Source organism: Ciconia boyciana, chromosome 4, assembly GCF_034638445.1.
Source record: "Ciconia boyciana chromosome 4, ASM3463844v1, whole genome shotgun sequence".
Classification (NCBI taxonomy): Eukaryota; Metazoa; Chordata; class Aves; order Ciconiiformes; family Ciconiidae; genus Ciconia; species Ciconia boyciana.
The window spans coordinates 9,782,657-9,926,835 of record NC_132937.1 but is presented as its reverse complement, the minus strand read 5'-3'; the positions used below and the strand labels follow the sequence as shown (position 1 = coordinate 9,926,835).

At 45.1% G+C, this 144,179-nt stretch overlaps 2 protein-coding genes and 2 long non-coding RNA genes across 24 annotated transcripts; 2 read left to right on the top strand and 2 right to left on the bottom strand.

Annotated features, from left to right (window-relative positions):
- Positions 1-31,393: 31,393 nt before the first annotated feature.
- LOC140650672 (zinc finger and BTB domain-containing protein 5-like) lies at positions 31,394-125,070 on the top strand. Of its 11 annotated transcripts, none has more exons than XR_012042124.1 (4): positions 99,002-99,124; positions 117,398-119,172; positions 123,125-123,200; positions 123,761-125,063. XR_012042124.1 is itself a non-coding variant. In XM_072859345.1 (4 exons), exons 1-4 carry the CDS (start codon positions 99,069-99,071, stop codon positions 123,994-123,996), a joined length of 1,242 nt encoding a protein of 413 aa, XP_072715446.1. In that variant the 5' UTR covers positions 99,002-99,068; the 3' UTR covers positions 123,997-125,060. The 11 variants fall into 11 exon arrangements, 9 of the variants coding, with proteins under 9 accessions (XP_072715441.1, XP_072715446.1, XP_072715448.1 ...); XM_072859345.1 differs by having other exon boundaries at positions 117,398-118,271; positions 123,761-125,060; XM_072859347.1 differs by having other exon boundaries at positions 117,398-118,271; positions 124,229-125,058.
- On the top strand, positions 38,912-71,437 carry LOC140650950 (mitochondrial nicotinamide adenine dinucleotide transporter SLC25A51-like). Of its 2 annotated transcripts, XM_072859867.1 has the most exons (3): positions 38,931-39,026; positions 48,233-48,313; positions 68,781-71,437. In XM_072859867.1, the coding sequence occupies exon 3, from the start codon at positions 68,820-68,822 to the stop codon at positions 69,690-69,692; it is 873 nt and encodes a 290-aa protein (XP_072715968.1). In that variant the 5' UTR covers positions 38,931-39,026; positions 48,233-48,313; positions 68,781-68,819; the 3' UTR covers positions 69,693-71,437. The 2 variants fall into 2 exon arrangements, with proteins under 2 accessions (XP_072715967.1, XP_072715968.1); XM_072859866.1 differs by lacking the exon at positions 48,233-48,313 and having other exon boundaries at positions 38,912-39,026.
- On the bottom strand, positions 76,294-98,789 carry LOC140650526 (uncharacterized). 10 transcript variants are annotated; one of them, XR_012042057.1, is made up of 7 exons: positions 98,649-98,789; positions 97,096-97,705; positions 93,181-93,997; positions 85,091-88,212; positions 84,702-84,855; positions 79,493-79,574; positions 76,294-78,084 (listed from the first exon to the last, which is right to left on the bottom strand). It is a non-coding gene; the product is annotated as an uncharacterized lncRNA (long non-coding RNA). The 10 variants fall into 10 exon arrangements; XR_012042052.1 differs by having other exon boundaries at positions 76,294-79,117; positions 84,706-84,855; XR_012042056.1 differs by having other exon boundaries at positions 84,706-84,855.
- On the bottom strand, positions 99,314-105,250 carry LOC140650673 (uncharacterized). Its single transcript, XR_012042125.1, has 3 exons — positions 105,181-105,250; positions 102,051-102,124; positions 99,314-99,581 (listed from the first exon to the last, which is right to left on the bottom strand). It is a non-coding gene; the product is annotated as an uncharacterized lncRNA (long non-coding RNA).
- Positions 125,071-144,179: the final 19,109 nt, after the last annotated feature.

Here is a 144,179-nt window from a genome sequence, read left to right as displayed (position 1 = left end):
ACTGTAGAAGGGGATAAAGTCCCTGTAGTGCACATAAAAAACATGCTGGGGAAGACAGTCTGGGTTACTCCTGCCTCGGTCAAAGGCAAGCCCATGCGTGGGATTGCTTTTGCTCAAGGACCTGGGTGCACTTGGTGGATAATGCAAAAAGGATGGGGAAGTCCACTGTGTACCTCAAGGGGATTTGATTTTGGGTGAGAATAGCCAATGAACTAAATGGTATGATGTTAATTGCTATATAATATTGTATGTCATCACTTTTATGGTTGCTACATGCCATATCAATGGTATTTCAGTGAGAATCACCCAGATTAATGAAGAATGAACTTTGATGAAACCAAGCAAAGTGCAGCAGTGATGGAACCAGAACTGGCTTCAGCATGCAACAATCTAACACCACACACCATCTCTTCTGCCCTGAAGGACTGTTATGACAGATGGAGCCCAAAGTCATGGACTAAATGAACTCAATGGACATTTTAGAGGGATGGCCCATAGAGCAAGGGAATTATATCTGTGTGTATATAACAAAGGACAGGGAAAGTGGTGGTGATTAATTGGAATGTATTAGAAAGGGTAGAACCTGGGCATGACGTAGATGGTATAGAATAAGGGGTGGATACTGTCCTGGTTTCGGCTGGGATAGAGTTAATTTTCGTCCTAGTAGCTGGTATAGTGCTGTGTTTTGGATTTAGTATGAGAATAATATTGATAACACACTGATGTTTTGGCTGTTGCTAAGTGGTGTTTACACTGGTCAAGGACTTTTCAGCATCCCATGCTCTGCCAGTCGCACAAGAAGCTGAGAGGGGCACAGCCAAACTGTCCAAAGGGCTATTCCATACCATATGATGTCATGCTCAATATATAAACTGGGGGGAAGTTGGCCAGGGGGTAGTGATTGCTGCTCGGGGACTGGCTGGGTGTCAGTCGGTGGGTAGTGAGTGGTTGTATCACTTGTTTTTTTCCTTGGGTTTTGTTCTTCTCTCTCTCTCTTGTTGTTTTTGTTTTCTTTACAATTTGTTATTGTTATAATAATTATAATTATAATTTTATAATTATATTTTTTCCATTATTAAACTGTTCTTATCTCAACCCATGAGTTTTCTTACTTGTGCTCTTCTGATTCTCTCCCCCATCCCCCTGGGAGGAGGGAGGGTGAGCGAGCGGCTGTGTGGTACTGAATTGCCGACTGTGGCTAAGCCACGCTAACAACCTTCACCCCTTATCCTTGGATCTTGTTGAACTGGTACTGGGAAGTAAATATAGTTTAATTTGGAACCTGTGAGGGGGAGCAAGAAGGAAGAAAAGTCCTCAGGGTGGCTTTTAACTTTCACTAGATGGGATATCGTCATTTTAGGCTATGCTACAGGAAAAGATCCTAAAATGTAGTTGTCTTCCAAGAAACCCAGTCAAAATCATCCTGAGGAACAAAAAAATCATTTAGTGACAGTTAAGTTTTCAGTTAGTCACACTCCCTACAACATAAGACTTTGTTCTTTTCCACCTTCACAGTGCACACGATGCTTTTTCAAACTCAAACCAGTACTCCATAAAGCTTTCACTTTCATCTCCAGCAGACACTCAAACAGAATACGTGTCCTGACTTAATCAAGCTTGCACTCAAAAAAAGCCATAACAGTGATCTCATCTCTTCTTACATTGGTGATACCAGCAGATCAGTGTATCTGACTGTTACACACTATGCACTAGGGAAGTGATTTTCCTTTAATGCTGTTGAGGTCACTGTTACTGCTTCTGAACCAAAAGAAAAAAAAGTCCTGCCTCATCCCCACACTCAGTAAGGGGCATAAGCCTTTAATACAGCACAGTAGGGAACATCTGGAAAGTGATTCCAGACAAGAAAGATATCAAACATGAAACACCATGATAGCCTATTTACAACTGAACACAGACTGTGTTTAGATGTCACTAGGCCCAGGACTCTGTCAGAGCTGAGAAGTACACAATGCAATGCAGAGGGGTGAGGAGAATCAGGAATGGACCATGACTAAGAGACCAGCAAGATCACCACCTCTGTATGGTGTTCCTCATTCAGCTATGTGAGGCTGGTCCACTGTGCTACGTTACTCCAAGAGCCACAGCAGAGACTGACTCTGAGGACTGATGTGATGGGTATTTTATCCTGAGTAAAGGCCCTTATCCTTAGATGTTCTCCTTATGCTGGCTCCATCCCTGGATGGCAAAGAAGAAACTATACTAAGTTTATGCTCTAAGAGGGAATTCCTTTGCCCAAGTTGATATAGTTGCAGCCAGACTCCATTAGTTCTGTGACTGCACTAAAGAGAAGATGCTCACAGATTTAGTCTTACCGCTATATAGTAAAAGATCTTTCTCCAACCACTTGCCTACAAGCAAAAACCAAATCCTGGCCCACCAGATGGTTTTCTGTCACCCAGTGACCAGGACATGTTCTATATTATTAAATATTAAATAGGGTCTCTTACAGTTGAAGGACACTTGGTTCTTATGCTGCAAATGTACTCATAAGGATCAACCATTTTGTGTCTAAGACAACTTAAAAAAACCTCCCAGAAGCTTCAGAACATACAAAAAATAATGTTCAGAAATCTTTATTTTAGACTGCAGTACAAATAGATAAGAATGAAGAATGCTACCATCTGCTGTCAGTAATAGTGAACTGATGCTGTTTTCCACTGAGAAAAAATACCAGTTTGAATTAAAAATCCTTTCTAATTATCGGATAGTGTAAATGAGCCTTGGTCTCTAAAAATTCTAGAAAAACATAGTTTGTGCCAATGGTAGAATAGAATAGAATAGTTCACTTGGAAGGGACCTACAATGATCATCCAGTCCAATTGCCTGACCACTTCAGGGCTGACCAAAAATTAAAGCATCTTATTAAGGGCATTGTCCAAATGCCTCTTAAACACTGACAGGCATGGGGCATTGATCACCTCTCTAGGTAGCCTGTTCCAGTGTTTGACCACCCTCTTGGTAAAGAAATGCTTCCTAATTTCAAGTCTGAACCTTCCCTGACACAGCTTTGAACCATTCCCACGCATCGTATCACTGGATACCAGGGAGAAGAGATCAGCACCTCCCTCTCCACTTCCCCTCAGGAAGCTGTAGAGAGCAATGAGGTCACCCCTCAGCCTCCTTCTCTCCAAACTAGACAAACCCAGAGTCCTTAGCCAGTCCTCATAGGACATGCCTTCCAGCCCTTTCACCAGCTTTGTCGCCCTCCTCTTGACGCATTCAAGTACCTTCACATCCTTCTTAAATTGTGGGGCCCAGAACTACACACAGTACTCAAGGTGAGGCTGCACCAATGCTAAATAAAGCAGGATAATCACCTCTTTTGACTGGCTGGTTATGCTGTGTTTGATGTACTCTAGGATTTGGTTTGCCCTCTTGGCTGCCAGGGCACACTGCTGACTCCTGTTGAGCCTGCTGTCAACCAGCACTCCCAGATCCCTTTCTGCAGGGCTGCTCTCCAGCCACTCCTCTCCCAATCTATACTTGTGTCCGGCATTACTCCGTCCCAGGTGCAGAATCCGGCATTTGTTCTTGTTAAATTTCATGTCACTGATGATTGCCCAATGTTCCAATCTATCTAGATCCTTCTGCAAGGCCTCTCGTCCCTTCAAGAGAGTCAACAGCACCTCCCAGTTTAGTATTGTCAGCAAACTTGCTAAGGGTGCATTCAACTCCTGCATCCAGATCATTGATAAAAATATTGAACAGAACAGGCCCTAGAACTGAGCCCTGTGAAACACTGCTGGGGACTGGCTGCCAGCCAGGTTTTTTTCCTGGAATTTCAATACATCCAGACCTCTTCTGGAATGATGAGCATGACTTACCCAAATGTACCAAAGAAAGTACAAAATGCTATGTGCAAAATCCACTTGTTATTTGACAAACTGGCTTCCACCAGTTTGCACGAACATTCCTCCCCTGGCTAGGAGTATCAGAATTAGAAAGGGCTATTGTAAATATATCTTCTGTAATAGAAGAGATTTCAGCCTTACAGTTAGTGGTAAAACAAGCATCTTGGGTAGCCCTACAAAACAGAATGGCATTTGATTATGCGCTCATCGCTCAAGGAAGATACATGTGTATTAGTTAACAACACTTGCTCTATATATGCAGACCAAGATCAGAGAATAGAAACAGACATACATAAAATGTGAGGTAAACTTCAGATACTGCATGCAATACCTGGAGAAAAAATCCTTTTTGACTGGTGGGGATGGCTCCCAGACATGGAAGGATGGTTAGGAAAACCCGCTTAAGACAGCACTGAATGAGGCATAACGCAATCAGAGGCCAGAACAATGATGCTGAATATATTAGAAGATAAGGAAGAAGAAACAGGAGAAGTTCTTGGACTCATGACTATTAATGATTATAAAATCTAGAGGCAAGAACGGATGATAGGACAGCACAGCCCACACGGTGATGGATCCTGGGCTCCCAGGAGCTGTGAGCAGGGCATCTGCAGCCCTTCTACCATACTCTAGATCTTTAAAAGGATGTTGCGAGACTAAAAGTCTCAGAAAATCTCATAAGCCTTTGCAGGCCTCACTAGTTAAAAAAAATAATCATTTGCAGCTAATGGTCTTGCCAGTCAGAACAATTTTAGTTAAAAAAAAGAGTGTATTACTTGTAAGAGGATGTGCTGTTGTGGTGGGTTGACCTTGTGTCGTGGTTTAACCCCAGCCAGCAACTAAGCACCACACAGCTGCTCACTCACTCCCCCCTGGTGGGATGGGGGAGAGAATCAGAAAAGTGAGAAAACTCATGGGTTGAGATAAAGACAGTTTAATAGGTAAAGCAAAAGCCACACACGCAAGCAAAGCAAAACAAGGAATTCATTCACTACTTCCCATCAGCAGGCAGGTGTTCAGCCATCTCCAGGAAAGCAGGGCTCCATCACGCGTAATGGTTACTTGGGAAGACAAAATGCCATCACTCCAAATGTCCCCCACTTCCTTCTTCTTCCCCAAGCTTTATATGCTGAGCATGACATCATATGGTATGGAATATCCCTTTGGTCAGTTGGGGTCAGCTGTCCCGGCTGTGTCCCCTCCCAACTTCTTGTGCATCCCCAGCCTACTCACTGGTGGGGTGGTGTGAGAAGCAGAAAAGGCCTTGACTCTGTGTAAGCACTGCTCAGCAATAGCTAAACCATCCCTGTATTATCAACACTGTTTTCAGCACAAATCCAACACATAGCCCCATACTAGCCTCTATGAAGAAAATGAACTCTATCCCAGCCAAACCCAGCACACCTTGGCTGGTTGCCAGGTGCCCACCAAGCTGCTCTATCACTCCTCCTCCATCAACAGGACAGGGAGAGAAAATATGACAAAAAGCTTGTGGGTCGAGATAAGGACAGGGAGATCACTTACCAGTTACCATTACAGGCAAACAGACTCAACTTGGCGAAATTAATTTTAATTTATTGCCAATTAACAATAGTAGGATAAGGAGAAAGAAGAACAAATCTAAAAACACCTTCCCCCCACCCCTCCCTTCTTCCCAGGCTCAACTTCACTCCCAACTTCTCTACCTCCTCCCTGTGAGCAGCACAGTGGGATGGGAAATGGGGGTTGTGGTCAGTTCATAATGCTTTTTCTCTGCCATTCCTTCCTCCTCACACTCTTCCCCTGCTCCAGCATGGGGTCCCTCCCACAGGATACAGTCCTCCACGACCTTCTCCAATGTGGGTTCTTCCCATGGGTTGCAGTTCTTCAAGAACTGCTCCAGCATGGGTCCTTTCCACGGGGTGCAGTCCTTCAGGAGCAGACTGCTCCAGCGTGGATCCCCCATGGGGTCACAGGTCCTGCCAGAAAACCTGCTCCTGCGTGGGCTCCTCTAAAGAGGACCACAGTTCTTGCCAGGAACCTGCTCCTGCGTGGGCTCTCCACAGGCTGCAGCTTCCTTCAGGGCATATCCACCTGCTCCAGTGTGGGGTCCTCCACGGGCTGCAGGGTGGATATCTGCTCCACCGTGGACCTCCATGGGCTGCAGGGGGACAACCTGCCTCACCATGGTCTTCACCATGGGCTGTGAGGGAATCTCTGCTCTGGTGCCTGGAGCACCTCCTCCTCCTCCTTCTTCCCTGACCTTGGTGTCTGCAGGGTTGTTTCTCTCACATTTTCTCACTCTTCTCTCCCCCAGCTGCTGTTGCACAGCATTTTTTACCCTTTCTTAAATATGGTATCACAGAGGCGCTGCCAATGTTGCTCATCGGCTCAGCTTTCGCCAGCTGCAGGTCCATCTTGGAGCTGTCTGGAACTGGCTCTATCCAACATGGAGGCAGCTTCTGGCATCTTCTCACAGAAGCCACCCCTGCATACCCCCTCCACTACCAATACCTTGCCATGTAAACGCAGTAAAACTGTCTTGAGCCTCCTTATCTCAGGGTGCCTGAAAATGGGCTGTTAACACATGAAGAAGGGAGCAAAGGGAATAACCCAAGAGGGGCAAAACAAGTGTTTTGGGAAATGGAAACAGATAAGAAGCATAAGGAGGAATTTGAAAGACTTGCAATGGTGAATGTGTGTGAGTACAAACTACTCGCAAAAGGAGGGAATGAAGGGGAAATTCAAATTGTAATTGTGCAGCAATGGAAATTTGTGACAGAAGAATGATCTGGCATGGAGGGCAAGAAGGCCTACCTGCAGAAGGGGTTAAACTGGCTGGAAGCAGGAATGCCAGAGACTGAAAGACTCCCCTTAAGGGAGTGAAGTTTGATGAAGAGATAACAAATGGTAATTCAAAATCAATTGGCTTTAGATTATGTGTTAGCTGCACAAGGAGGAATTTGTGCTTTAGTTAATGCTAGTTGTTTTTATGTTTACCAAGATCAAAGGACGGAAACAGATGGGAAAGAGATAAAGACTCATATGAAAATATTGCATGATATTGGAAAAGAAGCACTCCTCAACATGTCTGGGTGGGTAACCTCATAGTTTCCCAACCTCTCCATCTGGATCCAAAGCTTTTAACTGTACTGGTTGCAATTTTACTTGCTTTTGCTGTAATGTATGTCCTTCTGCATTACTGCATTTCTCTGTGTTCTAGATTGTCTTCAAAGATCACCTACTGAGTGACGTAATCAAATCTGACCCTGATGGTCAAAAGAAAAGGGGGGACTGTGAAGAAAACACAAATTTAGGACACAATAGGATGAACTTTACCCTTGTTTCGGTGAGCTTTCCATTAACTCAAGGAGGTAAAACACTAAAGCATGAAAGCTCAGCTAGTCACAATGACCTTGCCCGATAACAAACCCATGGAAATCAGTTCTGAGCATGTAGTACACAAAGGATGAAAAACAGCCCAGACAACTGTCTCTGATAACACAGCCACGCGAAGGAAACCCCACTGTGTACAGAAACATTAAGGACTGACTGGCTGACTGTAGATAAGCCTAGGACTGTAACTGGGTGATAGCCCACCTGTATATTCTATATAACCTGTGTGCTACTAATGATTAGGGTCCCTCAGAACTAGGCTGGGGCACTGCATGCGCATTGTGGTAAAGAATTTCCCTTTAGAATTCTATATTTCAGGTGTTGGCAATAAAGAATCCTGTAACCAGATGTAATCGAAGTGATTAGTTTGTTCTTTTATAAATAAGTAACATAGAGATAGGAGCAGAGTAGACAATACTTTAACGTTGTGTTTGTACACCTATGGCTGTGGATATGCTGCCATGCCCAAAGACAATTGGACAAGGAGTAGTACGGACATGCTGCTATGCTCCCAGTACAGCCCCAGCCCATCTTGACAATGAGTCGAGGGGTAGTTAGAATAATTGGTTTGTGTTAGAATAGGAATAAGGGTGCTAAATCATTGTTAGGGACCATGCACCATGAAGAAGGGAAGCAAGTTACATAAGCAAGGTGGGATTGCGCATGCCCAGAAGAAGGGGTCAACTAAAGGACACACCTGTACGACCACCCAGGACCACCAGAGACCCCCACGGAAGCCCCTCGGAGCTCAAGGATGCATGCGTAATGACCATGTAAATATGATAATTAGTTCTGGGAAATAGAATGAATCTGCATGATCATTCTGGGAAATTTGATGCATATGTATGTAATTGGACAATATAAGCTTTGGTTGATGTAACCTGCGGTATGCACGCTAGGTGGAACGATCCCCCGTGCATCCGGCGCTGTAATAAAGAATGCATGCTTCTTAATACTACATTGGTGTTAAGGAGTTTGATTCCCGATTGCGGTGACAGTTTTGGCGACCCAGGTGGGACCCTGTTTCTGAATTTCGACGGATCTGAGGGATCGCAGGACCTCCAGCCGGCACCGAGGGATTCTCGGGGAGAACCTCCAATCCCCTGGACCGAAGAATTCTGAGCAAGATCCCCTGAAACAAGGTAATAAGGCATTCTTTCTGAGTATACCAGTAACAAGGGTTGGTTGCCTGCCTGTAAGGCACAGCGAAAGCTACGCAGGGTTGGGCTAAAAAGGTACCTAAGGTAGCTAATCTCTGCTAGGTGAAAGCCTGTGGAGCTCTGGCTAAAGGGTCGAGGTTAGAGTCCCCAAAGGAGTTAGAGTCCCCATCTGGCTATTGGTCTTTGAATTTTGGTCTGGATATTGGAACTACGGATTTGTTGTGTGTTTGGATATAGTTTTTATGGTTTTGTGTTGCCATATTGGTTTTTGAATTTTGGTCTGGATATTGGAGCTATGAATTTGCTGTGTGTTCGGATATAGTCTCTATGGTTTTGTGTTGTTGTATGATTTTATAATGGGAAGTCAGCAATCACTGGAAGGGGGGATCTCAAGAACATCCCCTCTAGGCTGTATATTAAGGCATTGGAAAAATCTAGGAGGAGATCCACTATCTCGGAAACAATTGATTGAATATTGTAATCATTGGTGGCCATTGTATACTTTGGATAGTGGGGAAAAATGGCCAAAGAACAGTACATTGAGGTATAATACCATCTTGCAAATAATGCTGTTTTGTAGGTGGGAGGGTAAATGGGATGAAATACCTTATGAGGTATTTATTTTTCACTTTGAGAAATCATCCAGAGTGGCAAAGACAGTGTGGGATTATCCCGCAAGATTCTATGGTATTGACTTTGGAAAAAAAACAGGGAAGGAATAAGAGTTTAAGATGATGTTGCTCTGCCTGTAGCATTGGGAAAAGGTGTTTGAAATGTGGAGAGGAGGAGGAGGAGGGAAAGCAGGAATGGATAGGGGAAGGGGAAGAGGAGGACCACCAGGAGGAGCAGCACCTCCGTTTAGACCTCCCCGGCTGGCAGAAGATCAGTGTGCTGTCTGTAAGGAGAGGGGGCATTGGAAAAGGGAATGTCCCAAAGTGAGAGAATTGGATCCTTTGCTACAGGCAATTAGGTTGATGACTCTGCATGATGAGGACTGAAGGAGACCAGGGGAGTCAACCGCAGCTGAACACCTGGTTACATTAAAGCTGGGGAATGATGAAGTAGAATTTTAGTTGATACAGGGGCAACATATTCGGTATTAAATATATGCAAAGGGGGGTTTAGTCATAACACTGTAAGCGTTGTTGGGGCGACAGGGTGGAAGGAAAACCGTCCGTTTTTACAACCTTTGAAATTCAAATTGGGAAAGTAATGGGTGACTCATCAATTTCTGTATATGCCAGAATGTCCATCATCTTTGTTAGGAAGAGATATATTGAGTAAATTGAATGCACAAAATAATTTTTAAAGATGGGTAGACTCACCTGTTAATATCTGAATCAAAAGCTGTGGCAGCGAGAATTTTTATGTTACAGAACACACCAAGACCGAAGGAAGAAATGCCTGCAGAAGTGGAGGATGCAGTAACACCCTTGGTATGGGCACGTGGAATTCCAGGTCGGTCTAAATTGGCAGAATCAGTAAAGGTTGTTCTAAAATCTGGAACTAAACCGGTAAGACAAAAGCAGTATCCTATTAAGTGGGAAGCTAGAAAGGGGTTGGAAGAATTAATAATGAAATTTTTGAATTATGGATTATTGATAGAATGTGAATCAGAATATAACACCCCGATATTGCCAGTGAAAAAGCAGAATGGCAAGGAATATAGGTTAGTTCAAGATTTAAGAGCCGTGAATCAGATTGTTCAAGACATTCACCCGGTAGTAGCTAACCCATATGCCTTGCTGACATCCTTAAAAGAAAAACATAAGTGGTTTACTGTACTTGATCTCAAGGATGCTCTCTTCTGCATACCTCTAGACAAAGATAGCCAGGCAATATTTGCCTTTGAATGGGAAAGCCCCACCACTGGATGCAAGACACAACTGACCTGGACGGTGCTACCTCAAGGGTTCAAAAATAGTCCTACAATATTTGGCAATCAGTTGTCAAAGGAATTGGAAATGTGGAAAAAAGAAAATTTAGAAGGAATAATATTGCAGTATGTAGATGACACCCTGATAGCAGCAGAGACTCGAGAGGACTGTTTACAAGTGACCATCAGCTTGTTGAATTTTTTTGGGACAAGCAGGATACCGAGTATCAAAAAGCAAGGCCCAGATTGGGAAAGAGACTGTGATATATTTAGGCTTTGAATTTTTGCAAGGACAAAAGAGACTGGGAGCAGGCAGAAAGGAAGCAATTTGTCAAATTCCAGAACCCAGAACGATACAGGAATTGCGGACATTTTTGGGTATGGTCGGGTGGTGTTGATTGTGGATCCTCAATTATGGACTGTTAGTAAAACCTCTTTATGAAGCTTTGTGAGGATCCCAGGAGAATCACCTGGTTGTGGACACCTGAGTGTTGGACAGCTTTTAAAAATCTGAAGAAGGCTTTGATGTCCACACCTGCGTTAGGACTCCCAGATTTAGCAAAGCCTTTTGAATTGTTTGTACATGAGCGATAACATCTTGCTTTGGGTGTGTTGATGCAAAAATTAGGAACTTGGAAACGGGCCCTTGGGTATTTTTCTAAGCAATGGGATAATGTCAGCAAGGGACGGCCTGGATGTTTGCGAGCTGTGGCAGCAACTGTACTCTTAATCCAAGAAGCAAGGACATTAACCATGGGGCAGAAAATTATGGTTTATGTCTCACATATGGTCATTTCTGTCTTGGAGCAAAAAGGGGGGCATTGGCTGTCCTCGAGCCGCATGCTCAAATACCAGGTCACTCTCTTGGAACAGGATGATGTGGAGCTTAAAACTACAACAGCAGTGAACCCAGCAATGTTTTTGAGCTTGGAAATGGGTGAGTCTTTACACCAGGATTGTTTGCAAACTATTGAACAGGTATATTCTAGCAGACAGGACCTGAAGGACAAACCGTTGCCTAATCCTGATTTGGAGCTGTTCACGAATGGAAGCAGTTTTGTCCGAGATGGAAAAAATGGCAGGGTATGCAGTGGTCACCACCACCCAAGTGATGAAAGCTGAAGCTCTCCCTGTGAATACATCAGCACAGAAAGCAGATTCACGCACATGGAGCTATCTGGAAGGAAAGAGGACTGTTGTCAGCTCAAGGATCGCCCATTAAATATAAGGAAGAAATTCTTCAACTCCTCCAGGACATCCAGCAGCCCAAGGAAGCAGTGGTAATGCATTGTAAAGCACATCAATTTGGACAAACTGTGGTAAATGTGGGCAACCGATTGGCTGGTAAAACTGCTAGAGAGGCAGCGGAGCAAAGCATCATTGCCCTGGTACCAGTAAAACAGGTAAAACTTCCAACCCCAAAACCAAATTATGGTAAATTGGATAGATTATTGGCAGAACAGTTGAGAGCAGTAGAAAATGAGGACGGATGGTGGGTAACACCCACCCGACAAGTCATAGTTACCCCACAAATAATGATAAAAATAGCAGAGGAAAAAAGAGAGAAACACATGGGGGAATTGAAGCGATGATTGTGGATTTACAGAAATCAAGATTGCTGTGTGCACATCCCAAATGTTACAGCTGCTTTGAATGAACAAATAGATGATATGAAGAGGGTGGCACAGCAGACTCAAGGTTTAAGGAGTGAAATGCAAACAAATGGGTTAGGCCAAATTTTGGGACACTTTGGATTTTCTCTTAAAGGATGGATAACTGAGTTGTTACAGACACTAATCATTTTGATTATAGTTGTTTTGGTGATTTGTTTGGTTTATCAATGTTTAAAGAAAATGTTGACACAGACAATGTCTAGGAATTCTGTAGCAAATTTAAAATCAGTGATGAAGCATTGTACACCAATGCCGGGAGAGAAGCCACCTGCTTATGTTGAGATATGAAAGATTAAGAGTGGAAGTATTGAAAAGATGATTATTTCAAAACTTCCAAAGGGGGGAAATGTAACCAGATGTAACCAAAATGATTAGTTTGTTCTTTTGTAACTAAGCAACATAGAGATAGGAGCGGGGTAGGCAATGCTTTAATACTGTGTTTGTACACCTATGGCTATGGATATGCTACCGTGCCCAAAGACAATAGGATGGAGGAGTAGTACGGACATGCTGCTATGCTCCCAGTACAGCCCCAGCCCATCTTGACAATGAGTCGAGAGGTAGTTAGAATAATTGGTTTGTGTTAGAATAGGAATAAGGGTGCTAAATCATTGTTAGGGACCGTGCACCATGAAGAAGGGAAGCAAGTTACATAAGCAAGGTGGGATTGCGCATGCCCAGAAGAAGGGGTCAACTAAAGGACACACCTGTACGACCACCAAGGACCACCAGAGACCCCCACGGAAGCCCCTCGGAGCTCAAGGACGCATGTGTAATGACCATGCAAATATGATCATTAGTTCCAGGAAATAGAATGAATCTGCATGATCATTCTGGGAAATTTGATACATATGTATGTAATTCAAGAATATAAGTTTTGGTTGATGTAACCTGCAGTATGCATGCTAGGTGGAATGATCCCCCGTGCATCCGGCGCTGTAATAAAGAATGCCTGCTTCTTAATACTACATTGGTGTTAAGGAGTTTGATTCTCGATTTCGGTGACAATTCCATGACACCACACTCTCCTTAGCCTTCCTTTTGCTGCCAGCGTGCTTATATTAGCTCTTCTTTGTGTCCTTCACATCCCTCACTAGTTCCAACTCCAGCTGAACTTTGGCTTTCCTGACTCCATTCCTACACGTGCAGGCAATATCTTTGTATTCCTCTCAAGTAGCCTGTCCCTGCTTCCACCTTCTATGTACTTCCTTTCTGTGCTTGAGCTCTGTCAGGAGCTCCATGTTCATCTGTTCTGCCACACTTGCTCAGCTTTCTGCACATTGGAACAGACAATTCTTGTGCTCTGAGGAGGCTGTCCTTGAAGATCGCCCAGCTCTCCTCAGCCCTTCTGCCCTCCAGGGCAGTTTCTCCCATGATCCTGCCAAGCAGGTCCCCAAACAGGCTCAAATTTGCTCTTCTGAAGTCCAGGGTTGTAATTCTACTGTTTTTCTTGCTCACTCCTCTCAGGATTTTGAACACCACAGTCTCATGGTCATTGCAGCCAAAGCTGCCCTTGACCTTTGCATCATCCAACAGTTCTTCCCTGTTTGTAACTAGCAGGTCCAACACAGCATTTCCCCTAGTTGGTTCATTGATCATCTGAATCAATAATTTGTATTCAATACATTCCATAAATCTCCTGGATTGCTTGTGCCCAAGTTTATTGCCCTTCCAACAGATATTGGGGTAGTGGAAATCACCCATGAGTATCAGAGCCTGTGACTGTGAGGCTTTTTCCAGCTGCCTAAGGAAGGCTTCATCTGCCTCCTCTTCTTGAGCAGGAGGCCTGTAGCAGACACTTACTACAACAGCAGCTGTGCTAGTCTGGCTTCTAATCCTTATGCACAAGCTCTCAACTGCTTTGTCACTTGCCCCAAGGCAGAGATCAATGCACTGAAGCCATTCCTTTACGTAAAGTGCAGACCCTCCTCATCACCTTCTTACCCTATCCTTCCTAAAGAGCCTGTATCCCTCCATTGCAGTGCTGCAATCATGAGAGCTATCCCACCATGTCTGTAATCCCCATGAGTTTATAGCTCTGCAACTGTATAGCGACTTCTAACTCCTCCTGCTTGTTCCCCATGCCATGTACATTGGTGTACAGTGGGTTGATTCCAGACAACGGCCAAACACCCACACAGCTGCTCACTCACTTCCCTCTTCTGCGAGAGGGGAAGAAAATAGAAGGAATGCAAGAAAACACATGGATCGCGATAAAGACAGTTTAACAGGTAAAGCAAAAGCTGTGCACACAAGCAAAGCAAAATAAGGAATTCATTTACTACTTCCCTTTGTTGGGCAGACATGTAGCCACTTCCTGGGAAGCAGGGCCTCATCACACATAACAGTTGCTTGGGAAGACAAATGCCATAACCACAAATATCCCCCCTTCCTCTTCCTTTCCCTGAGCTTTTATAGCTGAGCATGATGTCATATGGTATAGAATATCCCTTTGGTCAGTTGGGGTCAGCTGTCCCAGCTGTGTCCCCTCCCAACCTCTTGCCCACCCCTAGCCTCCTCAGTTGGGCAGAGTGAGAAACAGAGAAGGCCTTGATGTTGTGCAAGCACTGTTCAGCAATAGCTAAAACATCAGTGTGTTACCAACACTTTTTTTGGTCATGCATCCAAAACACAGCACCATATGGGTTGCTATGAAGAAAATTAACCCCATCCCAGCCATACCCAGTACAACAGGCATTTGAGATGGGCCCTAAGTTGTGCTGCTTTTACAGGGAAAGTGTAAGAGCCTCTGTCTTGGAGCTGGCTGGCATTGGCTCTATCAGACATAGGGGAAGCTTCTAGCAGCTTCTCACAGAAGCCACCCTTGTAGCCCCACCCCCCGCAAACCTTGCCACGCAAACCCAATACACCTATTCTCAACTCACAGGTATGCAGGTGGAGCAGGAGCCATTCTCCAGTTGCCAGTCATCACAAGCTTCCAGCCTCCTCCATCCTGACAGACATCCTCCACTACGTGTTTGACCATGATCTCCATCTGTCCTTCCTTCCTTCCTTGCTTGTTTGCTTTGTGTGTTTCAGGCTCTTGTCTCTGCAGAGTTTCCATGAAGACACCTGTAATGGGTTTGTGTGGCAAGGTTTTGGTAGCACGGGGGCTACAGGGGTGGCTTCTGTGAAAAGCTGCTAGAAGCTTCCCCTATGTCCGATAGAGCCAACGCCAGCCAGCTCCAAGACAGACCTACCACTGGCCAAAGATGAGCCAATCAGTGATGGTGGTAGTACCTCTGTGATAACATATTTAAGAAGGGAAAAAAAGCTGCTGTGCAACAGCAGCCAGAAGAGAGGAGTGAGAATATGTAAGAGAAACAACTCTGCAGACATCAAGGTCAGTGAAGAAGGAGGAGGAGGTGGTGGTCCAGGAGCCAGACCAGAGATTGCCTTGCAGCCCATGGTGAAGACCATGGTGAGGCAGGTTGTCCCCCTGCAGCCCATGGAGGTTAGCAGTGGAGCAGATGTCCACCCTGCAGTCTGTGGAGGACCCCATGCCAGAGCAGGTGGATGCCCGACAGAGGCTGTGACCCCATGGAGAGCCCGCACTGGAGCAGGCTCCTGGAAGGACCTGTGACCCTGTGGAGAGAGGAGCCCACACTGAAGCAGGTTTGTTGGCAGGACTTGTGACCCCGTGGGGGACCCATGCTGGAGCAGTCTGCTCCTGAAGGACTCCATCCCGTGGAAAGGACCCATGTTGGAGCATTTCGTGAAGAACTGCAGCCCGTGGGAAGGACTCACACTGGAGAAGTTCATGAACAGCTGTCTCCCATGGGAGGGACCCCACGCTAGAGCAGGGGAAGAGTGTGAGGAGGAAGGAGTGGCAGAGACAACGTGATTCAATTCCTACGTGACCATTCTCAGGTGCTTCCGTGATTTCTAACGCATCCATAACCCTTCCGTCTTTGCTGCTGCATGGATCTCCATCCCCTACCTCCACTGAGATGGCAGACCAAAGGACCTCGCTAGCACACCGTCCCTCAAACACTGGCGTGCCATCCCATGGCTTATCACTAGCGAGCCTGGTTTTATCCCTTTCCCCTTCAAATCTAGTTTAAAGCTCTTTCAATGAGCCCTGCTAACTCCTGCACAAGGATCCTTTTCCCCCTTTGAGACAGGTGTACCCCATCTGTCGCCAGCAGGCCTGGGGTCATGTAGACCGACCCATGATCAAAAACCCCAAAATTCTGCTGGTGACACCAGTCTCGGAGCCAGGTATTGATCTGCTGGCTCTTCCTGTTTCTTCCCTCATCATTCCCTGCAACTGGAAGGATAGAGGAGAACACTACTTGCGCTCCTGATCCCTTAACTAGTTGTCCCAAGGCCCTGAAGTCTCTCTTGATTGCCCTTGGACTTCTTGTTGCAACTTCATCACTGCCTACCTGAAAAATCAATAATGGATAATAATCTGAGGGCTGTACCAGTGTAGGAAGTTTTCTTGTAACTTCTTTAACCCGGGCCCCAGGGAGGCAGCAGACTTCCCTAAGGAGTGGGTCCTGTCTGCAAATTGGGCCTTCTGTTCCCCTCAGGAGAGAGTCTCCTATGATAACGACCTGTCTTTTTTTCTTTATGGAAGCAGTTTTGATGCAGGGCATAGGCTGACTTAACCTCGGTGACACCACCAACCTAGGTGAACCATCATCCTCATCACTGTTCGGTTCCACTTGCAGAGCCTCGTAGCTATTATGCAAGGGCACCTGGGAAGGTGGGGTAGTCATGGAGGAGACGCGCCTGCTGTGCTGGGCAGGAACTTGTCAGCATTCCCCCCTATCTCTTAAGTCACTGTGTTCACCCAGGTAGAGCAAGGATAGAGAATTCTCTGTATCATGTATCCTGTTTGCCTGACAGGCCTGTCCCAGGGAAGGTAGGGTGTGATTCCAGTAATCTGTCTCTCTCTCAGACTCCCTGATACTCCTCAACCTACTCACCTCCTCCCGGAGCTCTGTCACTAAGCTGAGGAGTTCCTCTACCTGGGCACACCTCCCACAGGTGTACTCACTGCTGCCGTCTGGTACTGGCATAAGAGTAGGGCACACCCTACAGCCTGACGCCTGGGTGGCAGCATGTTCCCAGTGGAGCTCTGTCTGGGAAGCTGTGTCAGTCGTGGTGGGTGCAGAGCTTAGAGAGGCCATGGCTTTCTGCTGAGTGGATGCCATTGCTCCCCTGGTCGAGCTGGCAGAGCTTCAGTGCCCTTCCTGCGCAAACTGCTGCACCCTTGCTGATGCGCCACACCCTGTTTGCTCGCCCTGGTCACTAACACTTCCTAAGGGCTTCTTTTATATGTGTGGGGGTCTTGGCCACCGTTGCTTTCAGGTCTCATCATCTGCCGTCGCGCAAGCTGTGGGCTCCTGGCAGCTCTCTCGACTCCCCCTGAGGTTCCCCTGGTTCAGGAAACCCCGCTGTGCACCGCACTAGATAGCTCCACTGCGGATCGTGCTGGCAACAGAGCTGCTCACCTTGGTGACTGAGTAGTAGCTATGGCTGCACCACATCTCACACTTCATTGGTTCTGACTCAGACCCAGACCTACTGACTTGGCTTCTGCCTTGACCTCAAACCTGCCTCATCACTATGGACTTGCTGAGTGATGACTGGACTGAGGCTGACCCTGGCTCCTTGTTGGTGCCCCAATTGCCTTGCTGTCACCATCAGCTCCCAGGTCACCTTCCCCTGGGTAAGTAAGTGTGGTGGGTTGACCTTGGCCAGCTGCCAGATCACCACCCAACCACTCTCTCACTCCCCCTCCTGAACAGGGCAGGGGGAGAAAATATGATGCAAAAAGCTTGTGAGTTGAGATAAAGACAAAGAGACTACTTACCACTTACTGTCATGGGTAAAAATGATTCGACTTGGGGTAAATTAATTTATTGCCAATTAAATTAGATTTGGATAGTGAGAAACAAAGAAAAATTAAAACAACACCTTCCCCCACCTTTTTCCCCAAGGCTCAACTTCACTCCTTCATTTCCAACTCCCCCCCCACCCCTAGTGGCACAGGGGGAATGAGGAATGGGGAGTGGAGTGTTGTGGTTAGTACATAACAGTTCCTCTCTGTCACTCCTTCCTCCTCCTGTTATACCACAAGTGTGAGGTCATTTACCCGGTGTGCGAGACGCCAATATACACACAGGGCAGAGGTATTTTATTTCATGTCTGCACAGAGATGGGTGCTAGGTGGTAGCTCCACAAAGCTAGCACAAAGTTCGGTCATACAGGTACAGTATTTATACAGTCCAGTTATGCATATGCATAAGTAATTGCACAAAGCACTTTTCTATTGGTCTACATTTATCTTATTTCAACTTAAAGTTACAGTGCTACTTTAATGTTCTACGCATGCTCAAAGGTGAGGGGTCTCTGCTTGGGCCAGGGTCTCCAGCTCGAGGGGTGTGACTTTTAGTATTATAATGAGGATAGTTCGTGTGAGGGTGCTTCTTATCACACTTCTGCTAGCAGTTTCAGATAGTTCCCAAAACATCTTAATTAGCTTACATATTTCTCCAGGATGTGCTTTTCTCCCAGGGACAGTAATTCTTGTTTAGACATTCCGTGTTCCAGTCTGAATCCCCCTTATCAACTTTATGTAAATCCTGGCCTTTCACCAGCTCCTGTTAGACTACAATGCCCCGCTTTGAGACTATAAGACTTTTCTTCATAGTCCTCATATGCCTCTGTTCTGGTTTAGCCACAGTCGGCAATTCAGTACCACACAGCCGCTTGCTCACCCTCCCTCCTCCCAGGGGAATGGGGGAGAGACATGGAAGAGTAAAAGTAAGAAAACTCGTGGGCTGAGATAAGAACAGTTTAATAATTGGGAAAAACAAATTGTAATGAGAAGGAAAACAACAAGAGAAAGAGAGAGGAACAAAACCCAAGGAAAAAAACAAGTGATACAACCATTCACCACCCACCAACTGACGCCCAGCCAGTCCCCGAGCAGCGATCGCTACCCCCTGGCCAATTCCCCCCAGTTTATATATTGAGCATGATGTCATATGGTATGGAATAGCCCTTTGGACAGTTTGGACCAACTATCTTGGCTGTGCCCCCTCCCAGTTTTTTGTGCACCTGGCAGAGCATGGGAAGCTGAAAAGTCCTTGACCAGTGTAAACACCACTTAGCAACAAACTAAAACATCAGTGTGTTATCAATATTATTCTCATCCTAAATCCAAAACACAGCACTATACCAGCTACTAGGACGAAAATTAACTCTATCCCAGCCGAAACCAGGACAGTATCCACCCCTTATTCTATACCATCTACGTCATGCCCAGGTTCTACCCTTTCTAATACATTCCAATTAATCACCACCACTTTCCCTGTCCTTTGTTATATACACACAGATATCATCCCCTTGGTCTATGGGCCATCCCTCTAAAATGTCCATTGAGTTCATTTAGTCCATGACTTTGGGCTCCATCTGTCATAACAGTCTTTCAGGGCAGGAGAGATGGTGTGTGGTGTTAGATTGTTGCATGCTGAAGCCAGTTCTGGTTCCATCACTGCTGCACTTTGCTTGGTTTCATCAAAGTTCATTCTTCATTAATCTGGGTGATTCTCACTGAAATACCATTGATATGGCATGTAGCAACCATAAAAGTGATGACACACAGTATTATATAGCAATTAACATCATACCATTTAATTCATTGGCTATTCTCACCCAAAATCAAATCCCCTTGAGGTACACAGCGGACTTCCCCATCCTTTCGCATTACCCACCAAGTACACTCAGGTCCTTGAGCAAAAGCAATCCCACGAATGGGCTTGCCTTTGCCCAAGGCAGGAGTAACCCAGACTGTCTTCCCCAGCATGTTTTTTATGTGCACTACAGGGACTTTATCCCCTTCTACAGTGCGTAAAAGTTTTGATTGGGCAGGGCCAGCTCGATTGACAGATCCCCTAGAGTTGACTAACCAGGTGGCCTTTGCTAAATGTGTATCCCAATGTCTGAATGTCCCACCACCCATTGCTCTCAGTGTATAAAAGTCCATTGTATCGTTCGATTTTCCCACAGGCTGCTGCATGATAGGGGATGTGATATACCCACTCAATGCCATGCTCTTTGGCCCAGGTGTCTATGAGGTTGTTTTGGATATGTGTCCCGTTCTCTGACTCAATTCTTTCTGGGGTGCCGTGTCGCCATAGGACTTGCTTTTCAAGGCCCAGGATAGCGTTCCGGGCGGTGGCATGGGGTACAGGGTATGTTTCCAGCCATCCGGTGCTTGCTTCCACCATTGTAGGCACATAGGGCTTGCCTTGGCGGGTTTGTGGGAGTGTGATAGAATCGATCTGCCAGGCCTCCCCATATTGATATTTCAGCCATCACCCTCCATACCACAGACGCTTTAACCACTTGGCTTGGTTAATTGCAGCGCATGTTTCACATTCATGGATAACCTGTTCAATAGTGTCCATGGTCAAGTCCACTCCTCGATCACAAGCCCATCTATATGTTGCATCTCTTCCTTGATGGCCTGAGGGGTCATGGGCCCACCAAGCTATAAATAATTCACCCTTATATTGCCAGTCCAGATCCACCTGAGCCACTTCAGTCTGAGCAGCCTGATCCACCTGCTGGTTGTTTTGATGTTCTTCAGTGGCCCGACTCTTGGGTACATGAGCATCTACGTGACGTACTTTTACAACCAGGTTCCCTACCTGGGCAGCAATATTTTGCCACAATGCTGCAGCCCAGATGGGTTTGCCTCTGCGCTGCCAATTGTTCTGCTTCCATTGCTGTAACCACCCCCACAGGGCATTTGCCACCATCCATGAGTCAGTACAGAGATAGAGCACTGGCCACTTTTCTCATTCAGCAGTGTCCAATGTCATCCAACTGGATGGCTTTTACTTCTGCAAATTGGCTCGATTCACCATCTCCTTCAGCAGTTTCTACCACTTGTCGCATAGGACTCCATACAGCAGCCTTCCACCTCCGATGTTTTCCTACAATATGACGGGACCCATCAGTGAACAAGGCATATTGCTTCTCATTTTCTGGTAGTTGATTGTACAGTGGGGCCTCCTCAGCACGCGTCACCTACTCCTCTGGTGATATTCCGAAATCTTTGCCTTCTGGCCAGTCCATAATTACTTCCAAGATTCCTGGGCTATTCGGGTTTCCTATCTGAGCCTGTTGTGTGATCAGTGCAACCCACTTACTCCACGTAGCATCAGTTGCATGATGTGTAGAGGAGACCCTCCCTTTGAACATCCAGCCAAGTACTGGCAGCCGGGATGCCAGGAGGAGCTGTGCTTCAGTACCAACCACTTCTGAAGCAGCTCGAACCCCTTCATATGCTGCCAATATCTCTTTTTCAGTTGGAGTATAGCGGGCCTTGGATCCGACTCCAAAACCCTAGGGGTCGACCTCGAGTCTCCCCTGGTGCTTTCTGCCAGAGGCTCCAGGTAGGGCCATTCTCCCCGGCTGCAGTGTAGAGCACATTCTAAACATCTTGCCCTGCCTGGACTGGCCCAAGGGCTACTGCATGAACTATCTCTCGTTTAATTTGTTCAAAGGCTTGTTGTTGCTCAAGGCCCCATTTGAAATCGTTCTTCTTCCGGGTCACTTGGTAGACAGGGCTTACGATCAGACTGTAATATGGAATATGCATTCTCCAAAAACCCACAATGCCTAAGAAAGCTTGTGTTTCCTTTTTGCTAGTTGGTGGAGACATGGCTGTTTGTTAGTTTGTTAATCACATCCATTGGGATCTGACGACATCCATCTTGCCATTTTATTCCTAAAAACTGGATCTCCTGTGCAGGTCCCTTGACCTTACTTTGTTTTATGGCAAAACCAGCTTTCAGGAGCATCTGCACTATTTTCTGCCCTTTCTCAAAAATTTCTTCTGCTGTATTGCCCCACACGATAATGTCATCAATGTATTGCAGGTGTTCTGGAGCTTCACCCTGTTCCAGTGTAGTCTGGATCAGTCCATGGCAATAGGTGGGGCTGTGTTTCCACCCCTGGGGCAGTCGATTCCAAGTGTACTGAACGCCCCTCCAAGTGAAAGCAAACTGTGGCCTGCACTCTGCTGCCAAAGGGATTGAGAAAAACGCATTAGCAATATCAATTGTAGCATACCATTTGGCTGCTTTTGACTCCAGTTCGTATTGAAGTTCCAGCATGTCTGGCGCAGCAGCACTCAGCAGCAGAGTGACTTCATTCAGGCCACGATAGTCTACTGTTAGTCTCCACTCTCCATTAGACTTTCTCACTGGCCATATAGGACTGTTAAAAGGTGAACGAGTCTTACTGATCACTCCTTGACTCTCCAGTTGATTAATCAGCTTATGGATGGGAATCAGGGAGTCTCGGTTGGTACGATATTGCCTCCAATGCACTGTTGTGGTAGCAATGGGCACCTGTTGTCCTTCAACCCGCAGCAACCCCACAACAGAAGGGTCCTCCGAGAGAGCAGGCAAGGTAGACAGCTGTTTAATTTCCTCCATCTCCAAGGCAGCTATACCAAAAGCCCACCTGTACCCTTTTGGGTCCTTGAAATACCCTCTCCTGAGGTACTCTATGCCAAGGATGCACGGAGCCTCTGGGCCAGTCACAGTGGGGTGCTTCTGCCACTCATTCCCAGTTAGGCTCACTTCGGCCTCCAATACAGTTAGCTGTTGGGATCCCCCTGTCACTCCACAAATACAGATGGGTTCTGCCCCTGTATAGCTTGATGGCATTAGGGTACACTGTGCACCGGTGTCTACTAGAGCCTTATACTCCTGTGGGTCTGATGTGCCAGGCCATCGAATCCACACAGTCCAGTAAACCCGGTTGTCCCTTTCCTCCACCTGGCTGGAGGCAGGCCCCCTCCTAGTCCTGGTCATTATATTCATTACCCATTTCTTGTATATGCGAATCATTAGCTCCTTCATTAAAATCAGGAGTAAGATCAGCCCTTTTACTCTGTCTGGGGAACTGTCCACTGGAAACCAGAGCAGCAGTTTTCCTGGAAGAACCCCCTTTGGTGATTGTTTTTCCTTGCAACTCACGTACCCGTGCCTCTAGGGTCAAGGTAGGTTTTCCATCCCACTTCCTCATGTCCTCTCCGTGGTCACGCACGTAAAACCATAGGGTGCCCCATGGTGTGTGCCCTCTATATCCTCTCTCTTGAGCAGAGGAACACTGACTCCTAATAGCTGAGATGATAGATAGATACTGATCTGTACAGGTGGGGAGTAGGACATATCCTCTTTGAATTGTTGGAACACCCAGGACAGTTTCTCCACACTCGAGACAAGGGAAGAAGAGATACTTTCTTTGTATTCCCCGAGTCGGCTAGCCACTTCATCCACTGTTGGACCCTCTCCGTCTTCCCAAGTCAGTATTGCCAATGAGTTGGCACACGACGATGGTGCGCTCCGTACCAACTTCCGCCACGTGGGTCGTGTGCACCAGACTTCATCTGGATCTTTGGATAACTGCTCGTTGTCCAGGTCACCATAAATCACCTCCAGCATGGCTAATTCCCTCAGGTACTGGATACCTTTCTCCATGGTGGTCCATTTCCCAGGGCGATATATAACATCTTCCTTGAAGGTATACCTTTCCTTCATGCCTGACAGTAGTCGCCTCCAGAGGCTGAGGGCTTGTGCCCCTTTTCCAATCGCTTTGTCAATGTCCCCTTCCCTAGAAAGGGATCCCAGATGTTTGGCTTCCTTACCCTCTAATTCCAAGGTACTGGCCCCGTTATCCCAGCATCGGAGCAGCCAGGTGACGATGTACTCGCCTGCATGACGTCTGAAATCTTGTCGCATATCTCGCAGCTCACTCAGGGATAGGGATCGGGTGGTTTCCATCTCGTTTACGAGTTCTTCCTCTTCCTCCTCCTTTTCTCATGATACCCCTGCTTTTTCATTATCCCTTTCTAAATGAGCTGACTTTCACTTCCAAGATTTCTTCTTGTGTATAGGGGCGACTGATACCGGCATGGGTTGGTTCCCTGTTTCAGCCGCAGTGCCTGTCGCTGGGGTTGGAGTAGCCACAGTGCCTGTCGTTTTGTAGTCAGATCCAGAGACCTTCTCTTCCCCTTGAGGGTACTGAATAGTGTTGAACAGGGCTTGGTAGTCATGGGCCAGGCCCCAGCACATTGCAGTGATTTGTATCTCCTTAGAATTATCAGGGTGACAGCATACTTTTTCCAAATATTCTACTAATTTTTCAGGATTCTGCACTTGTTCAGGGGTGAAGTTCCAAAACACTGCAGGTGTCCAATAACTTAGGCATTTGCCCATGCTATCCCACATACCCTGCCACTCATAACTATCCAGCCTTGGGGCAGATCTCTGGATGATATTCTTAAATTGCTTACTAATCTTGGACAAAACCAAAACAATATTCCCAAGCAATACCAATAGATGTATCTTACCTACCCAAGGATGTTCAAGATACTGAAAAGTTATTGTAACGAAGGAGGAAACATTGTAGAAGAAGGTGGTGAATGTGCCATTTTGTATTTCCTCCATAAAAAACCTCTCAGAGGAAGAGGTATAATTGCTAATTGTATCCATGAGGTGGTACCTGATGTACAGTAATGGCTTCAGTACAAAGCTCAAATACCAGATTAAGCTCCAGGACAGTGTTTTAATAACAAATCTCCCAGGCAAAACATCACTAATCACTGCAGAGCACAGCAAACTGCAAAAACCAACACCGATCTTTAACATGTACAGCAAAAAAATGAGCATTGTGCAGATCAGGTAAACCAATATCAAGAACAGATGAATCAATATTGTGGCCCACAACTGTTAACAGTATTCCTTAATACGCTCTAGTTATTCTGTTATTATCTCAAACCCTTTGAGCCCCCCATTGGGCGCCAGAAAGGACTGTTGTGGTTTAGCCCCAGTTGGCAATTAAGTACCACACAGGTACTTGCTCACCCTCCCCCCCGGTGGGATGGGGGAGAGAATTGGAAGAGCAAAAGTAAGAAAACTTGTGGGTTGAGATAAGAACAGTTTAATATTTGGAACAAAATAATTGTAATAGTAATAGCAATAGTAATAGTAATAATAACAATAACAATAACAATAACAACAACAATAATAATATTGTAATGAAAAGGAAAACAACAAGAGAGAGAGAGGAACAAAACCCAGGAAAAAAACAAGTGATGCAACCGCTCACCACCCGCCGACCAATGCCTAGCCAATCCGCGAGCAGCGATCGCTCCCCCCCTGGCCAACTTTCCCTGGTTTATATACTGAGCATGATGTCATATGGTATGGAATAGCCCTTTGGCCAGTTTGGATCAACTATCTTGGCTGTGCTCCCTCCCAGCTTCCTCTGCGCCCAGCAGAGCATGGGAAGCTGAAAAGTCCTTGACTAGTGTAAATATTACTTAGCAACAACTAAAACATCAGTGTGTTAACAACATTATTCTCATCCTAAATCCAAAACACAGCACTGTATTAGCTACTGGGAAGAAAATTAACTCTATCCCAGCTGAAACCAGGACAGTTGTTAAAGAGCTTTTCCATGGAGCAGCTTTGTTTTATGTGTTACATTTATTCAAATACTTGTTCACACAGTAGCTTTGCCTATTTGCCTTCAGGTAATGCTGATACAGTAACTTGAGCTGCTTTTGAAAACTTACATTTTAACTAAAACTATGGCATAGCCTGGTTGGAGCTCTTATTTCTCTTTCTGGATATGAGAATATGCTCTCAAATATTAGTTTGTGAATGACTATCATTAGAAGAACATTGTGGGTTACATTCTTAAATAAGAAAAGTTACATCAGGGATTAATTGGACCCTGCTTTGTCTTCTTCGAATGCAAATTATGTCTTTTCTGTTGCTTTTTTGCATAATAAAACAACTTATATTCTCTCTTGGCAGCACTCCTTAGGTGGGCAGCCATTTTTTTGTTCTACACCCCTGCCAGACTAATGAATGCATGTACTGACCAGTTCACAAATAGCTGAGAAACACTAACATATGACGCATGTAAAATAAATCAGCTGGAAAATAGACATGGTCAAGACAACTTCCTTGGTCCAGATAGAATAAAATTCTGGATTGCCACTTAAAAGTTGAAAATTAAAATAAACTTTATGTAGATAAAGTGATGGAATAACCTCATTTGAAATTACTTTATGACTGTCAAGTGTATCTGCAATTCAGAAAAGGTTGGGACAATATGTTTATGGAGGTTTTTGGTGGGGTTTTTTTTTTCTAGACACACAAATTACATTACGTCATGGCTAAGTATTGTAGGCCCAGTTGTGTGTTGAAATCTACCCCGAGTTATCCAAAACTAGCACTTGAGCAGAATACAAATGCTGGATTAATCAAAAGGTAAGAGAGAATTAAATCACCTTTTTTCCTCTCTTCCCTCCTGGTCCTGCAAAATTGAAGAAGGTCAAATGGATAACTGGCAACACATTATCTTTTCCTTTGGAGCTCTCGGCTCAGTTCATTTAGGACTCTCCTTTTGACAATTTGCTTACAGGACTGCCTTATTGCCTTTTTTACTTTGCACTGAAAGTTTGCTGGGAGAGAGCTGATTGGCACACTGCCAACACCCTTCCTGACTGTCAGGAAATCCCTGATATACCGGGGTCTGCTTCAGCTATGTCAGAGCTGGTAGTCCCTCCTGCACATGGCTTGTGGTGTGATCTAGTATAACTCCACTGCAGTAATTTTAATTTTATCCCTTCTCCTTTTTCTGTTAAGTGTCTCCAGATCTCTGAGATGAAGGACAGATGATGGTTAGCTGTAGTAAAGCTACTGCAGACTTTCCTAGGACTGAAATCAAAAACAGACTAAAGAAATCCTTCCTGATTGGTAAGCAATACAATGTGTAAAGATGACTGTTCAAGGCTCTTTTGCTGGCAAGAGCTTGCCTGATTGCAGCTGAAGACCTAAGAGTTGGCTGCAGTTGTGACAATGACTCTCAAGTGCCACCAAGACATGAACTCCCTTGTGATAGCATTGACTACTTGAAGTCACTCATTTCCTACCTATGTTTCATTATGGTTGCGGCCTTAATAAGACTGTATCCTGTGGGAAGGACCCCGCACTGGAGCAGGGGAAAAGTATGAGGAGGAAGGAGGGGCACAGACAAAGTGTTACGAACTGACCACAACCCCCATTCCCCATCCCCCTGCACCAGTTGCAGGGGGGGGGGGAGGAGGTAGAAGAGTCGGTAACTGGTATGCGATCTCCCTGTCCTTATCAACCCACAAGCTTTTCCATCTTCTTTTCTCCCTCTATCCTGTTGAGGAGGAGGAATGAGAGAGCTGCTTGGTGATCACCTAGCAGCCATCCAAGGTTAACCCACCACAGGGCTGAGACTAATTTGTCTAGGGACCATCTTCTCTACCACACCGTCTGACACATGGAGCCTCCTGTGTCTTCCACACATGGATGCACATTGTGACTTCAGTGGTGGATTCTGGCAAAGCTTCTTTAAGCTGTGTGTAGAAAGTCCTTAAACATTTCATTAATACATTTAAAGTTCTTTAATTTTTCTTTCTCAGTATTAGCTGTATCTTCAGATATACCAACATTTTAATAATGTAGTCATTAGCTCAGTGACTTCACTAAAGCATTCCATTGCTCTCATTCCATTCTAAAATAATGTTGAGAATAGACAAATAACTGAAAAATACATGCATAAGAAAAAATTGGAGCAAACTAATCCTGTCGTATAGCTGGAATCATCCCCCCTTTGCTGGTGTGAGCCACTGAATGGGCCACATGAGCAAGGGCAGGTAGGGGAGACCTTATTGCTCTCTACAACTACCTGAAAGGAGGTTGTAGCAAGGTGGGTGTCAGTCTCTTCTCCCAAGTAACAAGTGATGGGACAAGAGGAAATGGCCTCAAGTTGCGCCAGGGGAGGTTTAGATTGGATATTAGGAAAAAATATCTTCACCGAAAGGGTTGTCAAGCATTGGAACAGGCTGCCCAGGGAAGTGGTTGAGTCACCATCCCTGGAGGTATTTAAAAGATGTGTAGATGTGGCACTTAGGGACATGGTTTAGTGGTGGACTTGGTAGTGTTAGGTTAACGGTTGGACTCAATGATCTTAAGGGTCTTTTCCAATCTAAATGATTCTATGATTCTATATGTTATTCTTCTTGCTGTACTCCCAAAGCCATTTTACCTGCAGTTAGCAGGGAGATGTAGATCACTCCAGCCAGGTTCACTGCAAGGTATTTCCTACCTCTTGGGTAGTTGTAGTACAATTAGCATGAAGTGATCAAGTGAACTATAGTCTGAAACAGGGGTGGGAGAGAAGTTTTCAAGCAATAGGAGAGTCTCTCTATCTCTTCTTTAGTATCTTCTCAGGAATATCTCCTAGGGAGAAATCCCTGGGCACATCACAGGAGTTTGAGCAACCCCACCTCCCCAGAAATTTTAGGGAGTGTCTCTGTTTCAGTTGATTGACCCTGCCTTCTTCATTCTTAAATGCCTAATATCAGTTGGTTGTGGCTGAGTAGTTAATTTAGAGCATATTCAGTCTGAACCGAAACATTTAAAGCAAAGTTCCTAATCTTTGGTGAATGAGCCTGGTATCTCTGGCTCCCCCGTGGAAGGAGGATCTGAATGTTATCTCAGCCCCTTCCCCCGCACTGAACCCCCTTCACTGTAGCCGCCTTTAGCCCTTACATTTAATGGGGGGGTTGTCCTGCAGGATGGCACAAAACTGTCACCTGACCCGTCCCTGTGCCCGAATTGTTGTTCTTAAAGGCAGGATCTTTTAAGGACCCCTAGAAGGGTTCCAGCTCCTTAGGGGAGGAAAAAATCATGTATCTCCTTGGATCAGGGACTTATCTGAGCATCCTTGTGTCACCTTAAACCATATATATATATATGTGTATATATTTTGGAATAAAATAGAAATAGTATAGGACTTATTAGTAGCTAAGAAGGGATCACAGTTAGGAGTAGAAACTAGCATACGAGAATATGAGAATTGTAGAATCTTCAAGGTAATAGATAATGCCCAGGCCAGATAAGAGGGTACGGGCACTGCATACTTTACTAATAAGCATATGTTTCTCCTCAAAGAATGCGAAGCTGTAACACTTCAAGGACCAATAACAGGAACATCCTCTTACAGGGAAAGTCATAAAGATAAAGGGATGCCACAACAACCATGAAAACAACAGGAATCACAGTAACTAGGGGAAAGGCAAAGACGGCAGGGGGAGATTGCGACCACCGACCCAATTGAGGAACAAAAGGACTACCCCCTCACACACACTCCTTGTGAGCATGCGCAGTGAATTAAAATCACACTGTAGCTTTAAATCGAAGCGGAGAAAATACGGACCAATGGAAGAAGAGGATGCTTAGTCAGTCTAATGATTATGTATTAGATAGGTGTGGTGTGTTAACTTTCATGTATAAATATTGAAGAGAATTACAATAGGTGTGCTCGATTTGTGGAAATATTCCACCTTGCACCCTGCGCAGAATAAAGCAATGTCTCCTCTCTAAACATACTCTGTGTGTTTCGGGAGTTATTTTATAAAACAGGCAACACTTGGACACAAGGACCTCTTATGCCACTAAAATTTGGACTGGCTGACCCTGGGTTGTCCTGTCCAGCCACCTCTTGTTTACAAGCAGGATGGTATGCATTTGTCTAACAAGGGATTTACGTTTCCACTAGGTATATTATTTGCAGAGTCACGTGATGTTTGTTCCCCTATAATTCATCGATTTCCTCTGCACTACTCAGGGCTGCTACTCGGCTCCATCAGGTTTAAATCTCTGTAAGATGAGGCTCTTCCTTTGCAACTGTGCATTTCCCTTTTCTACCCTTTTCTTCACAAATTTGGAAATTCAATTTGTAGAGAGCTCAGCCTTAGCCTGATTGTCTCAGGTTTCCTCCTGCTTTATAGCCAATATCATTATCGATTTGATAGGTGGAAGTGATCTGTTACTTACAGTCTTGTACATACTTTGGTAAGCCTCTCTTTTCATCCCCCAAACTACAAATCACTAGTCACTAGGCCTGCAGTTTGAGCCATTTACACCTCCTATTGTCCTTCTAATGTTCTGTAAAAATCTTTTCAATCCAATTGTTCCAATTAACCCAAGGATTTAGTAGCACAGGTCCCGTTTGTGTACCTGCATAAAGCTCTAGAAGGTTGGTTGCAAATTTAACATTGTAGGCACATTAGCAAAGGATCAGTCCCGCCCCGCCCCCCCCCCCCCAAGAGTTATGCATGTGTAATCTCGGGAGTACTCACAACTCGACCAGATCCTGCTGGCTACGAAACTGTTAAGGGTTGTTAGGAGCGCAGCTGCCTACTCCAGCAGCCATGGCCAGAACTCTCCTGCCCGGCTGCTGGATCCCAGCCCAGGGAATCCGGGGTCTCTGTCCAGGCTGAGGGACTCAGCTGTTGCTTTCCCGGTTGCAGGCTCAACCAGCAGTGAAGTTGAGCACGTATCTGAGAGACGCACACAGGACGTATACAGGACATTGATACAGCCAGTCACACAGACTGCCACAGACAAGGTGCTATTGTCAACAGCACCCATGTATTAGGATTCACATAAAACATAAACACAGAGAGCTAAGTCCCCTTCCTCCTCTTCGGCTGGTAGGGATATAAATTCACTAGTGAAAGCACGCACACACTGCTCTCTAGATTCACAAGCACATGCACATTTGCAGATCCCCCGAGTAACAGCATGGACACTTCCGTCCTCTCGCTACCCCTGCCCAAATCCTGGGCCCTCTTTTCTGCAACATTACAGGGGTAGGAGGAGCATTAATGGGGGTAGAAGGGGATTTCAGGGGAGAGGCTTGAACAAATTCCCAGTTCGGACAGGAACCTTGAGATTGGTTCCCTTTCAGAGGGGGAAGTTTCCATTGCCAGACATAATTATTCCAAACATACCAATAATGCATTTGCCCTGGGAACTGTTCATCCAATTTGAGCCGCAAAAAATGCAGCCTATCAAAATCAAAACTGCCCACCTCAGGCCACCGTTGGTTTGCAATTCCCAGCGGGATGGGGGAGAGAATTGGAAGGGTAAAAGTAAGAAAACTCATGGTTTGAGAGAAAGACAGCTTAATAGGTAAAGCAAAAGCTGCACACGTAAGCAAAGCAAAACAAGGAATTAATTCACTACTTCCCATCGGCAGGCAGGTGTTCAGCCATCTCCAGGAAAGCAGAGCTCCATCATGTGTGACGGTTACTTGGGAAGACAAATGCCATAACTCTGAAGGTCAGCCCCCCACCCCCAGCCTACTTGCTGGTGGGGCAGTGTGAGAAGCAGGGTGAGATGCCTTGATGCTGTGCAAGCATTGCTCATCAGTAACTAAAACATCAGTGTGTTATCAACACTGTTTTCATTACAAATCCAGAACATAGCATCATACAAGCTACTAAGAAGAAAATTAACTCTATCCTAGCCAAAACCAGTACACAGATGGGTCCAGTAGCCAGGCTGAGTCGGCGGCTCTGGGCTCGTCATGAACATTATCACTTCCTGAAATACAAAATCGCTTCTAGGACAGCCTGAAGGGGTGGTCTATGGATCGAACATCGAGATTTGGGCCCCGGTGTCCACAACAACGGTGACCGAGTGCCAGTCATTCATGACAACTTCTAATTGGAGCTAGGACATGTGGTAAGCAAAAAGGGTATGCCAGAAAACAGGGCTAGGAGGCAGATCTCCATCTGGCAGTGGACACCTGCCCACCAGTTGTCTGGCAGCACCTTGGGAGGGGGATGCTAAGGGGTTAACACTGGCGTGCCAGGAGGTGCTGCAAGACTCCGGGTGGAGGTGGGGGGCCACCTGCTGATGGCCATTCAAAAGCTGTAACAAAACATTATTCAGCAATTTATTAATTTGTTGGGAGGGGTAAACCCAGTTTCCAGAAGGAGCTGCCTGAGGCGGTCCCTCTCTGTCTGGCTGGTGGAGGTGCCCTGTCCTCTGATCAGGTGAGGATTCCTCTGTATCTGACTGCTGGACACAGAAGCCATTGCCACGGCACCCACCCCTGCAGCCAGGGTGTGCAGAGCTCCTGCGCCCATGGTCCCCTTCACTGAGGTAAGTTAGAGCTGCCCCAGTGTGCCAGAGACTCCCGAGCCACTCCACCCAGCCTTCCCCTGTAGGGTTGGGAAGGGGGTCAGGGTCTGGTCCGTGGCCAAAAATGTTCCTGTCCCAATTATCATCCTTATCGTCCTGGTAGATAGTGGCCCTAACTTGGGCCATTGTACTGGGACAATCTTTCCAGGCCTCAAGGGCCTGCTGAGCCAAGGAGGCTAACTTATGCTCATCCCTCTTGGCCCCTTCCTTAGCTTCTCCCGCCTGTTTGAGGGCACCATGCAGCCCGGTAACTTCAGTCCAGGCAATGTTGAGGGCACAACTCAGGAGGCCGATTAAGGCTCCCTTGCCCTTTCCTTGTTTGCAATGACTGGCCTTATGCTACAGTTCAAATTCATCCCTCAGTAGCCTGGGGATCTGTTCAATTATCTTGGACCCACTCCTCCTCCCGTTGGGGGGAGCTCCAAACTTGCTCCTTTCCTGAAGCCTCCAGTAGTTGTCGGAAAGACTCTTATCCTGTTTGTGATGCCAGTAATGTGGTCCAAACACTAATGGAGTCTGACAACATGTTCTAAAACAAAGCTTTATTGAGTCAGTAGGAAAGATGAGCAACAACGCGCCCATACGGTGACTCACCGATAGCAAACACAGGATCATAAGCGATGCCATGGCTCCAGTGGACTGCCAGGGACACTTGGTGTCCAGGTCATCTGGTAGCAACAGCCAACCGTGCAAATGCCTTTTGAATGCGGGTGAGAGTCGCACCGCCCCTTGGCTCCACCAATGGCAGAGTGATTTGAGAGAATCGTACCTTACATGGATAATGTGAGCGGCAACCTGCCTGTGCTGCTGCCGATGTCAGTCAGGGGGCAGGGTGTTGGCAGTCTGTCTACCCTGCTGATATTGGTAATGGGGCAGGGTGTTAATCCATTATGTGGATCTAGTTTGGATCTTAAAACCCGTGTTGAAAACTGATGTAGTCTCTGTGCAGGTGGCACAACTGACATTTGTTATAATAATCGAAATTTTTCTGGGAAAAGACACCCCCCCCCCCCCCCATATGGAGTTAAACTAAGTGTCTCTAGTTTCATCCAAGTGGTGTTTTAAAAGTGTAGGGAAAGGCATCTTCAGAATCAAAGAGGGCTGAGAGAGGAGTTGTTAAGATTCTTGAGCTTTCAGTAAATAATTAAGTTGAACTGTTACATTTAGAAATTAATGCTGTATTGAGGCAGGCATCATGCTGAGATGTCTATGGTTGCTCTTTCCCTTTGGATGCTTACATGCAGACCTTTAGCTTCACACATCATTTGTGATTTCATTCATGAACAGAGGATTGTTCTGAGACAGGAAAAGCTGGCGATTGAGTTTTCTTTTTTAAAGTTGGATCCCCTCCTGTGGGGAAGATGGCTAATAGCAAAGACTACCAGAATACTATGAACCCCAAAGGACAGTTTCCTGGGCTGATAATGTGGAAACTGTAAATTCAGATTAACGCTCATTGGTAGCAGCTTATGCTTTTATGCTCTTCTTTGGCTTTATTGCCAGTTCTGTGTGACAATCAATAGACAATACCCTGCTTTTTCTCCTTCTAAAATCAGTGTTACTACCCAACTGGATTTCTTCTTTTATATCCCTCTGTCCTATCAAACAAGATATCCTGCTCTTGTGAATAGCTAGTTTCTTGTATCCAGGTATGTTTTGCTGTCTTCCTAAATTCAAGAATGGAATCTAATGACTTCATTTCCAGTTTTCTATTGATGCCTAACAAACATTGTGCTTTCATATAACAGACTAGAAAAGCTTATGTCAGGTCTTTCTAGAGACTGACTCATATAAAGGTTATAGTACTGTCTTTGAAGCTCAAGCGATAAAGGCATTGGCAAAGAATTAGCAAGCACCAGTGTTCAGCATCACAGTCTGTGAGACTGTTTCACATTCTAGTTATAACAGGAAACACCTTAACTGGCAAGGCACATCAAAATGCAGGAGTTGAAAGCAAGACATATGGTAAGAGACTGAAATATTCAAGTGTGATACCATGACTGAGGTGCATGATAGGGTTGGAGATAAGTGATCTAGAAGACAAAGAACATAAGTAGATGGGCATGCGCCCTGCCATCACAGATGGCTTTGGTTGCTTCAGACAGCCAAGTGTGTCCTTTTTTTAAAAAAACCAGCTTTTTATGAATACCCTCTCAACATGCTTTCTGTGGCTAGCAGACTGTATTGTTGTTTTTTACTAGCAAGTTGGTCTCACAGCAGGTTGGAGTATCTATTTGCAGTACTTTTCAGATGGTGATAAAACATTGGACACTTTCTGAGCCACATGGAAAACTCTTGTCCTTCATTGGAGGGTTGCTGCAACCAGGAGCAGCTTCAGCAGTGCAGTTTATCTCCTCTGATTCTTAGGCAAGTGGTAACTCATCCTCTCCAACACAGGAGAAAACTTGTAAATGTTGAACTATGCATAAAACCACACTAAGCAAACACTGCAAGTGTACTGTGCAAACTTGAATGTCAGGCACTAAAGCCACTAACTGTTGCTTTGCTATGTTTCTCAGATGTGAAATAAAAGTCCTGTAATGCCTGTCACTTAGTATTGTAGGTGAAATGAAGGTGTCACATTCATGCACTGAGGTTTTGGTTGGATGGAGCAAATCAGTTAAAAGGTGGTTAAAATTATTTCTAGAAGTTCTGGTTCATGTTCAGCCCGAGTACACCCTTAGAGCTGTTGATATATCTAGCTCCTTATTTTGAAGTGATGTAACTTATTGAAAATGCCAAAAAAACCCCAACAAACCAAAACCACAAACCTTAAGGTTCACTCTCCTCTCCCACCTGCTTGCTTATTAAAAAAAAAAAAAAATCCCCCAAACAATTGGAAGGATATTTTTAAATAGTGATTTTTAAAATCACTGATTAAATATCACAAGATTTTTAAATATCACTGACTATTATCTGGATTTAACCATCCACTTCAGACTTGATGGGAACTTTTTTTGAGCTGTGTTATTTCTAGCACAATCATTAAGCGCAGTAGAAGAGTATTCTAATATTTTTGTAAAATGTAACTTAAGCTAATAGGCCAAAAGTTAATATTGACATGTATCCAAGTATTGGCTATTTGCCAGGGATGTCTGTGGTGGGTTGACCTTGGCTGGCTGCAAGATTGACCACCAAGCTGTTCTATCACTCTGTCTCCATCAACAGGACGGGGAGAAAATACAATGAAAAGCTCGTGGGTTGAGATAAGGGCAGGGAGATGACTTACCAATTATCATCACGGACAAAACAGACTTGACTTGGGGAAATTAATTTACTGTCAATTGTAACAGAGCAGGATAATGAGAACTAAGAACAACTCTAAAAACACCTTCCCCCCCACCCCTCCCTTCTTCCCAGGCTCAGATTCACTCCCGGCTCTTCTACCTCCTCCTCTCCCTGAGCAGCCCAGGGTGATGGGGAATGGGGTTGCAGTCAGTTCATAACATTGTGTCTCTGGCCCCTTCTTCCTCTCACTCTCACATTGAGATTGGTTCCCTTTCAGAGGGGGAAGTTTCCACTGCCAGACATAATTATTCCAAACATACCAATAATGCATTTGCCCTGGGAACTGTTCATCCAATTCAAGCCGCAAAAAATGCAGCCTATCATAATCAAAACTGCCCACCTCAGGCCACCGTTGGTTTGCAATTCCAAGGGTGGTCAATGCGAGCCAGGTATCCTGACGCAGTTGCAGTGCCCTTTTCCTAGATAACCCCTGGGTTCCATCTGTTTTTGACCAATTGGTTAGCAATTCACCTAAAGGTGTCCCTTTCACTATACTGTGTCTGGTCCCCATTATTATTAACTCTCACCTCCTCACCGCAAAAAATGATTCATCCAACCGCTATCCCCTGCGCTCAAGTTCCCCAGGTGAACCCACCTTTTGCCATCAGTGGGTCGTTGACTCACAGGGGATCGTAGCAGCTGGTGGATTCAAGCGAGTCTGCGAAGTCCCTTCTGGGGTGCCAAAACTGTTGCGGGATTCTTTATTGGCGACCAAGGAAGGAGATGCAGACACCCTTAAGTATAGAATTCTAAAGGGAAATTCTTTACCACAATGCGCATGCGGTGCCCCAGCCTAGTTCTGAGGGACCCTAATCATAAGTAACACACAGGTTATATAGAATATACAGGTGGGCTATCTCCCAATTACAGTCCTAAGCTTATCTATAGTTGGCGATCCTTCGCGTGGCTGTGTGATCAGAGACAGTGGTCTGGGCTGTTTTTCATCCTTTGTCTGCTACGTGCTCAGAACCGGTTTCCACGAGTTTGTTATCAGACAAGGTTGTCGTAACCAGCTGAGCTTTCGTGCTTCAGTGTCTTCCCTCCTTGAGTTCTTGGAAAGCTTGCTGAAACTAGGGTAAGGTTCATCCTATTAAGCGACCTAAGTTTGTATTTTTCTTCACAGTGGGCCCATTGCTCAGTGGGGCAGGGGACCTAGTGATCAAGGACATCATAAAAGTCAAGTTACTCAATGCTTTTTTTGCTTCAGTTTTTACTGGTAAGGTCTGCTCTCAGGTCCCTGAACCAGCTAGCACGCTTTGGGGGAGTGAAACAGTAGCACAGTACAGGAAGAAAGAGTTAGGGAGCACTTAAGCCAATTGGACATATACAAGTCCATGGGACCAGATGGGATGCATCCAAGCGTGCTGAAGGAGCTGGCCAATGTCATTGGGAGGCCGCTATCATCTTTGAAAGGTTATGGCAATTGGGGGAGGTACCTGATGGCTGGAACAGGGCAAACATCACTCCCATTTTCAAGAAGGACAAGAAGGAGGATCCAGGGAACTACAGGCTGGTCAGCCTTACCCTCTTTTCCCAGGAAGATTATGGAGCAAATCCTCTTAGAAGCCATTTCTAAAGAGATGAAAGACAAGAAGGTGATTTGGAGCAGCCAACACGGCTTTAGCAAGGGCAAATCATGCCTGACCAATCTCATTGCTTTCTGTAATGAGGTGACTGGCGCTGTGGAAGAGCGGAAGGCAGTGGATGTTGTATACCTTGACTTTAGCAAGGCCTTTGACACAGTCTCCTATAGTCTTTTATCTCCAAATTGGTGGGATATGGGCTTGATAAGTGGATGATAAGGTGGATGGAAAATTAGCTGGACTGCTGAGCTCAAGGAGTTGTGATCAGTGGTACAAAGTCCAGCTGGGGGCCAGTAACTAGTGGGGTCCCTCAGGGATCAGTACTGGGATCAATACTGGTATTTAATGTCTTCATTAATGATCTGGACGATGGGATGGAGTGCACTGTCAGCAAGTTTGTGGATGACACCAAATTGGGGGGGGGGGGGGGGGGGGTGGTCAGTATGCTGGAGGTCAGGGCTGCCATTCAGAGGGACCTGGACAGGCTGGAGAAATGGGATGACCGGAACCTCATGAAGCTCAACACAAGCAGATCCGAAGTCCTGCATTCCTCGAATGAAATAACCCTATGCAACAATACAAGCCAGAGGCCAACTGTCTGGGAAGCAGCTCCACAGAAAAGGATCTGGGGGTCCTGGTGGACAACAAGTTGACGATGTGTACAAGCACATGACGATGTGTGCAAGCAGTGTGCCCTTGCAGCAAAGATGACCAACTGCATCTTGAGCTGTATTAGCAAAAGTGCAGCCAGCAGGTCCAGGGAAGTGATCCTTCCCCTTTATTCGGCACTTGTGAGACTGCATCTGCAGTACTGTGTCCAGTTTTGGGTTCCCCAGTACAAGAAAGATAGCAACACACTGGAACAAGTCTAGCGGAGGGCCACCAAGCTGGTTGGGGGCTGGAGAACACAACATCCAAGGAGAGGCTGAGAGAACTGGGCCTGTTCAGCCTGGAGAAGAGGGAGAGATAAGGACAGGGAGATTACTTGCCAATTACCATCACGGGCAAAACAGACTCGACTTGGGGAAATTAATTTAATTTACTGTCAATTAATTGTAACAGAGCAGGATAAGGAGAAATAAGAACAAGTCTAAAAACACCTTCCCCCACCCCTCCCTTCTTCCCAGGCTCTCAGCTTCACTCCTGACTCTTCTACACCCTCCCCCCGTCCCCCCCCCCCCCCAAGCGGCACAGGGTGATGGGGAATGGGGGTTGTGGTCAGTTCATAACGTTTCATCTCTGCGGCTCCTTCCTCCTCATGCTCTTCCCCTGCTCCAGCGTGGGGTCCCTCCCACGGGATACAGTCCTTCACGAACTTCTCCAATGTGGGTTCTTCCCATGGGCTGCAGTTCTTCAAGAACTGCTCCAGCATGGGTCCTTTCCACGGGGTACAGTCCTTCAGGAGCAGACTGCTCCAGCGTGGATCCCCCATGGGGTCACAGGTCCTGCCAGAAAACCTGCTCCTGCGTGGGCTCCTCTCCACGGGGCCGCAGTTCCTGCCAGGAGCCTGCTCCTGCGTGGGCTCTCCACAGGCTGCAGCTTCCTTCAGGGCATATCCACCTGCTCCAGTGTGGGGTCCTCCACGGGCTGCAGGGTGGATATCTGCTCCACCGTGGACCTCCATGGGCTGCAGGGGGACAACCTGCCTCACCATGGTCTTCACCACGGGCTGCAAGGGAATCTCTGCTCTGGCGCCTGGAGCACCTCCTCCTCCTCCTTCTTCCCTGACCTTGGTGTCTGCAGGGTTGTTTCTCTCACATTTTCTCACTCTTCTCTCCCCCAGCTGCTGTTGCACAGCGTATTTTACCCTGATATGTATCCTTCCACAAGCACAGCTCACTAAGCATGAGGAGTATCATGACACCCACAAAGCCCTTCTGGAGCGAGGCCGTACCCAGGCGGCTCTGTGATTAGCTGAGGAAAGGGGAGACGGGGTGGGGCTTACTCCTCCCAGCTGCTCTTTCTCTTGGTCACGTGTAGTTGACGCGAGTTGGGTTTCTGTGCTGCACTTCCTACGTCATCGAGAATGTGAGGTGGTGGATGCAGCGTCCAGTTTGGTCAGCGGCAGTGGCGACTTTTATCTCCAAATTGCGTTTTCAGGTGGCATGGAAGACGCAACAGGTGAGTCACTGGGGAGAGGGTGTGCTGCTGCTCGCATCTCTCTCCACTGCGGCGGGGCCACCCTGTGCGGCCTCTCTCATTCCTGTCTCATAAGGATTCCCGACGGTGGTGAAGGTCGCGCCGGGCTAGACCGCTGCTGCCTCTGGAGCATGAGCGTCCTAGACTGTCACGGCAGCGCGGAGGGGGGCGGGGAGCACCCGGAAGCGGCAGGGGGGTGGTGGTGTACGGTAGCCGGGCTGCATCAATTCGTCCCCGCGCTCCAGATTGGGAGTGGCGTCTTGGGACACGCTCCTCAGTGGGAACCGCAGGAGAGATGTTCCGCCATGATGCGGAGTAGGCGACGACTGGACAGGAGTAGGGAGAATAACAACAGCACGCGGCAGTCTTCTGCAAGCCGCCTGGAATCCTAGCTGCTGATCCCTTGGTCGCTTTCTCTCATGCACGCAGGCAGTGAGCTCTGCAGTACCTGCTGCCGAGGAGCTGGTGGCAGTCTACACAGCAGAGCTTGAAAGCCTGATCCTGCTCAGGACACAAACACGCTCAGGTTGCTTCTCTAAATCCTCACATTGTTCCTGATGCAGGCACCGGGAAAAGGCTAAACAAGAGAATGCAATGGCTGCCTTCCAAACTCAACACTGTGTTTAGGTGTCTTTTCTTTTGGCAGTTCCACTTCTTTACAGAGAATCTCTTCTCAGGCTTGAAGAAAAAAAAAAAAAGAGAACCATTCAGGTTGGAAGGGACTTCTGGAGGTCTCTAGTCCAACCTCCTGCTTAAAGCAGGGTCAACACTGAATTCAGACCAGCTTGCTCAGGGTTTTCTCTAGTCAGGGCTTGAAAACCTCCAAGACTGGAGACTGCACAACTTCTCAGGGCCCCTGTTTCACTGCTTGACTGTCCTCATGGTGAAAAACAGTTTTCTTATAGCCAACGTGAACCTTGCTTGTTTCAATTTGTGCCCATTGTGACATCTTCCCACTATGCAACACTGAAGAGCCTGGCTCTGTCTTCTTGATAGCCTCCCTCATAGGTACTGGGGGGCTGCTATTAGGTGCCCCTGCAGCCTTCCTTCCTCCAGGCTGAACAAGCACCGTTCCCTCAGCCTCTCCTCATAGTGCAAGTACTCCAGCCCCCTGACATCTTGGTGGCCCTCTGCTGAATTTGATCCACTTTATCAATTACTTTCTTGTATTGGGGTGCCCAAAATTTGACACAGCATTCTAGATGTGATCTAATGAGCACCAAGTAAAGGAGGATAATCACTTCCCTCAGTCTACTAGCTATGCTCCTGGTAATATATCCCAGGATACTGCTAACCACCTTTGCTAACAGGGCACAGTTCTGGCTCATATTCAGCTTGCTGTTTTCCAAGATTCTCGGGTCCTTTTCAGCAGAGCTGCTCCCCAGCCAGTCCCCAGATGGTACTCATGCCAGGGGTTCTTCTTCCCTAGGTGCAGGACTTGGCATTTGTCCTTGTTGAATTAAATTAAGTTCCTGTCAGCCCATTCCTCCAACCTGTCTAGGTCTCTCTGAATGGCAACCCTGCCCTTGAGTGTATTTACTTCATCCTCCCAACTCCTGCAAACTTGACAAGAGCAAGATGCATTACCTCCTCCAGGTGTTTGATAAAGATTTTAAACAGGACAGGTCCCAGGATAGACCCCTGCAGTACCCCACTTGTCACAGGCACCCCGGTAGAGTACAGCCCATTAACCACCACTCTCTGAGCTCAGTCACCCAACTAGTTTTTAAACCCATCTAGTTGTCCACCCATCCAGACTATAATATCCCAACTTGGATACAAGAATATTGTGGGATACAGTATTGAAAGTCCTGCTAAAGTCGAGGTAAATGACATCCAGTGCTCTCCCTTCATCCACAAATCCTGCCATTTTATCACAGAAGGCAATTAGGTTGGTCAGGCATGATAGCTCCTTGGTAAATGCATGCTGACTGTTCCCAATCACCTTCTCCTTCATGTGCCCAAAAACATGTTCCAAGAGGACTTTCTCTATGATTTTCCCAGGAACTGAAGTTCCCTGGGTTGAACTTTTGACCTTTTTTTTTTTTTTTAAGATGAATGCAACATTTGTCCTTCTCTAGTCATCAGGGAATTCCCCTGATCTTCATGACTTTTCAAAGCTGATAAGAGAACGGCCTCACTATGAAACCAGCCAGTTCTCTCAGCACCCTTGGATGCAGCCCATCTAGTCCCATGGATTTGTACAGATTAAGTTCTCTGAAATAATCCCCAATTCAATCCTCATCCACTGTTGGTAGTTTTCCTTGAACCCTGTCTCTAAGCACAGAGGCCTGGGAGACTGTTGGTGCAGATAGAGGCCAAGAAGGCATTGAGTACCTCAGCCTCATCTATGTCCGCTGTCACTAGATCACCCATCCCATTCAGCAATAGGCCCACCTTCTCCTTGTTCAGTCTTTTACTATTAAAGTGGTAGTAGAAGCTCTTTGTCGCCCTTGATCTGTGATCTGTAGAGTTCCTCAAGTTGCTTAAAGAAGGCTTTGTTTGCTTCCTCACCCTGTCTGTAACAAACTCCTGCCACAATATCACCCTTATTGGCTTCTGCTTTGATCTTGTTCGATTCCTGTTAGTTGTAAGGGTAATCTTTGGAAATTGAGACCAATGTAAGCAAAGATATAGCTGTATCTGGGATGGAGTCACTTCTTGGAAAATAAAAACAAACTGGGTAACCAAATTAATTTCCTTTATGATATTTAACTTCTGATTAAATCATATAATGAAGAAGCAGTCAGATATCATAAACCTGTCAGCTCATGGTAACTATTAGTTGTATGGGGAGCTATCTGTGGAGAAACAGGTTAAAGACTATTACATAATATTGCTATTTATTTTCCCCCAGATGGATATGCAGAGTTACTGGGGGGGGGGGGGGGGGAAGTTCACTTCAAATTTTAGTGTCTTTTGTTAAGTAGTTCAAATAGCTTTTTCTTTTTTTTTTTTTAATTTTTATTTCAGTTGTACCATGTTTTAGTTCAAAGTAAACAGTAACTAAGCAACCATTTTGGCACTAGCAAGCCACTCATCCACTTCTGCTTTTACTTGGCCCAACTTTTTGTTTTAACACCAAAATAATTATAATGATTCTTCAGTGTGTTGACTACTTGTGCAAAATACACAGGTGCAACATTAGTTGCACCTAGCACCTATTAGTGCAACTAATAGGTCTTACTTGACAGGCCATCACCAGTATCTGTGAGAAGTATTAAGGGTTCCTCTATTATAATGAGCTACCAAGACTGAAGAATTTCTTACTTACATGCATAGCTACGTCTTGAAAAGTGTCAGACTTAGAGGTTAATGCAGATAGTTAGGAACCATCTGTAGTCAAGTTTTGAAAAATATTGTATTGTTCCTGTTTTAAGTTGGTTGATACTGATTAAGAATTACCAACTCGAGCCAGCAGGCAGTAATTAGACACTATCCTAGTGATAAGTTATCAAACCTGAAAAATAAACAAAACCCATAAAACCTTCTACTTTAACTGTCATGCTTGTGCTTGGCATTAGGATGGGGATAAAAACTAAATAGATAGGGCCAGTGTTTCCCATATTTGGTGGTACAGGAGTACCGGTTTGCAGTACTATTCTGGTTAACTAATTGAATAACCTGTGACCTGAAAGCCATCGGGCCTTTTTAAGTGGTACACACTCTACAGTGCTCAGTAGTTCAATCAAGATGGGAAACATCCTGATCTCTTGTTAGGGAACTGCTGAATCTGGCAGCACCATAGAGGCAAGTCTGCCACAGCTCCATATCCCCAGATCCAACCAGTAGCAAGGCTGAGAATGTATTCCCAGTAGGCATACAAATACATATATAATACACATATACACATGGCCAGCAACACAGAACAACACAGACAGAAACACTCAGCACTCAGACAAACAGCAACAATGGCCTCATCCTGTTCCCCTCTCTGGCTGATCAGGATGAAGGTCCATTAGTGGGAAATATATACGTATATACAATGTAGATCCATCCAGTAACTGGATTTAGACACTCAGTCTATCCAGTAGCTGGCCCCTGGATCTCCTGGTCTCCCCAGTTGCTGGCACCTGGGCATACGAGCCCCCAAGGCCCATAGCCTCACTCCAGTTGCCAGTACAGACCTTCTTTCACATACACACACTGTGATCCCCCGGTAGCTGGGCTTAGACACTCGATCTACCCAGTAGCTGGCCCCTGGATCCCCCCAGTCTCCCCAGGTGTCTCCCACAGAAACACACACACACACACACACACACACACGCAAACGAGTCTCTTATTCTACCCCCAGACCCCACGGTCTCTTTCGCAGTTGGCTTGGACCCCCTGGTCCCTCCGGTAGCCAATTCCTCCAGGTGCCTCACCCTTAGAGACACATGCATACCTGGCTCCCAAGCCACGACCTTCTCCAATGTGGGTCCTTCCCACGGGCTGCAGTTCTTCAAGAACTGCTCCAGCATGGGTCCTTTCCACGGGGTACAGTCCTTCAGGAGCAGACTGCTCCAGCGTGGATCCCCCATGGGGTCACAGGTCCTGCCAGAAAACCTGCTCCTGCGTGGGCTCCTCTCCATGGGGCCGCAGTTCCTGCCAGGAGCCTGCTCCTGCGTGGGCTCTCCACGGGCTGCAGCTTCCTTCAGGGCATATCCACCTGCTCCAGCGTGGGGTCCTCCACGGGCTGCAGGGTGGATATTTGCTCCACTGTGGGCTCTCCACGGGCTGCAGCTTCCTTCAGGGCATATCCACCTGCTCCAGCGTGGGGTCCTCCACGGGCTGCAGGGTGGGTATCTGCTCCACCGTGGACCTCCATGGGCTGCAGGGGGACAACCTGCCTCACCATGGTCTTCACCACGGGCTGCAGGGGAATCTTTGCTCTGGCGCCTGGAGCACCTCCTCCCCCTCCTTCTTCCCTGACCTTGGTGTCTGCAGGGTTTGTTTCTCTCACATTTTCTCACTCCTCTCCCCCAGCTGCTGTTGCGCAGGAGTTTTTTTACCCTTTCTTAAATATGTTATCACAGAGGCACTACCAAAGTCGCTGATTGGCTCAGCTTTGGCCATCAGCGGGTCCATCTTGGAGCCAGCTGAAACTGGCTCTATCCAACATCGGGGCAGCTTCTGGCATCTTGTCATAGAAACCACCCCTGCACACACACACCCCCCGCTACCAAAACCTTGCCATGTAAACCCAATACAATGTAAAATACACCTAAATATAAATTGTTACTGTTGGGGAGGGGATGTTAAAGTGCAAATAGTAAATTGTGTTAAATGAATCTGGTAAGGAGAAATCCAAGTCTGATTATTTTTAGACTAAGTATATTAGTATGCTATTTTTTCTTTTATTCTACTTAATGGAATATTTGAAACATACTAGATTGTTTTTACATTATAAAAACAATGAAAGAGATAAGTTACAGTGAACTTTAAGCAAGCTTTTGGGAGAGGGAGGAATTTGGAGGCTTGTTTAGGTGTTGTTTGGTGGGTTTTTTTGAAATTACACTGTCATGTAAACTTTTTAATGCTTTATTACTGGGCACAGTAATAAAGTGTTGAATCACAATTCAGAACTACTATATTTCACATAACTTGATAATGATGATTTTGTTTAACAAGTAACAAAAGGTTTTGATCCTACTGTGTTTTCACTGCAAGTACACTTGCATGTGTGCTTTTTTAAGTGGGACAATGTCTTGTTGGGCAGGTGGAAACCTGTAGAGTGGCTAGTTCTTAGCTACATGTATGCAAACTGATTGTTCCCCCCTGTCTTTTGTAAGAGGATAAGGGTTTGAGTTAAGACTCTGAGAAGGTAGTTATAAATTTGGCTCCTTCTGTATCCAGCTACCAACTTCAACAAACCTTCTAGGAATTCAGTATCTACTTAACCCTCTGTTAAATTTGGTTGGAATTGGCCAAGAGACTTGGAAGTTAATAACTGAAGGGAGATGGATGAACAGGTGGTGAAATTCCATCTTGTTCTTTTAGGAAATCACAACACTTCCATTTACTCTTTGCAGCTTTTATTTATAGTCTATATAAATAAAAAGTATTAGATTCAGAAAATCATACTTTATTTCTTCCTATATAGTAGGGATGCTTGCTCACCAGTAGTAAATGGTGATATAAGTTAATAATTCAAACATTTACTAAGCACACCCTCTATTAATGATTCTTTCAAGTTTATAATCAAAATATTAAGAGAAAAAATGCTGATCCTCTTATTCTTGAGACTAAATCATTCTGACATGTGAAAAAAATGTGTCCTAAAACTCTTTCAGGAGATATCAAAGTGAATTGTAAAACTAAAAGCCATAACAACAAATATGTGGAACAAATCCTCCAGTAATTTCAGTGTTAGTGACTTCCCAAGGCAGAGGTAGTGTCTGAGTAGCTAATAGTCCTCAGTAGATTTTTCTTCCATGAATATATGTAGTTGCATTTGAACCCACAGGAACTTGGCTGCGGTAAGGAGTTTCGTAGCTTAACTACACATTGTGAAGAAGTACTTCCTTTTGTTCTGAACCTGCTAGTTTCGTTCCATAGCCCCTAGTCTTAGGGGAGAGAGAACAGTTTTCTTCTCCATTCAGGATTTTATAGTTTTTCTTCACATCTTACCCTTAACATTTCCCTGACTCTGAAAATTTCTATAGTTATAAAATATTTGTAGTCAAGCAATTTGTGTATTTTGTTTTTACTTTTAGTGATTTGTGCAGTTACAGTACTAGGCTGTTCCCTTTCCTGAGACTTACTGAAAGACAATTGAACTGAATGTCTGCTGTTTATACCAGTGATGGCTAATTTGTGACCCACTGACTATATCTGACTCTCCAGAAGAATTAATCTAGCATTTCCTGGATCCCCAAGATCTGCATTGGAAAATGGTTTGAGACCTTATAAAGACTGCAGAGACTGGCTAACTAAACAACTTATCACACAATTGGAAGCATATGTTGTGTGGCCAAAATGGGTGTCCCTCATGACTAGGCATGCACCACCACATAGTTGAAATGCATGCCTTCTAGTTGTTTGGTAGGGGAATGGTTGGGATATTATGGGCAAGACAGTGTTGACTCAGAGAATTTCACTTAAAAAATATGTTAATTGGCAATAAATTACATTTAATTATTAATTCAGGTATTGAGAAACAAAGAAGACAAACAATTAAACAAACACTTAGGGAAAACACCTTTCTTCCCCCTTCCCCAGGCTCAACTTCAGTCCAGACACCTCTCTTCCTCCCTCCCTGGTCTCCACTGCCCTTACTTTTGCTGTGCATTACACTCGGTCCCTTCAGTGAGGCAACAGGCGGTGCAGGATATTTGGAATAGTGCATAGTGTTTTTTCTTCCACTGTTCCTGGCTTTTTATTAATTTCCTCTGCTCTGGCATGGGCTTATCTACAGGCTGCAGCCCCTTTTGGGGGTGTACCTGCTTTGGTGTGGCTTATCCACGGGCTGTAGTCCCCTCAGAGGCGTACCACCTCCTCTGGCATAGAACATCTCCTTCTGAGAGTGTCTCCAGCTTTGTCCCCAACAATGTCCCCTTCCTTGTGTCTCTTTCTGTTTTTCCTCACATGTGTCCTCACACGTCTCCTCCTGTGTCTCCTGCCCCTAGCTGCTACCACCCTTTGTTAAATATGTTTGTGCAGAGGTGTCATGTGTTCCCCTGGTTGAAGTTTTGGTATGTGGTGGGTTATTTTCATCAGTTGCTGAGCTGGCTGTAACCAGCTGTGACTAGCACAGGACAGTTCATGGCCTATGCATGCCCCCTGCTACCAAAACCCCACCATTTATGCTAAATATAGATATACTGCAAGTACTTCAAGGGAATCTTTGTTGCTAGCTGTTGCTGAAAGGTGAAGCATCACTGAACCAGAAAGGGAAAATCAGACAATGTATCAAACTAAGCCTTTCAAAAATATAATCTTGTTATTGACTTAGCTGTATTACACCTATTTAATAATCTGAAGTATTAATGCATTTTGCTGAATGTTGCATGTGCCTAGCACATAATATATATGACCCAAACAAAGCTTTTCACTTTACAAATGCTCATGTGTAAGATCTCAACTTTAACGTTGCTCGGAGAATTAAATTAAAATAGCCGAGGATGCTTTGTTCCTTAACAAGAACATTCATGTAGTAGCTTACTATCTCTAATTCATGTACTTTAGCTTTAAACAGTTAGACACATTCACAAAAGCAACACACACATACACACACTGTGATCCCCCGGTAGCTGGGCTTAGACACTCGATCTACCCAGTAGCTGGCCCCTGGATCCCCCCAGTCTCCCCAGTTGCCTCCCACAGAAACACGCACACACACACACACACACACATAAATGAGTCTCTTATTCCACCCCCAGACCCCATGGTCTCTTTGGCAGTTGGCTTGGACCCCCTGGTCCCTCCAGTAGCCAGGTGCCTCACCCTTAGAGACACATGCATACCTGGCTCCCAAGCCACTTCACCTACTTGCTGGCTATTCTGATTTGATAGTCGCTAGCGATCATATCTTGACTTACATGCCCTCACTCGCTCACTCCAGTTGCTGGCACCACAGACACATGGCCTGTGATCCCCACTGCAGTTGGTGGCACTTAGATCTTTGTACACACACACATGCACACAGAACTGAGAGCCCCTCACCCAGGAAATTATTTAGAAATGGAATTTAATGACAAGACAGGACAGGCTGCACTGGTCAGGCACAGGGCATGGCCAGACAAGCATACTGACCGGCCACCTGCTTACACACACATATCCCTCTATTTTCCCCACACTTGTTCCTCCCCAAGTCTCCTAGATCCCTTTCATTCCCCACCTTTGGTTCCTCCCCTAAACATCCCATAAGTCTTGTGCAATCCCAAAAGGCTCTTCCCCTGCATCCCTAGGGGTATGGAATACATTATGACAGTTACCACCCTCAGTCTGAAAGGTGCTTGGGGAGCTGCCTATTAATTCATAATATGGTTGAGGTTGGAAGGGACCTCTGGAGGTCATCTTGTCCAACCCCCCTGCTCAAACAGGGCCACTGAGAGCAGGTTGCCCAGGACCATGTCCAGATGGCTTTTGAATATCTCCAAGGAGGGAGATTCTACAACCTCTCTGGGAAACCTGTTCCAGTGTTCCGTCACCCTCACAGTAAAGAAGCATTTCCTTATGTTCAGATGGAATCTTTTGTGTTTCAGCTTATGCCCATTGCCTCTGGTCCTGTCACTGGGCACCACTGAAAAGAGCATGGCTCCATCTGCTTTGCACCCTCCCTTCAGGTATTTATATACATTGATAAGATCCCTCTGAGCCTTCCCTTCTCTAGGTTAAAAAGTCCCAGCTCTCTCAGCCTTTCCTCATAGGACAGATGCTGCAGTCCCTTAATAATCTTTGTGGCCCTTTGCTGGACTCTCTCCAGTATGTCCATGCCTCTCTTTGTTGTGGTTTAACCCCAGCCGGCAACTAAGCACCACACAGCATTGCTCACTCCCCCCGGTGGGATGGGGGAGAGAATCGGAAAAGTAAAAGTGCAAAAACTCATAGGTTGAGATAAAGACAGTTTAATAAGAAAAAAAAAACAAAGAAAAGGAAAAAAAACAAAGAAAAGCAAAATCAAGAAAAACAAGTGCTGAAAAAAAAAAACAGTTGCTCACCACGAGCTGACTGATGCACAGCCAGTTCACGAGCAATGGCAGCCCCAGCAAACACACACCCCCCCCCCCCAGTTTTATTGCTGAGCATGACATCATATAGTATGTAATATCCCTTTGGTGGTCAGATGGGGTCAGCTGTCCCAGCTGTGTTCCCTCCAAACTTCTTGTGCACCTCCCAGCCTACCTGCTGGCAGGGCAGCGTGAGAAGCAGAAAAGGCCTTGAGGCTGTGTAAGCACTGTTCAGCAATAACTAAAACATCAGTGTGTTATCAACAATGTTTTCATCACAAATCCAAAACAAAGTCTGAGGACTCAGAGCTAGCCAACATTATTCCAATTTACAAGAAGGGCATGAGGGAAGACCCAGGAAACTACAGACTTGTTAGTCTAACCTCAGTTCCTTGAAAAATCATGCTGGGTGCTATTGAAAGGCATTTAAAGGAGAATGCAATCATCAGGCACAGTCAACATGGGTTCACAAAGGGAAAGTCCTGTTTAACCAATTTAATATCCTTCTACAATAAGATCACCCACCTAGTGGATGAAGGGAAGGTGGTGGATGTAGTTTTTCTGGATTTTAGTAAGGCTTTTGATACTGTCCCTCACAGCATCCTTCTGGACAAGTTGTCCAACTGTGGGATGAGCAGGTACACGGTGTGCTGGGTGAAGAACTGGCTGAAGGGCAGGGCTCAAAGGGTTGTATTGAATGGGGCTACATCTGGCAGGTGACTGGTCACCAGTGGTGTTCCTCAAGGCTCAATTCTAGGGCCAGTTCTGTTCAATATTTTTATCAATGATCTGGATGCAGGAGTTGAATGCACCCTTAGCAAGTTTGCTGACGATACTAGAGTGGGAGGTGCTGTTGACTCTCTTGAGGGACAGGAGGCCTTGCAGAGGGTTCTGGATAGATTGGAGCATTGGGCAATCATCAGTGACATGAAATTTAACAAGAACAAATGCCGGATTCTGCACCTGGGACAGAGTAATGCCGGATACAAATATAGACTGGGAGAGGAGTGGCTGGAGAGCAGCCCTGCAGAAAGGGATCTGGGGGTGCTGGTTGACAGCAGGCTCAACAGGAGTCAGCAGTGTGCCCTGGCAGCCAAGAGGGCAAACCAAATCCTAGAGTACATCAAACACAGCATAACCAGCCAGTCAAAAGAGGTGATTATCCTGCTATATTTAGCATTGGTGCAGCCTCACCTTGAGTACTGTGTGTAGTTCTGGGCCCCACAATTTAAGAAGGATGTGAAGGTCCTTGAATGTGTCCAGAGGAGGGCAACAAGGCTGGTGAAAGGGCTGTGTCGTGGTTTAACCCCAGCCATCAACTAAGCACCACACAGCCTCTCGCTCACTCCCCCACAGTGGGATGGGGGAGAGAATCAGAAGAGTAAAAGTGAGAAAACTCGTGGGTTGAGATAAAGACAGTTTAATAAGTAAAGCAAAAGCCACACACGCAAGCAAAGCAAAACAAGGAATTCATTCACTCCTTCCCATGGGCAGGCAGGTGTTCAGCCATCTCCAGGAAAGCAGGGCTCCATCACGCGTAATGGTTACTTGGGAAGACAAACGCCATCACTCTGAACGTCCCCCCTTCTTTCTTCTTCCCCAGCTTTATATACTGAGCATGACGTCATATGGTATGGAATATCCCTTTGGTCAGTTTGGATCAACTATCCTGGCTGTGTCCCCTTCCAGCTTCTTCTGCACCTGGCAGAGCATGGGAAGATGAAAAGTCCTTGACTAGTGCAGCAACAACTAAAACATCCCTGTATTATCAACACTGTTTTCAGCACAAATCCAAAACATAGCCCCATACCAGCCACTATAAAGAAAATTAACTCTATCTCAGCTGGAACCAGGACAGGCTGGAAGGCATGTCCTATGAGGAGCAGCTAAGGACTCTGGGTTTGTCTAGTTTGGAGAGAAGGTGGCTGAGGGGTGACCTCATTGCTCTCTACAGCTTCCTGAGGAGGGGAAGTGGAGAGGGAGGTGCTGATCTCTTCTCCCTGGTATCCTGTGACAGGACGCGTGGGAACGGTTCAGTCAAGGGAGGTTCAGACTTGATATTAGGAAGCATTTCTTTACCGAGAGGGTGGTCAAACACTGGAACAGGCTTCCTAGAGAGGTGGTCGATGCCCCATGCCTGTCAGTGTTTAAGAGGCATTTGGACAATGCCCTTAATAAGATGCTTTAATTTTTGGTCAGCCCTGAAGTGGTCAGGCAGTTGTACTAGATGATCATTGTAGGTCCCTTCCAACTGAGCTCTTTTCTCTTCTCTTCTCTTCTCTTCTCTTCTCTTCTCTTCTCTTCTCTTCTCTTCTCTTCTCTTCTCTTCTCGCCCCATACAAGCTACTATGAAGAAAATTAACTCCATCCCAGCCAAAACCAGTACATTCTCCACCCCTTATTCCATACCATTTATGTCATGCTCAGGTCCCACACTATCCCATACATCATCATTAACCACCACCACCCTTTCCCATCCTTTGATATATACACTTATAACATCCCCTTAGTCTATGGGCCAGTCCTGTAAAATGTTCATAAAATGCCAATAAAATGTCCATTGAATTAATTTAGTCCATGACTTCGGGCTCCATATGTTATGGGGGTCACTCAGGAAAGGAGAGATGGTCTGTTGTGTTGGATTGTTGCACACTGAAGCCACCTCAAGTTGCATCACCACTGTACTTGCCTGGTTCCTCACGAGATTCAGTCTTCATTGGTTCGGGTGAGTCCTGATATAATACCTTTGACATATGGCAGCCACAGCAGTGGTGACATACAGCATCATATAACACTGGCATCATACAGCAATGGCATCATACAACTCAAATCATGGGTTATTTTCACCCAGGATTAAATCTCCTTGAGGTACACATCCTTCTGCATTACCCACCAAGTACACCCAGGTCCTTGAGCAAAAGTAATCCCATGAATGAGTTTGCCTTTTCCTGAGGATGGAGTAACCCAGGCTTTCCCAGCCAGTTACTTATGTGTACTACAGGGATCTTATATCCTTCCACAGTACGTAGGGGTTTCAATTGGGCAGGGCCAGGTCGATTGGCAGATCCTCTAGTGTTAACTAGCCAAGTGGCTTCTGCTAAATTTGTATCCCAGTGCTTGAATGTCCCAGCAGCCATTGCTCTCAGTGTAGTTTTTAACAGTCCATTGTATCGTTCAGTTTTCCCGGAGGCTGGTGCATGATACACCCACTCAATGCCATGCTCCTTGGCCCAGGTGTCTATGAGGTTGTTTTGGAAACGAGTCCCATTGTCTGATTCAATTCTTTCAGGGGTGCCATGTCACCATAAAACTTGCTTTTCAAGGCCCAAGGTACTGTTTCAGGCAGTGGCATGGGTAACAGGGTATGTTTCCAGCCATCCGGTAGGCACTTCCACTATTGTAAACATGTGGTTCTTGCCATGGCGAGTTCATGGTAGTGTGATATAATCCATCTGCCAGGCTTCCCCATATTGATATTTCAGCTATCGTCCTTGTCGTGGTTTAGCCCCAGCCGGCAGCTAAGCACCACGCAGCCGCTCGCTCACTCCCCCCCGGTGGGATGGGGGAGAGAATCGGAAGAGCAAAAGTAAGAAAACTCGTGGGTTGAGATAAGAACAGTTTAATAATTGGAACAAAATAATAGTAATAATAATAATTAATTGTAATGAGAAGGAAAACAACGAGAGAGAGAGAGGAACAAAACCCAAGGGAGGGAAAAAAGGGGAAAAAATTAAAAAAAAATAAAAATACAACCGCTCACCACCCGCCGACCAACGCCCAGCCAGTCCCCGAGCAGCGATCGCTACCCCCCAGCCAACTCCCCCAGTTTATATACTGGGCATGACATAATATGGTATGGAATAGCCCTTTGGTCAGTTTGGATCAACTATCCTGGCTGTGCCCCCTCCCATTTCTTGGGCACCTGGCAGAGCATGGGGAGCTGAAAAAAGTCCTTGACCAGTGTAAACACCGCTTAGCGACAGCCAAAACATCAGCGTGTTATCAATATTATTTTCGTAATAAAATCCAAAGCACAGCACTATATTAGCTACTAGGAAGAAAATTAACTCTATCCCAGCCAAAACCAGGACAGTCCTCTATACCAAAAAGGCTTTAACCACTTGGCTTGTTTGGTTATGGCACATGTTTCACATTCATGGATAACCTGTGCAATGGTGTCCATGGTCAAGTCCACCCCTCGATCACAGAATCAGAATCACAGAATCACACAGAATCACACAGGTTGGAAAAGACCTTTAAGATCATCGAGTCCAACCATGAACCTAACACTACCAAGACCACCACTATACAATGTCCCTAAGCACCTCATCCAAACGTCTTTTAAATACTTCCAGGGATGGTGACTCAACCACTTCCCTGGGCAGCCTGTTCCAATGCTTGACGACCCTTTCAGTGAAGTAAAATTTCCTAATATCCAGTCTAAACCTCCCCTGGCGCAACATGAGGCCATTTTGTCTCGTCCTATCATTTGTTACTTGGGAGAAGAGACCGACCCCCACCTCTCTACAACCTCCTTTCAGGTAGTTGTAGAGAGCAATAAGGTCTCCCCTCAGCCTCCTTTTCTCCAGACTAAACAACCCCAGTTCCCTCAGCCGCTCCTCATAAGACTTCTGCTCCAGACCCTTCACCAGCTTCGTTGCCCTTCTTTGGACACTCTCCAGCACCTCAATGTCTCTCTTGTATTGAGGGGCCCAAAATGGAACACAGTATTCAAGGTGCAGCCTCACTAGTGCTGAGTACAGGGGCACAATCACTTCCCTAGTCCTGCTGGCCACACTATTTTTGATACAAGCCAGGATGCCATTGGCTTTCTTGGCCACCTGGGCACACTGCTGGCTCATATTCAGGCGGCTGTCAACCAACACCCCCAGGTCCTTTTCCGCCAGGCAACTTTCCAGCCACTCTTCCCCAAGCCTGTAGCGTTGCATGGGGTTGTTGTGGCCCAGGACCTTGCACTTAGCCTTGTTGAACCTCATACAATTGGCCCCAGCCCATCGATCCAGCCTGTCCAGATCCCTCTGTAGAGCCTTCCTACCCTCAAGCAGATCAACACTCCCACACAACTTGGTGTTGTCTGCAAACTTACTGAGGGTGCACTCGATCCCTTTGTCCAGATCATTGATAAAGATATTAAACAGAACTGGCCCCAACACAGAGCCCTGGGGGACACCACTTGTGACCGGCCACCAACTGGAGTAAACTCCATTCACCACCACTCTTTGGGCCCAGCCATCCAGCCAGTTCTTTACCCAGCGAAGAGTACACCCGTCCAAGCCATGAGCAGCCCGTTTCTCCAGGAGAATGCTGTGGGAAATGGTGTCAAAGGCTTTACTGAAGTCTAGATAGACAACATCCACAGCTTTTCCCTCATCCACTAGGTGGGTCACCTTGTCGTAGAAGGAGATCAGGTTGGTCAAGCAGGACCTGCCTTTCCTGAACCCATGCTGGCTGGGCTTGATCCCTTGGTTATCCTCTACGTGCCGTGTGATGGCACTTAAGATGATCTGCTCCATCAGCTTCCCCAGTACCGAGGTCAGGCTGACAGGCCTGTAGTTCCCCAGGTCCTCCTTCCGGCCCTTCTTGTAGATGGGTGTCACATTTGCTAATCTCCAGTCAACTGGGACCTCCCCAGTTAGCCAGGACTGCTGGTAAATGATGGAAAGGGACTTGGTGAGCACATCTGCCAGTTCCTTCAGTACTCTCGGGTGGATCTCATCAGGCCCCATAGACTTGGGAATGTCTAAGTGGTGCAGCAGGTCACTAACCATTTCCCCCTGGATTATGGGGGCTCCATTCTGGTCCCCGTCCCTATCTTCTGACTCGGGGTCTGGGTACCCAGAGAACAATTGGCCCTGCTATTAAAGACTGAGGCAAAGAAGGCATTAAGTACCTCAGCCTTTTCCTCATCCTTGGTCACTGTGTTCCCTCCCCCATCTAATAGAGGCTGGAGATTCTCCTTAGCTCTCCTTTGGCTGCCTATGTATTTGAAGAAGTATTTTTTGTTGTCTTTTACAGCAGTAGCCATATTGAGCTCTAGCTCAGCTTTGGCCCTTCTAATTTTCTCCCTGCACAGCCTTGCTACACCTTTGTAGTCCTCTTGACTTGCCTGCCCCTTCTTCCAGAGGCCATTTTTATGTTTCATCCCTTCCTAGATGTCCTTATGTGTCATGGGCCCATCGAGCTATGAATAGCTCACCCTTACGTTCCAAATCCAGATCCACCTGAGCCACTTCAATCTGAGCAGCCTCATCCACCTGCTGGTTGTTTTGATGTTCCTCAGTGGCCCAACTCTTGGGTACATGAGCATCTACGTGACGTACTTTTACAACCAGGTTCTCCACCCGGGCAGAAATATCTTGCCACAGTGCAGCAGCCCAGATGTGTTTGCCTCTGTGCTGCCAGTTGCTCTGCTTCCATTGCTGTAGATACCACCACAGGGCATTTGCCACCATCCATGAGTCAGTACAGAGATAGACTACTGGCCATTTTTCTCATTCAGCAATATCTAAAGCCAGCCATCAGTAAATAGGGCATATTGCTTCTCATTTTCTAGTAATTTGTTATACAGTGGGGCCTCCTCAACACAAATGACCTCTGACGACACTCCGGAGTTTCGGCCCTCTGGCCAGTCCATGATCAGTTCCAGGATTCCTGGGTGGTCGGGGTTTCCCATTCGAGCCCGTTGCGTGATCAGTGCAACCCACTTACTCCACGTAGCATCAGTTGTATGACCCTCCCTTTGAACATCCAGCCCAGCACAAGCAATCGAGGTGCCAGGAGGAGCTGTGCTTCAGTATCAACCACTTCCGAAGTAGCTCGAACCCCTTCATATGCTGCCAATATCTCTTTTTCAGTTGGAGTATAGTGGGCCTCGGATCCTCTGTATCCCCAACTCCAAAACCCTAGGGGTCGACCTCGAGTCTCCCCTGGTGCTTTCTGCCAGAGGCTCCAGGTAGGGCCATTCTCCCCGGCTGCGGTGTAGAGCACTTTTCTTACATCTTGCCCTGCCCGGACTGGCCCAAGGGCTACTGCACCAACTCTCTCCTGTTTAATTTGTTCAAAGGCTTGTCGTTGCTCAGGGCCCCATTCAAAGTTGTTCTTCTTCCAGGTCACTTGGTAGACAGGGCTTACGATCAGATTGTAATTTGGAATATGCATTCTCCAAAAACCCACAACGCCTAAGGAAGCTTGTGTTTCCTTTTTGCTAGTTGGTGGAGACATGGCTGTTATTTTATTGATCATATCCATTAGGATATGATGACACCTATCTTGCCATTTTATTCCTAAAAACTGGATATCCTGTGCAGGTCCTTTGACCTTACTTTGTTTTATGGCAAAACCAGCTTTCAGGAGGATCTGCACTATTTTCTGCCCTTTCTCAAAAACTTCTTCTGCTCTATTGCCCCACACAATGATGTCATCAATGTATTGCAGGTGTTCTGGAGCTTCACCCTGTTCCAGTGCAGTCTGGATCAGTCCATGGCAAATGGTAGGGCTGTGTTTCCACCCCTGGGGCAATCGATTCCAAGTGTACTGGACGCCCCTCCAAGTGAAAGCAAACTGTGGCCTGCACTCTGCTGCCAAAGGGATTGAGAAAAACGCATTAGCAATATCAATTGTAGCATACCATTTGGCTGCCTTTGACTCCAGTTTGTACTGAAGTTCCAGCATGTCCGACACGGCAGCACTCGGCAGCAGCGTGACTTCATTCAGGCCACGATAGTCTACTGTTAGCCTCCACTCTCCATTAGATTTTTGCACTGGCTATGTGGGACTGTTAAAAGGTGAATGAGTCTTACTGATCACTCCTTGGCTCTCCAGTTGATGAATCAGCTTATGGATGGGAACCAGGGAGTCTCGACTGATGTGATATTGTCACTGGTGCACTGTCATGGTAGCAACTGGCACCTGCTGTTCTTCGACCCTCAGCAACCCCACAACAGAAGGATCCTCCGAGAGACCAGGCAAGCTAGACAGCTGTTTAATCTTCTCCATACTCAAGGCAGCTATACCAAAAGCCCACCAGTACCCTTTTGGGTCCTTGAAGTACCGTCTCCTGAGGTAGGCTATGCCAAGGATACACAGGGCCTCTGGGCAAGTCACAATAGGATGCCACTCATTCCCTGTTAGGCTTACCTCAGCCTCCAACACAGACAACTGTTGGGATCCCCCTGTCACTCCAGAAAAACATCTAGGTTTTGCCCCTTTGTATCCTGATGGCTTTAGGGTATACTGTGCACGGCTTTAGGGTACACTGTGCACCGGTGTCTACTAGAGCCTTATACTTCTGTGGGTCTGATGTGCCAGGCCATCGAACCCACCCAGTCCAGTAAACCCAGTCATCCCTTTCCTCCGCCTGGCTGGAGGCAGGGCCCTTTTATTCCTGATCGGAGTCTTCATTACTTGATTTTTGCAACTGCAAACTACAAGTCCCTTTATTAGGTTCAGAAGTAAGATCTTCCCTTCTACTCTGCTCCATAGAAACTGGAGCAGTAAATTTCCTGGATGGATGCCTTTTGGCTGTTGTTTTTTTCTTGCAATTCCCATACCCAAGCTTCTAGTTTCGAGGTAGGTTCACCATCCCACTTCCTCATGTCCTCCTGTGGTTGCACAGATAAACCACAGGGCGGCACGTGGTGTATGGCACCGGTACCCTTTCCCTTGAGCAGAAGAAGTGTGGCTTTTAATAGCTAAAGTATTTGTCGGTATGGGCAAGGAAGAAGACATATTCTCTTTGAATTGCTGCAACTGTTGGAACAGTCTCTCCACAGCTGAGATGCAGGCCCATTGGGAGGAAGATAGATTCTCTTCGAATTGCTGGAGTTGGCTAGCCAATCCAGCCACAGTTGGTGCCTCCGTGTCTGTCCAGCTCATTATTGCCAGGATGCTGGCGTATGATGTCGGTGCACTTCGTACAAACTTTCACCACATGGACCGCATGCACTGGATTTCATCCAGGTCTTTGGATGCCTGGTTATTGACCTGGTTGCTATAGATCACCTCCACCACGGCTAATTCCCTCAGATACTGGATACCTCCCTCAATGGTGGTCCACTTGCCTCGGTAATTTACAAGATCTTCCTTGAAGGGATACCTTTCCTTCACGCTCGACAGGAGCCACCTCTAGAGGCTGAGGACTGTTACCCCTTTTCCAATCCTTTTGTCAATGGCCTTATCCCTAGCAAGGGATCCCAGCTGCCCAGCTTCCTTACCCTCTGTTTCCTGACTATTGGCCCCAATATCCCAGCATCAGAGCAACCAGCTGATAATTTGCTTGCCTGGTGGATGGCTGAAATCTTTTTACATATCTCGCAGCTCACTCAAGGATAGGGATCAGGTGGTTTCTGCCTTGTTTACGATTTCAGTCTCTTCCCTCTCCTGTTCTTGTGACTGCCTTGCTGCAGAACAGGCTGCCTCTTCTGATTCTCCCTCCTGCTCCCTCTTAGGAGAAGCTTCTTTCTCCCTTACTAAACTAGTTGACCTCCACTTCCATTGTTTCTTCTTGATTATAGGGGCAACAGATATAGTTGAGGGCTTAGCCCTCTGGTTTAGCCACAGTGTCTGTTGGTATGTCTTCAGATCCAGAGGCACTCTCTTCCCCTTGAGGGTGCTGAATAGTGCTGAATAGTGCTCAGTAGGCGTAGGCCAGGCCCCAGCACAGTGCGAGAAGTTGTGTCTCTTTGGCATAGTCAGGGCCAGGGCATCTTTTTTTCAAACATTCTGTCACTTCATTAGGATCCCACACTTGTTCGGGAGTGAAGTTCCAGACCATCAGTGACAACCGTTCTAGGTACCTGCCCATATTCTCCCACATGCCTTGCCACCCATAACCACACTGCCTCGGGATATATCCCTGGGTGATATTCCTAAATAGTTGGCTAACCTTAGAAAAAAACAACAAAATATTATTGAGAAGTACCGATAGGAGTATTTTGGTTACCCAAGGATGTTCAAGATACTGAAGACTTATTGTAACAAGGCAGAAAACACGTACCCCACAGAAGAAGGGGAAGGTGCCATTCTGTGTTTCCTCCACCAAATGCCTCTCAGAGGAGAAAAGGGAAAAAGTGTAATTGTTAATTGTCTCCATGAGATGGTTCCTGAAATACAGGGAAGGCATCAATGCAGGGCCCAAATACCAGATTAGGCTCAAGGCCAGTGCTTTTATCATAATTCTCCCAGGCAAAACACCACCAAGTGCTACACAGCACAGCGAACTGCAAAAGCCAAAACCAGCCTTTAACAAGCTCTCAAATTTGATGTACAGCAAAAAAAGGGAGCATTGCATGGATCAGATAAACCAATGTTGAGAACAGATAAGTCAACATCATGACCAGCAACTGTTAAACAGATATAATAATTATAAGTTCCCTCCAATACACTCCAGTCAAATCTGTCGTTATCTCAGACCCTTCGAGCCCCACATTGGCCCCAAAATGGACTGTCATGGTTTAACCTCAGTAGGCACCACACAGCCACTCGCTCACTTCCCCATCCCAGTGGGATGGGGGAGAGAATCGGAAGGGTAAAAGTGTGAAAACTTGTGGGTTCATATAAGACAGTTTAATAAGAAAAAAGAAAAACAAACAAAGAAAAGCAAAACCAAGGAAAACAAGTGATGAAAAAAAACAACAATTGCTCACCACCAGACAACCGATGCCTAGCTGGTCCCCGAGCAATGGCCGCCCCAGCAAACTCCTCCCCTAGGTTTTATTGCTGAGCATGACATCATATGGTATGGAATATCCCTTTGGTCAGTTGGGGTGAGCTGTCCCAGTTGTGTCCCCTCCCAACTTCTTGTGCACCCCCAGCCTACTCGCTGGTGGGGTGGTATGAGAAGCAGAAAAGGCCTTGACTCTGTGTAAGCACTGCTCAGCAATAGCTAAACCATCCCTATATTATCAATCAACACTGTCTCCAGCACAAATCCAAAACATAGCCCCATACTAGCTACTCTGAAGAAAAATTAACTCTATCCCAGCCAAAACCAGTACAATCTTGTACTAGGGGAGCCCAGAACTGGACAGAGTACTCCAGGTGTGGCCTCAACAGTGTTGAATAAAGGGGAGGGATCACCTCCCTTGACCTGCTGGCAACACTTGTCCTCATGCAGCCTAGAATACCATTAGCCTTCTTTGCTGCAAGGGCACATTGCTGGCTCATGTTCAACTTGATGTCCACTAGCACCCCCAGGGTCTTCTCTGCAGAGCTGCATTCCAGCTGGTCAGCCCTCAGCCTGTACTGGTGCCTGGGATTGTTCCTCCCCAGGTGCAGGGCATGACACCTTGTTGAACTGCATGAGGTTCCTGTCAGCCTGTTTCTCCAGCCTGTTGAGGTCCCTCTGGATGGCAGCACAATGGTGTATCAGCCATTCCTCCCACTTTTGGGTCATCTGCAAACTTTCTGAGGGTATGCATTGCCCAGTCATCCAGGTCATTAATGAAGATGTTGAACAAGATCAGACCCAGTCTTGACCCCTGGGGTACACTGCTAGTTACTGGCCTCCAACTAGACTTCGTGCCACTGATCACCACCCTCTGGGCCTGGCTGTTCAGCCAGTTTTTGTTCCACCTCACTGTCTGCTCATCCAGTCCATACTTCAACAGCTTCCTTATGAGAATCTTATGGGAAATGGTGTCAAAAGCCCTACTGAAATCTACATAGACAATGTCCACTGCTCTCCCTTTGTCTACCAGCCCAGTCATTTCATCATAGAAGTTTATCAAGTTGGTTAAACATGACTTCCCCTTGGTGAATCCATGCTGACTACTCCTGATGATTTTCTTGTCCATCATGTGTCGGGAAGTGGTTTCCAAGATTAGCTGCTCCATCACCTTCCCAGGGATGAAGGTGAGGCTGACCAGCCTGTAGTTCCCTGGGTCCTCCTTCTTGCCCTTTTTGAAGATAGGAGTGACATTTACTTTCCTCCAGTCCTCAGGCACCTCTCCCAATCACCATGATCAATCAAAGATTATTGAGAGCAGCCTCACAATGACATCAGCCAGCTCTCAGCACTCATGGGTGTATCCCATCAGGGCCCATGGATTTATGTGTGTCCAGTTTGCTTCCCTGATCTGATCCTCTTCCACCAAGGGTAAGTCTTCCTTGCTCCAGCCTTATTCCCTGGTGTCTGGGACCTGGGATTCCTGAAAGGTGGTCCTGCTAGTAAAGACTGAGGTGTAGAAGGCATTCAGTACCTCAGATTTCTCCGTGTCCTGGTGACACCCAGGGCCCCTGTCCCATTCAGCAGCAGGCCCACATTTTCCCTAGTCTTCCTTTTGTCACCTATGTACTTAGAGAAGCCCTTCTTGTTGTCTTTGACATCCCTGGCCAGATTCAATTCCATTTGGGCTTTAGCTTTCCTAACATGTCACTGCATGCTCAGACAGTGTCTCTGTATTCCTCCCAGGTTACCCGTCCTTGCTTCCACCTTCTGTATGCTTCCTTTTTATGTTTGAGTTTGGCCAGGAGCTCCTTGTTCATCCACGCAGCCCTCCTGGCATTTTTGCCTGACTTCCTGCTTGTTGGGATGGACCGCTCTTGATCTTGATCAGATTCTTGAATACCATCAACCAACTTTCTTGGGCCCCTCTTCCCTCCAGGGCCTTATCCTGTGGGACTCTTCCAAGCAAATCCCTGAAGAGGCCAAAGTCTGCTCTCATGAAGTCCAGAGTTGTGATCTTGTTTTTTTCCCTGCTCCCTCCTCTCAGGATCCTGAACTCCACCATTTCATGGTCACTGCAGCCAAGGTTGCCTTTGACCTTCACATCCCCAACGATCCTCTCCTTGTTTGTGAATATGAGGTCCATCAGAGCACCTCTCCTCATTGGCTCCTCTATCACTTGGGTTGGGAAGCTGTTATCGATGCTCTCCAGGAACCTGGATTGCTTGTGCCCTGCTGTGCTGTCTCTCCAGCAGATATTGGGGTGGCTCAAGTTCCCCATGAGGACCAGGGCCTGCAAACATGAGGCAATTTCTAGCTGTCTATAGAAGGCCTCATCCGCTTGTTCTTCCTGGTCAGGCAGCCTATATCAGACACCCACTACAATGTCACCTTTACCTGTCTTCTCTTTATTCCTTACCCATAAGCTCACATTTGGCTCATCATCCATCCCCAGGCAGAGCTCCATGCATTCCAGCTGCTCTCTCACGTAAAGGACAACTCGCCCTCCTCATTTTCCCGGCCTGTCCTTCCTAAAGAGCCTGTATCCCTCCATTGCAACACTCCAGTCATGGGAGCCATCCCACCACATCTCCACAAGATCATAGCACTGCAACTGCACACAGATCTCTAACTCATCATGTTTATTCCCTGTGCTGCATGCATTAGTGTACAGGCACTTCAGAGGGGCACCACAGCATGCTGATTTCCCAGAAAGGGTCTGTTTCCCTCCCACATCAGTGCCTTGTAGGCACTTCCTTGATTACATGCCAATGCTGGAGGTGACCCTACTTAAGCCCTGTTTTGTTGATTTTGTGATCCCTTTCAGTCACATCACCCCAGGCCCTTTGCTCATCAGCACTGTCCATCACTCCCTCACAGAGCTACTAGTAACTCTCTCCCTCCCCATTCCTAGTTTAAAGCCCTCCTTACCAGGTCAGCCATCCTCCTGGCAAAGATACTTTTGCCCTGCTTAGTGAGGTGGATCCCATCTCTCCCAAGCAGATGTTCATCCTTAAACAGGGACCCATGGTCACAGAAACCAAAACCCTGTTGCTGACACCAGCTCCACAAGCAGTTATTGGTATGCAGTATCAGTCCCCTCCTCCTTACACTCTTTCCCCTCACTGGCAGGATCAAGGAGAACACCATCTAGGCCTCCATACCCCTGATTATCACCCCCAGAGCTCTGTAGTCACTTTAGACTCCAGGTTGCCCCTGGCAGTATCATTTGTGCCTGCATGGAAGAAGGGGGTAATAGTCAAAGGGTCAGACAAGCTTCAGCAGCCTCTCCATAGCGTCCCAGATCCAGGCCTCTGGCAAGCAGCAAACCTCTCTATATGACAGGTCAGGTCAGCAGATGGGTGCTTCCATCCCTTGCATCAGGGAGTCACCCACCACTTCCTCCTGGTGATCTTGCATGATTTAGGGTCAGTTGGCCTAGATGCTTTGCTTGAAAGCACACCCAACTCCTCCTCAGCTTTGAGGGCAGTGAATCTGTTCCATAGTTGTAAGCCTTCAGGTGGAGCCAGTAGCCTTCCTCTTGTTGCCAGAAGTCACCAGCTTTTTTTCACCTTCCCCAGAGGTTGCACTTGCCATTCTGCTAGTGCCATTCTGCCACTCTAGCCTGTGTTTCCACTGCAGCTGGTGTCCAGGGCTCTTGAAGCTGTTGTGCCTCTGAGAAGATCCTGACTCTCTCTGTGATGCTGCACAGCCTGCTGACTTCCTCCTGTAACTCCTCCACTTGGTGACTGCAGGAAAGAAGGCCACCTCTGCCAGCCTCAAGGAAAGGCCCCAGGCAGTCCCTACAGCCTATACTTGCAAGGCTGCATCCACCATCTAAAGCTCTATCTAGGTCAAAGCCTCTGCCCTGGCAGGGACAGCTGCTCTAATACCTACTGAGAAATATGTCCTATGGCATGTCACTACCATACCTGAGAACATATACGCTAGTTTGAACTGTGATGAAGATCCCCCTCTGCAACAGCTGTTGCCTCTGGGAGGCTGTACTCCAGGCCTGGCTCTTTTATAGGCCTCTCCCTAGCACCAGCTAAAAGGGGGTTTGGCCATCTCTAATCAGCAGGTAGCTGTAACAAAGGCTCCAGGCACCTTAGGTCAAGGGCAGCTGACCATGCTTGTTAGAAGCTGCTAGAGCTTCCTCAGGCCCACATCCTTGTGGCTCCCCTTATCTTGTCCTTATTTGGCAGCAGCAGGCACCCTCAAGTTTCTCAGAGGGTTCCCAGAAGTTCCCCAGTGATCCTGGACCCTGTCCTCAGAAGCTCCCAAAGCAGAACCCAGAGACTGCTGTGCAAACTGCTGCATGTTGGCTGCCTCTGTTAGCTGTACTCATCTTGATGGATATCGCATCTGGATACTGGGGCTGAGGCTCTCCTGGGACAGTCCTGGGAGGGCCCCAGACAGGGTGTCTGTTTCTGAGTCCCTAATTTGGGTTGCCCACCTGCCTTTGTGCCTCTGTGCTCTTCTGGGCTTGTGGAGATGGGTCTTTGATGGGCTGATAGCTCTCCTGTGATGGGCCTGGGAGGAGCCAGGGCAGGCTATTATTTGGGCTCCTCCACCTGCCATTGTCTCTCTGTTCTCCTTTTGTGGGTGTACAGATGAGCTTTTTATCACATAGCATAACATCTCTCACCAGTGTTATGAACACAGAGATATAAAAGGATGTTGGGTACAAAATATTTTTTTTCTTTCCCTTGTGTGTATTCGATCTAGTGGGTGGAGTCTTGGCATTCTGAAGATCATGGTCATTTAGGCAGATAAATTTGCTGAACTCTTAGTTTTCTTAGAAGGACTAGATGTTATATACCACAGGATGGTATGGAAGTGATAGGAACCTGAAAGGATGGACCTTGGATCAGGGAATATGCTGGACTTTTGTTCAGTCTCTAGCTAGATTTCTAAGGACAGCACAAATACAGTCTTGATCAGTGGTCTCCAAAGTGGGTGTGCAAGACAATCCATTGTGGTGCGGGAAGAAAATATTTTTGCACTGTTAATAAATAAAATAAAAATTATTTTAATATAGTGTTTATTTAATCTTTATCTCATCCTTTTTAATGTCTATTTTTGTGTATATTTTATAACATACATAATATATTAGTACAGTAGTACATGTGTATAATTTATAAATAAATATACATATATTCGGGGTGCATGCTCAAAAATTTTTGGAGACTGCTGGTCTAGATGATCTCGTTGTTACCTGTCAAAAAGAGAATCGCCTATGTTCCTTTGTAGCGTGTTCTGAAACCTCGGGGGGGGGCAGACTTCTGCACAGAAATTGGCTATTGTAATGGCTGCAGAAATTTGTGCATATTGGGAACACAGGTGATCCAAAACTTTTATTACTTCTGAGAACTGATTCCCTTGTAATAAACTTTAATTGGGAAGCAGCTCATATACTCAGCTCATGTACTCCACCACTTGTGGTCTATGGACCACCCCTGTAAAATGTCCATAAAATGTCCACAAATGTCCACAAAATGTCCATTGCATTCATTTAGTCCATGACTTTGGGCTCCATCTCTTATGGTGGTCACTCAGGACAGGAGAAGTGGTGTGTTGCATGGAGTTATTGGGCACCAAAGCCAGCTCAGGTCGGGTCACTGCTGCACTTGTCCCAAAAGTCGGGGTTCATTTACCCGATGTGCAAAATGCCAATATACACACAGAGCAGAGGTATTTTATTGCATGTTTGCGCAGATATGGGTGCCTGTCCCAAGACAGCACACCCAGCTTTCAAATGAACAGGTATTTATACACAAAGCATTAACATATTCAACTTCCTAATATATATGCAGTGTTATTCTATTAAATGATTTGTTAAAATCTCTTCGCCCAGCATGTAAATTAGTACGCATGCTTAGTTGTTCTTCTTCAACTTCATCATTTGAGTCCGTGGTATAATTGGGGTAGGTGGTCTGTGAGTCGGTGGTCACGATCTCCCCCTGCCGGAATTACCTTTCCCCTAGTTTCCTACTTTTTTGGCAGATCTAAGCGGTTCTTCATGGTTTACTAACTAGGCTAGTAATACATCCATCAGTTAGACTTCTGCTTTCGACAGCCACATCCTGCTTATTAGACAAAGGCACATTGTCTAAGTTCCTATGGAGATAGGGTAGGGCTCTACAGTAGATTTCTATAGCAGCATCAATCATTATGTGAATTGTATACTTACATTTGATTATTACAACACTTGCACTGCTTCTTGTAAGGCTTGTCCTCCATTGGTTCAGGTGGTTCCTGCTATAGTAATTCCTATAACATGCAACTCAAATCCAGGGTTACAATAATTTAAAGGTATTTCCATCACAAGCTCCACCCCGGTCCCTTTGGACCAGACCATCGGGTTTAACATTGCAATGAACTCCTCCCCTTGCCCCTGCTCTGGCTTGGACATCCACAGACTGCAGTCCCTTAGGGGTGTACCTGCTCCAAGTGGAGCCTTATCTATGAGCCACAGCCTTTTCAGGGGTATACCTGCTGTGGCATAGACTTATCCACAGCCACAGTTGCTTTGAGGTGCACCTGTTCCAGCGTGGCCTTCTCCATGGGCCACAATGCCTTCAGAGATATACCTGCTCCAGCATGGCCTTACCCACAGCCACAGTTGCTTTGAGGTGCACCTGTTCCAGCGTGGCCTTCTCCATGGGCCACAATGCCTTCAGAGATATACCTGCTCCAGCATGGCCTTACCCACAGCCACAGTCCCTTCAGAAGTAAACCTGCTCCAACATAGCCTTACCCATGGCTGCAGTCCCTCCAGGGGTGTACCTGCTCTGTCGTGGGCTTATCCATGGCCACACGCTTTGAGGTGCTCCAGCATGACCTCCATGCACAGCCACTGATGCTTCAAGGTGTACCTGATGCAGCATGGACTTATCCACAGCCACAGATGCTTTGAGGTGCACCTTCTCCAGCATGGACTTATCCTTGGGCTACAATCCCTTCAGAGGTATACCTGCTGTGGCACAGACATAACCATGGCCACAGACGCTTCGAGATATACCTGCTCTGGCATGGACTTGTCCACGGCCACAGACGCTTTGGGGTGTCCTGCGTGGACTCATCCACAGTCCCTTCAACTAGAGTTCACACTGGAGTTCCAGCCTGTCCAGTACAGCAGCACAGAAACAGCAGCACAGAAACAGCAGCGATGCCCTGGCCATCTGCCAGCCCAGGCGCATGGCCATTGCTGTTATCAAAATGTTCCCAGGCACAGCAGAGTAAGATGATAAGCAGTACAGCAGCACGGCAAGCAGCAAAAGCAAAAAGCAGCCACTAATGAGCCCTAGACTCTAACATACAGTAAAGCAAGCAAGCCCCATGGCAAGCACAGAAGCCTGCCGATTAATAGCTAAACAGCAATAACAGCTATAAATTCGTTCTAGCACATTCCAATCAAATCTGTCATTATCTCGAACCCTTCAAGCCCCACGTTGGGCGCCAAAAAGGACTGTCGGGGTTTAACCCCAGCCAGCAACTAAGCACCACACAGCCACTCACTCACTCCCCCCACAGTGGGATGGGGGAGAGAATCAGAAGAGTAAAAGTGAGAAAAATCGTGGGTTGAGATAAAGACAGTTTAATAAGTAAAGCAAAAGCCCTGTGCACAAGCAAAGCAAAACAAGGAATTCATTCACTACTTCCCATGGGCAGGCAGGTGTTCAGCCATCTCCAGGAAAGCAGGGCTCCATCATGCGTAACGGTTACTTGGGAAGACAAAATGCCATAACTCCGAACGTCCCCCCTTCCTTCTTCTTCCCTGTTTTTTATTGCTGAGCATGATGTCATATAGTATGGAATATCCCTTTGGTCAGTTGGGGTCCTGGCTGTGTCCCCTCCCAACTTCCTGTGCACCCCCAGCCTACTCACTCATGGGGTGGTGTGAGAAGCAGAAAAGGCCTTGACTCTGTGTAAGCACTGCTCAGTGATAACTAAACCATCCCTGTATTATCAACACTGTTTTCAGCACAAATCCAAAACATAGCCCCATACTAGCCTCTATGAAGAAAATTAACTCTATCCCAGCCAAAACCAGCACAGTGACACAGCCTTTGAAATTATGGCTGAAAGCAAAGGGTCTGTCATAAACACTTCTGAGAAAAATTGCATTGCCTGATCATTGCAAGTTCTCAAATCACAAGCATGAGAACTTATTTCAACTACATGAGGATTATCAAGTTAATGCTATAGTTTTAAACTGCTCCTTACTTCATAAATCCAGCTACTCCATAGAAAGAAATATGTACCTTATAAATCTGAGTTAGATCTCTTATTTTTTTTCCCTCAAAAGAAATCAGAAGTGATGTTGGCCACAGGTTGCTATTGCCAACACAACTGGTGACTAGTTGTTAAAAGTCTTAGGAATCCTCAGTGTTTTACGTGTTATATTATTGAGTGACGCTCTTACCCACTGCAGTAGTGAAGTTGGTATAACTCTTAATATAAAAGTGGGGTGCCAGATAAGACTGTAGCTTAGTTGTGGGTGTGACTATTTTACTATATGCAGATAGAACTAAGTTGATCCTAGGAACAATATATATTAGCATAGATGAAGTGGTACAAGCTCCCCAATGTGAATTCCTCACTACTGCCATAACTTCATATCAGGATAAGTGCTTCATCTTTGTAAATCACTTCTATGGTGCTGTTCCTTGGCAAACATTAAAGAGCACAATATTATGCAACAGTGGTGGATCATGTATTGCCTATTAAGGAGTAATTCTCTGTTTTATTTAATGAAACTCTGTTCACTGTGTCCTTCAGGATCTTAGCTGTAGCAGAGCTCAATGTATTCTTTAGCTTTTCTATATTCTTTTACTTCTCTATAGTAAACTAATGCTGATAATTAAAATTTTTATTTAAATTATTCATTGTTGTCTGCCACAGGGAAATACGGGCAGGAATGATCAGAATTTGTAATGCTAAGCTCTGTGTAGAGTGTGTGTGTTTTCCAAAACCTTGGTAATTTGTATTGTATCTTACTAGTGTTAGAATAGAACATTCAGCATTTGAATTCCTTGACATACTGTACTGGAAACTTAATGTGTAAACTTCCTGTTTCTCCCTGACATTTTCAGCTGTAATGTGGCACTGGAGGGGTTCAAATGTCTATTTGTTTTAATTTAGTTTGGTTTTAATCAACAAAACATAAAAGGAGGGAAAAAATTGCTAGTTTTTCAGATCCTTGGATCTGGTGTAGAAAATTGTGCATTTTGCATCATCTATCAGATGAAGCATTTGTCACACTGTTCCACTGAATTTGATGAAGTTTCTTCAGGATGTAAAATGTTGAACAGTGTGCACATGGTGTGTGTGTGTGAACTAAAAAAGCTGTGTCACGTGCCATGTTGTTCACATTCTTTTCTTTTTTTGACATAGGAAAAGAAATCTAAGATATATATTAAGGGTGAAAAAAAGATGGATTCACAAGATTGTGTCTCAACAAATTCAAAGCAAGATATCAGCCATCACATAAAGAGTAGCTCTGGTAAACATTATCTTTGTGGCTATTGTGCAGCCTTCACCAATATAGCAGTCACCTTTCCCATCCAGAAGGTCCTCTTTCGACAACAGTTGTATGGCTTGAAAACAAAGGATGCAGTACATCAGCTGCAGAAAGATGGAATTCGAAATCTCTATCGTGGAATCCTTCCTCCATTAATGCAAAAAACAACCACCCTGGCTCTAATGTTTGGCTTGTATGAAGATTTCTCCTCTTTGCTCCATAGTCACACAAGTGCACCTGAACTTCTAACTCGCAGCATGGCAGCAGTGCTTGCAGGGACCACGGAAGCCCTTCTTACACCTTTTGAACGAGTCCAGACTTTGCTTCAGGACTACAAACATCATGACAAATTTACAAACACTTACCAGGCTTTCAAGGTACTAAAAGTCTATGGGATTAGAGAATATTATCGGGGTTTGGTGCCTATTCTGCTTCGGAACGGAAGCAGTAACATCCTCTTCTTTGGCCTACGAGGACCTATCAAACAGTGTCTGCCTGAAGCAACTTCTTATAGCACTCACTTGGTCAATGACTTTATCTGTGGCGGGCTGTTGGGTGCCATGCTGGGATCCTTATTTTTCCCAATGAATGTTGTAAAAGCTCGCATGCAATCTCAAATTGGTGGCGAATTTCAGTCTTTTTCAAAAGTTTTTGTGACAATCTGGCTAGAACGTGATAAAAAATTGATGCATCTTTTCAGAGGAGCCCATCTGAATTACCATCGTTCTGTCCTGTCCTGGGGCATAATCAATGCAACATATGAATTCTTGCTAAAGCTGTTATGAAAAATGTTACCTTCCTTTGAAGCCCCTCTATTCACTTGGGTATTTGTACATTTGAGGTCACTTAGTCTCTGTGAATAGATTAATTTATGGAACTTTTTGTGAATAACATGGAGTACCATGAAACTTGGAGAGAATTCAAAGCAGCAGTTACATTTCAGTAGGGAGATGGGTGATATTGTTAGTGGCTGCTTAGTGTGAAAGGTAATTAGTCTTATTAACAGCCTTCAATATTTATAGGGTAAATGGCAATACATCTAAATCTTGATGCAATTGAATATACTTCTAAACAAGTTAAAGTATTTATATGCTGGTGGATAAATTTACCCACAGTGGAATAACTAGACAAATGCAAAGTAAAAAAAATATTTGTATATTGGTCTAGTAGCTTATTCTATCATTTCCAATGTTTCCTAATACTCCCAGTGATCAAATTTTTCACTGTGCACATTGTATAATATGGAAGTCAAGAAGGGGCCAATGAAAGCTACTTCTCTTGCTTGATACACTACAGAGGGTTAAGAACTAAACCTTCAAATGTCTTGGGGTTCTAAATTATCTTTGGAGTTTAAATAGAAGCTGCCAATTTCTGATGAGGATGACTTTCTTTCTGAACCTCAAGTTTAAACTGAGCCTACACAAACTATTTTGCCAACCATTTTACTGCTCAGCTTTAACATGAACATCATCTCATTCATCAACATAAGGGTAGCTACTGAATATTTAACTTCAGTGTAAACTGACCCAGTGCAAAGTGGGATTGTGCCTATGTATGTGTGTGTCTTGAAATGGAAAGGTGGAAGGAGTGAAACAGCAATTTTATCTCAAGCTTTAAAAGTGTTCTTCCTTGTTGAAAGACCTTCTATTTGCAAATTTGGTATACTCAAGTTTTCTGCTTTTGTATTGCTTTGTTTCTGTTGCAAACATACGAAAACTGATCTCTCTCTGTAATGCTCAAACAGTAATACAGCTTCCTCCGATTGTCAAACTACTTGATTAACAGCTTTTTTTTATCTTTTGCAAACTATTTTTGTTTAATTTGGGCTGTGGCAGAATTTTACATCAGCACTGACAAAGTGAGATTTCTGGGTATAAGCATTTAAGGCCTTAAAGGGAAAGCAAGCATAACTACCACAAAGTATTCTTTGTTTTGGGGGGTGGGGGCAGAAAAGCTTTCAGAAACTATTTTTTAATTGTTCTTTTCCTAGGCTTTAGGCCCTGTAAAACTATCAGTGATAATACAGTAAAGCAATAGGAGTTGTGTGGCTAATAACTTACACTTCAAGCATTTGTAATTTGGTTAACAGATAACAATATGCAGTAAAGACAGGGGTGTGGTCAGCTGCTACGCATGAAGGTTACTTGCATGTTTCATTCACCAACAAAGAGAAAAGTGTAAAAGTGTATTAGCAAACATATAAACATGACCCCACGTGAATCCTAGAGTGAGGAAGAAAAAAACAAACCATCAACATCATATTCCTCCTGGCCATGGACTCCAGATGCTAACAACTCACCATAAGCACTCCCCTACCACCACTGGAATGAAACCACTGACCTTAGGACCCAGAAGAGCAGTGAAAGAGTGAGCATAACACCAGGAAAAGAGATAGAAACTGAGGGGTGTGTGTTACAATTTTAACTACATCATTATTCTTTCTTTTCCTGTAACAATTAGATCGGGACTAATGATTAGACTCTCAAGATTTGAATTACACTAACAATAAATTTTTGGTTTTACTTATGTATATAAGGTGTACTTTTTCTTTGCCCATAAACAAAATTTTGAGTGTCACAGTTCCAGCAGCTTTGGAGTCTGCCAAGGCACAAGTTAGTTCACAAAGGAGAGCACTCAACCATACAAGAAGCCTCACAAAAAAAAAAAAAAAAAAGATTCCTACATTACGTAATTAAAACAGTTGTGCTTTTCCTTAGTTTTAGAAAGTTTTCTTACTTCAAGCAGCAACAGCCCACTAACTACAGAGGATAATCCAGAAGTTTGTCCTTGCCTCAGACACAGCTATTGTCCTCTGCTTTGTCATAGCTAGTTTTCATTTCCAGTTTTAAGCCTTTCTATTTGGGCTGATATCTCCCCATTCACAAATGGCTTTAGCAGAATTTTATGAGGAAAGCAGAGCTTTTCGTATGCCTTCAAAGGCTTGATGTTTGAGCAAAGAGAGACTTTCTATTCCACAACTATTTTTTTTTTTTAGTCAATTGAATGGTTAATTGCATGCTTAACTAGTTTGTAATTATTGTACTGTCCTCAGCATGCTACCTGCTTCTAGGCTCTCATGAGTCAACTGTTCCTGCTCCAAAGTATGTGTGATGGTGTGATAGCAACAGGCAGACTAAAGGAAGAAAACAGCCATTTTATATGCAAACAAAACAATTTATGTAAGCACTGGGTATAAGTACTTAAGGCCTTAAAGGGAAAGCAAGCATTCTAATGGCAGGGAGTGGGCAGAAATCAGTGAGCATTTCTATAAGAGAGCTCAGTTTAAGACAAATACATTAAAAGAGAAAAAAAAAATCTATTATAAAAATGCACTGAGTTACTTTATTAAATGCTTAATTTATCATGCAAGACAAGAGAAACTGTCCACAAACAGTAAGTATCAGCCCTCTTTTGAATATACTCAATATATTGTATTAGATGTCTATACTTTTTATTATAGAATCATAGAATAGCCCATGTTGGAAGGGACCTTGAAAGATCATCTGGTCCAATCTTTCATGGGAAAGGGAGCCTAGATGAGCTATTCTAGCAAAATGAAACCTCAAATATTTAAAAAATATTCTACGTGCACCATATTTTCCCTCATAATAAAAAATGTTACACTGAGTTGGAAAGACTTGTTCATTGCTGTAGAGAATGCGATGTTAAGGGATGTTAAGAGTGGCCGCCTCCTCCAGCAGCTCTGGCCCAGGACTCCCTCCTGCCCAGCTGCTGGAGTCCAGCCTGGTGTGCCCAGGGACCCAGGGTCTCTGCTCAGGCTGAGGGACGCAGCTGCAACTTTCCTGTCTGCAGGTTCAATCAGTAGCAAAGCTGAAGCATGTATCCCAGAAACACACACACAAAGAGGACATACACAAGACACCAACACAGCCAGTTACACAGACTGCCACAGACAAGGCACTGCCTTCAACAGCACCTACATACAGGACTCACATAAACCAAACATAGACAGCCAACTCCCCTTCTTCCTCTTTGACTGGCAGAGGTAGAAGTTCACTAGTGAAGGCACATACACAATACTCTCTAGATTCACAAGCACACACACACATTCAGGGATCCCCTGAGTACTGGCATGGCCCCTCTGTCTGCCTGATACCCCTGCCCAAATCCCAGGCCCTCTTATCTGCTTCATGGGTTGCCTACTTGACAGCTAGCCCAGCTAGCATGCAAACACGCATGCACTCAAACACTTGTCCCACAGGCACTCCACTCTCACAAGTCCCCTTGGGCATACCAGCATGGACCCTTACCTGCCTGATACCCTGGCCCAGACCCAAGGCCCCAGCTACTCCATCTTGAAGTTTTCTAGTGAATACACATGCACGCTCCCCCCCCCCGACACACACCAGTTTTGGGGACAATACAGACACTCACCCCCCACCCTAGTGGCTGGCACCAGGCACATGGGCTGTGGTGCACGGTCCTGCTCCAGCTTCCGGCACTGAGGAGCCCCTCACTCACACCAGTCCCTCCCAGTAGCTGGTTTTTGGGGGGCACACCATTCCTACCCCAGTAGCTGGAGGTTAAAGATCCCCACTCATTCTAGCAGCTGATGCTGAGACCCCACTCACTGCAGTAGCTGACACCAAAAGCAGGAGGCACCTACACCCCCGGTCTGACTCCAGTGGCTGACCCCGAGTCCACTCATGCCAGTGCCCCCAGTAGCTGGCATTCTGGGCACAAAGGCTGCAGGACCTTCCCTAGATCCACAGGGCTATGGCTCCCTCCAACTAGGACCCCCATTTGCTCCAGTAGCCGACACCACAGGCAGGGGGCGCCTACACCCCGTTCTGACTCAGACACACACAGATCTCACCAGTAGCTGGCACACGGGACACAGAGTGAGATTATGCAGCCAGATAGTTAAGAAAACATTTAAGAATAAGATAAAAGAAGATAGGACAGACTGTGGTGATCAGACAAAGGGCTCAGCTAGACAAGCCTGCTGATCGGCCCCGTTTTACATGCAACCGGCCCCTTTTACACCCTTTTCTGTCTACCCCCCCTTTGTTCCTCCCTGCTCCTCTTTCCCCTGCATGGGTTTGTACAGCTCTGTGGTGGGCTGACCTTGGCTGGCTGCCAGGTCCCCACTTAGCTGCTCTCTCACTCCCCCTCCTCAGCAGGACAGCAGGGAGAAAATACGATGAAGCAGCTCGTGGGCCAAGAAAAGGACAGTGAGATCACTCACCAATTACCATCATGGGCAAAACAGACTCATCTTGGGGAAGATTAAATTAATTTGTTGCCAATTAAAAATAAAATAGGATAGTGAGAAATAAAACCAGAACTAAATCCACCTTCTCAACATCTCTTCTACCTCCTCCCCTGCCACAGAGCAGTGCAGGGGGAATGGGGATTGCCGTCAGTTCATAAAGCTTTGTCTCCACTGCTCCTTCCTCCTCACACTTTTCCCCAGCTCCAACGTGGGTTTCCTCCCAAGGGATGCAGTTCTTCACGAACAGACTGCTCCAGCGAGGGTCCTCCCACAGGTTCCGCCAGAAAACCTGCTCCTGCGTGGGCTCCTCTCCACGGGCCACAGTTCCTGCCAGGAGCCTGCTCCATCATGGGCTCTCCATAGGGTCACAGCTTCCTTCAGGGCATATCCACCTGCTATGGCATGGGGTCCTCCACAGGCAGATATCTGCTCCACTGTGGTCCTTCATGGGCTGCAGGGGAATCTCTGCTCCAGTGCCTGGAGCACTGTCACCGAAATCAGGAATAAACCTCTTAACACCAATGTAGCATTAAGAAGCAGGCATTCTCTTTATTGCAGCACTGGATGCACCGGGGATCCTTCCGCCTAACGTACATACCAGTTTACACAGATCTAGGTTCATTTATACAGTATATCTTTCCATATGCATAGGTTCTCACACTACTAGGTGGGACTATATTACTTAGTAGCTTACATAACGATGATTTAGCATAACACATGCTCAGTTTTTCACATAGGGGTCCTCTGGTGGTCGTAGACCCCCAAACCATGCTTTTCCAGTCATGAATTCAGGATCATTCTTCCTTTTAAGTCTTATTGTTCTCCATTGTTAAATATCACAGATTAAAGATTAATCTAGTAAAGATGCAGTTTAATCTATTAAAGATTACAGATTAATCTATTAAAGATCCTGTTTCACCAGGATATTCTTGGGTTTTCTTTTGTTCCTTCTTGGTTGACCCTTTGAACTTTATTCTTTACACGTTCCTCACTTATTTTCCAACTGCACCTCCTCCCCCTCCTTCACTGACGTTGGCGTCTGCAGGATTGCTTCTATTGCATTTTCTCACTCCTCTCTCTCCCAGCTGCTGTTGCGCAGCATTTTTTTTTACCCTTTCTTAAATGTCTTATTACAGAGGTGCCACCAACATCACTGACTGGCTCAGCTTTGGCCAGCAGCGGATCTGTCTTGGAGGTGGCTAGAACTGGCTGTCAAACATGGGAGCAGCTCCTGCTCTCTTCTCACAGAAGACACCCCTGCAGCCCCCACTCCCCGCTACCAAAACCTTGCCATATAAACCAAATACAAGCTCTATCAATTCCCGCACCCCTCCAAGTTTCCCTCATGGTTTACAGTCTTATCAATTGCAAAGTCCAGGTTGATCTTCCTGGAAGTGGCACCTGCAGTTCCTTGATAGCCCATCAATTAGTGTGACTGGTAAGGCTTGTTTCTTGTCATTGTCCCTGTGTTTGTTTCCTCAGGTCTGTGTCTCAGCATATTTTGTTTCTGGTTTCCCCCTTTTTCCCTTAGTTTCCCAATTGACAAGGTTCCCAATCAGATAACCTTGCTGGAATAAACATTCTCACACTCTCACATGCCCTCATAATTAGTGTGACTGACAAGGTTTGGTTCTCCTCACTGCCTCCCTTATCATTTGCCAGTCAGGTTTGCATCCCAGTATGTTCTTGTTTATGGCTTCCTTTTTGCATTGAAAAATGTCCTTGACCAGATACCCTTAACAGGGCATACACTCTCCTTCCACATACCCTTACACGCACCATTGGCTGAAATCAGGCAATAAAAAGTTTCTCCTTCACACTGGACTAAAGGAGCAATGTCAGCTTACTTATTCTATTCTAACTTGGTTTTTTAAGTCTTGGAAAACAGATATATTTTTCTTAACTTTCATTTGGCAAGTGTATTTCCTGTGTTCTTAAGGGCCTACATTTCGTATAGCAATAGACCCTTGTTCTATGGTGGCAGAATCCTTTTCCACACAAGCGTTAATAAGATTTCAAGTAAAAAACAAAACAAAAAACCCAAAACACCCCCCCCCCCAACCCAAACCCAACCCCAGCAAAACATTAAGTAAGTTTGCCAATGACAGTAAACTAGGAGGAACTGTGGACTCCCTTGAGGGTAGAGAGGCCTTACAGAGAGCTGTGGATAGACTAGAGAGCTGGGCAATCACCAACCGTATGAAATTTAACAAAAGCAAGTGCTGGATTCTGCACCTGGGACAAGGTAATCCTGGTTATGTCACCGAAATCAGAAATCAAACTCCTTAACACCAATGTAGTATTAAGAAGCAGGCATTCTTTATTACGGCGCCGGATGCATGGGGGATCGTTCCACCTAGCGTGCATACCGCAGGTTACATCAACCAAAACTTATATTCTTCAATTACATATATATGCATCAAATTTCCCAGAATGATCATGCATATTCATTCTATTTCCCAGAACTAATTATCATATTTGCATGGTCATTACGCATGCATCCTTGACCTCCGAGGGGCTTCCGTGGGGGTCTCTGGTGGTCCTGGGTGGTCGTACAGGTGTGTCCTCTAGTTGACCCCTTCTTCTGGGCATGTGCAATCCCACCTTGCTTATGTAACTTGCTTCCCTTCTTCATGGTGCACGGTCCCTAACAATGATTTGGCACCCTTATTCCTATTCTAACACAAACCAATTATTCTAACTGCCCCTCAACTCATTGTCAAGATGGGCTGGGGCTGTACTGGGAACGTAGCAGCATGTCCGTACTACTCCTCGTCCTATTGTCTTTGGGCATAGTAGCATATCCATAGCCATAGGTGTACAAACACAACATTAAAGCATTGTCTACCCAGCTCCTATCTCTATGTTGCTTAGTTACAAAAGAACAAAATAATCACTTTGGTTACATCTGGTTACATTTCCCCCCTTTGGAAGTTTTGAAATAATCATCTTTTCAATACTTCCACTCCTAATCTTTCATATCTCAACATAAGCAGGTGGCTTCTCTCACAGCATCGGTGTACAATGCTTCATCACTGATTTTAAAATTGCTACAGAATTCCTAGACATGGTCTGTGTCAACATTTTCCTTAAACATCGATAAACCAAACAAATCACCAAAACAACCATAATCAAAATGATTAGCATCTGTAACAACTCAGTTATCCATCTTTTAAGAGGAAATCCAAAATGTCCCAAAATTTGGCCTAACCCATTTGTTTGCATTTCACTCCTTAAACCTTGAGTCTGCTGTGCCACCCTCTTCATATCATCTATTTGTTCATTCAAAGCAGCTGTAACATTTGGGATGTGCACACAGCAATCTTGATTTCTGTAAATCCACAATCATCGCTTCAATTCCCCCATGTGTTTCTCTCTGGTTTTCCTCTGCTATTTTTATCATTATTTGTGGGGTAACTATGACTTGTCGGGTGGGTGTTACCCACCATCCGTCCTCATTTTCTACTGCTCTCAACTGTTCTGCCAATAATCTATCCAATTTACCATAATTTGGTTTCGGGGTTGGAAGTTTTACCTGTTTTACTGGTACCAGGGCAAGGATGCTTTGCTCCGCTGCCTCTCTAGCAGTTTTATCAGCCAATCGGTTGCCCACATTTACCACAGTTTGTCCAAATTGATGTGCTTTACAATGCATTACCACTACTTCCTTGGGCTGCTGGATGTCCTGGAGGAGTTGAAGAATTTCTTCCTGAGCTGACAACAGTCCTCTTTCCTTCCAGATAGCTCCATGTGCGTGAATCTGCTTTCTGTGCTGATGTATTCACAGGGAGGGCTTCAGCTTTCATCACTTGGGTGGTGGTGACCACTGCATAGCCCGCCATTCATTTTCCATCTCGGACAAAACTGCTTCCATCCATAAACAGCTCCAAATCAGGATTAGGCAGCGGTTCGTCCTTCAGGTCCTGTCTGCTAGAATATACCTGTTCAATAGTTTGCAAACAATCCTGGTATAAAGACTCACCCATTTCCAAGCTCAAAAACATTGCTGGGTTCGCTGCTGTTGTAGTTTTAAGCTCCACATCATCCTGTTCCAAGAGAGTGACCTGGTATTTGAGCATGCAGCTCGAGGACAGCCAATGCCCCCCTTTTTGCTCCAAGACAGAAATGACCATATGTGAGACACAAACCGTAATTTTCTGCCCCATGGTTAATGTCCTTGCTTCTTGGATTAAGAGTACAGTTGCTGCCACAGCTCGCAAACATCCAGGCCATCCCTTGCTGACATTATCCCATTGCTTAGAAAAATACCCAAGGGCCCATTTCCAAGTTCCTAATTTTTGCGTCAACACACCCAAAGCAAGATGTTATCGCTCATGTACAAACAATTCAAAAGGCTTTGCTAAATCTGAGAGTCCTAACGCAGGTGTGGACATCAAAGCCTTCTTCAGATTTTTAAAAGCTGTCCGACACTCAGGTGTCCACAACCAGGTGATTCTCCTGGGATCCTCACAAAGCTTCATAAAGAGGTTTTACTAACAGTCCATAATTGAGGATCCACAATCGACACCACCCGACCATACCCAAAAATGTCTGCAATTCCCATATCGTTCTGGGTTCTGGAATTTGACAAATTGCTTCCTTTCTGCCTGCTCCCAATCTTCTTTGTCCTTGCAAGATTTCAAAGCTTAAATATATCACAGTCTCTTTCCCAATCTGGGCCTTGCTTTTTGATACTCGGTATCCTGCTTGTCCCAAAAAAATTCAACAAGCTGATGGTCACTTGTAAACAGTCCTCTCAAGTCTCTGCTGCTATCAGGGTGTCATCGACATACCGCAATATTATTCCTTCTAAATTTTCTTTTTTCCACATTTCCAATTCCTTTGACAACTGATTGCCAAATATTGCAGGACTATTTTTGAACCCTTGAGGTAGCACCATCCAGGTGAGTTGTGTCTTGCGTCCAGTGGTGGGGCTTTCCCATTCAAAGGCAAATATTGCCTGGCTATCTTTGTCTAGAGGTATGCAGAAGAGAGCATCCTTGAGATCTAGTACAGTAAACCACTTATGTTTTTCTTTTAAGGATGTCAGCAAGGCATATGGGTTAGCTACTACCGGGTGAATGTCTTGAACAATCTGATTCACGGCTCTTAAATCTTGAACTAACCTATATTCCTTGCCATTCTGCTTTTTCACTGGCAATATCAGGGTGTTATATTCTGATTCACATTCTATCAATAATCCATAATCCAAAAATTTCGTTATTAATTCTTCCAACCCCTTTCTAGCTTCCCCACTTAATAGGATACTGCTTTTGTCTTCCCCCCGTCTTACTGGTTTAGTTCCAGATTTTAGAACAACCTTTACTGGTTCCGCCAATTTAGACCGACCTGGAATTCCACGTGCCCATACCAAGGGTGTTACTGCATCCTCTACTTCTGCAGGCATTTCTTCCTTTGGTCTGGGTGTGTTCTGTAACATAAAAATTCTCGCTGCCACAGCTTTTGATTCAGATATTAACAGCTGAGTCTCCCCATTTTTTAAAAATTATTTTGTGCATTCAATTTACTCAATATATCTCTTCCTAACAAAGATGATGGACATTCTGGCATATACAAAAATTGATGAGTCACCCATGGCTTTCCCTATTTGAATTTCAAAGGTTGTAAAAACGGACGGTTTTCCTTCCGCCCTGTCGCCCCAACAACGCTTACAGTGTTATGACTAAACCCCCCTTTGCATATATTTAATACTGAATATGTTGCCCCTGTATCAACTAAAATTCTACTTCATCATTCCCCAGCTTTAATGTAACCAGGTGTTCAGCTGGGGTTGACTCCCCTGGTCTCCTTCAGTCCTCATCATGCAGAGTCATCAACTTAATTGCCTGTAGCAAAGGATCCAATTCTCTCACTTTGGGACATTCCCTTTTCCAATGCCCCCTCTCCTTACAGACAGCACACTGATCTTCTGCCAGCCGGGGAGGTCTAAACGGAGGTGCTGCTCCTCCTGGTGGTCCTCCTCTTCCCCTTCCCCTATCCATTCCTGCTTTCCCTCCTCCTCTCCACATTTCAAACACCTTTTCCCAATGCTACAGGCAGAGCAACATCATCTTAAACTCTTATTCCTTCCCTGTTTTTTTCCAAAGTCAATACCATAGAATCTTGCGGGATAATCCCACACTGTTTTTCCACACCGGATGATTTCTCAAAGCAAAAAAAATAAATACCTCATAAGGTATTTCATCCTATTTACCCTCCCACCTACAAAACAGCATTAATTCCAAGATGGTATTATACCTCAATGTACTGTTCTTTGGCCATTTTTCCCCACTATCCAAAGTATACATTGGCCACCAATGATTGCAATAGTCAATCAATTGTTTCTGAGTTCATGGATCTCCTCCTAGATTTTTCCAATGCCTTAAAACACATCCCAAAGGTGTTCTTTGCAGGATGGGTTTCTTACTCGGAAATGTACCCATTTCCCAAAAGACTAGTGGTTGTGATAGTGCACTATCACAGGCACTAGTCAGAGGGACCCCAACCCTTGTTGGAGCTCCCTCTGGGATTCCAGCCCCCTGCTGGAAATCCCAGCCTTGGAGACTTCAACCCCCCGTTGAAGACTCCCCCTTGGGCCCCACTCCACAGGCTTTCACAGCAGATATCCACCCTGCAGCCTGTGAAGGACACCACACCAGAGCAGGTGAATGTGCCCTGAGGGAAGCTGCAGCCTATGGAGAGCCCACGCTGGAGCAGGCTCCTGACAGGAACTGCGGCCCGTGAAGAGGAGAGACTGTAACCTTCTTGTGTACCTACATCACAGACATTTCAGTGTGGAGGTCAAATAACATAAGATTCTTTTTGTAAAAGGAGACTGCTTACTTTTGGATAGTTCTAGTAGTCCCCACCTCCAACTCTTTCCCAGTCCTCTTGCAGAGGCTCATCCCTACTGTCTAGTTGTTTTGGTTTTTCATGAAGCAGTTTCTGCAGCACTATAAGTTACAGCCTAAGTTATATAGTTAAATAAAACAAAAATCAGCACCAAGAAAAGAGCAGCTAACAGCTAGGGGCTGGATCTACTACAGCCATCCCAAGGGAAGTCATCAAGAGTCAGTGCCCATAGAAGATAAGCATAAGCAATGTTATCAAATTTTTCACTTAAGAAGTTGAGGCATGTGTATATGATCCCTTTTAACAGCTTTGCTACAGAAGGCAATAACCTTCAGGAAAAGAGTAAAGTAGATAGCTGGAGTTAAGAGTATAAGGAACTACTTCTTCACCACATATCAATATTCACAACACTCTGCCAGTGCCTAAAAATCAAGTCTACACTTGGAGTAGCACTATTCAGTGCTACATACGCAGATTTTACTCTACTTCTAGGGGACAGAAGACTCACTCATTACTTTGTTGACTGGTTAGGGATCAAGGGGAAGCAGAGAGAGAGATGCTCATACAAAAAGTGATAGCTGTAGGGGGGGTTTTTTGTGACAAAATCTTTTTCAATCTTATTATCCTATATATTTGCAAACTATCAAAGCTGTGCAAATAAGGCATAAGCTTCTACTTGCCTCCATTTTCATGGCAAGTAATCTTTATATTGCAATTTTCCATTTATTACTCCCACTAGAAGATCAATCTGAAATGAAAAACTGAAATGAAGGAGCACAGAAGAGGCGGAGGTCAAGGACACTCTATATATGGAGATCAATTGCAGTAGGAAACAAAATATATAATGAGTATTGCAATGATTTGTAAAAATGGTCTCACTGGCTGCTAAATTAAAGTTTCCTTTTAGAAAGAAGGGCCCTCATTTGTATAACAATACACTGACTCACACAAAAAAGGCTGTTGGCCTTCACATGCAGCTCTCAAAATACTAATGAAAGAAAATTTTGGTGTAACATTTATTGCCTCGATCTCAGGGGTTATGGTTAGATGTGAGTAACACCAAAGATCTAAATATACAGGAAAGGTAGCAAATGGAACGATGCTGTAAATGACGTGGGTTCCATATCATTTAAACAGAAAACAAACACAAGATTTAGTTTGCTACAGTTAAAAAAAAAAAATCCATATATCTTCGACTCTTCAGCCAATTACTTGTATAAAATATTCATCAAAACCCTTCTTGGAAAGAATGGAGTTCATCTAATGTTTAGCAATGTTGGACATTAAAAAAAATTTTGAACATCAAAACCCAAAATAAAGGAAAAAAAAATCAACTCCAATATAACCTATTTAGTCATACTGAGGTTACAGCACAGTATTTATTCAATAATACTTACACTCACTTCTTAAATATTATTTTTGAATATCTGATTCTTTAGAATATCTTCTAAAATATCTGATTCCAATTATAGGTTAAAATATACTTTTTTCCACTGTGTATATTTTGTTTCTCCTTAATCATGCCCAAACAAAATTTATGAAAAGACAAATTTATAAATGCCATTCTTCTCCTAGCAAATATAGAGGGCTTCCTTAAATGTGGTATGGGGAAGTACCACTTGTTTTATCTACATACAAACTTCATATGAATAATATTAAATTAATAATTAAAAAAAAGAATCCAAACTCAAGCACCCCCTTCCCCCTACGCACAAAGAGACTGGATCCTTAGAGATTGCAAGTTTCTCGCTCTGATTGTCTTCATTAAACAGTAACTAGTTGGGTTTTTTTATTTTAAAACCCCAATATGAATTTTCCAGAATTGCCAGGGAATGTACAGGCCTCAACTTCATAACTGTAACACACCCCAGCACCTCCATCCACAAACATACAAGTAACATGCAAGCACATTTAGCAGAACTATATTTCCTTCCTAGGAAGTTTTAGCCCCAATCAAGAGGATCTCAAAATCGATTTTGAAAGAGCCAGTCCTGCTTTCTTCTCTCACTCTACAAAACAATGGCTGCACTACTTTTCCTGGTGGGTTACCTTGATGAAGTGACACCCAAAAGTGAAATCTAAGCATGCACAACTTGGGTTAAGAACCAAATGCATAGACAGGAAACATGTTTCATGGCAAAGCTAGGCCTCTCTCTCCTCTTCTTCCGTCATCGTGTCACACCAATCAAACACGTCCATAAATGTGTAAATCTGTATTTGGCTGCTGTGTCTTCCTGATTCTCTGCTGCTGAACGCATACGCAGGGGGAAGAATGAAAAGAAGAAAAAAAAAAAAAAAAACACACCCCCACAAAAAAAACCACCCACACACACAAACAAAACAAAACAACACAACCAAAAACATCCCCAACAAACCACCCCCAGCTACCACAAAACACTGCCTTTCTCTCTCCAGAGATAGAGACAGGCTGTAACTGCTCTCCTTCTCCGGGTTTACTCAGCACACAGTAACTACTGGAACACTCCTGAAAGCCCCATTTGCTCCTTACCTCCTTTTAACCACCGAGAGGGGGAGGGGAAAAAAAAAGCCAACACAAAGCAAGCCGACAAACCCACAAACAACCCACCCTTTTTTTTGGTGTGTGTGTGTGTGTGTGTGTACAAAGAACAAGACCCCTCTCCCAACAGGATGATGAGAACTTGATTCATCTTCACAAAGAACTTGCACCTATATTAATATAAGCGTGTATGTACTCCCCCCTAAAAAAGGCAGATTTTCCATATATACAGGAAATATCATACCGGAAATAATGTGAAAATTGCATGGAAGACAATTACAAATTTGTAAGCGCATGTTGTTTTATACCACTCTGTTCCTCAGACTACTGCAGGGGGGGGACACACGACAGACACGGACGACACACAGGACGCTTGCTTTTTTCCCCAGAAAAAAAGGGAATGAGAGAAGCTATTTTAGGAAATTAATCACAACATTTTTTCAGCAGGAGTGACTTGACTGTGCAATTAAAACCAGAGATTGAAAGATACTAAAATGAAAGGCAAGAGCTGCAGCCTTGGTTAGTGAATCCCCCGCCCCCCAAACGTTCTCTCGCGTGTTCATATGTTTGGGGCAGTCAGACAGGGAGATTATCCAGCTCACGGCCTCCTTAGCATTACTAGTTAATGCTGCTGCTCTAGCAAGTAACACCACTCCTCACACACAGCTCTTTCTACTCCACTTCTCTTTCCTCAGCCCCATCTACTTAATTCTTTGCAATAGAAGACAACAATGCCGTTACAAGACACTCACAAAGTGCAGCATTTGTTCTCCCCTTCCCCAAAACAGAAGGCAATGGATTTCAAAGTGCAACATTCAGCTGCATGCAATAAAACTAACCCTTCCGCTCAAAAGGCTGGAAAATTATAGTCTCCCTCCCAACACACTGTTTAGAGCCACTAAAATACAGATCAATTAATGCATGGGAGGAAAAAAAAAATAAATAAAAAAAAACCACACAAGACCAACTCCCAGCCCCATCATAGCTGCTGAACTGCCCCTGAAGAGGCTGTTGCTTCTGGGATCTATTTCTGTTTAGACTGCTTTGCCCGGAGCCTTTTAAACACTCGCTTCAGACGCAATACCAAGGAATTACAAGAGCAGCCGGTTATTCTTAAATTAATTTTTCAGACACTTTCTTTAAAAATTACATATACACACAGACAGATAGATTGATAGATATACATACACACCATTCCCTGCTTCCTCCTCCTTCTCTCTGTTGGTGCAGCTGACTTGCAAATCAGGAAGAAGGTTGGTGGACTTTTTTATTCTTATTAGAGGAGATTTACATTATGATTATTCCAGAAATGCTAGAACAAAACTTTTTTTCTCTTCACCCACTGAAAAATATAAATATTTTTTGAGAAATAAGAATTGTAGACAGCAGAACGGAATAAAAGGAAGGCACATCATAATCCTTTAAGCCAGCAGGCATATTTTTTAAGGAGTGAAAGCAGGCATGATGCATGCTTACATAGTTAATAATAATAAATTATTTTTTAAAAAAACTATAATGGAAAAGGTTGAGAGCATACATGGGAAGGGGGGGGGGATGAAATCGTAAATTACAGTTACCTTGCTTTGGAAGAATGTTGCGTTGAACGGCTTCTTTCTCTGTGAGTCACTCAGAGTACAAAACCACAGACGGATAAGATTATGACTTCATTGACGACAACTACTTCCTCCTCCTGCCTCGTCCCACCGCTTAGTCCAACCCGACACCATCGCTCAAGAAAAGGGTTCTCCCATTGGTTCACCTCAAGGAGAGCACCCGCCTCCTGTTCAGAAAGGGTGATCCGATTAAGACTCATTAACTGTTGTTTAGCCTGGAACGGAGAGAGCGGGGCTGTATCAGGAAGAGCATTGCCAGCAGGTTGAAGGAGGCGATCGTTCCCCTCTACTCAGCACTGATGAGGCCAGTATCCCCAAATCCTTCTCTGCAGGGCTGCTCTCGATCCCTTCATCACCCAGCCTGTATTGATACCAGGGTTTGCCCTGACCCAGGTGCAGGACCTTGCACTTGGCCTTGTTGAACCTCATGAAGTTCACATGGGCCCACTTCTCAAGCTTGTCCAGGTCCCTCTGAATGGCATCCCTGTTGCCTCGCTGTAAAATAACTCCCAAAACACACAAAGTATGTTTAGAGATGAGACATTGTTTTATTCTGTGCAAGGTGGAATATTTCCACAAATCGAGCACACCTATTGTAATTCTCTTCAATATTTATACATGAAAGTTAACACACCACGCCTATCTAATACATAATCATTAGACTGACTAAGCATCCTCTTCTTCCATTGGTCCGTATTTTCTCCGCTTCGATTTAAAGCTACAGTGTGATTTTAATTCACTGCGCATGCTCACAAGGAGAGGGACAGGGACAGGGTCTAGTCTAGTCTAGTCTAGTCTAGTCTAGTCCTTTCGTTCCTCAGTTGGGTCGGTGGTCGCGATCTCCCCCTGCCGCCTTTACCTTTCCCCTAGTTACTGTGATTCCTGTTGTTTTCATGGTTGTTGTGGCGTCCCTTTATCTTTACGACTTTCCCTGTAAGACGATGTTCCTGTTATTGGTCTTTGAAGGGTTACAGCTTCGCATTCTTTGAGGAGAAACATATGCTTGTTAGTAAAATATGCAGTGCCCGTACCCTCTTATCTAACTTAGGCATTATCTATTACCTTGAAGATTCTACAATTCTCATATTCTCGTATGCTAGTTTCTACTCCTAACTGTGATCCCTTCTTAGCTACTAATAACTCCTATACTATTTCTATTTTATTCTAAAATATATACACATATATACATGATTCAAGGTGACAATTCCCCTCTTTGGAAGTTTCAAATATTTCATTTGAGACTTCCAACATCTCTAGTTAGCATCATGTTTCCGACAAAGACAGTCTTCAGTATTGCCTGTTTCATACAGTTAATTATTATGATGATTATTATTATTGCAATCACTGTAAGAATCAAACCCTGGGCTAAATTGGCTAACTGTCCTGTAAGAGACCATCCACTCACACTTTGCAGAATTTTGTTTATCCAATTGTTCTCGGCACTCTCCTGTAATTCTTGGGTTCCCATTGCTACTCGTCTAATTTGGTCAATCTGTTTATTTAGGTCTTCAGTCACATTAGGAATGCGAACACAACAATGTTCCTTATCCAGGTTTAAATATCCACATAGTCCCTTTTCTTTGGCCGATAACAGATCTAAGGCTAGACAATTTTGTAAGGTCATTTCACTGTTTGCTTGCACCTGTTTATTTATTACAAGTAACCCCTGCTCAGTTGCATCCTCCAAACTACTAATCTGCCACGTTAGATTTGCAAACAGTACTCGGTTCTCATAAGCCATTATTCCGGGGGCTAACATTGACTCCATGGCCCCCCCGACATTCGTAGCTGTTGATGGGCCATGCCATGGATCCTTTTTTAATTCTCTTTTGAGTTTTCCCCATAACTGAGGTGTAATGGGATTCTTTTTCCATAATGGACACAATGTTAACACTCCTAAGGTAATTTGGTGATTTGGGATATCAAAATGAAGTCTGTTTGTCCAAGTTCCATCGCTTAAGACCCACACAGTATATCCTGGAGATGAAATAGTTTCTGTGTGGCATTGGACTTGTCTGTGTGCCATATGTTGTGCTACATGTTGTTCTACAATTAAATTTCGACACTGACATCCAATTCGCAATGCCTTTTCTACCCCGGTTATGTTTTTCAAGATTCCCATATGAGAGCAGTTGAATACCTGAGTACAGTTCCATTTAGGGATGTACTCTCCTTCTTTGGGATTCATAATAATCTCTTTATATTGATTTTTAGTGCTTCCAATTTGTCCTATCCAAACCACCATGAACTAAGGTTCATATACCTCCATTTGTCTGCCATTGGCTTTTTCCAGTTTGTCTTATACATATATTTTCCTTGTTGTTGGTTAACCAAATTGGAAACTGTGTTTCTTACATGGTTACTATTGACTGACCAACACAAAGATTCTCCATTTGGTAACAATGCAAGAGTCCCATTACACTTCCTATTTGTTACTGTCCAGGTTATAATTTCTCTCATTGGAATTTTGGTTTGTTGATCAATTATTTGACTCCAGTTTACCAAGGGAAGGTCTCTTAAAGTCGGGATTCCCCATTCTATTGGATTTTTACTAGAATGTGGAATTGGGAGGCAAGTGGTAATGCCCATAGCATTTTGTAATTTACCAAATCCCTGAATCAATTTCAAGATCAAATTTTCTTCTAATCCCTCAATTCTTGCTAACATCACTAGGATAATTAGAATTTTGGCCTCCATATCTCCATCAAAATCATAAACGAGATTACGATGACTACAAATAAGAATATGCCTTGTGTACAATCTAAATCAACATAAGCAATACCCTGATCCCAAGTACAATTCATGAATTGTCCCTTTTAAATTTCAGTCGTAAAGGGCTTTCATTCTGTTTCTCCACAGTCCACTTCTCTGGTGGAAGTCCTTTCTTAATCCAAGTGTGATGATTCCACGGCTCTACTCCATCCAGCTTGACTGCAGTATATGTAGTCAGGAGGACTTGAAAGGGTCCTTTCCAACGTTCTTTCAGAGGTTCGTCGTTCCAAGTTCTTAGATAGAGAACTCAATTTCCCGGCTGAAATTCATTAACTGCAGTATCCAGGCCCAAAGGAGTTCTCGAATGTAGATACCTGTTAAGAGAAGACAAAACCTTCCCTAGAGAAATCACATATTCCTTAAGATATTGTTTCCCTATTAATTCTATGGATCCTGGCTCATGATTAATATTTTGATAAGGTCTCCGTAGAGTATTTCAAAAGGGCTGACCTTTTGTCTAGACCTTGGTGTAATCCTTGCTCTTAACAATGCTAACGGGAGAGCATCTGGCCGCTTTAATTGCGCTTCCTGACAAATTTTATTCAATTGCCTTTTAATTGTTTGATTCATTCTCTCTACTTTCCCACTAGACTGTGGTCTCCACGGTGTGTGTAAATCCCACTTTATTTCTAATGTTCTTGCCACTGACTGAAGTGCTTTGGCCACAAAATGGGGTCCTCGGTCTGAAACGAGGAATTATTTCTTTCAGTAATATTTTAACTACTTCTCTGGCCTGATTGGTGCGACAGGGAAAGGCTTCTGGCCATCCAGAGAAAGTGTCCACTAATACTAACAAATACCGATACCCATTTTGCCTGGGAAGCTCTGAGAAATCTATTTGCCAGTAGTCGCCGGGAGTATTTCCTTTCTTAGTTTTCCCGGGTGGAGGTCTGGGTTGAGTTCGAGGATTGTTTCGCTGGCAGATTTCACACTTCTCGATAATACTCTTGGCTATATTTCCCATCCCTACACTTAAAGTGTGGAGTTTAACATTGTCCATGAGAGCTTCTACCCCCCAATGTGTTCTTCTATGATCTTTTTCCATAAATTCTCTCATAACGTTTGGAGGTACTACTACTCGATTATCTTCTGTGGTCCGCCATCCATCTTTGTTCTTCTTTGCATTGAGCAATTTAGCTAATTGATCATCTTCCTCGTTATAAGTCGGCGGTCTCTTTAAGTCTTCATACTTCTCAGGCCATATTCCCAAAACTTGTTGTTCTTCTGCTGCTCTTTTAGCTGCTAAATCCGCCCGTCGATGCCCAATCACTTCAGGGGTATTTCCAAATTGATGAGCCTTACAATGCATGATTACTACTTGTTCAGGCAGTTTAATAACCTGCAATAATTTTCTTATTAGTTCTCCATACTTAACTGGTGTTCCTTGTGACGAAAGGAGACCCCTTTCTTTCCAAATTGCTCCATGTGCATGAACTACTCCAAAAACATATTTAGAATCTGTCCATATGTTCACAGTCTTTCCTTCTGCGAGCTCTAAAGCTCTTATTAATGCTACCAGCTCTGCCTTCTGGGCAGACGTGTTGGCAGGGAGGGCTTTTGCTTCCCATTCATCCAATTCTTCTCCTCCAATAATAACTGCATATCTGGCTCTTCGGACTCCATTGATCACTTGGCTGCTCCCATCTATAAACAAATTTAATTCTGCTGAATCCAGAGGTATATCTTCCAGATCAGTCCTACTCACATATACCTGTTCAATTGTTTTTAGACAGTCATGTTCCAATTCAGTTTCCCCAGGCAACGGTAACAGGGTGGCTGGATTCAAGGTGGTTGTTACTTTCAGTTCCACATCATCTTGTTCTAATAACACAGCCTGATATTTCATCATTCAACTAGGGGATAACCAATGTCCCCCCTTTTGCTCTAGAACTGTTGTCACAGCATGTGGCACCTGTACTGTCGTTCTTTGTCCCAGAGTTAATTTCCTAGCTTCCTGAATGAGCAGCACAGTCGCAGCGACGGCTCTTAGACAAGAGGGCCATCCTTTGCTTACTTGATCTAGTTGCTTAGAAAAATATCCGACTGGTCTTTTCCAAGATCCAGTCTTTTGGACCAGAACCCCTAGCGCAGCATGCTGTCTTTCATTCACAAAAAGCTCGAAAGGTTTTTCCAAATTAGGAAGCCCTAGTGCGGGTGCCGACATCAAGGCTTCTTTCAATTTAGAAAAAGCTGTTTGGCATTCTGGAGTCCATTCTAGAAGTTCCTCTGTACCTTTCACAGCCTCATAAAGGGGTTTTGCAATCAGTCCAAAATTGATAATCCACAGGCGACACCACCCGGCCATTCCCAGGAATGCTCTTAGCTCTCGTTTAGACACAGGCTCTGGTATTTGACAAATTGCCTCTTTTCTCTCTGGACCAAGGCTTCGCTGACCTTTGGTGATGGTGAATCCCAAATAAGTCACTGTCTGTTGTGCAATTTGTGCCTTTTTCTTCGACACTTTATACCCCGCTGCTCCTAAAAAGTTCAAGAGATCAATGGTATACTGTACAGAGTCCTCTAATGTTCTTGTTCCCAAAAGGATATCATCCACATACTGTAGCAGAGTTATTTCTGGATTTTCTTTTTGCCAATCCTCCAATTCCTTCGCTAGTTGATTTCCAAAGATTGTTGGACTATTCTTAAATCCTTGCGGAAGAACGGTCCAGCACAGTAGAGCCTTTCGGCCAGTTTTTGGATTTTCCCACTCAAAGGCAAATATCTTTTGACTTTCAAATTCCAAAGGGATGCAAAAGAAAGCATCCTTCAAATCTAATATTGTGAACCACTGATCTGTTTCTTTAATTGCAGTCAATAAAGTATACGGATTTCCTACCACTGGGTGGACATCCTGCACAATTTGATTTACTGCTCTCGAATCTTGAACCAGCCTATATTCATTTGAATGAGGTTTCTTTACTGGTAAAATTGGAGTGTTATACTCCGATTGGCATTCTCGTAGCAGTCCGTGAACCATAAACTTTTCTATTATGGGTTCTAAACCCTTTCTCTCTTCTAGTTTAATAGGATGTTGTTTTTGTCTTACCGGTCGTGCTCCAGGTTTCAATGTGATGTTTACCGGTTCAGCAGCGCGTGATCGTCCTGGGATCCCAGAGGCCCATACCAGTGGGGGCACTGCATTCAATATCTCTTCCGGGATTGTCTCAGGGTCCGGAGTCTCTTGTGCTTCTTCCTGCACCATTAACACTTGCGCTTCCAGGGCTTTTTCTTCCGGTATCTGTACCTGTATATTGCCTTTTTCAAAAACAATTTGTCCATTTAGTTTGCTGAGTAAATCTCTTCCCAACAAAGGCATCGGGCAATCAGGAACGTATAAAAATTTGTGAGTAATAACTCGATTTCCAATTCCACACTTAATCGGTTGGAAGAAAGGCCTTACCTCCCTTTTCCCTGTGGCTCCAATAATAGCTATATTTTGTTTACTCAATTTACCCTTACAAGTATTTAACACTGAACATGTCGCTCCTGTATCTATTAGAAAATCTACCTTTTCATTCCCCAACTTCAAGGTAACCAGGGGTTCTGTTGGGGAAACTTCCGATTCATCCCCCAGTCCCCATCAATCTGAATCCTGACCCAGAGTAAGCAGCTCTTCCACCTTGGGATCTTCTTGTTTTCTTGGAAAATTCCTCCGGAATCGATTCTGAGGGCAATCCCTCTTCCAATGCCCCTTTTGTTTACACAAAGCACACTGATCCTTATTCAAGGGTTTACCCTCCCCAGGTCTAAAGAAGGAGGTCATCATAGTCCCTCGATTTAACCTATACCCATCATTTTGCCTTCTACTATTTCGGTTGCCTTCCGCTATTGCTGCAGCCAGCAGTTGAGCCTTGCGACTCTCTTTCTTAACTTGCTCCTTTTCCTGTCGCTTCTTTTCTTCCTCCTCCCTGTTATTATACACCTTCCACACCACCTCTAATAACTTGTTCATAGATCTTGCCTCTTCTCCTTCTATCTTTTGCAATTTTCTCCTAATATCAGGATTCGACTGCCCCACAAACAAAGTCACAAACGTTAGTGCATCGGTCTCTCTCTCCGGATCCAAATCAGTCCATTTCTTAGCCACTTCGCATAATCGTTCAAAGAAGGCTGATGGAGTTTCATCTTTCCCCTGTACCACCTGATATAATTTAGACAAATTTTTTGGTTTCGGAATCGCATTCCTTACACCGAACAATATCAACCTCTGATATTCAGTTAACAATACTCTTTGTGCCTGATTGTTAGGATCCCAATTCGGATTGGTGGAGGGAAAATGATCCTCCAGTCTTCCTGCCTGTGCATCCTGGGCATGAACCCTCTCTGCTTCTTCCCTAGCCTTAACCACAACAGTCCTCCGTCCCTCATATGACAACAATGTCTTTAACACCACCTGTATATCTCTCCAATCTGGGTCATGATTTTCCATAATAGTTTCTAACACCTTTGCCACCTTTTCCGGATCTTCCCTATATGTTCCAGCCATCTCTTTCCAAGCCCTTAAGTCCGCTACCGAGAAGGGAGTTTTAACCCACACCAGCTCTCCCGCCAGACCTACTGCCTGCCTTAAGGGTGCTTGCAGCACTGCCACCCCTCCTAGTTCTTCCTGCTATCGGACTGAAATTCTCCCCTTCACTTTCAGCATCACTGTTAGCATCACCTTCTCCGGCTTCCCCATTTCCACCCTGGTCATTACCTCCCCGTATATTTCTCTGTCCCGGAGCCACTAATAATTCAACATCGTCTTCCTCTTCCTCCTTATAATTTTTACACCTTTTACCAATACTGCATGCAGAACAACATCGTTTAGGCATTTTGTTCCAAACTTGTTCTAAAGCCAAAACATTTGCATCCTTTGCAATCAATCCACATTCTTTCCTGCTTTTCCAATCATTCCATAACGTGAAAAACAAATCCACATATGGTACCTCATCCCATTTTTCTTCCCTTCTACAAAACAGCATTAACTGTAACATAGTATTATATTTCAAAGTTCCATTCTTTGGCCACTTTTCTCCATCATCTAACACATACAACGGTCACCATTGATTACAATATTCCATTAACTTTTTCGTGATAATTGGTCGCCTCCAAACTTAGTCCAATGTTTTAAAATACAACCCAATGGGGAAGCTTTAAGTATTTCCCCTTCTGTGGAAGATGTCACGTTTCCCATTTGTAATATTGTTCAATAATATTCTTTAAAATCACCAACAATAACGCCAATGATTACCAATACAAATAAACCAAAACAAGTAAACAGAACCAAACCAAAACTCTACCTGCTCCGGTCGTCACCGTAGTAGCGCAGGAGAGACCAATATACCAATGCAGTGGCTGCAATTAACCAAAACCAATTATACCAACTCCGGTTCGTATCACTCTTGTAAATACGCTGGGACCAATTATACCAACTCTGGTTCGGACCAGTAACCAACAAAATTTCAAAATAACAATGTCTCTATCCCAGTATCAATCAGCCACTCACCACCCACCAGGGAATCGCGAGAGGAGTCCCCGGACAAAGTCCTCCGGTGCACGCTGGAGTCCGGCTCGCGATCCTCTGGCGGTAGCAAGTGTCGATCGAAGTCCGGTCTCAAATTTCAAAGTCCCATCTGGGTCACCAAAACTGTTGCCTCACTGTAAAATAACTCCCGAAACACACAGAGTATGTTTAGAGAGGAGACATTGCTTTATTCTGCGCAGGGTGCAAGGTGGAATATTTCCACAAATCGAGCACACCTATTGTAATTCTCTTCAATATTTATACATGAAAGTTAACACACCACGCCTATCTAATACATAATCATTAGACTGACTAAGCATCCTCTTCTTCCATTGGTCCGTATTTTCTCCGCTTCGATTTAAAGCTACAGTGTGATTTTAATTCACTGCGCATGCTCACAAGGAGGGGGGGGTAGTCCTTTCGTTCCTCAATTGGGTCAGTGGTCGCAATCTCCCCCTGCCGCCTTTACCTTTCCCCTAGTTACTGTGATTCCTGTTGTTTTCATGGTTGTTGTGGCGTCCCTTTATCTTTACGACTTTCCCTGTAAGACGATGTTCCTGTTATTGGTCCTTGAAGGGTTACAGCTTCGCATTCTTTGAGGAGAAACATATGCTTGTTAGTAAAATATGCAGTGCCCGTACCCTCTTATCTGGCCTGGGCATTATCTATTACCTTGAAGATTCTACAATTCTCATATTCTCGTATGCTAGTTTCTACTCCTAACTGTGATCCCTTCTTAGCTACTAACAACTCCTATACTATTTCCATTTCATCCAAAAAAATATATATACACACACGTTTTAAGGTAACAGTGGGGCTATGTTTAAAACCTTGGGGTAGACAATTAAAGGTGTATTGTATTCCACCCCAAGTCAAAGTGAACTTGGATTTGTATTGCTCTTGTATTGGGATCGAAAAGAACATTTTTTCTATTTAACAGTCCCATCCATGGAAAGGCACGTACATTTACTGTATTATCTACTATGCTGGGAACAGAAGCTGTTAAAGGGCCAGTTGTTTTATTTAAAACCCTGTAGTCTGGTCTCTTAACAGTCCATACTGGGCTGTTATATGGTGGGGTTTTGTTATTTTTATTTTTTTCTCTAATACCCCATTGCTCTAATTGTTTGACTACTTGGGTCAGAGATTTTATGGTAGGAGCAGGTATCTTATACTGAGGAATGTTAACTGGTTTGCTATTAGGCAAGGGGGGGGTTATTTGTAGCAGATTTATAGGCTTAATCACATGGAGATTAGTTTTTCCTTGTAACTGGAGGACTACCAATTTCTCATTTACCCCAGCTATCTATCCAAGATTGTCTTTTCTGGCTATCCATTCCCAGAATATTCATTTTGACCAATAACAACAAGGGCCATACGGTACAACCATTGGACAATATTACTTAAGCCCATACAACTGGATAAGGGTTAATCGCACCATTAAAACACTCTTGGGGAATTTTTATTGTACCCCCTGAGGCAAATTAAACACAAGTTTGTGCTTAAATATAAAGAGATTTAATGAGCAATGCATCGGGCACAGTGCTACTGCCATAAGTGGTTCTGCACGGAGTCTGCAAAGATGCATCACCAACCAATTCCTTATATACTGTGGTGGGTTGACCTTGGCTAGCTGCCGGGTGCCCACCAAGCTGCTCTATCACTCCCCCTTCTCAGCAGGACAGGGGAGAAAATACGAAAAAAAGCTTGTGGGTTGAGATAAGGATAGGGAGATCACTTATCGATTACCACGATGGGCAAAAGACTTGACTTGGGGAAAATTAATTTAATTTATTGCCAATTAATAACAGAGTAGGATAGTGAGAAATAAGAACAAGTCTAAAAACACCTTCCCCCCACCTCTCCAGATTCCTAGGCTCAGCTTCCATTTCATTTGAGTTTCCTGACGCACTTTAGAAATCTGTCTTTTTAGAGTTTGATTCATTCTTTCTACTTTGCCACTGGACTGTGGCCTCCAAGGAGTATGCAAATCCCATTTAATGTCTAGAAATCTAGAAACTCCCTGCACTATTTCTGCAATAAAGTGGGGTCCGTTATCGGAGGATATACCTTCTGGAACACCGAATCTAGGGATAATTTCTTTCAATAAAATTTTGATCACTTCCCTAGCCTTGTTAGTGTGACAAGGGAATGCTTCGGGCCAACCAGAAAAGGTGTCTACCATTACCAATAAATATTTATATAGTTTACACCTTGGCAATTCCGTAAAATCTATTTGCCAGTATTTCCCGGGAGTTATTCCTTGTTTTACGACTCCTCCCATGATTTCCTTTGCAATTTTTGGGTTATTGGCGCAACAGATAGCGCACTTTTTGACTATTATATCCACTAGGCTTTGCATTCTTGTCTCAATGACGTGTCTTTTGGCAATTAGCACTAATGCATCTGCTCCCGAGTGTGTTTCTTGGTGCAGTTTCTTGAGTAGAATTTCCATCATCTTTTCAGAAATTAATAATTGCTTCAGTGGTGTCACCCACCAACCCTGATCAGTTTTGGAACAATCTAATTGCCCTGCCAATTGATTTTCCTTCTCAGTATATTGTGGGGGCAATAATTCCAAATGGGATACTGGAATTAGAGCTCCTTCAAATTTTTATTTCTGTAATGCTGCTTCTTTTGCTAGCTGGTCTGCTTTTCGAGTTCCCTTCGTGATTTCACTGTTTCCCTTCTGATGCACTTTACAATGCATTATAGCAACCTCCTTCAGTTGAAGGACTGCCTGTAAGAGCTTCATTATTTCTGTTCCATATTTGATCGGGGTCCCATGTGAACTTAATAGTCCTCTTTCTTTCCAAATTGCCCCATGTGCATGCACATCAACCTCTGATATTCAGTTAACAATACTCTTTGTGCCTGATTGTTAGGATCCCAATTCGGATTGGTGGAGGGAAAATGATCCTCCAGTCTTCCTGCCTGTGCATCCTGGGTATGAACCCTCTCTGCTTCTTCCCTAGCCTTAACCACAACAGTCCTCTGTTCCTCATATGACAACAATGTCTTTAACAACACCTGTATATCTCTTTCCAAGCCCTTAAGTCTGCTACTGAGAAAGGAGTTTTAACCCACACTGGCTCTCCTACCGGACCTACTGCCTGCCTTAAGGGTGCTTGCAGCACTGCCGCCCCCTCCTCTCCTAGTTCTTCCTGCTATCGGAATGAAATTCTCCCCTTCACTTTCAGCATCACTGTTAGCATCACCTTCTCCGGCTTCCCCATTTCCACCCTGGTCGTTACCTCCCCGTACATTTGTTCTCTTCTACAAAAAAGCATTAACTGTAACATAGTATTATATTTCAAAGTTCCATTGATTACAATAGTCCATTAACTTTTTTGTGATGACGGGTCACCTCCAAACTTATTCCAGTGTTTTAAAATACAACCTAATGGAGAAGCTTTAAGTATTTCTCCTTCTATGGAAGATGTCACGTTCCCCATTTATAATATTGTACAATAATATTCTTTTTTACAGTCACCAGCAATAAATGATTACCAATACAAATGAGCCAGACCAAGCCAAAATTCTCCCTGCTTCAGTCGTCACCATAGTAGTGCAGGAGAGACCAATATACTAATGCAGCTGCAGTTAACCAAAACCAATTCAGACCATAACCAGCAACATTTCAAAATAACAATGTCTCTATCCCAGTATCAATCAGCCACTCACCACCCACCAGGGAATCGCGAGAGGAGTCCCCGGACAAAGTCCTCCGGTGCACGCTGGAGTCCGGCTCGCGATCCTCCGGCAGTAGCAAGTGTCGATCGAAGTCCGGTCTCAAATTTCAAAGTCCCATGTGGGGTGCCAAAACTGTTGCCTCGCTGTAAAATAACTCCCGAAACACACAGAGTATGTTTAGAGAGGAGACATTGCTTTATTCTGTGCAGGGTGCAAGGTGGAAAATTTCCACAAATCGAGCACATCTATTGCAATTCTTTTTCAGTATTTATACATGAAAGTTAACACACCACGCCTATCTAATACATAATCATTAGACTGACTAAGCATCCTCTTCTTCCATTGGTCCGTATTTTCTCTGCTTCGACTTAAAGTCACAGTATGATTTTAATTCACTGTGCATGCTCACAAGGAGTGTGTGTGTGGGTGGTCCTTTCGTTCCTCAATTGGGTCAGTGGTTGCGATCTCCCCCTGCCGCCTTTACCTTTCCCCTAGTTACTGTGATTCCTGTTGTTTTCATGGTTGTTGTGGCGTCCCTTTATCTTTACGGCTCTCCCGGTAAGACGATGTTCCTGTTATTGGTCTTTGAAGGGTTACAGCTTTGCATTCTTTGAGGAAAAACATATGCTTGTTAGTAAAGTATGCAGTGCCCGTACCCTCTTATCTAACTTAGGCATTATCTATTACCTTGAAGATTCTACAATTCTCATATTCTCGTATGCTAGTTTCTATTTCTAACTGTCTATGATTCTCACACTCTAGTATGCTAATTTCTATTCTAACTGTGATCCCTTCTTAACTACTAATAATTCTTATACTATTTCTATTTTATTCTAAAATATATACACATATATACACGATTGAAGGTGACATGTGTGTTTCGGGAGTTATTTTACAGCAAGGTAACATTTTCACATCTACTCAAGCTGAGAGCCTCAGCAGGATGATCCACCCCATACCCATTCCTGCACCCTCCTGGGACTGGTTCCAGATACTGCCTGGGTGGCTGCCTGCTTAGTTAGATCAGACTGCAAATGACCCTACAGAGAAAATGCAACTCGCTTTCAGTCAGATCAGCAAGCTGTGGCTCACCCTGTAGTCATACACTTAGATGGAGCAAGGAGTCCACATAACTGAAAGTAACTCCCCTTTTCTGTTCTTTGCAAGTTAGTTTTCAACTGATCCCCCCGAGATGCAGCAGCAACCACGCACAGGGGAAGTGGTGAGCATCTCCAGTAGCCGGGGGGAGCGGGGGGAAACACTGCATCGCCTTTTGGTGGCAGCTTGCGGGGCGGGTAATTTCAGGCTGACCTTAAGGTACAGCCTAGACCCCAGCAGCACGTGGTGATACAAACCCAGAGGGGTGTTGCATGTAATAACTGGTACGCACAGATGCTTACAGCCCAATTGTCACCGTAGGAAGGGCAGGTTTAAGCAGCACTGCTGACACCAAGGAAGGTCCCACGTTTTGTGCAGGACTGACCTACTCTGGCTGTTGACATGCTCCCTTCGGCTCTGGAGTCCCAGCCCACCCAAGTCCCCTGCACCTACATAAAAAGTTGTCGCCTTGCCCAAGGACCTCCAACGTAATAGGGTGCAGCTAATAACTGAACCGAAAAGAGATATTCACAAACTTTCTTCCCGCAACCAAAGAGGAAGAACGCGCAGCTAATTGATAAACCTCCAGCAGCCCCCCAGGGTGTACCAGTAATGACTGGTAACGTTACTGATTGGCTGATCATGTGTGTTAGGGCACCATAGGGCAGTGGATGAGGTTCTGTGATTGGCTGGTGGTTTCGTATCCCCACGGATTTTGACTCTTTCTTTTAGTCATCTGCGCTGAGTGGGTCGTGGTACGATGACGCTATTTCCGGGTGCTGGTGAGGCGGCTGCGGGGGGGGGGGGGGAATTAGAACGAGCTGGAGACAGAGTTGCTTGGGTTGAAAATAATAGCTATTTTTGGTCCTTTTCATGCTCTGGAAATTCTTCCACCTGGATATAAAGAGAAGTGGATTGAGGGACTGCAGGTAAGGTAGACGGGCGGCAGCTAGTGGTAGCTGTGAGAGGCAGCTGGTTGTGTTGTGCGGGGGGGTGGCGTGCGCGCGTGCCTGAATCGCGGACGTGCGCCTGGGCGCGAGTTGGTAAATGTGAAGGGGATGGGGGTGTCAGCGGGTGGTTTATTGTTAATTTGGCTATTTAGCTGACGGTAGGGAGAGTGGGGCGCGTGTCTTCTGCGCGTGATCTGGGAGGTAACACAGAGGTGGATCAGGTAGGGAGTGGGAGTTGTATCTTGCTCTCTGGTATCCTCCCCTTGCATTCCCTCGGGTTGCTGTTTTCCTTGTAGTCTTCTGTAGCACTTTGTTCCTTCAATTTGGAGTGTGTGGTGGTAGTTCAGCTGGGCTTGAATGAAACTTCCACCTGAGCAGTTGCATGGGAGGGGAGTGATGCTCTTGTAGACCGTCTTTCATAAGCATGTGTGTGCCTCTGGGGAAAAGGTGAAAGGACAGGTCACTGGGGAAAAAGCTCCGAGGTTTATCTTTAGCAAACTTGTAGATTCTGACTTACAGGGGGAATGCAAGTTATGAACACACCTTTCATAGGCAGCTTTTTGGACATCAGCAACACCTAAGTGATAGTCAGAGGGTCAGCCAAGTTTTGGCAATCTCTCCACAACATCCTGGATCTGGGCCCCTGGCAAGCAGCAAACTTCTCTAGTTAACAGATCAGGTTGGCAGATGGGCGTGTCTGCCCCATAGCAGGGAGTTGCCCACTACATCACTCACTGCTTCCTCCAGGTGGTTGCCACACTAGTGTGGCTTTGAGAGTGGTATAACATGCATAACCACCTAGCAATACATATACTGAAAAATACCTGGGTGCTATACAGTGAGAAGGTCTAGTGATTTCATTTTGACAGCATTGTATGAATGAGAGGCTTGCAACACTGAGATCTCCATTCAGCCAATGCTGCTGAAGTCATGGTAATTAAGTAGGAATACTTCTTTAGATAATGGCAAATGCGATTTGTTAAAAAGTAACTGAAGGTTAGCATATAATTCCTAGAAAGCAGTAGATGCTTTATTTATATTTTTGATTGTATACTTATGTTGTTGTTCGTGTTTCCTCTTGGTAGATTCAAAGTTTGGTGGGGTATTGTATTTTTTTTCTTGCTGTATATGATTATCATGTTCAAACCATCAGTTGTCTTGCAAATCCAAAACCAAGAGAGAGTGAAGTATGCAATACCATTTAACACTTAAACAAAAGAGGGAAAAAAAAAAAAAACCCCAACCCCCAAACCAAAACAAATTAGTGAACTGAAACTGATATTTTGCCTCTGCTTCGGAACTTGCTGAAAAGTCTTACTCTGAGCAAGTCATGCTTATAAATAGAAGCGCAAAAAACCCAACCTGTAGAACTTGTTTGCTTTGCAGATTATGATAGTTGTATAAAATATAGTGCTGAATATATTATATAGTTCTATTTAGTAATTATGCAAGGATAAAATGTAGATGTAATCCTGAATTTCTAGAGCTATACATGAAATTTGAATGTCCAAGTTGATCTAAAACATCTATGACTTGATTCTTCAGTTTCTCCTCCTGTTCTTGAATATGCTGAGGTGAACAAGTAGTCTTTCTCCTCCAAAAATTAGTTTCATTATTTGGAATTCTTAAAGTTTGGGTTATAGGTGTTGGGGTTTTTTTTGTGATGCCTTAGGAAGAACTACTTTTTTTGTAGTTGTCACTATTGAATTGCTCATAATAGTTTATGTTGTGGAGGATATTTAATCAAATGGAGAAATGTTATCTATACTGTCAGCATACAAAAGCTGTGCAAATTATAGCTGGCTGTTATAAATATGTATTATCTCTGTCATGTTGACATGATTAGCCATGACTACTTCATTCATGCTAACAAGGTCAAGCTGGTAATCATGCTGCTGCTGTTTTACTCTTTTGTAAACTGATAAATAACAAAGCAAAGGTAATGTGGACTGGTGTAAAAATGGAGGAAAAATTACTATTTTTGAACTGAGGAAAAAAAGCCACTTAATTTTTCTCCCCATCCATTTAAAATTGTTCAGAAATAATTATTGGAACATACATTGACTTAAAGCTCTTGTGTGACTGGCAAACCATGATTTGAAAAATATGTCTGGTGGTTCTTTTTTCTATTCCTCAGTATGTGTTAAAATGTCTAGAACTGTATAATAGATTGATGTAAAGATTGTATAACAAGCTTTTAATGTTCCGAGTCATTGTCAGAAGATGAGTTTTTGAAATTACTTACATTCAAATGAGTTTGAGAAGATCAAAAGCAAATAATCGTGGTAAGTCTCAAATGAAATGCAGTATTATCTGTTTGAATCCATGTGGTCCGAACAGTAATGGAGTCTGACAATACGTTATAAAACAAAGCTTTATTGAGGCAGTAGGAAAGATGAGCAACAATGTGCCCATGCAGTGAGTCACCCAGTCATTGACAGCAAACATAGGCTCGTAAGCGATGCCATGGCTCCATTGGACTGTTAGGGACATTTGGGGTCCAGGTCATCTGGCAGTAACAGTCAATCATGCAAATGCCTTTTGAATGCGGGTGAGAGTCGTGCTGCCCCTTGGCTCCACCAATGGTAGTGTGATTTAAGTGAATCGTACCATATATGAATAATGTGGGCTGCGTCCTGCCTACGCTGCTGATGTCGGTCAGGGGGCAGGGTGTTGGCAGTCTGTCTACGCTGCTGATATTGGTAATGGGGCAGGGTGTCACTTCCATCCCTTGATTCTCTCAAATCATCACTTGATGCGGAGTTATAGGCTAGGGTGTTATTTTGGTGGGTCATTAGCTATATAATAGGCTAGGTGAGGTTGGTGTCCTGACACCTGCAGGGTATAAGTTACATAGTCAGAGGTCAAATGCTGGTGCATCACGAGATGGGTACCGTAGAATTACCTCTATCAAGTATCAGTTGCATGGGTATCCAGGAGGTGATTGCTACGGCATCTTCCCAATTGCTACGAGAGAGGCTGCAAAAGAGATTACAATTCAGGGTCAGTATCCGCTTATATCTAGTGGCCCCCAACCTGGGTCAGGGAGTGGCTCGACCTCAACTGGGAAAATACTTTACAGCACAATCTACAACCCCATCCAGTGATATGAAACAAAACATAAACAATGACAATAAACAAGTTAATTACAAAAGGTATAGCCAAAATCTTTTGACAACTACCCTGAGATCTGGGAACCAAGAGGTAAGCTATGATCACAATTTGCCAATTCTCCAATGAGTATTTTTGGTTGTCACCTGATGCAAGGGCTTTAGTTGTGCCTGAATTTTCTTAAGGTCGGTCTCAATGCATTGATCTTGGTTGACGTAGACACAGCAGGTAGTATTTACTAACGTGCAAATGCCACCTTGCGTGACCAGCAAGTAGTCTAAGGCTAGATGGTTTTCAATGGTAGTCTGTGATACTTGAGTGACTTCTTGCTGCAGTGCTTGGATGGCGTCAATTGTTATGTTTTCTATATTTTTCCAGGGTAGCAGAGAGATTGACAGTTGCTTTCTCCAGCTCGGAGACCCCTAGCTGAGAAAGGAGGACCCAGGCAAATTGATGAAATCCAGGTCTTTGCTCTACCAAAGGGCTGATCTACACTGATGTCGCAGGGCATCAGGGCAATTGTGGGTATGGGTTGTGTCAAGGTTTTCTTCAACATGCATCCCAGGCAGTGTTTGTCTGAGTGTGCAGGTCCCCTCCCACCTCCGTGTGAGGTTTTTTCATGGCATGATTGCTGCACAGCCAGTATAGGCTGGGGGTGCCTATTGTGCTAGGGTCACTGCAGTGAGTGGTGTCTTTCAGGCAATTGTCAATATTGGCATGGTAGGTTTGCATGGTGTAGGATGGACCCTGCCACATGGTTTGTAGCTGATCACAGGATGGATCATAGCCTGTAAAGTTCTGGAGGATGTAGAATTCTGATCTGCTCTTCACCGAGGCGGCAGTGAGTAGTCAGTGGTTGAGATTAGCCTGAATAGAGTAACATCTGACAAAAGTTTTAGGTGCATGGACCCACAATTCCACCAATACTAGCGTTCCTACCGCAGGAACTCCTTGGTGGCCAGATGCAGGATGTTGTGTACAAATCCTACAATAAGTACCCTTTCTAACATTTGCCAGCACCTGAGATGTGTGAATTAACAAGTTAAAATCCCAACCAGCAAGGCCCTGGTGGACTGTCCCTAAGAACAGTATCCACAGCATATTCAAAATTGGTTCTTGCACAGAATAACCAACAGTAGTACAAATAAAACGAATGCAATGTAGCAGGAGGATTTTTCCAGGTTGTGGTTTAACCCCTGTAGACAGCTAAGCACTGCACAGCTGCTTGCTCAATCCCCTACCCAGCGGGATGGGGGAGAGAATTGGAAGGGTAAAAGTAAGAAAACTCATGGTTTGAGAGAAAGACAGCTTAATAGGTAAAGCAAAAGCTGCACACGTAAGCAAAGCAAAACAAGGAATTAATTCACTACTTCCCATCGGCAGGCAGGTGTTCAGCCATCTCCAGGAAAGCAGAGCTCCATCATGTGTGACGGTTACTTGGGAAGACAAATGCCATAACTCTGAAGGTCAGCCCCCCACCCCCAGCCTACTTGCTGGTGGGGCAGTGTGAGAAGCAGGGTGAGATGCCTTGATGCTGTGCAAGCATTGCTCATCAGTAACTAAAACATCAGTGTGTTATCAACACTGTTTTCATTACAAATCCAGAACATAGCATCATACAAGCTACTAAGAAGAAAATTAACTCTATCCTAGCCAAAACCAGTACACAGATGGGTCCAGTAGCCAGGCTGAGTCGGCGGCTCTGGGCTCGTCATGAACATTATCACTTCCTGAAATACAAAATCGCTTCTAGGACAGCCTGAAGGGGTGGTCTATGGATCGAACATCGAGATTTGGGCCCCGGTGTCCACAACAACGGTGACCGAGTGCCAGTCATTCATGACAACTTCTAGTGGAGCTAGGACATGTGGTAAGCAAAAAGGGTATGCCAGAAAACAGGGCTAGGAGGCAGATCTCCATCTGGCAGTGGACACCTGCCCACCAGTTGTCTGGCAGCACCTTGGGAGGGGGATGCTAAGGGGTTAACACTGGCGTGCCAGGAGGTGCTGCAAGACTCCGGGTGGAGGTGGGGGGCCACCTGCTGATGGCCATTCAAAAGCTGTAACAAAACATTATTCAGCAATTTATTAATTTGTTGGGAGGGTAAACCCAGTTTCCAGAAGGAGCTGCCTGAGGCGGTCCCTCTCTGTCTGGCTGGTGGAGGTGCCCTGTCCTCTGATCAGGTGAGGATTCCTCTGTATCTGACTGCTGGACACAGAAGCCATTGCCACGGCACCCACCCCTGCAGCCAGGGTGTGCAGAGCTCCTGCGCCCATGGTCCCCTTCACTGAGGTAAGTTAGAGCTGCCCCAGTGTGCCAGAGACTCCCGAGCCACTCCACCCAGCCTTCCCCTGTAGGGTTGGGAAGGGGTCAGGGTCTGGTCCGTGGCCAAAAATGTTCCTGTCCCAATTATCATCCTTATCGTCCTGGTAGATAGTGGCCCTAACTTGGGCCATTGTACTGGGACAATCTTTCCAGGCCTCAAGGGCCTGCTGAGCCAAGGAGGCTAACTTATGCTCATCCCTCTTGGCCCCTTCCTTAGCTTCTCCCGCCTGTTTGAGGGCACCATGCAGCCCGGTAACTTCAGTCCAGGCAATGTTGAGGGCACAACTCAGGAGGCCGATTAAGGCTCCCTTGCCCTTTCCTTGTTTGCAATGACTGGCCTTATGCTACAGTTCAAATTCATCCCTCAGTAGCCTGGGGATCTGTTCAATTATCTTGGACCCACTCCTCCTCCCGTTGGGGGGAGCTCCAAACTTGCTCCTTTCCTGAAGCCTCCAGTAGTTGTCGGAAAGACTCTTATCCTGTTTGTGATGCCAGTAATGTGGTCCAAACACTAATGGAGTCTGACAACATGTTCTAAAACAAAGCTTTATTGAGTCAGTAGGAAAGATGAGCAACAACGCGCCCATACGGTGACTCACCGATAGCAAACACAGGATCATAAGCGATGCCATGGCTCCAGTGGACTGCCAGGGACACTTGGTGTCCAGGTCATCTGGTAGCAACAGCCAACCGTGCAAATGCCTTTTGAATGCGGGTGAGAGTCGCACCGCCCTTGGCTCCACCAATGGCAGAGTGATTTGAGAGAATCGTACCTTACATGGATAATGTGAGCGGCAACCTGCCTGTGCTGCTGCCGATGTCAGTCAGGGGGCAGGGTGTTGGCAGTCTGTCTACCCTGCTGATATTGGTAATGGGGCAGGGTGTTAATCCATTATGTGGATCTAGTTTGGATCTTAAAACCCGTGTTGAAAACTGATGTAGTCTCTGTGCAGGTGGCACAACTGACATTTGTTATAATAATCGAAATTTTTCTGGGAAAAGACACCCCCCCCCCCCCCCATATGGAGTTAAACTAAGTGTCTCTAGTTTCATCCAAGTGGTGTTTTAAAAGTGTAGGGAAAGGCATCTTCAGAATCAAAGAGGGCTGAGAGAGGAGTTGTTAAGATTCTTGAGCTTTCAGTAAATAATTAAGTTGAACTGTTACATTTAGAAATTAATGCTGTATTGAGGCAGGCATCATGCTGAGATGTCTATGGTTGCTCTTTCCCTTTGGATGCTTACATGCAGACCTTTAGCTTCACACATCATTTGTGATTTCATTCATGAACAGAGGATTGTTCTGAGACAGGAAAAGCTGGCGATTGAGTTTTCTTTTTAAAGTTGGATCCCCTCCTGTGGGGAAGATGGCTAATAGCAAAGACTACCAGAATACTATGAACCCCAAAGGACAGTTTCCTGGGCTGATAATGTGGAAACTGTAAATTCAGATTAACGCTCATTGGTAGCAGCTTATGCTTTTATGCTCTTCTTTGGCTTTATTGCCAGTTCTGTGTGACAATCAATAGACAATACCCTGCTTTTTCTCCTTCTAAAATCAGTGTTACTACCCAACTGGATTTCTTCTTTTATATCCCTCTGTCCTATCAAACAAGATATCCTGCTCTTGTGAATAGCTAGTTTCTTGTATCCAGGTATGTTTTGCTGTCTTCCTAAATTCAAGAATGGAATCTAATGACTTCATTTCCAGTTTTCTATTGATGCCTAACAAACATTGTGCTTTCATATAACAGACTAGAAAAGCTTATGTCAGGTCTTTCTAGAGACTGACTCATATAAAGGTTATAGTACTGTCTTTGAAGCTCAAGCGATAAAGGCATTGGCAAAGAATTAGCAAGCACCAGTGTTCAGCATCACAGTCTGTGAGACTGTTTCACATTCTAGTTATAACAGGAAACACCTTAACTGGCAAGGCACATCAAAATGCAGGAGTTGAAAGCAAGACATATGGTAAGAGACTGAAATATTCAAGTGTGATACCATGACTGAGGTGCATGATAGGGTTGGAGATAAGTGATCTAGAAGACAAAGAACATAAGTAGATGGGCATGCGCCCTGCCATCACAGATGGCTTTGGTTGCTTCAGACAGCCAAGTGTGTCCTCTTTTTAAAAAAACCAGCTTTTTATGAATACCCTCTCAACATGCTTTCTGTGGCTAGCAGACTGTATTGTTGTTTTTTACTAGCAAGTTGGTCTCACAGCAGGTTGGAGTATCTATTTGCAGTACTTTTCAGATGGTGATAAAACATTGGACACTTTCTGAGCCACATGGAAAACTCTTGTCCTTCATTGGAGGGTTGCTGCAACCAGGAGCAGCTTCAGCAGTGCAGTTTATCTCCTCTGATTCTTAGGCAAGTGGTAACTCATCCTCTCCAACACAGGAGAAAACTTGTAAATGTTGAACTATGCATAAAACCACACTAAGCAAACACTGCAAGTGTACTGTGCAAACTTGAATGTCAGGCACTAAAGCCACTAACTGTTGCTTTGCTATGTTTCTCAGATGTGAAATAAAAGTCCTGTAATGCCTGTCACTTAGTATTGTAGGTGAAATGAAGGTGTCACATTCATGCACTGAGGTTTTGGTTGGATGGAGCAAATCAGTTAAAAGGTGGTTAAAATTATTTCTAGAAGTTCTGGTTCATGTTCAGCCCGAGTACACCCTTAGAGCTGTTGATATATCTAGCTCCTTATTTTGAAGTGATGTAACTTATTGAAAATGCCAAAAAAACCCCAACAAACCAAAACCACAAACCTTAAGGTTCACTCTCCTCTCCCACCTGCTTGCTTATTAAAAAAAAAAAAAAAATCCCCCAAACAATTGGAAGGATATTTTTAAATAGTGATTTTTAAAATCACTGATTAAATATCACAAGATTTTTAAATATCACTGACTATTATCTGGATTTAACCATCCACTTCAGACTTGATGGGAACTTTTTTTGAGCTGTGTTATTTCTAGCACAATCATTAAGCGCAGTAGAAGAGTATTCTAATATTTTTGTAAAATGTAACTTAAGCTAATAGGCCAAAAGTTAATATTGACATGTATCCAAGTATTGGCTATTTGCCAGGGATGTCTGTGGTGGGTTGACCTTGGCTGGCTGCAAGATTGACCACCAAGCTGTTCTATCACTCTGTCTCCATCAACAGGACGGGGAGAAAATACAATGAAAAGCTCGTGGGTTGAGATAAGGGCAGGGAGATGACTTACCAATTATCATCACGGACAAAACAGACTTGACTTGGGGAAATTAATTTACTGTCAATTGTAACAGAGCAGGATAATGAGAACTAAGAACAACTCTAAAAACACCTTCCACCACCCCTCCCTTCTTCCCAGGCTCAGATTCACTCCCGGCTCTTCTACCTCCTCCTCTCCCTGAGCAGCCCAGGGTGATGGGGAATGGGGGTTGCAGTCAGTTCATAACATTGTGTCTCTGGCCCCTTCTTCCTCTCACTCTCACATTGAGATTGGTTCCCTTTCAGAGGGGGAAGTTTCCACTGCCAGACATAATTATTCCAAACATACCAATAATGCATTTGCCCTGGGAACTGTTCATCCAATTCAAGCCGCAAAAAATGCAGCCTATCATAATCAAAACTGCCCACCTCAGGCCACCGTTGGTTTGCAATTCCAAGGGTGGTCAATGCGGGCCAGGTATCCTGACGCAGTTGCAGTGCCCTTTTCCTAGATAACCCCTGGGTTCCATCTGTTTTTGACCAATTGGTTAGCAATTCACCTAAAGGTGTCCCTTTCACTATACTGTGTCTGGTCCCCATTATTATTAACTCTCACCTCCTCACCGCAAAAAAATGATTCATCCAACCGCTATCCCCTGCGCTCAAGTTCCCCAGGTGAACCCACCTTTTGCCATCAGTGGGTCGTTGACTCACAGGGGATCGTAGCAGCTGGTGGATTCAAGCGAGTCTGCGAAGTCCCTTCTGGGGTGCCAAAACTGTTGCGGGATTCTTTATTGGCGACCAAGGAAGGAGATGCAGACACCCTTAAGTATAGAATTCTAAAGGGAAATTCTTTACCACAATGCGCATGCGGTGCCCCAGCCTAGTTCTGAGGGACCCTAATCATAAGTAACACACAGGTTATATAGAATATACAGGTGGGCTATCTCCCAATTACAGTCCTAAGCTTATCTATAGTTGGCGATCCTTCGCGTGGCTGTGTGATCAGAGACAGTGGTCTGGGCTGTTTTTCATCCTTTGTCTGCTACGTGCTCAGAACCGGTTTCCACGAGTTTGTTATCAGACAAGGTTGTCGTAACCAGCTGAGCTTTCGTGCTTCAGTGTCTTCCCTCCTTGAGTTCTTGGAAAGCTTGCTGAAACTAGGGTAAGGTTCATCCTATTAAGCGACCTAAGTTTGTATTTTTCTTCACAGTGGGCCCATTGCTCAGTGGGGCAGGGGACCTAGTGATCAAGGACATCATAAAAGTCAAGTTACTCAATGCTTTTTGCTTCAGTTTTTACTGGTAAGGTCTGCTCTCAGGTCCCTGAACCAGCTAGCACGCTTTGGGGGAGTGAAACAGTAGCACAGTACAGGAAGAAAGAGTTAGGGAGCACTTAAGCCAATTGGACATATACAAGTCCATGGGACCAGATGGGATGCATCCAAGCGTGCTGAAGGAGCTGGCCAATGTCATTGGGAGGCCGCTATCATCTTTGAAAGGTTATGGCAATTGGGGGAGGTACCTGATGGCTGGAACAGGGCAAACATCACTCCCATTTTCAAGAAGGACAAGAAGGAGGATCCAGGGAACTACAGGCTGGTCAGCCTTACCCTCTTTTCCCAGGAAGATTATGGAGCAAATCCTCTTAGAAGCCATTTCTAAAGAGATGAAAGACAAGAAGGTGATTTGGAGCAGCCAACACGGCTTTAGCAAGGGCAAATCATGCCTGACCAATCTCATTGCTTTCTGTAATGAGGTGACTGGCGCTGTGGAAGAGCGGAAGGCAGTGGATGTTGTATACCTTGACTTTAGCAAGGCCTTTGACACAGTCTCCTATAGTCTTTTATCTCCAAATTGGTGGGATATGGGCTTGATAAGTGGATGATAAGGTGGATGGAAAATTAGCTGGACTGCTGAGCTCAAGGAGTTGTGATCAGTGGTACAAAGTCCAGCTGGGGGCCAGTAACTAGTGGGGTCCCTCAGGGATCAGTACTGGGATCAATACTGGTATTTAATGTCTTCATTAATGATCTGGACGATGGGATGGAGTGCACTGTCAGCAAGTTTGTGGATGACACCAAATTGGGGGGGGGGGGGGTGGGGGTGGTCAGTATGCTGGAGGTCAGGGCTGCCATTCAGAGGGACCTGGACAGGCTGGAGAAATGGGATGACCGGAACCTCATGAAGCTCAACACAAGCAGATCCGAAGTCCTGCATTCCTCGAATGAAATAACCCTATGCAACAATACAAGCCAGAGGCCAACTGTCTGGGAAGCAGCTCCACAGAAAAGGATCTGGGGTCCTGGTGGACAACAAGTTGACGATGTGTACAAGCACATGACGATGTGTGCAAGCAGTGTGCCCTTGCAGCAAAGATGACCAACTGCATCTTGAGCTGTATTAGCAAAAGTGCAGCCAGCAGGTCCAGGGAAGTGATCCTTCCCCTTTATTCGGCACTTGTGAGACTGCATCTGCAGTACTGTGTCCAGTTTTGGGTTCCCCAGTACAAGAAAGATAGCAACACACTGGAACAAGTCTAGCGGAGGGCCACCAAGCTGGTTGGGGGCTGGAGAACACAACATCCAAGGAGAGGCTGAGAGAACTGGGCCTGTTCAGCCTGGAGAAGAGGGAGAGATAAGGACAGGGAGATTACTTGCCAATTACCATCACGGGCAAAACAGACTCGACTTGGGGAAATTAATTTAATTTACTGTCAATTAATTGTAACAGAGCAGGATAAGGAGAAATAAGAACAAGTCTAAAAACACCTTCCCCCCCACCCCTCCCTTCTTCCCAGGCTCTCAGCTTCACTCCTGACTCTTCTACACCCTCCCCCCCCCCCCAAGCGGCACAGGGTGATGGGGAATGGGGGTTGTGGTCAGTTCATAACGTTTCATCTCTGCGGCTCCTTCCTCCTCATGCTCTTCCCCTGCTCCAGCGTGGGGTCCCTCCCACGGGATACAGTCCTTCACGAACTTCTCCAATGTGGGTTCTTCCCATGGGCTGCAGTTCTTCAAGAACTGCTCCAGCATGGGTCCTTTCCACGGGGTACAGTCCTTCAGGAGCAGACTGCTCCAGCGTGGATCCCCCATGGGGTCACAGGTCCTGCCAGAAAACCTGCTCCTGTGTGGGCTCCTCTCCACGGGGCCGCAGTTCCTGCCAGGAGCCTGCTCCTGCGTGGGCTCTCCACAGGCTGCAGCTTCCTTCAGGGCATATCCACCTGCTCCAGTGTGGGGTCCTCCACGGGCTGCAGGGTGGATATCTGCTCCACCGTGGACCTCCATGGGCTGCAGGGGGACAACCTGCCTCACCATGGTCTTCACCACGGGCTGCAAGGGAATCTCTGCTCTGGCACCTGGAGCACCTCCTCCTCCTCCTTCTTCCCTGACCTTGGTGTCTGCAGGGTTGTTTCTCTCACATTTTCTCACTCTTCTCTCCCCCAGCTGCTGTTGCACAGCGTATTTTACCCTGATATGTATCCTTCCACAAGCACAGCTCACTAAGCATGAGGAGTATCATGACACCCACAAAGCCCTTCTGGAGCGAGGCCGTACCCAGGCGGCTCTGTGATTAGCTGAGGAAAGGGGAGACGGGGTGGGGCTTACTCCTCCCAGCTGCTCTTTCTCTTGGTCACGTGTAGTTGACGCGAGTTGGGTTTCTGTGCTGCACTTCCTACGTCATCGAGAATGTGAGGTGGTGGATGCAGCGTCCAGTTTGGTCAGCGGCAGTGGCGACTTTTATCTCCAAATTGCGTTTTCAGGTGGCATGGAAGACGCAACAGGTGAGTCACTGGGGAGAGGGTGTGCTGCTGCTCGCATCTCTCTCCACTGCGGCGGGGCCACCCTGTGCGGCCTCTCTCATTCCTGTCTCATAAGGATTCCCGACGGTGGTGAAGGTCGCGCCGGGCTAGACCGCTGCTGCCTCTGGAGCATGAGCGTCCTAGACTGTCACGGCAGCGCGGAGGGGGGCGGGGAGCACCCGGAAGCGGCAGGGGGGTGGTGGTGTACGGTAGCCGGGCTGCATCAATTCGTCCCCGCGCTCCAGATTGGGAGTGGCGTCTTGGGACACGCTCCTCAGTGGGAACCGCAGGAGAGATGTTCCGCCATGATGCGGAGTAGGCGACGACTGGACAGGAGTAGGGAGAATAACAACAGCACGCGGCAGTCTTCTGCAAGCCGCCTGGAATCCTAGCTGCTGATCCCTTGGTCGCTTTCTCTCATGCACGCAGGCAGTGAGCTCTGCAGTACCTGCTGCCGAGGAGCTGGTGGCAGTCTACACAGCAGAGCTTGAAAGCCTGATCCTGCTCAGGACACAAACACGCTCAGGTTGCTTCTCTAAATCCTCACATTGTTCCTGATGCAGGCACCGGGAAAAGGCTAAACAAGAGAATGCAATGGCTGCCTTCCAAACTCAACACTGTGTTTAGGTGTCTTTTCTTTTGGCAGTTCCACTTCTTTACAGAGAATCTCTTCTCAGGCTTGAAGAAAAAAAAAAAAAGAGAACCATTCAGGTTGGAAGGGACTTCTGGAGGTCTCTAGTCCAACCTCCTGCTTAAAGCAGGGTCAACACTGAATTCAGACCAGCTTGCTCAGGGTTTTCTCTAGTCAGGGCTTGAAAACCTCCAAGACTGGAGACTGCACAACTTCTCAGGGCCCCTGTTTCACTGCTTGACTGTCCTCATGGTGAAAAACAGTTTTCTTATAGCCAACGTGAACCTTGCTTGTTTCAATTTGTGCCCATTGTGACATCTTCCCACTATGCAACACTGAAGAGCCTGGCTCTGTCTTCTTGATAGCCTCCCTCATAGGTACTGGGGGGCTGCTATTAGGTGCCCCTGCAGCCTTCCTTCCTCCAGGCTGAACAAGCACCGTTCCCTCAGCCTCTCCTCATAGTGCAAGTACTCCAGCCCCTGACATCTTGGTGGCCCTCTGCTGAATTTGATCCACTTTATCAATTACTTTCTTGTATTGGGGTGCCCAAAATTTGACACAGCATTCTAGATGTGATCTAATGAGCACCAAGTAAAGGAGGATAATCACTTCCCTCAGTCTACTAGCTATGCTCCTGGTAATATATCCCAGGATACTGCTAACCACCTTTGCTAACAGGGCACAGTTCTGGCTCATATTCAGCTTGCTGTTTTCCAAGATTCTCGGGTCCTTTTCAGCAGAGCTGCTCCCCAGCCAGTCCCCAGATGGTACTCATGCCAGGGGTTCTTCTTCCCTAGGTGCAGGACTTGGCATTTGTCCTTGTTGAATTAAATTAAGTTCCTGTCAGCCCATTCCTCCAACCTGTCTAGGTCTCTCTGAATGGCAACCCTGCCCTTGAGTGTATTTACTTCATCCTCCCAACTCCTGCAAACTTGACAAGAGCAAGATGCATTACCTCCTCCAGGTGTTTGATAAAGATTTTAAACAGGACAGGTCCCAGGATAGACCCCTGCAGTACCCCACTTGTCACAGGCACCCCGGTAGAGTACAGCCCATTAACCACCACTCTCTGAGCTCAGTCACCCAACTAGTTTTTAAACCCATCTAGTTGTCCACCCATCCAGACTATAATATCCCAACTTGGATACAAGAATATTGTGGGATACAGTATTGAAAGTCCTGCTAAAGTCGAGGTAAATGACATCCAGTGCTCTCCCTTCATCCACAAATCCTGCCATTTTATCACAGAAGGCAATTAGGTTGGTCAGGCATGATAGCTCCTTGGTAAATGCATGCTGACTGTTCCCAATCACCTTCTCCTTCATGTGCCCAAAAACATGTTCCAAGAGGACTTTCTCTATGATTTTCCCAGGAACTGAAGTTCCCTGGGTTGAACTTTTGACCTTTTTTTTTTTTTTTAAGATGAATGCAACATTTGTCCTTCTCTAGTCATCAGGGAATTCCCCTGATCTTCATGACTTTTCAAAGCTGATAAGAGAACGGCCTCACTATGAAACCAGCCAGTTCTCTCAGCACCCTTGGATGCAGCCCATCTAGTCCCATGGATTTGTACAGATTAAGTTCTCTGAAATAATCCCCAATTCAATCCTCATCCACTGTTGGTAGTTTTCCTTGAACCCTGTCTCTAAGCACAGAGGCCTGGGAGACTGTTGGTGCAGATAGAGGCCAAGAAGGCATTGAGTACCTCAGCCTCATCTATGTCCGCTGTCACTAGATCACCCATCCCATTCAGCAATAGGCCCACCTTCTCCTTGTTCAGTCTTTTACTATTAAAGTGGTAGTAGAAGCTCTTTGTCGCCCTTGATCTGTGATCTGTAGAGTTCCTCAAGTTGCTTAAAGAAGGCTTTGTTTGCTTCCTCACCCTGTCTGTAACAAACTCCTGCCACAATATCACCCTTATTGGCTTCTGCTTTGATCTTGTTCGATTCCTGTTAGTTGTAAGGGTAATCTTTGGAAATTGAGACCAATGTAAGCAAAGATATAGCTGTATCTGGGATGGAGTCACTTCTTGGAAAATAAAAACAAACTGGGTAACCAAATTAATTTCCTTTATGATATTTAACTTCTGATTAAATCATATAATGAAGAAGCAGTCAGATATCATAAACCTGTCAGCTCATGGTAACTATTAGTTGTATGGGGAGCTATCTGTGGAGAAACAGGTTAAAGACTATTACATAATATTGCTATTTATTTTCCCCAGATGGATATGCAGAGTTACTGGGGGGGGGGGGGGGGAAGTTCACTTCAAATTTTAGTGTCTTTTGTTAAGTAGTTCAAATAGCTTTTTCTTTTTTTTTTTTAATTTTTATTTCAGTTGTACCATGTTTTAGTTCAAAGTAAACAGTAACTAAGCAACCATTTTGGCACTAGCAAGCCACTCATCCACTTCTGCTTTTACTTGGCCCAACTTTTTGTTTTAACACCAAAATAATTATAATGATTCTTCAGTGTGTTGACTACTTGTGCAAAATACACAGGTGCAACATTAGTTGCACCTAGCACCTATTAGTGCAACTAATAGGTCTTACTTGACAGGCCATCACCAGTATCTGTGAGAAGTATTAAGGGTTCCTCTATTATAATGAGCTACCAAGACTGAAGAATTTCTTACTTACATGCATAGCTACGTCTTGAAAAGTGTCAGACTTAGAGGTTAATGCAGATAGTTAGGAACCATCTGTAGTCAAGTTTTGAAAAATATTGTATTGTTCCTGTTTTAAGTTGGTTGATACTGATTAAGAATTACCAACTCGAGCCAGCAGGCAGTAATTAGACACTATCCTAGTGATAAGTTATCAAACCTGAAAAATAAACAAAACCCATAAAACCTTCTACTTTAACTGTCATGCTTGTGCTTGGCATTAGGATGGGGATAAAAACTAAATAGATAGGGCCAGTGTTTCCCATATTTGGTGGTACAGGAGTACCGGTTTGCAGTACTATTCTGGTTAACTAATTGAATAACCTGTGACCTGAAAGCCATCGGGCCTTTTTAAGTGGTACACACTCTACAGTGCTCAGTAGTTCAATCAAGATGGGAAACATCCTGATCTCTTGTTAGGGAACTGCTGAATCTGGCAGCACCATAGAGGCAAGTCTGCCACAGCTCCATATCCCCAGATCCAACCAGTAGCAAGGCTGAGAATGTATTCCCAGTAGGCATACAAATACATATATAATACACATATACACATGGCCAGCAACACAGAACAACACAGACAGAAACACTCAGCACTCAGACAAACAGCAACAATGGCCTCATCCTGTTCCCCTCTCTGGCTGATCAGGATGAAGGTCCATTAGTGGGAAATATATACGTATATACAATGTAGATCCATCCAGTAACTGGATTTAGACACTCAGTCTATCCAGTAGCTGGCCCCTGGATCTCCTGGTCTCCCCAGTTGCTGGCACCTGGGCATACGAGCCCCCAAGGCCCATAGCCTCACTCCAGTTGCCAGTACAGACCTTCTTTCACATACACACACTGTGATCCCCCGGTAGCTGGGCTTAGACACTCGATCTACCCAGTAGCTGGCCCCTGGATCCCCCCAGTCTCCCCAGGTGTCTCCCACAGAAACACACACACACACACACACACACACACGTAAACGAGTCTCTTATTCTACCCCCAGACCCCACGGTCTCTTTGGCAGTTGGCTTGGACCCCCTGGTCCCTCCGGTAGCCAATTCCTCCAGGTGCCTCACCCTTAGAGACACATGCATACCTGGCTCCCAAGCCACGACCTTCTCCAATGTGGGTCCTTCCCACGGGCTGCAGTTCTTCAAGAACTGCTCCAGCATGGGTCCTTTCCACGGGGTACAGTCCTTCAGGAGCAGACTGCTCCAGCGTGGATCCCCCATGGGGTCACAGGTCCTGCCAGAAAACCTGCTCCTGCGTGGGCTCCTCTCCATGGGGCCGCAGTTCCTGCCAGGAGCCTGCTCCTGCGTGGGCTCTCCACGGGCTGCAGCTTCCTTCAGGGCATATCCACCTGCTCCAGCGTGGGGTCCTCCACGGGCTGCAGGGTGGATATTTGCTCCACTGTGGGCTCTCCACGGGCTGCAGCTTCCTTCAGGGCATATCCACCTGCTCCAGCGTGGGGTCCTCCACGGGCTGCAGGGTGGGTATCTGCTCCACCGTGGACCTCCATGGGCTGCAGGGGGACAACCTGCCTCACCATGGTCTTCACCACGGGCTGCAGGGGAATCTTTGCTCTGGCGCCTGGAGCACCTCCTCCCCCTCCTTCTTCCCTGACCTTGGTGTCTGCAGGGTTTGTTTCTCTCACATTTTCTCACTCCTCTCCCCCAGCTGCTGTTGCGCAGGAGTTTTTTTACCCTTTCTTAAATATGTTATCACAGAGGCACTACCAAAGTCGCTGATTGGCTCAGCTTTGGCCATCAGCGGGTCCATCTTGGAGCCAGCTGAAACTGGCTCTATCCAACATCGGGGCAGCTTCTGGCATCTTCTCACAGAAGCTACCCCTGTAGCCCCCCGCTACCAAAACCTTCCACATAAATCCAATACAAGGTTATATGTCTATCTGGAGTTCTGTGTGCAAATTATGTTTGTAGTTCATGGCTGCACGCATATGAAAATAATAACTCTAAAAGTTCCTATGCAGAAGGCAGATATTTGATTGAAGTTTTTTGTGGTGTAACAGATGGCAATTGACTCCTTGTATACTCCTGAAGATGAAGCTAGACCAATTCAGCCTAGAGTTAAAGCTCAAATTTTTCAATATGAGGAACAATTTATCAAAGACTGTATTGGCTTCTTAACAAGTAGAAATTTTTACATCAGGATTGGATGGTTTACTGAAGAGGTGTTTTAATTTGAACAGGAATTAACAGGAAGCACATTGCATTATTCAGCTCGCAGTAGAGCATCCTGTGACACGTTCAGTGTGGTGTTAGCTATTATACTATGTTAACTCCATAACAGATTCTGGTTTGGGGGTTCTTTTGTTTGTTTTTGTGCTCCTTCACAGGGTTGCCAGCATGAGTATAATATCAATATGGTAGTGGGAAATTAAGGTAAGTTTTTGGTCATCTGTCTCTTAGCCATCATCTTTTTTTTTTTTTTAAACTGTTCTCACTGTGATGTAAGTCAAACTTCATCCATTTTTAGCATTATAGCTTCTTGTGCTTTATTTTATAGAATCATGGATTTTCCAGGACACTTCGAGCAAGTCTTTCAGCAGCTAAACTACCAGAGGCTTCATGGCCAACTTTGTGACTGTGTCATCGTGGTGGGAAACAGGCATTTCAAAGCCCATCGCTCTGTTCTGGCAGCGTGTAGCACACACTTCCGAGCTCTCTTTACTGTAGCAGAGGGTGATCAAAGTATGAACATGATTCAGCTGGACAGTGAAGTGGTGACAGCAGAAGCTTTTGCTGCCCTGATTGATATGATGTACACTTCTACACTAATGCTTGGGGAGAGCAATGTAATGGATGTCTTGCTGGCTGCTTCTCACCTACATTTGAACTCTGTTGTTAAAGCATGTAAACACTACCTTACTACCAGGACGCTACCAATGTCTCCACCTAGTGACAGAGTTCAGGAGCAAAATGCACGCATCCAAAGATCTTTCATGCTTCAGCAGCTTGGGCTGAGCATTGTGAGCTCTGCATTAAATTCCACCCAGAGCGCAGAGGAACAACTAAATACCATGAGCTCATCGATGAGAAGTAACATAGAACAACGTACTACCTTTCCTATCCGGCGTCTCCACAAGCGTAAACAGTCTTCTGATGATCGGGCCAGACAGCGAATCAGACCTACCGTAGATCAGTCCATTTCAGATGTTACTCCAGAGAGTGGGCAGTCAGTAGTTCATTCACAAGAAGATTTTTTTTCACCAGATTCACTGAAGAATGTGGACAATTCTAAGGCTGATGCTGTTATTGATAAACAAGAGGATAATACTATTATGTTTGATCAGTCTTTTGGTGCTCAAGAAGATGCTCAAGTGCCCAGCCAGTCAGACAACAGTGGAGGAAACATTTCACAGATATCCATCTCATCTCAGGTAATACAAGTGGAAACCAGTTTTGATCAGGAAGCTACTTCTGAAAAAAATAACTTCCCATGCAAAAATCCAGAGGTCAGTCTAAATGAAAAAGAACACACGGGGGTGGTGGTTAAATCTGAGCCTTTGAGTTCCCCAGAGCCTCAAGATGAAGTGAGCGATGTCACTTCTCAAGCAGAAGGCAGTGAGTCTGTTGAAGTGGAAGGAGGAGTGGTTAGCGCAGAGAAGATAGAACTGAGTCCTGAAAGCAGTGATCGTAGCTTTTCTGACCCACAGTCTAGTACTGATAGGGTGGGAGACATCCATATTATGGAAGTGTCAAATAACCTGGAACACAAGTCCACTTTCAGTATCTCAAATTTTCTGAATAAAAGCAGAGGTGGTAACTTTGGTGCAAGTCAAAATAGCAATGATAACATTCCGAATACAACAAGGGACTGCAGAATGGATGGTGATACCTCTTACCTATTGAGTTCAGAGTCTGGGCCTGCTAGTAGTCATTCCTCTGTTACAGTTTGTCATGTAGAGAATCCATTCAGTGAGTCTGCAGACTCTCATTTTGTTAGACCAATGCAGGATGCAGTGGCTCTTCCATGTGTACAGACTTCTGGGTACAGGGCTGCAGAACAATTTGGTATGGATATTCCAAGGTCAGGCTTGGGCCTGCACTCTTCATCAAGGACAGTGATGGGATCTGTAAGAGGTGGAGCTAGTAGCTTTCCTGGCTATCGTCGCATAGCCCCCAAAATGCCTGTTGTGACCTCTGTCAGGAGCTCCCAGCTACAAGATAACACTTCCAGTTCCCAGCTGTTAATCAATGGGACCGCTTTTGAAAATGGACATCCTTCACAACCTGGTCCACCACAGTTGACAAGGGCATCTGCAGATGTTCTTTCAAAATGTAAGAAAGCCTTATCTGAACATAATGTTTTGGTTGTTGAAGGTGCTCGTAAATATGCCTGTAAGATCTGCTGCAAGACTTTTTTGACCCTAACAGACTGTAAGAAGCACATTCGTGTGCATACAGGAGAAAAGCCTTATGCCTGTTTAAAGTGTGGCAAACGGTTCAGCCAATCCAGCCATCTATATAAACATTCCAAAACAACCTGTCTGAGGTGGCAGAGCAGCAATCTACCTAGCACTTTGCTTTAATCTCCCCCACTCCCTAGCCCCATGGGAATGCTAATACAAACTTTTAAGACTGGAGTATTTCAGAACACTAATGTTCTTTTGTTCAAGGCTGAAGGTTAAGAAGCTGCCCTTGTAGATTAGTGAATGCTTGCATGTGATTGTGCTGCATTCACAAAAGTCTTGGTTCTGTAAATTGGTGATAATGCCATATTTACCTCACAGGGGTGTTGTGAGACTTAAACAACTGTTAATGAACTGCTTTGAGATCTTCAGAAGGAGGCACTGTAGACAGGTTAAGAGTTATTGTTAAATACATGCAGGTCTTGGGCTCACAGGGATGTAATCCCTAAAACCAACTAGTTCCATTGTAGGGCAGGCAGGTGGGGGTTGAGTGAGAATGTAGTTAACTCCTAATTCTGTTGGAGTAGCATGTTTCAAGAATGTAAAACTGAAGGGCAAATAATTTGGGGGGGGATTTTGTAAAATTCTGAAAACATTTAAATAAATGACCCATAACATAAGTTGGTAAGTTGTGTATGAACAGTAATGCAAAGAGATCTTTACAGTAACTAATACAGATTGCATATTCTTAAAAGAAAACCAACCTTGGATGCACCCGTCCTCCATAAAATGCTTTAAAATGTTAATTATGAAAGTAGTTTTAGGGTTCTGAATGCATTTTTGGCTGTTTTGCAGTAAAGGACAGTGTGTAATGAAGGTACTTAAAGTAAGTCCATGACAAGTAACTTCTGGACTGTTAGATGTGTATATAAATACTTTGAATACAACAAGATCTGGTTGTTTCACCATTTTTTCTGTAAAAACTTGTATTGAGTAATAAGTGAAATACTGTTTCTTGTTTGTGCTATTCTTAGCAATATTTTAACCAACTTGTATTTCATATATTTAAATTTCATAGACATGGAAGCCTGAAACGAGCTTGTCTATATCTAACTTTGTTTTTTTAAAATGAGAGATGATTTGTGGTGGCTCTTTTTACTGGGTTAAGGTAGTTTCTTACTCCAGATGCAGATAGTCAATCTGATTCACATTATTGTGTAAGCATATTATCGTTGCCTCATTTTATCTTCAGGCTTTAATTTCTTCCTCCATATACTTACTGTCCTTCCTAACTATAGATTGTTCCTCAGATCAATGTCAGGAATGAGTCTCACTTGCCATATTTATGGATGTCTCTGTATAAAATGTAGCTATCAACACCAAACCTTCAGTTTAGAGTAGTATCATAAATGTACTTTTTCAAGTAAGTAAAAATCTATCATTAATTTCATTTAAAATATAGCATTATACACTTTGTAAAGCAGAAGTTCAGTGATCTTTATTCTTCAGGTGAATTGCATAGATTGTGTTTTAATTTCTTCTTCTTAGAAACCACTGTAACTAATAATATTTGCAGGAGTTTTTTTAGTTTTGTTTTTTTGTTACAGATGCCCATGAACTAACTACTGCCTTTCAATATATTAGGTTTCTAAATAAATTTTGGAGTACTTATACTGATAAATGTTACTCTGCTATATGAGAGCTGGGTCAGTGCTTCAGCATGTCAGTTCTACCTAGAACAGACAGATATTTAACATTTTCTATATCTAAGTCACACAGCAGTTGCTGCTTTTAATATAAAAACGTACTTGTGAACTTCCCCTCTTTGTTCTGTATAGCAAATATATCCTGTGTGATGTTATTGACCAATTTTGAGGAACTTGTGCTATCTGATAGACAGGTTAGTCTTCTGAATGATCTTGGATTTATATTTAGGTAAACTGAAAAGAAAATCCTAATTCACAGTGCTGTAACTAATTTTAACTGGATGAACAATCCAAAGTATTGAAGCACCAAAACAAAATGTGCATTGTCAGACCAAAGGAAATATGGAACTCTCTCTACATGTGTCTTTATATGAAACAGTACTTCACTAAAAAAGAAATACAGCTTAATCTCCTCTAACCACACTTCTCCATGTTGGAAAAACTGCCTAATGTCTGTCAATACTTTATTTGCAGCTTTAGCATCCAAGATAAATAAGAATGTGGAACTATGGTGAATGGCATGATTAAATCCTTTAGTATGTTAAAAGCTCACTAGAGGTTTTATTTAATGGTCACATTTCTGGATCTTTATTTTTAAAGCATTAAAGAAATTTGTCATACTTACAGAAAGCAGTAGGAAAGAGCACATTTTGTTTGATAATCATATTGATATCAGGGTCTAATGACATTGAGCCTCACTCAGTCTCACTGGATCAACAATAAGATACAGTATTTTCTACTTAATTATCTTGCTCGTGTATTGCCTTATTAGTGACATCCTGCCTATTTTTTCCATCTTCCTTGCCTTTCTAGTGTTTCTCTTGAAATTAGTTTTATCTGTATTTTCTATCAGCTTTCATATGCTACATTGCACCTGAAACCCTACCATGTTTAACTGTACTTTTTGACTAGCCAGAGGTTGTAAGGGAGGACTTAGTTTTTTTTAAAAAAAATTATTATTATTTTTGCAAGTAGCAATTTTTAATTTTCATCATTCATTGATTCTAGTGCTCCTGGAGGGGCATACTGAAAACCCAGGAACTTGTGTCTGACTGCTCTTGCTTTCTTGGTCTTTCACTATCATAGATTCACAGAACATTTGGGTTGGAAAGGACCTCAGGAGGTCTCTAGTCCAACATCCTGCTCAAAACAGGGTCAGCTATGAGGTCAGACCAGGTTGCTCAGGCTTTGTGCAGTCAGGGCTTGAAAACCTCCAAGAACAGAACTCCCACAACCTCTCTTGGCCCCTGTTCCACTGCTTGACTGTCCTCATAGTGAAAAAGTTTTTCCTCATATCCAGTCTGAACTTCTCTTGTTTCAACTTTATGCCTGTTGTTTCTCATCCTCCCACTATGCACCACTGTGAAGAGCCTGGCTCCATCTTCTTGTTGATCTCCTTGTATGTATTGGAAGGCTGCTACTAGGTCCCCCAAAGCCTTTTTTTCTCCAAGCTGAACAAGCCCATTTCTCTCAGCCTCTCCTTATGGGGCATTTGCTCTAGCTCCCTGCACTTCTTGGTGGCTGTACTGGGTCTGGCTGGGATGGAGTTAACTTTCTTCATAGCGGCCCATATGGTGTTGTGCTTTGCATTTGTGGCTGAAACAGTATTGATAACACGCTAATGTTTTGGCTATTGCTGAACAAGTGCTTGCAGGGTGGATGTTTGGCTGCTGGCCAGGGTCAACCCACCCCAGTGGCCTTCCACTGAATTTGCTCCATTTTGTTGATCTCTTTCCTATATTGGGGGCCCAAAACTGGATGCAATATTCTAGATGTGGTCTAATGAGTGCCAAGTAAAGGGAGATGATCACTTCCCTGGATCTGTTGGCTATGTTCCTGTTAATACAGCCCAGGATGCTGTTAGCTGCCTTTGCTGCCTGGGCATACTGCTGACTCATGTTCAGCTTGCTTTCTACCACAGTCCCCAGCCCTTTACAGCAGAGCTGCTTCCCAGCCAGTCTGTCCCCAGCCTGTATAGTTGCAAGGGATTTTTTTCCCTCCTGGGGGCAGAGTTTAGCATTTGTCCTTGTTGAGTTTTATAAGTTTCTTCCTTTTGGCCCATTCCTCCAGACTGTCTGGCCTCTCTTGAATGGCAGCCCTGCCCTAGCATATCAACTGATGCCCTAATTTGGTGTCATTTATAAACTTGATGAGAGTGCACTCTACCACCTCCAGGTCATCGAAGAAGATGTTAAACAGGAAAGTTCCCAGGATATACCCTTGCAGTACCTGACTTGTAACCAGCCTCCAGGTAAAGTAAGACCCATTAACCACTACCCTCTGAGCCCAACCATCCAACCAGTTTTTTACTCATCTAGTTGTCTACCCATCCAGAGAGTAATTTCCCAACTTGGATACAAGAATATTGTGGGAGACAGTATTGAAAGCCTTGCTGGAGTCGAGCTAAATGACATCCAGTGCTCTCCCCTTGTCCACAAATCCAGCCGTTTTATCATAGAAGACAATGAGGTTGGTCAGGTGTGATTTACTCTTGGTAAATCCATGCTGACTGTTCTTAATCACTGTAGTGATCCTGACCAGGAGACCATTGTACATCGAGGAATTAGTGATCCACATAACAGTTAACCTGAGGAGGCCAGGCCTGTGCTGTGCTGCACATACAGTGTGGCCTTCAGGCCTGTGTTTGTGCTGCACAACTTGGCTGCAGGATAAACTCAGCCAGCTCATTGTAACAGAGCACCCACTTGGTACCAGCAGTTATGCCAGCTGTGTGGTCTTGCCTTTATCTAACAGTGCAGCAAGAAGTTCTCATGTGAACATCCTTTGTGAATAGAGTTGTTTTCTTGTAAGGAAATTATATAATACCTCAAATGACCAAAAAGGAGGAACCTCTCTCTCCACGGACAGAATCTGCACAGCACGCCATGGGAAAATCCATCTGTGGTCTGTCTGATGCTGCACAAATGCAGGGTTTCCAGCATCTGAAGGGACGTAAGATTTACTCGCTATCTATATTCCTCTTCTTATTCTGTCTTATTAAAACAGCTATTTTATTAAGCCATTTCTTGTTGGGCCTTTCTTATTGAGATCCAGAAATAACCCTGCACTGTCTCGCTCGCTCACTTTTCTCCACACCCCCCCCATCCCCCCCAGTGCAGAACAGTCACCTTTTTCTCCTTCATGTGCCCAGAAACATGTTCTAAGAAGAGTCAGTTCATGATTTTCCCAGGGACTAAAGTTAGACTGACTGGCCTGTAATTCCCTGGATCATCTTTTTGGCCTTTTTTGAAGATGGATGCAACATTTGTCCTTTTTCAGTCATCAAGGACCTCCCCTGATCTCCACAACCTTTCCAAGATGATAGAGAGCAGCCTCCCAGTGACATCAGCCAGCTCTCTCAGCACCCTTGGATGCATCCCATCTGGTCCCATGGACTTGTATGGGTTGAGATTTCTCAAGAGGTTCCTGATTTGACCCTCATCCACTACTGGTAGAGTTCTTCTTGAACCCTGTCTCTACGTACAGAGTCCTGGAAAACCTCATTGATTAAGACCAAGACAAAGAAGGCAGTGAGTACCTCAGCCTTGTCTGTGTCTGCTATCACTAAATTACCTACCCCATTCATCAACAGATGCTCATTTTCCTTGCTCAGCCTTTTACTATTAATGTATCAATAGAAGCTGCTCTTGTTGCCCCTGAATCCATTGCAGGTGTCAACTCTATGAAGCATTATTTCAGAAAGATATCACCGTGTAAATAACCTATACTGCAAAATAAATACTGCATCTCCAAGCCTGATAATTGTCACAAAGCTATCACTGTTGGGTTTTTTTTGTTTGGAAGACTTACTTTCTGAGCATTACAGTGAGATCTCACGTGAAGATGTCAGTATGTTTAGTATTACGAAATACATCCAAAAATAAATACTACGTTTTTGTGCTCTTATGTCTGATTTGATTTACTTGCTTACATTGTCCTGGTTTTTTTGTTGATAGCTTGCAGTGGATTATTGACCGAACAAGTTCTGGTTGTGTGTTCAGTAAGCAGGTTTGCATGTGTTATGCAATCACTTGTCAGTGGAAATTAATCTTGTTCAACTGTGAACACACAATTGTGTTTTGTTGTTTTTTTTTTTAAACAAATTAAACAAAGTACACAGTACTGCTCATGCAAGCCTCCTGCCTTACACTGATTTTTTTTTTGCCAACTTCAAGGACACAGAGTACTTGATCAACATACAAATGGACAGTAGTTGAGCCATTATAAAGTCTTACAGGGTTGTGTTATCCCATCAACATTTTGTGAGCCAATTTGAACCAGTAGAGTGAGATTGCAGCAGTTGTATATTGGGAAAATTTGCATAAAGTTAGAACGTATTTTCTGTTCTCTGACAATTATGTCTGCAGATGACCACTGCATGTCACTCAGACTTAATTGGTTGTATAAATTAATTTGGCTAACAGGCAATGTGGGCCACTTTAAAAGTAATCTTGAAAGTGGTCACCTACTATTTATGCTAGCCTTTAAAAGAATATTGGTTTTTATCTAAAAATAATCGTAAAGGGCTCTTTTATAGTAACAGTGCTGTTCCTTTAGGGTATATTCTTTATATGAGCTAATTATTATGGTCATTATTGAAATAATAGTAATATCACCAGCAAGAGAGGGAGACCCATCAGAGCTCTTTTGGTAAGTGTTCTTGCACCTATCTTCTTTCCTGTAAGAGAAATGGAAAGGACTATATGTTGACTTTTGCTAATGCTATATCAGTTAGTCTTGTTTATCTTTACACAGCTGGAGTGCTGAAGACACTTGTGTTTTAATAAATTGTTTGGTAGACCAGTTACTCTTATGTAAACATACTGCTAGCCGTGGTCTTGAATAGCTGTTTTTGATGGCATTGTCTGAAAGGACTATAGCAGGAGAGATGTGTCATAATATATAATTTGATCTCTGTGCTGTAGGAATCCAGAAAGAGTGAGGGGGGCGTGTGGAAGAGAAAACATAAGAAATCAACTTTGCTGTAGATGGCCAAGTTTGTCAGCTCAAAAATTTGCCTTCTGTTTATAAACAAAGCATTTGATGATTGAGAAATTGAGATGCAGCAGCTGTGAAATTCATAATCCATTGTCATTTGTCGCCCTCAGAATACATTATATGTCTACATTCATCCCTACACACATGCAGAGAAGGATCCTGTGAGGACAGCAGCATCACAGACACTTTTGCAGCCGGTGTCTGCTTACATCTAGAGGGAGACTCTGAAGCAGTGATGTAGAAGTACAACTGTTCTGCAGTGGTAGCTTTTGCAAGCTATTACACTATTTAGTGATGACTAAAACTCCTGATTAATAATTTTATGTAGAGGACACCCAGCATTTTTTCAGCACAAAATCCTATTGGGAGGAAGACCATCAGACCAGACCAAGCACATTATTTGTGCTAGGTTCAGCTCAGAACAGTCATGCTCAACCTTTCATAAAAAGTTGTAGGCTCCTTTAAGCAAAGAGGGAGAAAGAAGGTTAATATTCTTTAGTATTTTAATAATAGATTTTTAAAAAATCTTAGGAAACAAGTCTTGCTAGTGAGGGTGTACTCAAACCCTCCTTTGCTGAGGGAGCAGGACAATCAAAGCTGTAGAAGGTACCATCTTGAAGAAACTCCAAAAACATACCCTTGTCAGGACTGGCTGCTCCCTAAGGGACAGAGAACCATGAGCCAAGTATAATAACACAGCCAACAGGGTAGGGGTCTCACCAGCTAGGGCCTAGCTCTGCAGTACCCAGGCAAGGTGAGCAGGGTAGACCCCGAGACAGTAGCCAGGTTCAACCAAGGGTCCAGATCTTTAGGCAAGTTTGTGGTGATGAGGCAGGTCCAAAGTCAAGTCAAGAAATCAATCTACAGGTCAGGAGGAGGTCTGGTGAGGGTAACCAGGGTCAGACAACCCAACGATTGTCAGGCAGGTCCATACTTATAAGACAGGCCTGAGATTAAACCAGGAAATCAATCTACAGGTCAGGGTCTACAACTAAGCAGAAGTATGGCTATAGCTGAGCTGGAGACCAGTACTGCTACAATATAGCTTAAATAGACTGAATGCCCAGGCCTGAGCTTAAATGGGGATCCTAGGTCCATGAGTAGAGGGTGTGGGTGGAGGCCCCAGGTGAGGCTGATCAGGGCCATTAAGACTATTAGTGCACTCAGGTCCTGACAGCCTTTAATAAGGGCTAAATAAGACAACCAAGGCAGTCTTATTTACAAGTTCATATATATTTCATAATAAATTTGGGGTATCTAAATACAAGTGCTTAGACATCAATTTATTTACATTTACACTTCTGCACTTTTAATGTCATTAGGGGTCACAATGACCTTACAAATATTTAATAGAAATCCTTTAGCATTACAGTAATTTTATGAACATCAAAGTTCTTAGTGCCAAAACCAGCCAGTCTCACAAATGCTTCATACAACCCAACAAACTAAGTTCACCCAGTTAACAAGGCAAAGGCCTTCAGTATCAAAAGCAAATCATTCTCATTTCTGTTATGCTAATCTAAAAGTTTCCAATCAGCTTGTATGCTTGGGAGCTTGCTTCCTTTCTATTTATACCACCACAGCTACTGAAAACCTATGCTTGGTCAGCAGAGGTCTCATTAGAAACTTTCCAAATACTGGCTGTTTCTGATAGCCATGTAATAATAAGCAATGCTAGTGTATCAGTAGCTATTGATTTACATGTCAGATGTTCTGCGAGGCATGAGGCAAAGATCTGCCTTTAACTAGATAGTCTAGGTATCAATAACAAACTAATGACCATCCTCCAATAGCTACTATTGCTATCAGAGTATGGTTCATTTAACACCAACAGAAATAAAAGTACAGAGGTTTCTTCAGGGCTTCTTTTCAGTATGAAAAATAATTTCTGTGGGATGGCAAGAGAAGTATAGAACATATTAGTTGAATGTAACCCCCCACACACCCACACATTTTAAAGTTCTTTACAGTGCAGGGTCCTTTTCTCTGTACACACCCTGCTCGCTGCCACCCCTTTCATCTCACTCTTACAAGATATTTTGGATTATTATGCAGCACTCTGTTCAGTATTTATGTGAGATGAAACTTGGAGATAATAGTACACTGCAGCACTTAGACATGCATTGACACACGCAGTTAAGCTCTTTTCTTTTATCTTTGCAAGAAACCGTCCTATGTTGTGCAACTATGAGCAGCAAATCGAACAACTTAGGTACATTATGGTTTATTGGTACCATTACTGTCCTGGGCCTTCTTCCAAACTTTGTTTCGCTGCTCAGATGGACTGAATCTGAGCTGAATACTGCCTGCTCATTCTCTGTTACTTTTGCATAGTTCAGCCTGCCTTGTGAAAGGATGGCCCTTGTTTGTCCCCAAATACTCTCTGTGTTATAGCGTTATGGCCTTCTCATGCATTTTGCCTGAACTTGTTTACTTCAGAAGGAAGCTTGTGAAGCTGAGCTTAAAGTTCTTCACAGTCCAGAAAGGTATCCTGCAGTGCTTTAACCTTCTTGCTGGAAGACATTTGAGACTCTGATTCCCAAGGAAGTGTCAAGAGTAGCACCTAACCCCAGCAACCAGTCACTTAGTGGAGAGGAAACGTTGTGAAAACTACCAAGAGCAGAGCCAGTGCAAATAAGTTCTGGAGCTGTGAGTAAAAAACTTTCCTCCTGCATATTGAAGCCCCCTCTCCCTCCCTCCCCTGTGCACTGTGATTTTAAAAAATAATAATAATTATACATCCTTTCTCTCAGCAGAGAAGGCTTTGTGTTGCTTTTGCTGTCTCCTTCAGTAGGATTTTGAAGGGCACAAGCTGTTCACTCACCAAGACCTGAAGTACAACTAAACTCCTTGGCATGTATGAGGAAGGCTTAATTTTCTTTCCTTGATGAGAAGGTCCTTACAAGAGAGCACAGTGTATTCTGGTAGTGGCACAGCAGAAAAGTAGGAAGTGCATCTGTGAGAGGCAAAGATGGTGAGGTGGCTAGGGAAAAAGTTTGTTACTGGTATAACATCCCATTTGCAGCATCTTAAAGTTGCTTAAATCACTGTAAGAAACAGATGGTTGGCAGGTGGGGAAGGAAGGGCTCGTTTTGTTTTTCAGTCCTCATCCATACTACATCCCTTTGGTTTGCATACAAAGAGATGTCTCTGTTTGGGAGGTTGCAGCTGGACCCTTTGGGGAGACTATTTCTGGTATCACAGTTCATGTTAATGCTGTTTAAACTACATTCCCTCACTTCCCCCTCCCACCCCACCTCTGGTGTGTGGTTGCATTGGGTTAGGGTATTGAGCTTGCTGGAAAATACCCCAAGGAAAAAACAGGGGGCAAGTTTATCCCATAGAAGGGATAACACAATGACACAGGGTCAGGAACCCATCAGCTGAGTGTGTGTGTGTGTGTGTGTGTGAGGAGTTGAGGGGCTGCTTCATCTAGTACTGCTGCCAAAAAATTGCACACAGGACAATTAAAACCCTGATGTCGAGCAGGGCCTCTCCCACAATTAACCCCAGGGGTATTTGCTAAGTTGTGGTGCAAGTTCAGCAGTGGGGTTTTGAGCTGAGAGCCATGCTGGGCCCACTCTTAACCTCATACAATGCTGATGAGGTCTGCACTTACTCTAAAGTGTTGGCTTAGAGCTATGCGTTGGAGGAACGAGGTGAATGAGGGCCCTGACTGGCTGTTGGCTGTCAGGAGAGGATGCTTGCTCCCACCCATCCCCACATACTGGACAGAAATCTAGGCACTTCACCTTGGGATGTAGCTTTGCCAACTCACTTTCAGGCACCTGCCTGCATTTTTAAAAAGCTTAACCCAATGCTGAAGGTGCCTAATCTGGGGCCATAGTCCCCTGGGTTAGGCTTAAAGTAAGGTATTCTGATGCTGAGCCTAAGTATCTCATGTGCTGAGCCCATGGCAGCCATCTGTGTCAATGAGGCCAACAGAGCTGCTCAGATGGCAGCTTGCAGGGGCGAGGGGGAAGTGGAAGTGACCACATAAAAGCCAGATTTCTTTTAATACAGATACTGAGGAAATAAGTGTTGACAGAGCTCTTTATGCTCAGTGACTTTGGCATCAAACCTTGTTGAAAATATATGAAATGCTTTGTGTTACTTGATAGTGAGGATGGATTTATCTGGTGTCAGACAAGCTGGAAGAATGACTTACATCTCCTCTCCATATACCTTCCTTCTCCCTTAGAAATCAAGGTGTATTCTGTTTAATATGACATTGTATTGGGTATATGCGTGATGGTGGGTTAACCTTGGTTGGCTGCCAGGTGTCTACCAAGCTGCTCCCTCACTCTCCCTCCTCAGCAGGACAGAGAGAGAAAATAAGGTGAAAAAGCTTGTGGGTCAAGATAAGGACAGTGAGATCACTCACAAATTACCATCATGGGCAAAACAGACTTGACTTGGGGAAGATTAATTTTATTTATTGCCAATTAAAAATAGAATAGGACAGTGAGAAACAAAAACAAAACTAAAAACACCTTCGCCCTACCCCCACTTCTTTCCACGCTCAACTTTACTCCTTCATTCCGAACTCTTCTACCTTCTCATCCCCGAGCGGCGCAGGGGAGATGGGGCGTGGGGGTTGCAGTCAGTTCATAACACTTCGTCTCTGCCGCTCCTTCCTCCTCACACTGTTCCCCTGCTCCAGAGTGGGGTCACTCCCATGGGATGCAGTCCTTCATAAACTGCTCCAACATGCGTCCTTTCCACGGGGTACAGTCCTTCAGGAGCAGACTGCTCCAGCATGGGTCACCCACATGGTCACAGGTACTGCCAGAAAACCTGCTCCTGTGTGGGCTCCTCTCCACGGGCTGCAGTTCCTGCCAGAAGCCTGCTCCTGCGTGGGCTCTCCACAGGCTGCAGCTTCCTTCAGGGCATATCCACCTGCTCCAGCGTGGGGTCCTCCACGGGCTGCAGGGTGGATATCTGCTCCACCGTGGACCTCCATGGGCTGCAGGGGGACAACCTGCCTCACCATGGTCTTCACCATGGGCTGCAGGGGAATCTCTGCTCTGGCGCCTGGAGCACCTCCTCCCCCTCCTTCTTCCCTGACCTTGGTGTCTGCATAGTTGCTTCTCTCACATGTTTTTCACTCCTCTCTCTCACAGCTGCTGCACAGCATTTTTTACCTTAAATATGTTATCACAGAGGTGCCACCAGCATCGCTGATTGGCTCAGCTTTGGCCATCAGCGGGTCCATCTTGGAGCTGGCTGGAACTGGCTCTTTCTAACATAGGAGCAGCCCCTGGTTTCTTCTCTCAGAGGCCACCCCTGCAGCCCCGCCCCTGCTACCAAAACCTTGTAATGTAAACCCAATACATGCAATAAATTAATCTGTTTTAGGTTATGTGATAAAACTCATCTGCACACCCACAAAAGAGTTGAGAGACACAGTGGCAGGAGGGGGAGCCCAAAATACTCTGCCCTGCTGTCATGGTTTAACTCCTGTAGGCAGCTAAGCACCACATAGCTGGTCCCTCACTCCCCCACCCAGTGGGATGGGGGAGAGAATTGGAAGGGTAAAAGTGAGAAAACTCATGGGTTGAGATAAAGACAGTTTAATAGGTAAAGCAAAAGCTGCACATGCAAGCAAAGCAAGGAATTCATTCACTACTTCCCATCGGCAGGCAGATGTTCAGCCATTTCCAGGAAAATCAGGCTTCATCATGTGTAACGGTTACTTGGGAAGACAAACGCCATAACTCCGATTGTCACCCCTTCCTTCTTCTTCCCCAAGTTTTTTATTGCTGAGCGTGATGTCATATGGTATGGAGTATCCCTTTGGTCAGTTGGGGTCAGCTGTCCCAGCTGTGTCCCCTCCCAACTTCTTGTGCACCCCCAGCCTACTCGCTGGTGGGGTGGTGTGAGAAGCAGAAAAGGCCTTGACTCCGTGTAAACACTGGTCAGCAATAACTAAAACATCCCTGTATTATCAACACTGTTTCCAGAACAAATCCAAAACATAGCCCCATACCAGCTACTATGAAGAAAATTATCTCTATTCCAGCCGAAACCAATACACCTGGCTACTCCCAGGCCCATCACATGGGCCATCAGCCCATCAAAGGCCCATCTCCACAAGCCCAGAGGAGCACAGTGGCACACTATGGCAGGCAGGAACCCAAATCAAGGACTCGTGAGGAAGGGAACAACTTGTCCCAGCCCCGCACAGGGCTGTCCCAGCAGAGCCATCAGCCCCATTGTCCAGGCATGAAACCCATCACATGAATCATGATGAATCATCGGGAGCAGCTCTCCAGATCACTTTTTGGACTAAGGGGGTTGCTGTCTAAGGGTGGGACATATTATGGGATGCAGGGGTAAAGCAGTATGGGATTGCACAAGACTTATTATGGGATGTTTAGGGGAGGTACCAAAAGGAGGACAAGGGAGGGGTTTTGGTGATTTGGGGAAGAACAAGAATAGAAAAATAGAGGGGTAAGGGGATAAAAAGGGCCAGTCTCATGTAAATAGTTTACTGGTCAGTATGCTTGTCTGGCTACACCCTGTGCCTAATCAGCACAGTCTGTTCTTTGCCAAGCTAATACTGCATTGAATTCACTAGTTTGATTTGTGTTTCTTCCCTTAGATAGGGTCTCATTATATTTAAGTTCTAATCTTAGATTGTTTGGGGTCTGCTTATAAATTCTCATTAAGTTGGTGGTCCAATTAAGTCTAGTCATCATACTGGTGAGAAATCCTTTATGTCCACTAATATATCCAGCATAGTCAGCTCTGTTTTTACCTGCTCTGCTCTGGGTGCTATTCCAAGCTAAAGTTAACTGGGTTGATTTATCTTTTAGGACTATTACCCAGCACATGCTTGCCCCATATATGGTAACACGTTTCCCTTCAATTTCCCAACATACCGCTACTTCAATTTTGACAGCCTTGTCTACTTGTTCATTGTTTCGATATTCTTCAGCGGCGCAGCTTTTGGGCATGTGAGCATCTACATGACATACCTTTAGAGCAATGTTTTCTTCCCAGGCAGCAATGTCCTGCCACAATGCAGCAGCCCAGATGGGTTTGCCTCTGCGTTGCCAATTAATTGGTCTTCTTCCATTGCTGTAACCACCCCCACAGGGCATTTGCCACCATCCAGGAGTCAGTATTGAGATAGAGTACTGGCCACTTTTCTCGTTCAGCAATCTCTAGGGCTAGTTGGATGGCTTTCACTTCTGCAAACTGACTTGACTCACCTTCTCCTTCAGTGGCTCCAATGACTTGTCGTGTGGGACTCCACACAGCAGCTTTCCACTTCCGATGGTTTCCTACAAAATGACAGGATCCATCAGTAAACAGAGAATAATGCCTCTCATCTTCTGATAAGTCATTATATGGTGGTGCCTCTTGGGCATGAGCCACCTCCTCAGGCAATGCTCCAAAATCTCTGCCTTCTGGCCAAGTTCATGACCTCTTCCAGGATTCCTGGGTGGTTGGGGATCCCCAGTCGAGCCCGTTGCGTGATCAACGCTACCCACGTACTACATGTAGCGCTGGTTGCATGATGCATAGAGGGGATGTTTCCTTTGAACATCCAGTGTAGCACAGGCAATCGCAGTGCCAATAGGAGTTGTGCTTCTGTACCAACTTCTGAAGTGTCTCAAACCCCCTCATATGCTGGTAGTATCTCTTTTTCAGTCGGGGTGTAGTGGGCTAGAAGGATCAGAAGATCCTCGAAAAACCCAGCTCCAAATCCCTAGAGGTTGACCTCGGGTTTCTCCTGATGTTTTCTGCCAGAGGCTCCAGGTGAGACCATGCTCCCTGGCTGCAGTGTAGAGCACATTTTTCACAGCTGGTCCTGTCTGGACAGGCCCAAGGGCTACTGCATTAGCTATCTCCTGTTTGATCTTCTCAAAGGCTTGTTGTTGCTCAAGGCCCCACTCAAAAGAGTTCTTCTTTCAGGTTACTCAATAGAGAGGGCTCACAAGCTGACTATAACCTGGAACATGCATTCTCCAGAATCCCACAAGGCCTAGGAAAGCTTGTGTTTCCTTCTTGTTAGCTGGTGGAGACATAGTTGCTATCTTGTTGATCACAGCCATAGGGACATGACAGCATCCATCCTGCCATTTTACTGGATCTCCTGTGCAGGTCCCTTGACCTTGCTTCTTTTTATGGCAAAACCAGCTTTCAGAAGAATCTGAATTACTCGTTTTCCCTTCTCAAACACTTCTTCTGCCTTGTTGCCCCACACGATTATGTCATCGATGTATTGTAGATGTTCAGGGGCATCACCCTTTTCCAGTGCAGTTTGGATTAGTCCATGACAAATAGTAGGACTGTGCTTCTACCCCTGGGGCAGTCGATTCCAGGTGTATTGGGCACTCCTCCACGTGAAAGCAAACTGTGGCCTGCACTCTGCTGCCAAAGGAATTGAGAAAAACGCATTGGCAATGTCAATTGTAGCATACCACTTGGCTGCCTTTGACTCCAGTTCATATTGGAGCTCTAACATGTCTGGTACAGCAGCGCTCAGTGGTGGCGTGACTTTGTTCAGGCCATGATAGTCTACTCTTAACCTCCACCCTCCGTCAGACTTTTGCACTAGCCATATGGGACTATTAAAAGGTGAGCGAGTCTTGCTGATCACTCCTTGGTTCTCCAGTTGATGAATCAGCTCATGGATGGGGGCCAGGGAGTCTGAGTTGGTGCGATATTGCCACCGGTGCACCACCCTGGTAGCAATCGGCACCTGCTGTTCTTTGATTCGCAGCAACCTCACAATGGAGGGATCTTCTGAGAAGCCAGACAAGGTAGACAGCTGTTTAATCTTCTCTGTGTTCATGGTGGCTACACCAAAAGCCCATTGGTACCCTTTTGGGTCCTCGAAGTACCCTCACCTGAGGTAGTCTATGCCAAGGATTCAAGGGGCCTCTGGGCTGGTCACAATGGTGTACTTTTGCCACTTGTCCCCTGTTAAGCTCACCTCAGTCTCCAATACAGACAATTCTTGGCATCCCCCTGTCACTCCAGAGATCCAGATGGGTTCTGTGCCCCTATACCCTGATGGCACCAGGGTACACTGTGCACCAGTGTCTACCAAAGCCTTATACTTCTGTGGGTCTGATGTGCCAGGCCATCCAAGCCACATGGTCCAGTATACCCAGTCATCCCTTTCCTCCTCCCGGACGAAGGCAGGGACCCTCTCTATTCCTGTTCCTGGTCAGAGTATGCATTGTCTGACCCTTTCAGTGCCAGACCAGAAGTCCCCTCACCAGAATCAAGGGAGTGATCTCAGTCCTTCTTCTATGTCTGGGAGATTGCTGATTGCCTTGCATCTTGTTGTGGTTTAACCCCAGCTGGCAACTAAGCACCACACAGCCGCTCACTCACTCCCCCCACAGTGGGATGAGGGAGAGAATCAGAAGGGTAAAAATGAGAAAACTCATGGGTTGAGATAAAGACAGTTTAATAGGGAAAGCAAAAGCCCCGTGTGCACGCAAAGCAAAGCAAAACAAGGAATTCATTCACTACTTCCCATCAGCAGGCAGGTGTTCGGCCATCTCCAGGAAAGCAGGGCTCCATCACGCGTAATGGTTACTTGGGAAGACAAACGCCATCATTCCAAACATCCCCCCCTTCCTTCTTCTTCCCCAGCTTTATATACTGAGCATGACATCATATGGTATGGAATAGCCCTTTGGTCAGTTTGGGTCAGCTGTCCCAGCTGTTTCCCATCCCAACTTCTTCTGCGCCTGGCAGAGCATGGGAAGCTGAAAAGTCCTTGATTTAGTATAAGCACTACTTAGCAACAACTAAAACATCCCTGTATTATTTACACTTTCCTTGGTAATTCATAAGATCTTCCTTGAACAGATATCTTGCCCTCACACTTGAGAGGAGCCGTCTCCAGAGACTGCAAATTGCTGCCTCTTTTCCAATTCCTCTCTCAATTTCACGGTTTCTAGCAAGGGATCCCAGCTGTTGGGCTTCCTCACCTTCCAATTGCTAACTGTCAGCCCCGTTATCCCAGCATCGGAGCAGCCAGGCAGCAATCCGCTCACCTGGCTGGAAGCTGTAATCTTTCCACATGTCTGGAAGTTCTGATGAGGTCAGGGACTGGGTAGTTTCCACTTCCTGTCTGAATTCTCTCACTGCTTCCTCCCATTTCTTTGCTGAAGGACCAGCTTCCTGATCAGACCCTTCTTCTTCTTCCTCCTCCCTGACTAATCGATGATATGGACCTGTTGACCTCCTTGTCCACTGTTTCTTTTTCACTGCTGGGGCAATTACTGTAGTTGTTGTTTGGGTCCCTATCTCAACCATGGTGTCCTCAGATGTGGTTTGGGTTCCTATCTCTACTATCATGTCCTCAGATGTAGTTTGCACCCCGGTCTCAGTCAAGGTATTCTCACAGGTGGTTTGGGTCCCTGCCTCAACCATAGTCCTCTGATAGTACTGAACCGTGGCTCGATAGGCACAGGCCAAGCCCCAGTACAGTGCTAGAAGCTGCTGGTTTTCATTGGGGTAGGCAAGGCACCCTTCTATCAGGTGGCATGTCAGTTTGCCAGGATTACTTGCCTGTTCAGGTGTAAAGTCCCAGGTTATGGGAGGTGATAACCGCCCCAGGCACCTGCCCAAATCCTTCCACACACCCTGCCACCCAGGGACCGGACATTTCAGTATCACCTCACCCAAAAGTTGTCTTCTCTTACACCAGGATGACACCAGATTCCACAAACCCAAAAATAAGCCAACAGTGTTAATTAGTAGTATTGAACAGCTCACATAAGGGTGAACAAGGACCTCAGGAGCCTGCATAATAAAACCACCCGCATCAATCCCAGGTAGGAAGAGGGAGATATATTCCCTCATCCTCTCCACAAGACAGCTCCCCCAGCACAGTAAGGCCATTAATGCCAGGGCAAAGCACATAGCCATTGTGTGTACTAACATGTTCCCAAGCTCAGAAAAAATAAAGGGATAAGCAGCGCAGCTTATCTCCGTGACCCGCACAGAAACTTGCCACTTAATAACTACTATGGCTATAGCACACAATACAAAACTACCATTGTCTCATGCCCCATGTTGGGCGCCAAAAAGGACTGTAGTGGGTTGACCTTGGATGGAGGCCAGGTGCTCACCAAGCTGCTCTCTCGCTCCCCCTCCTCAGCAGGACAGGGAGGGGAGAAAATAAGACGGAAAAAAACTTGTGGGTCAAGATAAAGGCAGTTTAATAAAGCAAAAGCAAAGGCCGTGTGCAGAAGCAAAGGAAAACCAAAAAGATTTATCCTCTACTTCCCATCAGCAGGAGATGTCCAGCCACTTCCCAGGAAGTAGGGCCTCAGTATGCGTAGCGGTTGCTCCAGAAGACAAATGTCGTAATAATGAATGCCCCCCCATCCTCCTCCTTTCTCTTAGCTTTTATTTCTGAGCATGACATCATATGGTATGGAATGTCCCTTTGGTCAGTTTGGGTCAGCTCTCCTGGCTATGTCCCCTCCCAAGATCTTACCCACCACCAGCCTACTGGCCTTTGGGGGTGAGGGGGGGAAATATTGGATAGATAGCCTTGATGCTGTGCCAGCACTGCTCAGCAGTAGCCAAAACACTGGTGTGTTATCAACACCTTTCTAGCTACCAATACAAAGCACAGCACTATGAGGGCTGCTATGGGGAAAATGAACTCCATCTCAGCCAGACCCAATATGACCTGTCACAACAGGAACCTTTTAACCTTTTCTCCATCTAGTATTCTAACAGGTCTAGCCTGGGCCAGGCCTTGTCGGGATGATGCCCCTCAAGTGTTCACAAGCCAAGTGGCTTCTGCCAAATTAACATCCCAATTTCTCACATCCCCTTTTCCCAGGGCTCATAGCATGTTTTTCAGGAGTCCATTATATAGTTCTACCTTTCCTGAGGCCAGGGAATAATAGGGGATATTGTATATCTAGTCAATTCCATGTTCATCTCTCTATAACTTTATCATTTCCTTTCTGAAATGAGAGACACTGTCAGACTCAATTCTTTCAGGTTTTACTGGGTCTGTCTGTTAATTTTCTTCATAGCAGCCTGTATGGTGCTGTGTTTTGGATCTGTGACTAAAACAGTGTCGATACACCAATGGTTTTGTGATTGGTGAACAGCGCTTGTGATGCATCAAGGCTTTCTCTGTTTCTCACTCTGCCCCCCCAGCTAGTAGGCAAGAGGTTGAAGGGACACAGCCAGATCAGCTGACTTGAATTGACCAAAGGGATATTCCATACTGTATAACGTCATGCTCAGCAGTAAAACTGGGGAGGGGTTTTTCCAAGGTAGCCGTTGCTCAGAGACTGGCTGGGCTGGTGGGAGGTGGTGAGTGATAGCTTTTGCATCACTTGTCTTTTTTCCTTTTTTTTCCCCTTCACTTATTAAATTGTCTTTATCTTGACCCACGAGTTTTTCTTGCTTTTGCCCTTCTGATTCTCTGCCCCATCACACTGCAGGGGAATGAGCGAGCCACTGGGTGGGGTCTTAGCTGCCTGCCAGGGTCAACCCACCACACAGGTGTATCAAGTCTCCACAAAACTTGTTTTTAGAGATATACTATCATGTTTTTAGCAGTGGCATGGGCTACTAGATAAGTCTCTAGCCAGCCTGTAGTCATTTCTGCCATTGTTAGGACATATCGATGCCCCCTACTAGTCCTGCACAAAGCTCTAATGTAGTCTACTTGCTATGTATCTCCAGATTGGTAGTTTAAATGTTGTCTTTCACGCTTCAATATTTTTCATTGATCAGCTTTTTTCCACTAATGCACAAATTTCACAGTCCTTTGTTATTTGTATAATGGGATCTTGAAACAAGTCCACCCCTCAGTCTCTCACCCAGTGATAGGTGACATCTCATCCTGATGTTTCATGAGACCATCAAGCTACAAATAGTTCCCCTCTATGTTCCCAGTACAGGTTTTCATTGATTGTGGCAATCTGAGCAGCTTGGTCTGCTTGATGGTTGTTGGTTTGTTCTTCAGTGGCCCTTCCCTTTGGGATATGGGCATTGACGTGTCATACTTGCACACTGAGTTTTTCCAAATCCTGTATGATGTTTTTCCGCATGTTAGCCATCCAAATAGGCTTTTGTCATCTCTGCCAATTCCTGTTTCCACTGTGTGAGCCAGCCCCAGAGGGCACTGGCCACCATCCAAGAATGAGTATGCAGGTATAACCAGAGCCATTTCCTCTATGATTGCTACATCAATGGCTAGTCTTATGGCTTGGATCTGAGCAAGCTGACTCAATTGTCCTTCACCTTCATCAGTTTTTATCACCTGTTGGATGGGGTTTGAAATGGCAGCCTTCCATTTTCCCTGATTGCCAATAATTCAACAAGAACTGTCAGTGAACAGGGCATATTGTCACTCTTTTTCATAGTTTGTCTTATTCTGGGGCTTCTTGAGCACATGGGTGAGGTCCCCAAATCACAATTTTTCAGGCCATTCCATCAGCTCTTCTACCAGACCTGGATGTCCCTGTTTCCCCATCTGAGCCTGCTGGGTAATCAGGACTATCCATTTACTCCAGGTAGCACTTGTCATGCAATTAGTTGAGGGCATTTCTCCTTTAAGCATCCAGTGAAATACCGGCAGCTGAGGGGCCAGCAGCAGTTGTGATTCCATCCTCATCACTTCAGATGCTGCCCGGATTCCCTCATAGGCAGCTAATATTTCTTTTTCTGTTGGGATATAGTTTTCCTCACATCCTCAGTAGCCTCAGCTCCAGAATCCAAGGGGTCTTCCTCTGGTCTCTCCTGGTGCTTTCTACCATAAACTCCACTGGATTGATTGGTCCCTTGCTGATGTGTATAGTACGTTTCAGATATTTGGACTGGTTCTGATGGGGTCTAGGGCAACTGCATGTACTGCTACTTGTTTTACCTAGTCAAAGGCTTGTTGTTGCTTGGGTCCCCACTCGAATTAATTTTTCTCTTGTCACAGGCAAAACAGTCTCACCTTGGGTAATTTAACTTAATGTATTGCAAATTAACATATTTTTAAAATTTCTAATAGGGTTATTGAGAAAAAAAAGACAATTAAACAAACACTTAGGGAAACACCTTTTCTCCCCCTTCTCCAGGCTCAGCTTCAGTGAAACACCTTGTATTGGCCACCTTGGGGAAGACATTGTATTCGAGGAGTTTGTGATCTTGAACAGGACATGTCTATTGGGCCTTGTATTAAGGCTTGAGAAGTGCGTAGGTTAGCTTGAGTAGCCGCTGTATGGGAACCTGCTGGAATGCCCCGTGCTGGCCTATGCTGTGCGCTGGTGGATGTTATGACAGAGATAACATTCCAACCTGTCAGGAAACTTTCTATTAGCTGAACATCTTACTTTTAATCTGTAACTTATAATGTCTTTAAGAAAGTTAAAGTGTATGTGGATCAAGGGGTACAATGTAGTGATCCTGACCGGAACACCATTGTACATCAAGGAGTGATCCACATAACAGTTAACCTGAGTAGGCCCAAGCCTGTCTTGTGCTGCACAAAGTCCTCAGCCGCAGGATAAACGTAACCAGCTCATTGTAACAGAGGAGCCTGCAGGCAGCTCCTACTTGGTACCTGTGATTACGCCACCTGCGTGGCCTTGCCTTTATCAAAAGGTGCAGGAAGGCGTTCTTATGTGAACATCCTTTCTGTTTGACAGTAGAAATGAAGAATAGAGTTGTTTTCTTGTAAGGAAATCATATAAGAGCTCAAATAACCAAAAAGGAGGAACCTGTCCACAGACAAAAACTGTGCAGCATGCTGTGGGAAAATCCATTTGGGCTCTGTCTGATGCTGCACAATCACAGGGTTCCCAGCATCTGAAAGGTCATAAGATTTACTCACTGTCTATATTTCTCTTTGTACACTATCCTATTAAAACTGCTGTTTTATTAAGCTATTTGTTGTCAGGCCTTTCTTTTTGAGATCTAGAAAGAGCCCTGCACCATCTCTCCCTCTCTCAGTCTCTCATACTGCCCCTCCCCCAGTGCAGAACACACCTCTCTTCCCCTCTTTCTAGCATCAGCTTCCTTGTTTTCACTGTGCATTACACTCAGTCCCTCCCAATTCCTTTGGTAAGGTGATGGGAGGTGCAGGAGGTTGGGATCAGTGCATAATGGTTTCTTTCTGTCACTCTTTGCTTCTTAGTTGTTTTCCTCCACTGATCCTTGCTTCTTACTGCTCCTCTGTGCCAGGATAGTTTCCTGCACGGACTGCAGTCCCTTCAGGGCTGTACCTGCTCTGGCATGGATCCTTGTGTGAGCTGGCACAGGCAGGATGCAGGAACAACCACAAAACCACGGATGAAATGCAAAGAGTAAATTTATTTTTGTTACCTCGCCAACTGGGGGATCCACGAAGCAGCACCTGGGCAGAGGCACACAAGTGGGGACACAGGCACCGCAGAGCTCGGTCCATGCTAGAGGATCACTGAACCTGCTGTTTTTGCCTGTATTTCAAGGATTCGTGCAGGTGTAGTTTACCACTGTGTTTTGATCTTTCCCGTAGCAGGGCAGAAATCTCAAGCATGTTCGATAGGGTGCCTCTAAGTCTCTCACAGGCCTATGTTATCTGAACACAGATGTTCTACTTATCAAACACACAAGGCTAAACAACAATTAGTATGATATATGTGTTTTTCTACACCCCAGCTGCAGGTCACTTGAGCATGTTTATAATCCTCGCCAATCTTCTGTTATTTTCCCACAATCCTCCATGGGCTACATTCTCCTCAGTTGTACCTCCTCTGGCATGGAGTGCCTCCTTCCAAAAGTGCCTCTCCAGCTGTGTCCCCAACAATGTCTTCTTCTACATGTATCCTGCGCTTCCTCCTCTGTTTTCTCCTCACATGTCTCTTCACATATCTCCTCACATATCTCCTTTTTGTGTGTCCTCTCACATATCTCCTTTTGTGTGTCCTGCCCCTGGTGGCTACTACTCTTTCTTAAAAATGTTTGAGCAGAGGCACCATATGCTCCTCTGACTGGTTCAAGTTTTGTTTTGCAGTGGGTTGTTTCCATCGGTTTCAGAGCCATCTGGAACCAGTTGTGACTGGCACAGGGCAGTTCATAGCCTCCTCCCACAGAGGTCACCTGTGCAGCCTCCTGCTACCAAAACCCTGCAATTTATGCCCAATACACCTGGTGACTTGGTACAGTAGGTTCATGAGCTGACTGCACCTGGGCATGTGCATTTGCCAAAATCCCACCATTCAAAAAAATCCTTATGTTTCCTTTTTATTGGTTAGTGGTGCCATTGCCACAATCTTGTCAGTCATGTGAGTAGGAATGTGATGGCGCCCATCTTGCCATTTGACACCCAGAAATTGTATTTCTTATGCAGAGCCCTTCATTTTATCCCTCTTGATTGCAAATCCCACATTTAGTAAAATTCCAGTTTGCCTTTGTTGTACTTGCACACTTGCAAACTGTTTCCAATTTGCCTTTGTTATGCACCACTTGGGTGATGTTTCCCCATACTACGATGTCATCAATGTACTGTAAGTGATCTGGGGCATTGGCCTCCTCCAAAACCTTTTGTATAAGTCTGTGACAGATGGTGGGGCTATGCTTCCATCCCTGTGGCAGGAGTACTGTACTCCTCTCCAAGTAAAGGCAAACTGCAGTTTACACTCAGGTGTCAGGGGATTTGAGAAAAACAGAACTGGCTATGTCAGTGGTCGCATACCAGGCAGCATTCTTTGCTTGAAGTTCATACTGTAGCTCTAGCCTATATGATACTGCTGTGCTCAAAGGTGGTGTTACCTCATTCACACCTCGATAGTTTGTGGTTAATCTCCAGTCCCCACTGGGTTTTTGCACTGGGCAGATGGAGCTGTTGAAGGTTGAATGGGTTCAAGTAACCACCCCTTGACTTTCCAGCACTTTGATACGACTGTGTATGGGACCAAGGGAATCTCTGTTGGTTCAATGCTGTCATTGGTGTGCTGTTCCACATGCAACTGGCACCGACTGAGGTGACATCTGTAGTAGTCCTACTACTGACTCTCCTTTTAAGACACTAGGTAGCTGAGATATCAAAGGGGTGTCCTCATTCATTCCTCCATTGGTGATGGCAAATGCCCATTGATTTCCTTGTGGGTCCTTAAAATGTTAATTCCTTAAAAAGTCAATGCCCAAGATGCAAGGAGCACCCGGTCCCACTACCACTTGATGGGGTTTCCAGTTTCCTTTAGTAAGAGTGAGTTTGACTTCTATGACATGCAGTTTCCACTGGCCTCTGGTGACTCCTTTGATGATGACTGGCATCTTTCTACTGAGGGTGGGAGGAGCGTACATTGGGCTCCTGTGTCCACCAAGGCTTGATCATAGAATCATAGAATGGTTTGGGTTGGAAGGGACCTTAAAGATCATCTAGTTCCAACCCCCCTGCCATGGGCAGGGACACCTACTAGACCAGGTTGCTCAAAGCCCCATCCAACCTGGCCTTGAACACTTCCAGGGATGGGGCATCCACAACTTCTCTGGGCAACCTGTTCCAGTGCCTTACCACCCTCATAGTGAAGAATTTCTTCCTTATACCTAGTCTAAATCTACCCTCTTTCAGTTTAAAGCCATTACCCCTTGTCCTATCACTACATGCCCTTGTAAAAAGTCCCTCTCCAGCTTTCTTGTAGGCCCCCTTCAGGTACTGGAAGGCTGCTATAAGGTCTCCCCAGAACCTTCTCTTCTCCAGGCTGAACAACCCCAACTCTCTCAGCCTGTCTTCATAGGAGAGGTGCTCCAGCCCTCTGATCATCTTCGTGGCCCTCCTCTGGACTCACTCCAATAAGTCCATGTCCTTCTTATGTTGGGGGCCCCAGAGCTGAACGCAGTACTCCAGGTGGGGTCTCACCAGAGGGGAGTAGAGGGGGAGAATCACCTCCCTCGACCTGCTGGCCACACTTCTTTGTATGTAGCCCAAGATACGGATGGCTTTCTGGGCTGCAAGCACACATTGCCAGGTCATGTTGAGCTTCTCATCAACCAACACACCCAAGTCCTTCTCCTCAGGGCTGCTCTCAAATCATTCTCTGCCCAGCCTGTATCCATGTTTGGGATTGCCCTGACCCAGGTGCAGGACCTTGCACTTGGCCTTGTTGAACTTCATGAGGTTCGCACAGGCCCACCTCTCAAGCCTGTCAAGGTCTCTCTGGATGGCATCCCTTCCCTCCAGCGTGTCGACTGTACCACACAGCTTGGTGTCGTCAGCAAACTTGCTGAGGGTGCACTCAATCCCACTGTCCAT

Excerpts from the sequence above, each read along its gene's own strand:
- LOC140650950 (XM_072859866.1), top strand. The coding sequence starts at position 38,946 with ATGCAGCGTCCAGTTTGGTCAGCGGCAGTGGCGACTTTTATCTCCAAA. Across the intron at positions 39,027-68,780 it reads TGGCATGGAAGACGCAACAG|GAAAAGAAATCTAAGATATA; the intron begins GTGAGTCACTGG and ends TTTTTGACATAG.
- LOC140650672 (XM_072859338.1), top strand. The coding sequence starts at position 99,069 with ATGCTCTGGAAATTCTTCCACCTGGATATAAAGAGAAGTGGATTGAGG. Across the intron at positions 99,125-117,397 it reads AGTGGATTGAGGGACTGCAG|AATCATGGATTTTCCAGGAC; the intron begins GTAAGGTAGACG and ends TTTATTTTATAG.